Raw genomic sequence first — 106,840 nt, 5'->3', positions numbered from 1 at the left:
TATATTGGGTTATATTAGGTATTGGGTTATATGTATTAACCCAAGTATTATAAACATCAGCTGCAACGTCAGAGAAAAAAATATTTAATAAATGTTGATAAAAGTGTTTAATTCTTTGTTAACAGTAAAAATAAGTACATATAGTAAAAACAAGTAAGTATAATCAGCAAATTGCATGTACATTTTTTTTTGTTTGTTTGTTTTTGTTTTCCTCATGTTTGTCTTCCTGGTATTCACAAGCTTAGGGTGGGGGTGTTACGTGTGGCCAAGTTAGTGCCCTGTGTGTGTGTGTGTGTGTGTGTGTGTGTGTGTGTGTGTCCTCTGTCTCCGCCCTGCTCTGCCTTCCTGAGCTCAGGTGTGGGCAATCACCTGAGCAGGTAAAAGGAGGCAGTATCAGGGCGTCTCGCTTGCTCTCTTTCATTTCAGGTGTGTTGCAGGAGTTGGGAGGCTGCACTGGCCTCACAGTCTTTTGCTGTTTTCTTCTTTGCTGTTGATTTGAGTTTGGGTTCAGTTCCCTGGCCTGTTAGAGTGCCAGGGCTTTGTCGTTTTAATTTGGGTTTGAGTTCCTGGTAGTCCTGTTTTCGTATCTTTTTGTTTTTCTTTTTTCTAAGTAGGTTTAGTAGTTGTTTAGGCAGCTTTAGTTGGGAGGATTCCCCAGATGCGACGGTCATGGCTGGTCTGGGGTCTCCTCTCTCTTTTTTTTTCAGTTTGGCCAGGAACTCTTGCCTTTTTTTTTTTCTTTTGTTAAATAAACACATTTAAACTTGACTGTGTTGAGTCGGCGTCTTTTTATGTTACTGGCCTCTTTTTGTTCGAGTCTTTGGTTGTGTTCAGTTTGGGGCTGTAACAGTTATGTATGATGATTTTAGATTAACATTACTGTTGCGTTAATGTGTATTTTTTGATAACACGGCTGTGGGTGTTTAAGGTTGAGCCGAGGTTAACTGCTTTTATACTTTGTGATATTTTAATCTACAGCAATGCATCCTATTCTGTAGCTAGTAATTAAAGCTGTGACATAAATATAGTAGAAAAAAAGTGTAATATCTGCCTAAAAATGTAGTGGAGTAGGTGTATAAAGTTTAATGAGATAGAAATACTCAGTGATTTGAATCCTCTACTTGGGTGAATTTCCGTCTCTGGAGTGCACATGGGAAATATTCAGCTGGACTCGCTGCACATCAGGACGATTGATCGTGACCTGAAAATAACATTTCACTCCATTACCCACTGCAATCACTTGCAACAGCAAACGCTGCTGGCGCGCACATGTTTTGCAGCACAGTGTGTGCATACGTGTATGTGTGTGTGTGTGTGTGTGTGTGTGTGTGTGTGTGTGTCATGGCGTTCGCTGCCCGGAGCTGTGCCATGCTTGATTAGTCCCTAATCTAGCTGGGAGTCAGGTTGCTGTGTCGGCGGCGTGTCTGTATGGAAGGCATGCAGGCCGCGGATCACAGGGATTGACCCACTGCCTCTCAGGTTAACAGAAGCCCTCTGTGTGTGTGTGCCTGTGTGTGTGTGTGTGTGTGTGTGTGTGTGTGTGTGTGCCCTGAAAACCCTGTGTGAAACTTGCTGAACTTGGACTTGAGCTCTTGGGTGTGAAACGGCAACTTCGAGTGTGTGGGGAGGAGATGTAGAGGCTCCGAAAAGAAAGAGACATGACATTTGAAGTGTGAGTGCAACAGAGTGAGATAAAGGAAATGAGAGGATAAAAATAAGAGCGTGTGTGTGTGTGTGTGTGTTTGAAAGCGGCCTAGTTGAACTTTGGCTCTGGCTGGAGTCACCTCTCGTAAAGCCTGCCCTCACCAGGTTGTAAACATAATACCACGCACTGCCAGAGAAGAAGCTGATTTATTTACTTTTATTTTTTTTTCCACGCTGCACCACAAACGCTGACTCTCGCTCGTCCACGGCCCCTCAGAAAAGTGGCAGTCGCTGGCAGTTTTAAAGGCGAACAGAGCTGCGGATAACCCTCCTGCAGCAGAGCGAGCCGCGGGCTTAAGTTGTCTGTTAGTGTCTGTGTAAGTGTGTGTGTTTGGGGAGTTTTGGGATCAAACCCTCATGTCGACAGAGGCCGCGCCGAGGAGACGGCCGCTGACAGGTGCTTCCTGCTGCAACACAGCAGGTGCTTCCAATTCACACACACACACACACACACACACACGAGATACTTTGCCTCCGAGACATGATTGTGCATGTACTAGCACACATGCATTGTCTGTCCCTGCCCCCCTTCTCTTCCCTCTGACACACAAGCCTGTTATTATTATACATGTGCTGAGGTGAGCCATAACTCCCTGTGGGCCCCATGCTAAACCGTAACTGTCCTACTTGTGTTGTTGCTGCTGTCTTGAGTTAAGTTGTGGGGTTTTTTGCGTGTGTGTGTGTGCAAATTCTTTCATTAAGATTAATCTAATTCATCTTTTTTCTGAATCTCATTAAGTTGAACGTGAAGTTTTTGACACTGCCTTATGAAGTTACAGTTAGTGCTAATGTTAATTTTACCCAAACAATGCGCAAACAACACATCCGCTAGTTAAGTCGCGACATTAGCATTCATATGGAGTTATGTTTCTGGACAGCTGATGTATATGAATCAAACAGTCATTCTCTTTTTTGGTCAGTTTTTTGTCTCCGCCAAAGTAAAAAAAAAAAAAGAAAAAAAAAAAAAGACTAATGCTCCTCTTTCTTCACCAGCTAGCTTAGCTAGCTTGCTAACTTTGACGGTGTAACCGGCTAGCCTCGGCCAGTTCTTACGTATTGCACCTTTAACTTTGTACGTGTGTATTGTATCAACGTTTACGAGATGTATTACAAATTTAATTACGAATTACAGATATATGAGTGGACATTTTATCAGGAAGACAAGGGGATGGTGGTGGTGTAGTGACAGCTTGGCAAATCAAAAACGAACTTAAGGTATCAACATAATGACAAAAAGTTACAGTGTTGACTTTATTATGCCTATGTAGTGAAATCTACTTATGTTAGCATAGGAACCAGCTAGCTAAATACCAACACTCCCCTGATCCCCAAACTTCCAGTCCGGACTGCTAGCTACATGGCTAACTGAGCTAACTAGTTACACAGCTACAGTTAGCAGTTACTCTGAGCATATACTGCCCTCTAATTGTTTTCAGTTTAAATGTGAAAGGTGACAACATACATATTGCACATATTGCACCTTTAAACACAGCATTGTCATAACACTGAAGATTGAAATGCAAAAGAAACGTTAAGTATCAACATGTCAAAGGTTTATAGAAATATACAATGACTTGTTTTAGCACTGCAGGCTAAAGCTGACGGGGATGCATTTAAACAAACACAATTTGATAATCACAATCCTGATTAAACAGAATCTTTTCAGATAGTTTCCAGAGTGACCTCATGGATCGTGCAGCTCCAAGAAGAAGCTTGTGAAGACATTTGGACTTCATGAGTATTAAAAACCCACAGACACCTCCTCAGTGAACTGTATGTTCAGCCCCGCTGAGCGCTCATCAGTCAGCGGGTCTATTTTTCTCTTTTTATTTTCAATCACAGGCTCCAACACAGCGGCACAGCCAATCACCGACGCGGCCGCTACCAAAACAACATGGCTGCCCAACAAATAGGAGCTTGTCCATCTGTCTTAATATACCCCCCCCAACACCACCACCACCACCACCTCCACCATTTCCCCTGGGCTATGACGCCATGGCTTCCAAATGGAAACAGAAGTCAGGGCAACAGGTTGGACCAATGCTTTTCAGATCCATATCTGGGCTCCTAATGGTCGATCTGAGGATTCCTATATGGTTAGAAAATCAGGCGGAGGCTAGTTTCGTCTCTGTGTCAGCTGTCCAGCGAGGGAGCAGATAGTGTCCATTTTCCTAAATAATGTACAGTGTGACTGCAAGACGGAAGTGTATGTGTGTGTGTATGTGTGTGTGTGTGTGTGTGTGTGTGGGAGAGTGACCTTGGGTTGCACTCTTATCCAAACTGCTGAAAATACATGTGGAAAAAAAGATTTGTGGACATAGAAGCACAATTTTAGGCTTGGAAATGGTGAAAAATAAATGAAAAAGTGTCCCTAAAAGAAAAGAAAAAAAGAATTATAGCCAAATATGAGTAAATGATTACTTTAGATATGCCTTGTATGTTTATTGCAACCAAATCGTTGGAGTAAGTGTTGGCAACGTGTGTTTTCTGTGACCAACAGACATGTTGAGCCGGTATTTCATCATGTTTTCTGTCGCGACGACGCTGTGCTGAGGATCTGGTTAGGTTTAGACACAAAATCCACTGGGGTAGGGTTATGAAAAGAACATTTTTTTTAATATGTTAAATTTCAATTTCAATATTAAAACTAAAAACACAAAGTCATTGATGTTGTATGGGTCTCACAAATTTAAATGTGCTGTATGTAGGAATTGATCACCTTGTGAAACTAAACGGGTAGGGGGCAGAGTATCAGTTGACTAACAACTAACTGCTGCTAACTGCAGCTGCCAGCGAGTTAGCTCAGTTAGCCTTGCAGCTAGCGGTCTGGACTGTGAGGATTGGTGTTTACACTGCTAGCACAGGAGCTTTGGACCATGACGATCTGGGGCTAGCTATTTAGCATGCTATCTTAAGTAGATACTCCTGCATGAAAACATGCAATGCATAACATCAAAACTGTTATTTGTTAGGGTTAGGGTAGAGTCTGTTAATAATTTTAGCTGATTTCTTAATGCTGTCGACTAAATTTCTTACATATTTCACCTTTAAAACAAGTATTTATATAACATGGCTATGCTTTATTTTTATTTCTGAATTAGCTTTGTTTACATTTGTTGTGTAGCAAATGGGAGTTTATTTCCCCTATTTAATGATTTCTGGTAAATTCATGTTATGGATTTAATGTTATTTATTTAAACTGTCAGTTTTTTGGTGTGTGTGTGTGTTTGTGTGTGTTAGCCATAATTTAATACTACAAAAAAATTTAATTCAAAACAGTACTTAAAAAAAAATCTCGATACAACAAAAACACTGCACGGCCTCTCACACAGAGTTTAGTCAGACTTTAATTTTTTAAAAGCTTCTTTAGTAGAAAATATCAACATTTATAGAATTAATATTTCACATAGCACCAAGGTTGTTGGCGGAAATTTTGCAAACATTTTTTCCTCATGGGTGAGTTTTTGCTTTACCATTGACATTCACATTTTAAGATAAGTACTTGAACATCACATAACAGCTGAGTGTGTGTGTGGGTGTGTGTGTGTGTGTGTGTGTGTGTCGTAGAGCTTTTTCGAACTTTCTCCAAGCTGTGGAGCAAAGTCACACCCGTTTCTGTCCTGAAGCCTTCAGGAAGAACTGTAAAAACCTTTCCTCTCATTATAGTCTTTCTCTTTTTGCAGACTGCCTGAACATCTTTTGGCAAAAATTGTGATTTTTCACCCATGACCTGGAGTAGAGCACACCAGAGTGGGCATGGTTGGCGAGGAGGTCGGCTCTGAGGATTTAACCTCGCTGTCTGTATGAGAGTGTACGTGCGGCGCCTCTGAGGTTTGAGTGTCTTTCTCAGTCAGCAGGTGAGGGGGGATGTACCCAGACTGGGTCTTTGTTTGCTCCCTGTGACGGTGGTGCTGCTGCCCATTGGGGGACTTTGGCGGGCAGCGGCCCCTCTTGTCCTGCCCCCGGAAGCCCCTCAGTTTGGGGCTCCAGTGTTCCCGCCACTGGAGGGCCAGGGTGGAGCGGTCCGCCACCAGGCGACTCTCCTCAGGGCCCCAGCCCCGTTCCCCCTCCTCTGCACCAATCAGGAGGAAAGTCCGCCCAACGTGAAGGGCCGGGCAGCCACAGCTGAGGTCACGGTCGGGGACCCAGAGGGAGTGGGTGCCCCTGCGCACACGGGAGGTGGACCCCGTGCGGAAGACGGTTTGGACTGAGATGGAGAACTGCCACCATGGACCTGAACGCTCCATCCCTCTCACCTGCACCTTCAGCACTGGGAAACACAAAGATTATTTTTTTTTATTATTTTAATTCATTTATTTATGATAAATATTTTGGTTTTATTTTATATTTAGGATTTGGTTTGGTTTTATGCATCAGGTTTACACCAGTCAAAATGAATACAGATCTAATATCAATTTATGTTGACTCAGTCAAAAAAAAAAATAAAATGGGGGGAAATAAAGAAATTGAGATCATCTTTTTTTCTTTTTTGACAAGGTTATAAATAACAAACACCAACCGTAGTCCTTCAGACAATAAGTCTCCAAGTTCATCCGGACTTTAACCTGAGAAGGCTGGCAGTACGAAACACACTCCTCCGCTATAACAGAGAGAGAGAGAGAGAGGTGGAGAGGGAGAGAGAGGGGGGAGAATGCATCAAATGAGAGGGTATCATTTCATAGCAAGCATATCAGCACATGTCTTTCCCCCTAATTACAATATGGCTGCTTCTATTTGTCATCACAGTATCCTGTGACTAACAGATGATCCCGGGTGCAGCAGGTGGGACATTCCTCCAGTCTCCACTAGGAGGGAGTGGTTAGCTGCAGCACCATGGGTGAGAGCGCGGGCTCCCACAATGCTTTTTATTCAAAGTTTAGGGAGAGAGAAAAAAAAGTGTATATGAGATGACATCAGCGGGATTAAAAGGATAATTTAGAGGGTGAATTATTCTGTGATGACAAATACATTATTTCCTATTTCCAGTTGAAAGTTGCTCTGAACATTTACATTTTAGAGTATTTCACACATTCCTTTTTTATTGGATATGTACATTTACATTGTACAACACAATGATTTATAAAGAGATTAAAAGAGATAAATACACACATTAAAAAAGGCAAATTCTAGCATAGGAGTGCTTGATCCCCCCAAAATGTGACTACTAGAAAAATGGACAGCCAGAATAATAAGCACATAAGCATGTTAAGTATATATATATAAATATATATACTTAACATGCTAAACATGTATTTTTTTGTTTGTTTGTTTTTGTTTTTTTGCATTCTAAATAAGATATATTGTTAAGGTAGCTAAAGTCCAAAGAACCAGCAAGCTTTCCCTTTATATAGCTCTCTTGCTTAAGCTGACGTTGGTTACCTTAGCTTATCATGGATTGTGAATCAAATATCATCATTTGTGAAACAGTCCTGCTCATTTATTTGCTGTCCTATATATTGTCTATTTATATTTAAAAAAAAAAAAAAAAAAGAAAAAGAAAAAAAAGTTTAAAAATCCTAACAGGTGCCAACTAGAATGGTACACTGTAGCGAGCATACCTCTGTAAAGGCATAATAATACCCTCAAGCCCAATCCAAAATCAAATGAAACACCAGGATTTGGATCTGCATCCAATCATACTTACTAGCCATCTAAACACACCTGATTTTTTCATCGAGATCTATACATTATTTACTGAGAAATTCATAAAAATGTTGATAAATGTCCCATTTTGCAATATTAAAGGAAGTGGAAAAAAAAAATTATTAAAATCCACACCAAAAGTTAATGGGGCTTATTCTAGGTCAAAACCCATGTTCCATTCAAGTTTTGTGGATGTCCGTCCAGGAGTTTTTGCGTAATCGTGATTACAAACCAACAAACTAATCGGCACTGAGCAAAAACACAACTTATAACACAGAAAGCTGGTGTTAAAAATAACACCTCAAACTGCATCAAATGTATCAACTGATAAAGTATAAAACAGTGTCATGTCTACCTGTTCATCTACTCACCTATGCTGTACTGAGGTTGGTACACCGGGGTCGGCGCGACCTCTTGAATTCCTGCAGACATAAACACAGTTTCAGACAGGTGACGGGAACAGATGCCCAGAGAAGCTCCAGCCCACCTTCATGAGCTGTCAGGTTGTTGCGCACTGTGTGTGTGTTATGTGTGCTATGCTTGAATGCCTCGCGGTGCGTGAGGCATGTCTGCACAGAAGATAAGCAAGTGTCAAAAACGTGTGTGTGTGGTCCTTTTTTTATGGGCTCGAAAACACACTCTCTGGCGCTCTCTTGAGCACACACACAGACACAAACTTTACTTCTGGTAATTTAATGAGGTCAGACCATCGCTTCTTGTATGGTTTTGTCCCGAACACTGAACAGAGGCTAATAAACTTTGCTTGACTGCGTGTCCATGAACTTGTAGATGGAAAAGGAACAACCCACTGCTCTGTACATACATTATCCAGGCCTCTTGTAAAAGTGTGTGTGCGTGTGACAGTGCTGCCATATTTTAGTTTGCTCTCCGGCCCCCCGTCTGTGTCCAGTCTTCTCTGACACAACTGGGCCAGTGACACCCTACACCCCCACCCAGCTGACTGTCCCCCACTTTTAAAACACTGGAAGGTGCTCTGTGTGTTTGTGTACATTTATATAGAATATATATATACAAAGAAAGATTAGGGCTCAAGGTTGGTTACCACTTAAAATTGGTTAGATACTATTGGCTTTTACGACACCTGAATCTCATTATATTAAGATAGTAGATTTCATAAAGGAAGCCAAACTTACGGGCTAAACACAAGCAGTTGTACATGAAAAATACAGTATAAAAAGGGAAAGGGAAATATGATTTAAACAAAGAAATACCTGATCAGTAAATAAGTAAACAAGACAACATGACCACAAATATCTGACCATCACCTCCTACATGAAACTGAAAATACAGTTATTGTGACTTTGGATAATCTCGAGAGTGAAGAAGGAAAATGAAGCATCTACCAACAAAATGTGTTAACACACCTTTTTGTTGTCCATTATAACTAGTTATTATAGTTATGATTTACATTCCACAGTTAATTTTTTTTCTTCCATAGTTTGTATAATTTGAATATGACTGCAATATTAAGCACAAGCTAGCTTTCCCATTTAGCTGTAATAAATTAGCTTAGAATTAGGGATTTATTACGTGATTTAACAGACGCTGAAATAGCAGCTCCTTAATCCACACTAAGATGAACAGAAATCTGGTGAGCTAACATAGCTTGGTGAACCAAAGCCTTAAGCACACATTAGCTTTCCCATTTAGCTTCAATACATTTTTTTTTTTTTAATGTATCAAAATATGTGGTACATAACTTTGCTAAAGCCTATAGCACCAGCAAACTCCCTCTTCATATGGCTGTCTTGCTTTAACTAATATGTAAGCAGTAGCTTAGCTTATTTTAGCAATATTATAACAATCTGTCAATTTTTGTAATTCCGTTAATCAAAATAATTATGTATAGTAATATATATATTAATGTAATAATGTTTACTAAGGAATGTTACTGAAATTTAAAAACTCATTTGCAAATAAATCTAATTTTACTTGAATGAATTTAACAAGCCCTTCTTATCCCGTCAGCTAGCTTTCCCTTCATTTAGCCAAGCTCTTTTGCTTTAGCTTACAATAGTTATGTTAGCGTAACAGGAGTTGAGATTTAGTTTTTCTTCATCATGATTGGATTTAGCTACAGCATCCTTTTATTATAGCAAACTGACATCTTGTAAATAAATTTACCGTTCAAAATTTTAATAGCCAATTAGCAAGTACATTTCTTTTTAGCTTTAGCTAAGGCCAGCCCTAGCTATCTGACAAGTTAGCTTTCCCTTCATAAATCTCTCTTATAACTTTGAATGTCTTTTCTCTCAGTTTTGACAGAAAATGTCATAATTATATGTTTTGCTTTTGTAGGGGAGGACAGCAGAAACACAACCACAATTCTGTGGACTTCCTGCGCTGCTCAAGGTGTGGATAAAACGCTTCAGTGGAAGCTAACTTTAAGTTTAGCCTGGCTGCTGCGTGCCTTTTGGTCTGTCTGATGAGAGGAGGTGTTAGAGGTGGCGGTGGGGGAAAGAGATGCTATAGATAGCCTGAGATGGTCTGGCAGTAAAAACAAACACGGTTTTCTTTCACTCACTCCTTTCACTGGGAGAGTTATGAGTCTGGGCCCTGTGATGGGGAGCCTTTTGAGCTGCGCGACAGGTGTGAAGCTCGCCGCTGTGGCTCCTTATGTCACCTGATTGGGGTTTACACCGCGTCAGTGCCTGTGTGGTTGTCGGCACTCGCGCGATTAGCCGGGGATGTGCGTGTGGATTAGCGCTCATGGCCGGGGGTTCGGTGCGGGCCGGGCGCAGGGATGGGAGTAGTAACAATCTACTTGATCTGACGCTGATCCCAGATCATCTGGAGATGAGGTTTCCCTGTGGCGGTGAGCTCATGTTAACGCTGCTATGGACACCGTCTCCAGGGATGATGAAAAGGGGACACGCTGGGAGATTGGGCCAAATTAGTCTGGATGGCAGCGGCCCCTTTTATATTGAGCTACTTCTTAATAAAGGCTTAGAGGGCTTGATAGGAGGTTTAATCAATTTAGGTCAAAAAGCAAATCAAGTTGAAGGAGACATCAAAAAGGTCACTTTATCATGACTGACAACAAACTATTAAGTCTGCGATTTATTTCAGCAGGGCGGCTGGCATTGAATGAATAACAAAGAAAATGACTCATGATATTAAAACTTGCGTAACGACCCATATTTTCTGATCTGATGACCCCTTCAAGGCAAGTTTAGGCAACTCAAACTACTTGGCTGTGAGTTTGGAGGCCAATGTGGTTTGCCAGAAAAAACAGAATTCGTCTCTCCGAACATTTTTCTTTAATCCCGTCATTAAAACGTCAGGCTGCGTCTGCCTTTGCCTCTCGTCGTCTGTCTCATCGTTTCGAATGCTTGAACAAACACTGGTGCCATTTTTTTTTAAACGAGGATAATTTGTTTCTGTCAGTTTTCCAGATTGTTAATAGACATAAATACTGCTAGTTGACTTACGTATGCAGGGCCGGATCGGGGACCTGCCCTGTTTGTACCCCGGGGCACAGCGGTTACAACGGAGGCCGGTCACACCTTCTCGACACAGACACTGACCTGATGTCTGGTTACACCAGCGACCCACCGCCCCTAAAGGATGGCACTGACACGCTGAAGAGAGAGAATGACAGGATTAGAGAGGTGATACTGACGTCTCACTTTTTAAAGTTTTTCTAGCCTCTCAGTGGCACCAAAACAAGCTGACAATTTAACAGACATGTTATGAGAGTACAAAGTTGATGTGGTGACATGTTGGCATACAGATGCATGATTTCACTCCAGCTGACGTGGAGCAAATTTAGCTTTCGAAGCCCTGTCTCTCTCTCCATCTGACACATCCAATATCCCCCCTTCCTGTTATCTTGGCTTTGGTCTTCACCAACTACTGAGGGAAAAATCTGGCTCTGTAGTTGCTGGATGGTTCAGTTTCTCCATTTATACCCTAAGTACTGAGAACTTTCAGTCCCAGGAACTCATTTTCAAGGAGCTCAATAGTTCCTTCAGCCCATTCTTCTGAAGAGCAACAAAGATTAGGCAAATTAGTCAATTAATGTGAAAAAGTAAAGGTTTAAGGAGACTTTATGGGGTCCCTTGAACTCTTGAAATTTAGAACCAGGGGCCGGTGGAAACACATTGCATTTCTCCAAAAGATTTTATTTTTTAAGCCTTTGTGACTTCATTGATAGGACAGCTTGAGGGATGACAGGAAATGAGATGAGAGAGAGAGGAGGGATGACATTCAGCCTGTATGCAGGATGCGCGCTCTGCCATTTGAGCCACTGGGGAGCCCCGCTGCTCATGTTTTCATGAGCTAATCACTAGCTTTGCTGTCTGCTGATTGGTGATGCATAGGTAGTGAACAGTGATCGATCAAAACTTCCTTTCAGCCGCCTTTTGGAACAATAATACGAAATAAAAGTGTGATTAAAAACAGTAAAGTTGCAGGGTGTAAAACAAAAACAATGACCAAAAGACTCTAAAGTGGTCAGTAGAGAGTTGGTTCAGATATCCAGTGATGTTGTAGAAAACTGTTGTTCTGAGGAGCTTCCACATGTGAATTTGTTTCAGTTGTATGAATATTAAGGAGGGATGGAAACAAGCAAGCCTGTTTGGTTGATGAGACAACAGTGAAGCGAGTCTTAAGCTATATAACGCAAAAACGTGCGAAACTCCGTGGCTAAACTGCTCGAAGGACAGACAGGATGACAGACGGGATTAAGAAAACCATTCATCAGTGACAGCACCCAGGTTTAATCCTGCTTGACAGCATCCGAGTGTCCTTGAGCAAAGACGGACGACCTCCACTAACACCATAAAAGCTATTTTGTAGCTGTCTCGTTGGGTAAACAAAGACAAATTCCTCCACAGAGCAATCAACCGAATGTCACATGGAGGACAACACTAATATTTGTAACACATCAAAATTTGTTATGTCCCTGGTGCTTCAAGCTCCTCAGTCTTTATCAAGATGGGTGCTATGTCTGGAATGATTTATTCTCTGCTCCTTTTCCCTTATTGTTGGCTTATGTGAATCTGTATAATGATTACTGCCTGGATTTGCCCTGGTTTACATTACAAAGCTTTTTATTTACCACTTCTATCACAGGATAAGACCGGATGAGAGAAGACAGATAGGGAGAGGAAGCCACACTTCAGCAGCTCTGTTCACACTCGAATAATGTTTAGACAAATCTTAACAATGAGTCCAAACAACCTGACTGGAGAAAATGAATTATGGGCCCCTGAAGGGTAACTCTGTGAAATATAGCGTCAATAAATTAAAGCTGAGATGTGAGACTGTGTGGTGGAGGAAACGAATTTGCAGTCGGCTTTTTGTTTCATGCATAAAAAGTGATAAAATATAGGGTCGGTTAATCATAGCTCGTGTTTCTTCTTCCGTCAAAGGGAGCACATTAACTCTGGATATATTAGACCCCGCGGTGGAGCTTCCACACGAGCATGCCAGAGTGTCACAGTCACTTAGGACATGTGACCAGTCAAAGGTCAGGGGTCGCGGCAGATGCCAACCGGCGGTAACGATGAGGATGCAGGTGGCGGCTCAGTGGGGTTTCTGGGTTTTTTTTTTGTGTTCGTATCGCTAACAGGAATAGCTGCCCTCTCTCACAATGTAACCACACCATAAACACTTCTGTACGCTGGGACGGAGACAGAGTGCAAACGCTGGCTCTCACACTGGGATTTGCTTTTCATCTTCCCGGAATGCACAGTTAGTTATGAAAGTTACATGACATTTAACCGTGTGTATGCACCTGAACCCTCTCGCATACTCACACACACACACACACACACACACACACACAGACAAAAACGTAGTAAACTGACGCTGGCAGGCCTTGCGGTGGTTCAGCGGCTTGCCGTGGTCGCGGGTGTATCCGTTCTGGCAGTACTGGCAGTGGCGTCCGGCCGTGTTGTGGCGACACTTCTGACACACGCCTCCGCTACGCCGGCCCGACTGCTGGAACACCTCCATGCTGAAGCGGCACTTGTTTGTGTGGCCGTTACACTCACAGGCTGGGAGACAAAAAACATAAACACCAGTGATTGAAAAGACCATCATCCAAAGTTTTGGATTAACAGGTAACTTTCAGTCTTCTAGTTTAGTGTCGTTTTGCCATTGATTTTTAGGTCTGGCAATACAAGTAATTTAGATCTGCTAAACAAAATGCAGTGTTTCTGGTATCCATGATCACTTTATCCAATCAGGAAAAAGAACTCCATAAGGAGTTGTCCCTGTCTGCTCGTGAACATGTAGCAAGTACGATCCTCCTGTTGTGACGTAGAGAGGAAGGATGAGTTTATTAACTGCGAAATGGACAAGAAGTTAGCTAAAACGACGACGAGACTTAAAACAGCTTTAACCATGTAAACACTCCCCCTAAAACAAGAAAGAACAATGAGCCGTTGTTATTGCTGACGACTCTTCAGAAGGCTCTGAACTATATCTGGCTCACTTCAAAGGACCATAATTCACATCTCTGAGAGGAATACATATGTAGACGTCATTGGAGAGCTGACAGCAGAAAGATGACAGGAGGAAATGAGGTGAGAGGGAAATGGGGATTTGACATGCAACTTCTCCCTGGCCAAACATCGATCCAGGGATATTGCGGTTTATGTTTGGGGCCTTAGGGAGCCAGGGCACCCAATTTCTGTTTATTAAGGGAGGAACAGATGTAAACAACATGTAAATAAAATGGCCCACTCCAAAGGAGGGCATGATGTCACCGCGTCTTTATTACAAATGCAAAGCAGACACCACCAGTTATACATTAAAATAGCATGTTAAGTATCAATCAAAATGTTAGCTAAAGTAAAAATGTGTGACATGTTGTTTTATATCGAAAAGTGTGCTTTTCAAAGCTGAAAAAAGTTTTAGCTTTGCTTACACTGGATCATCAAGAACATTTTTGCTTTAAGAGCACGTAAACACAAAGATTGGTGTAATTAAAGATAGACTGTAGCTATGAAGGAGCTCTAATAAAGCCTGAGAAAATAACCCTGATGATTTCATCTCGACCTGGAATTGGAGACCATTCACATTTATCACATTTTGTAGAATATTTTCTCTCAGCAACAGGGTGGAGGACTCACCAATACAGGGGTTTGGGTGTGTGGGCGTAGCTCGATGCCATGGCCTGTCGCAGTAGAAATCCTCGCACACGTCACAGTCTGGCCCGGCCGTGTGATGCTCACACACGCACACTGCCCGGCCTGTGTCATCGCGGCGACACCTAGAGGCATGTCCATTACACTTACACCTGCCGCCGACTTGCAGGTCCGAGAGGGCCAGAGGACCTTGGACAGCAGAGGTAAAAGCAGCGGGTGGGGGGACCTGCAGGTTCCTTGAGCTTTGTTTGGTGTTGTGATTATTGTTCCTCCTCTTCCGCAGCTCCCGCCCCTTGTTGCTCCTGCTCCGCCCCTCAACTGTCCAGTTACAGCCTCCGTTGGGGCAAGGCAGCCAATCATTGTTTTCCTTCTTGCGACCACGGCCTCTGCCTCTCCCGCCTTTTTTTGAAGAGGCGAGTGAGTCTGTGCTAAAGCTAACATCCCTTTCCTTGCTGGTCACATTGTGCCCATCCTCGTCTTGTCCTGACGACTTATAATGACCCCTCCTTCCATGCTTGTCCACTTTCTCCCCTCTGTTTGCTCCCCTTATCTCTGAGTTTTTTGTATCCCTGTCAAAAAATACCAGTGCATTATCTGTGTTTAGCTTCTCGACATGATCTCCAGTGCGCCCCTTGGAGCCTGGTCTCCACCTCAGAAGCCCAGTCCCTCCGTCATGCTCTGCACCATCACGCCATCGTGTGTCTTCCTTCTTACCATAGTTGCTCACCCTGGCGTTGTTGGAGACCTGGTGGAATACCACACGGATGTCCGTGGCTGTCACCCAGTCCTGGAGGGTGTGGCTGTGGTCAAAATCCGGAGAGGAAGGCCGTCCGTCCAGGGTGGAGAAGGCCAGCACCATGCCCCCCCGCTGCTTTTGCAGAGGGCGAGGATCTGAGCAGAGGGGTTCTGTCTCTTGGTGCCTTGTCTGGGCCACCGTCTGAGAGGGCAGGCCGAAGTTCCCAAGGCAGTCACTTGAGTAGTGCTGCATCGGCCTCCAAGTGCGTCCGAAGTCCATTGACTTGAGGATGGAGATGGAGATGGGGTCCGATGGCTCCCCCTGCTGGCAGAACTGCAAACTGATGTAGGTGATCTCAAAACGGCGGCCAAGAGGCAGCGTGAAGACCCATTCTCCGGTGCCAGAACCTCTGTGAGCCATCCAGCAGGTGAGGTTGTGGGGGTTGTGGAGGTCCGTCAAGGTGGTGATGTTGCTGTCATAGTCGGACCCTTGCAGCGAGTGGCTAGCATTGACTGGGATGCCATAGGCTGCGTTGATGAACTCCGATAGGCAGTGTCGCGGGCGGCCGTCTAGGTGGTAGCAGGGGTCGTGAGGCGAAGTCCAGCTCAACGGGACGTGGGAGAGGGAAGAGGAGATAAGGGATGGAGGAAGGAAAAGGAGAAGTAGAAGGAAAAAAGGGAAGAGAGAGGGGGAAGGGGGAGGGGAAAAGGGTAGGAACATCATGTCATCCAGCCTGTGGAAGGAAAAAAAGATGATTTTTAAGAGAGAGCCATGGGAGTCAGATCATAAAACAAAAAAAAAACTCAAAGTGATTGATTTATAAGACTTGCATTTTAAACCAGCAAAGGAAATCTAAGATAGACCACCTGTGCCTTTATTGAAAACACACGATACCAGCTCGCCGCATCGCTTCATCTGCACCTTATTGCCTTTCGGTAGATGCCAGTAAAGATCTCATCCTGTAAAAATGTAATCTCCGATCTGCACAGTTGTGTCAGCCACCGGTTTGAACCTGTGACCTTGACAGCCCTTAAGAACGTATTCGTCTTAAAAACTCCCCTCAACCCCGAAAAGAGAACGATGAACATGGGTGAAGAAGGGCGCGCACCCAGCGGGTCTGTCTGAAATGACAAAAAACATGCCCGACAGCTGGGGCTAAACCCTGAGCTGGACCACATCCATCACGTTTATGGCTCTCCTTTTCAAATCACTTTACCGTCGGTCAGCGCTGCAGCCGAGCGACGTGCCTGAGCATGAGCGGTGTGAGGAGTTCCTGAGCAGAGGAGAGGGTATGAGAAAAAAGAACTGAGGGGAGGGAAGGAGAGGAGTTGGAGATTAGGCTTGAGGATGGTAGGAAGTGATTTATAGATCGAAATGTGTGTTCGGCTTGAGCCCCTACATGGATACTTCCGTGCTAAAGACAAACACAGACTTGTGTACGTCTGCAGCGAGAACAAATCCCTTCCCGTCTGTTACAACTGGTGATGAGTGAAATTTATTCGTCTGTCAAGATTTGATACCCAAGAGCGTTAATTCTGGCATGTGGACAAAACGAACAATGCACGTACTCTCTCTGGAACCACTGATTTATTGTTTTTAGCCCAGAAGCACATTCTCAACATGCACTCCTTTTTTTTTTTTTTGAATTTCTCGCTAAGAACCATTTTGCACTTTTACTTTTGGGTCACTCTCGTTTCTTTCCCTTCTCGAGTCGCCCGTCGTTTTCTCATCAATAACTACCTTCCCTCCACACTTTCAAACGACTTTCCGCTTGCTCTTCCGACTCCCTGCCAATCTATCACCTGCCCCCTTCATTCTGTTCTGGGAATATTCTTAACTGCTGCAAGATTGATGATGTCCTAACAAGCGTTTGACACTGACAGCGAAGTCAGCAGGGCTGCATAAACCAAACCCATAGGAGAGGACGGGCTGAGAGCCTCTCCGGCCTCGTCATCCCGCTCAATTAGCCAACGACCGAAATATGAGGCTTCCCTCAGGGACCACACAGCTCTGAGGAGCCTTGCGAGGAGGCCGTGGCACTCCCCCCCCGGCCCCGACTGCCTTAGTCAAACTGCTCCTAAAGCAACGTACTAGAAAGTGGATCGACCAAACCTGTTTGGGACAAAAGCCAAGATCAGGCATATCAGGCGACGCTGTTTTGTGGCGTTGCTACAGGAAACGCTCCAAGCAAAGGGCGCAGTGACGAGCGGTCTGACTGTGACCCCGGTGCCACCGACCCACATTCCCGGGGTCCAGAATGCCTCGGTTGGTCATTCCTGACGCGTCGAGACATGCCCCACGGGAACCTGAACGCGCTGATAAAAGCGGGACTTATAGTTGATCGGGTGATTAATTAGATCTCTTGTTTCATACGGTGTCAAAGAAGAGATTATTAGCAGGGTAAAGGTTATTAGAGGATTCAGGGGAGCGCTGGAAGAATTCATTCTGGATGAGGAATGACGACAGCGTGGGCGGGTGGGGGGGGGTTCAGGGTTGGGACGAGTGAAACCCACGAGGCTGGAAGAGAAAGAGGGCGGTTGTTTAACATTCCCCCTGACATGCACTTGCTCTTGTCTTTGTCACATTACATGACTAATTAAACATCGGCCCATTACGAGTGCTTTGATAAATGGATGCTCATCTGAGAGAGGCCCCTGGGATTTTTAAACGCGCCCCTCCAGGCCAAATCCAGACTCTTGATCCGAAACCAGATCGTCTGTCTGGCACCGCCACCTTAACCCACCGGATACGGTTTCAACGGTTTTTCTCTGCCGCTTTCCATAAATTCACACAGCCGAGGTGTCGGGGAGGACATGTTGAAGATGAGCGACGGTTGCAGAGAGCTGCTTGATGAGAAGAAAACAAATCCTTTTTCTTTCCCCCCAGTGAGCCTCAAGTGGAGGTCTAAATGACAAAAAAACTTAAAACAACAAATTCGCCTCGATTTCAGTTTGAGCGAAAAGGTTTTGAAAATGACTTGGCAGCAATCTCTGCCTTTCAAAAAGCTTATACAGCCAAATAGTGGTAAGATGAGATCAACATCTCCGGCGGGTGATCTTTAGAAGCAGCTATGCTTGGCTGGCAAGGGGCTGGAAAAATACTTGCTGACAACCTGGGGGCATGTTTACAGCATAGTCGAACAGAGGAGAGCGAGGAGGCCGACGCTCGTGTTCGTGCTCTGCAGTCCCTATTTATTTTCCTCGTGTAATTCTCCCTCTATTCTTCATCGTGCTGATATGCGTCCTGGGGAACTTGAGGAAGCCAAAAATATTACAGCCAGGAAGGGACAAATGCACTGTTTTATGGATTTGGAAGGGCTAAACCAACTAAGTATTCGCCTCCTCGTGGATGTTTACTTACACAAAATTTCAAACTAAAATCATATCTGAAGAATGTATTCTAAGGTAATCAAAAATATAAAACACAAAATACATGATTTCTACCTCTATCATTTTTGTTTACGCTGCTTATCTTTTGCTGTCTTTCTACTACCTCTCTACTCTTCTCCGTCTACGCTCTGTGAGTTACCACGCCTCACGCCTCCAAGTGGTTGCTTTTGAATGTTCCTAGGGTTTTGAGGGATGGAATAACTTGCAAAGAGATCTGAAATTAGACACATTTATATCCACTGTTAAATTTAAGGGCAATATTAGGAATGTGCTGAAGGAGGCATGTTTTTGTTTTTCTTGAGAGGCCACTATGTTTGAATACCTGTTCTGTTGGACTTTTGTGTATCATATTTTACATGTTGCATTTTATTATGCTGTAATATTGCAAGGCTGCTCTGGTCTCTCTTGTTAAAGAGATCTTGATCTCAATTGGACTTTCTGGTAAAGGAGAAATAAAAAAATAATAATGAAAAGATATTGGCTATTGTGAGGCAAAGACCGATGAGGAAAGTGGAGCATAAAAGTAATGAAGAGTATAATATGATCACCAAAGAGAAGCAACATATGAATTTGATTTCTACCAAGGAGGTTGTTTGTTGGTTTGTAATCATAATTACACAAAAACTACTCAACCCATTTCAACAAAACTTGGATGGAGGATGGGTCTCAGCCCAGAATAGACCCCAGTAACTTTTAGTGTGGATACGGATAAAGGGACAGATGCAGGAATTTTCGCTCACTTTCTTTAATAAAGTGAGATAGGGCATTTATTTTAATTTAACTTAATTTTTTGACAATTGTATTAATTTCCAAGGGAGTCATTCATGAATCTTGATGAAAAAAAAAATCAGTAGCCGGTATCTATGAATGAGTAGAAATGGGACTGTTGGGCCTTGGCGGAGGTATGAGCTTTACTTGGTGCCATTCCAGTATATGTATGTGCTGCGTATCCTCTGCTGTCTTATCATTGGCTGTTGCAAGGCAGAGACTCTAAGAGGAAAGTGCAACGAGCACTAAACTAAGTGAGAGTAAAATACGATCACCAAATAGAAGCAACATTTTTACAGCCACCAAGGAGGTTATTTTTGCCTGGGATAGTTTGTGCGCTCGTTGGTTGGTTTGTAATCAGAATTACACAAAACCTGCTGAACAGATTTCCATGAAACTTTTATGGAAGATGGGTCTCAACCCAGAATGGACCCCATTAACTTTTGGTGCAGATCTGGAAAAAGAGATGAATCCAGGATTTTTTCCTCCTTTCTTTACCATTGCTAGATAGAGCGTTTTCCTACATTTTCGTTACTTTCTCAGGGAATAAGTCTTGGATCTTGATAAATAAATCAGCTGTATTTGGACCATATTTTGATCAATACTCAATCAATACTTTGATCAATCAAACTGAGCATTTTTCCGCTGTGGCAATTGTGATTTAGCAGGATACAAAAGATTTATATGGGCTTTGGGGAACTTCTGTGTTGTGCTAGAAGCCGGTTCTTAGTTTATATTAGCGGACTCCATTTCGAAACTAATGTTAGATAGTAATGCTCTCTGTAAACGGACTCGAAAGAGGCAATCGAGAACGTGCATGAAGTCACATCCTTTGGACTGGTGCGTAAAATCCGACCCGAGTCCCTCACAAAGAAATCCATGGTCCAGCAGCGTCAAACAACTTAAACTAATCATCAACGGTCTTCTGTAGGTGATCGAGTGAGACGGAGAAGGTCTCAACCGCTCACATATGGCCAATGAAAAAGTAAATTTCTACAATTTTTTTTACATAGAGCCCCTTTAAATTGTGAAAATAAAGCTTGGGCTCTTCCCATGCTTCCCTCTTGCTACCTGTTAACTCTCTCTGGCCTGTTCACACTTTAGAGCTGCGGGCCTGTCTGGGTCTGGAGCTGTTCTGGTGAGCAGATGAGCTGGATTTGGCCCGTCTCTCACATTTTAACATTCCTCGTCATGGGCAGCAGCTCCGGCCGGCCAAGACGGAGGCAAATATGTTAAATTCAAATTGCTCTGCTACTTGGTAATGAGTTTCAAACGGCTAAACTGTGGGGGGGGGTTTTTTTCCCGCAAATGAAGACAGTTTTGTGTCAGGTCGGGGAAGCCGGGGGGGGGGAGATTTCTGAGGGGTCTCTCTGCTCGAAAGGCACGGAGTCTTTAAATAAATATGATCAATGATATAAGCTCTCCCTTTACATGTTTGAAGCCGGACCAAGGCACCTGTTGGCGCATGTTACCACACTGACACCTTTGTTAATTTGCAATTGTCCTCAGCTGGTCAGAAATACAACACTGGGTGAGGAGAGCGAGCACGCGGCCTGTATTCTCCAACGGCATTCCTGCCTGCACAGTCGAAGCCCATGTGTGTGTTATTCCACACGGAGCAGATTCCACGGGTTCTGTTTTAGGTGTAATAATCTAATTTTAGTGGGGCAGCCCGGGAGGTGGAAGCAACAGACAGCACAAAATGGATTATCACTGCTTGTATCTTTAGCTAAAGGCCTCTGTCCTTCACGTTTGCACCTCCAACAAACTGCCAATCTGGTGTATGTGCAAGGGGAGATGGGTGGGTGGCGTGGGGCTGGGGGGGCTCACGGGGTCCGACTGCACCTCCACAGACACATGGAGGGTGTCTCTGCCTCCGCGTTGACTTCATTTTTTGAATAAAAAAACACATGTTACACACTTGATATTTAAAGGCGAGTTTCCTGTCAATTCTCCCCCCCCCCCAAAAGCCCCCCCACCCCCCACCGCCACCCCCTCTTTACAGCCTCATACAAGTTGGCAGGACGCTCTCCAACAGCTCAGGCTTCACATGTTCATATTGAAAAACAGATGGAAATGAAATCATCGCGATTCCGCGGACACGCCAAAGTCAACCACGGGCACGATGGGGGTGAAAAAGCGTGGCGGGGGGGGGTGTGCCCTCTGCTTTGTAATTGCGGCGTTAATTAAATCCACACAATGTAACACAGGGGGTTCAGAAAGAAAAAAAAAACACTCAAGGCACAAGAACAAATAAAAAGCAGCCCTTATTTTTGTTGGCTGACTTGTTATTTAAAAAAAAAAAAAAAAAAAAAAAGAAAAAAAAGATGATCAGATTATATAAAATAAATAAAACACACTGAAGGCCCCTGCATGACTGAGACGTGTATGTCTATTAAAGCAAATACGGTATATTTTCTCATGCTGCAGAGGGACTTTACTCAAACTAATTAACCACAGACGGGTCCTTTACAGGAAAACAGCCCGCGGTCACACGCAGGTTGCGGGGCGTTGCGTTTAATGACCCCTCCGAATAATGACTCGCATGCCTCGGTTCATTAAGCGCAAATGTTTATCATATTTGGTCTGATTGCTTTGGCGAGAGCTGAGAGTGAAGCCCCCGAGCTTAATTAGCTCCATTCGGCAGAGTTAATTGCTCTTGTTAGGCCGAAACTGACTGAAGTCAATTAGAGGAAGGAACAAAAATATTTACAGAGTCGGGACTATCACAGTTTGATCAAATAACATCATTCAGATTTTTTTTTTCATAATCTTGATAATTAGTCTGGTATGTGTTTGCGATTAAGGACGTTGTTTTTTCTTCCAATTAGGATAAATCCGAATAATCAAAAGCAAATCAGGTTGGTATTTTATGTTTTCGTATTTCATTTAATCCGCCACAGAGGGACGCGGTGATAGAAATCTCACATATTTCGCTTTCATTTGCTCACAATAACATCGCAATGGATGCGGGATCTTCCAGCGGCAACATGCAGGAACGTTTAGTGTTTACGAGGTATTCATTTTAAGCAGTTTTAATTACGTTCAGTCCTAGCTTTTCAAAGTAAAAGCTCGACTCTAGACGCACGCTTAGCCTGCGTGAATTGTAGGGATGGAATTAATTTCCAAAAGAGAGGCTAATTAAGACTGAAGCCAACTCTGACAGATTTGCGTGCAAAAATCAGTCGAAGATAGTCAAATAAACACAAAAACAAAATGCGTAGGTTTTGAAAAGAAATGTAATTTAAAAAAAATAAATAAAAGTACATAAAAGTGTGATTCATGCGCATCGGCTGGATTTGTGAGGAGAAGTTGCGCAGCGACGTCGGACAAAATACAAGACTGCACTTCATTTTATTCTGTAAATCACAAGACACGTTTAGACAAGTAAACGCAACATGGTGATAAATCCTCCTCTGGGGCATTTTTTTTTTTTTTTTTTTTAAATAAATGTCTGTGGATTTCCACAGTGACAGAACATGAGCCCACACTCTCTTTACGCGCCGCTTCAGCCGATATTTAAAAAAAAAAACAAAAACAAACAAACTTCACGAGCACACACCCGAGAACCGCAGAGAGCCTCCGCCAAGCGCACACTGGGAAACATCAAGAGATCAATCCTCACCATGTGCCTCCCGGTGCTTCTCCCTCTCCTGACGTCCCTCCCGATCATTAAGAGGAGCGCAGCAAGTGTCCGCACATCCAGAGAGACGAGCCTACTGTACCGAGAGGGGGCAACACAGCGGCACTACAGCGGGAGCAGGAGCAGGAGGAGGAGGAGGAAGATACACTAACGGGATCAGCTGGGAGGTGCGTCCCTCTCTCCTTTATAGTGAGCGAAGTGAGCCAAGAGGCGCCTCCACCTCCGGAGGAGACACATCCTGCCTGACGCGCAAGTCAGAGCAGCTCACACACTGCAGAGTGTATCCGTCAAACTTCATGCTGATTTCAAATACATTTTTTTTAAAATTCAAATGTTGACACATCATCCTTACAAGCCCTTTATTTTTAATTGATATTTTTGAATTTCAGTGGCTGATGCATGTACATGTTTTCACTGAATATCAAAATGTATCAGTGTCTGATGCATAAATCCGATATTTGCTGTACAGAAAACATTGTTATGCCATTTACACAGAGTTGACAAGTGTATGTTGTTAAAGGTTATACTCAAGAACCATAATTAAATACAAATTTGAGGTACCTGTATCTCACTCGAGCCAGGTATGACCATTTTCACACTCCCACCACAGGAAAATACTGCACTTTTTACTTAGCTACATTTTCACTTACATCATAAAGGATTTTAGAACCAAAACAAATGGTTCACTTTGAGAAAAGGAGCCATATTTCTCTTCACTGTCAACTTTTGACGCTGTGAGCACATTTTGCAGCCAAATACCTGACTTGACTGGAGCACGACTAACATGACGAGTATTTCAACACTGTTGTGTTGCTATTTTGACTTAAGTCAAAGAATTTGGCAGGCGTGAAAGTAGCTAATTACAACTGCTCCCATTACTGTAATTAAGTCATTTTTTTTGGGTGTACTTGTATTTTGTTTTTCTAAGAGTGTAATTTTCATTTTACTTAAGTATGCACTTAATCAACTTAGCTGCCGTAAAAACATAATTATGTACAATTTGAATTTATATATAAACCTTTTTATCTGCAAATTCCTAATGAGGCTACCTGATCACAAACGGGCTAATAAAACGCCTGACATGCGACAAAAAACACCCAAAACTCTGCAGCAGGTCGAGGTTTGGTGAGTTTAAAAGTGACTGATAGAGCAGTTTCTGAGAAGAAGACTGTACTTGTAATTTTAATTTCAATTTGCATTAGTTTTACTTGTGACTGAGTAATATTTTAGTAATGTAACTGATTTTCTGTACTCATTCCACCACTGAAATACTCTACATACTCCCACAGTCAGCTTGTGCAGTGAATCCCAGTTCCACTGACCTACTCAACAAGATACAACTACTGTCACCACAGACAAATACAACATTAAACTTCTGCTTTTTCCCTTAATGCTAAGATTCATGAAGATATTTCTGTACTTGCTCAAACAGTTATTACAATATATGTATCTAAAGCCTCTGAAAATGTCATTTCAAATCGTAAATATCTGTCTGCAGCCTTAAAAATGTGAGAAATTAAAGGGTAACGCCACCAATTTTACGTTTTTAAAGTGTGTTTAGAGGTCTTGGGGAGAATGCACATGTGGAAAAAGTGGTGAAAAGCCTTTTGTGGCTCCAGAGGAAGCTGCATGTCATCTGAATATCAGACTTTATACACACATGTGCAGCAGGACTTCCCAAGACCTGCAAACCCATGTGATGTGTAAGATTGGTGGAGTTGCCCTTTAAGCAAGAATCAAAGAAGTGTTCAGTAAGCGTTTACCTGTAGATTACTTAATCAGGATTGTGTTCCACAACCCCACAACATTTTGAAATTCAAATGTTGCTAAATCCTGGTGCACTGAAATATGACATCAGCTTGTTCCACCTATTCATAATCAGTAAATTACTTAAAAACTGTTGTAACTTTGGCAGAAAAAATCTCGCGTTCTTGTAAGATCCTGCTGCTCGGAATAACAAGTTGATTGGAGTAATAGGTTTTCAAGGCCTGTAAGTGGGGGATCTGTTTTCCACCGCTGGTAAGACATCACTCCTGAGTGTCATAATTTATCTGAAAATAGACCATTTTACTGTATTTGTTGTTACAGGCGAAGGAGAGGTCACTAAATCAGAACGTCAACACACTTGAGGGGGAAAAAGATCCTGAAACAGGTTGATCTGCTTTGGAGACAAGTGGAATTCTTTCAACTTTCGAGGCAGTTTTTCCCTCTTTAAAAGGAAAAAAAAAAAAACAACGTAATTTTAAGACTCAATTAAAAATTTCATGGCTTGTTAAGGACACTTTTGCACCGCGCAGATCCTCCAACCCTCCAGGTTTATGACCACAGGCGAACACATTGAGGACACGGAGGGAAGGCTGGTTTGGAAAAAAAAAAGGTTTATCTGGTCTCGTCCAGGCAAAGATCCCACTCTCCAGTTTGCTCCAATTATCCCTCGGTGGAATAGGGAAAAAATGGTTGAAGTTAATTGGCCGGAGTGGATCGTTCTCAGATGTGAACCAAAACTGATACAGATGGAAATATAAGAAAGAGATTCGAGGGTGGAGGGAGGGAAGACGCTTGATTGGAGAGGAGGAAACTTTCCCAGAGAAAGCCATAAAACTGATTGATGACTTCCCTCGAGGAATGTTTCCCCAGGTGTGCTTTGTGTGTGTGTGTGTGTGTGTGTACGTGTGTGTGTATGTGTCTAGTGGTTACAGTGCAGTTAAGAAATGCTATCCTTGGACGCAGGACAAGTGCAATAAAGTAAATTGAGGGGTGAAATAGCACGTTTATGCGTCAATATTGCACTTTGGCAGCATCAACACGAAGACACAAGAGGGTTGAGTGAGCCGAGCTGGAAGTGGAACTAAATTGGTAGCATTTTCAAGAATGACTTAACTAAGAACCAGGCTAAGTGATAACAGAAATCGGCCCTAAAAACTGATATGAGAAAAAATGTTTAACTGCTTAGCAAAACACTTCAGGTGGTCCTTGACAGGTGCGTCGCGCTGCCAAAGTTTGCGCCCCGCAGCTAGGAGTGTGCTGAGAGACTGAATCATAATAAATAAAATACCATGGAGGTGTAATTATGAAAGTCAACATTAAGCCACCGTGACAGAATAAGAGCAGATTTCACAACACATGGGCGTCTATTTGATGGATTAGCTGGTGCTAAAAATATTTAAGTGCTACAGTATGGCATTGTACTTCAGCTTAGTGGTCAGATATGAACAGGAAGATGTAACATATAGAAATTTGACATATGTGCATCCACAGTCTTCTAGCATTTCTCAATTACTCAAGCAAAGAAACACAAAGAAAATACATTTTTGGTTTCAAGAAATGGGATGGTGTGCCATCTGCTGATTTTAAATAATGGTTGCGTAACATATCATATACAATACCTAACAACAGTACCTAAACAACTGAATTGGTGGATTGCTATTGACTCCCCGAACAACATATGACAGTTTCTGAAACATTATAACATATATGACTGTTTTGTCTTCATCATCCAGTGGCTGACGTGACACAGTTGCCATTTGGTCAAATCTAGGCGTCAAAACTTCTGTGTTAGGTATAGGAAACAGTCACGGTCAGGGTTGAAATTTGTGCATTGTAAGTTATGCGGCTTTAGGACAACAGGGAACTGAAGTTACGTAAAAGAAGATTAAATTATTCAACACTGATGTTGGCATTTCACATGCAACTTTCCTCTGTGGACTTTGTCAGTCTTTATAAAACATCACAGGACTTCCACCTTTGCTCCCGCCATTAAAACTATGGCCACTAGAGGTCGCCACCAAACAACAAACGTAAATTTGGGTCATAATAAACTTCCTGTGTAGATGACCTACTTAGCTGGTCCAGGTCCATTTACAAGTAGCATCAATTCTGTATAGATAAGATTAACTGCAAAAGGTCCAGAAAAAAAGAGAGAAAAATTTGTCTATATCGTGGTTTAATGAAAATATGTTGAACTGATGAAAAACCGAGATATAGCAGTGAAATATAGCCAAGATACAGACAAGCTGACGGTATGTTGTAAAGGACTGAGACACACAGCTTTCAAGAGCTGAGATTTGCCAAATCAGATCTACTCAAATATATACAATGAGGGAAAGGTAATAGAAAATACAAAAGGTGTACCTCAAGGATCAATGTTAAGCCCATTCCTATTTACTCTACATAATAACAATCAGTCATTTTTCATGGCAGTGTCGACTTTTGAGTGTATGCTGATGATACTGCTGTATACACGGTTCAGAATAGGCTGAGTTAGCACATATTAATGCTAACCGCTATGGAGGGGATCACACAGCAGCAATAGTTACAACAGTAACAAGGATCCCTAAAAAGAAATATTTTGGACTTCCATTCCATTACAGTATGTGTTCACTTCTGCCTAGGTGCTTGTTTTGTGCTGTTCTATGTATATTTTATTATGATCTGCCAAAGGCCTTCAGATTTATGCTTAATTGTACATCTTCCTAGAGAGAAATCAATGAGACAAAGGAATAACCATGCGACTGTAGTTATACGGACATTGTGCTGCGGCCACCCACCGTCGTCAAGCTGATGTTTCTTCCGAGCCTTTAGCGCAGCTGCGTCTTCTGAAAAACAATTAGACCGCATAAATTATCACAATTCACTGTGTGTTGTGCTTTGGGACATCAAGGCTTAGAGGTTGTAAGGCGATCCTTCTACTAACGTGCTGATGTATCTCACAAGTCCGTATCAGGGATCGACCCCCGTCCCGTCACGTCTCAGCAGATCTTCAAGGAGATCACGTTTCCTCCCCTCTGACCTTCTCCAGTGTGTACAGCAGCAGTAAGGAACAGAAAGGAAATGACGGACAGATGATGAACTGTCCTCGACTACGCGAGAGGCTTCTCCTGTCAATTCTCTTATACGGTTTTGCAATAAGAAAACACAAAATGGCATCTTGATCCTCCTCACAGAATGTCCTTGCAGGTAACTATGATGATATGTTTTTATGATTTAACGCATCAAGAGAGATGTCAAGTGCCTTGACTGATGGCCTTGGCTCCAAAGACCTGGTATGCAAAAGGAGCAGGAGTGGAAAATTATCCCGGTTGCCATGAATTTCAGACGCAATGTTTTTGTTTCTCCGGGCTTCCCTCACTTTGTCTCTGAATGTGCTGACAGGTGCTGGATGGAGACCAGACTGTTGTTCTGCACCGGAGGAGAACTCACCAATGAACCGCATGTCAACCCGCTGCGTATAAGGATCAATGGTCAAGAGAAAACATCAGTCAAATGTTTTACCTTCTGCTTATGTTGAGAAAAAAAAAAAAAATGCCGTCCTTGAAGGGGGAACAGGTAGATGAAAGTAAAAAAAAAAAAAAAAAAACGCAGAAATTCCAGCAGACTTGTGGCCAAAGGGACAGAGCGGGAACCTGTGTGTGGATTAAATGCGAGTTCTCGTCCATTACACACTTTTACAAATGAAGTATTAGCTCTAAAATCAAAGCAGTACTTTAGCGTTCACTCTTATATTAGATCTCATTTGTTTCACAGTTGAATGAGCAACAAATAAGCTTAAAATCAAAAGCATTTGAAATGAAAGGAAACAAATCATTGTTCTAGAGCCCAACCGTTACTACCGATAAAGATACTATGGGTAAAGAAAATCTGATATTGGTATATCGGCTGATACACACACATTTCTGTGCAATGATCCTTAAAATGTGGTTAAAAAACAAAACAGAAAGACGCATAATGGAGGCAGATTATTTTACAGTTTCAAAACAAAATGTATTGCCTAAAATTACATCAACCTACGGAAACAGTAAACTTATAAAATTGCCCCATGCAACTTTTACTACCTCACTTTTTCTTTATAAACTGTATATATGGCCGCATCTGATAATCTTTGGCCAATATCTGCTGATGACATCGTCCCACTGATATCAGGCTCTGCTTTGCCCAATAAAAGATTAAAAAAGGGCCTTTGTGATTGGATAGAAAATATGCGTTTGGTCTTGTAGCGGAGTTTTGTCGTTGCAAGAAGTCATTTCAGAAGAGTGGTGTTGACAGATGTGGAGTTTTGAACCTTTATTATTCGAGATTGAATCATAGACCACCGATTAAAAAAAAAAAAAAAACAACTGAGGGAGTTCTCACTCATTTCCTCTCTCTGACTGATCGCCAGCCAGATTGTGACTACAAAAGATAAAGCTGGTTAAATTACATCCTGCAACACGCACGAATCAATCAACCAGCAGACGAAGACAGTTTAGTTTTCACTCGTCTTTTTCTCCATTCATTCATGGAGAACACCAAAATACATTCGTCTTATTGGTTTTGTTCATCGTAATTGTTTTATCTTACATTACTACTAGGTGTATTTTTTGCTGAATAAATAAAGTTATTTTATCATCATTATTATCATCGCTATATATTGTGATGGGGAATATGTACCTGTGTTGCTTTAGTCTGCTTCAAAAAAAAAACAAAAAAACAAGTCAGTTATTTTGTCAAGTTTCTTTTCCAGGTGCTTTATTAGATTTAGTTACTTCAATCCAGATGTTTGTGTTTGCGATGTGGCCTCAGGAATATTATCAGACCCAGGCTGGACTCCCTGTGCGGCTCTGCAGGTAAAAAAAAAACAAAAAAAAACAAATCTGAATTAATTTAATAGCACATCTATCAACGTCATTCATTCAAACTGCTACTCATTGTGAACGCAGCACTACCAGCTGGTCCGCGCTTGGTTCCGCTCCTCGCCGCCCTCTTGTGGTTGGGCTTGGCACTGCCGCTGCAGCTCTCACACACGCGGTCGTCCCCATCCACTGACCTCCACCTGACGGGTAGAAATATTTATGATTATCCTTTTTATATGCTCCACATTTTTATTTAAACAATACGTTTTTAAAGGCATAAAACGGGGGGGGGGGATGAAACAGACCTCCCGCTCGTGAAGGAGCAGGCCCTTTTCTCTGGATCCTTGCTTGGAATGGGCTCTGCTGCCAGGCGACATGTTATATAGATCTGCAGCAGACAGAGCAACACATGCTGAGGGTATCTGTCCTCTCGCTGTGGGTGCGATCATATGCATAAAACTAATCGGTACTGACTGTGCGTCTGCGGTCCCGGTGGAAGAGGAACGGCTGGAGCTGAATGCGGAGGAGGTGGTCCTCGACCCTGGGCAGGAAACGCGAGCTGGAGCCGCGCAGCTGGGAGTCTGCGAAACATCTGGAAAGAGCGGACGCGTCCTTATCAGATCTAACTTTCTGATCGCGGCATTTAACTGCATCAGTGATTCGGGCGGATTTCTAATAACAGGAAAGTGGAGGGATGTGAACCGGCGGTGTGGGCCAGGAGGAAGTAGATTTAATTTCGGAAAATGAATCAGAGGGAGACATTAACGATACCAAGTGACTCACCCCCGGTGGTCTATGAAGGGGTAGCTGGGGTAAGAACGCGCATCGGGGGTCAGAGTGGCCACACAGCTGTCTACAAACAGACGGAGAGGAGGAGGATGGTGATGATGATGATGATGATGATGGCGGCCTACAGAGGCCTGGATGTTGACCGAGTCGCTCAGAGAGAAAACAGATGACTTTCTCTCGCCGCTCCAGTCACCTGAGGGATGATGAGACGCGCTAACATTATTATATGCCAGAGTACATAAGAAAAATCACCTCTTTTAAAGCAGATGTAGTCATGGATTGAGCATGTTTTGGCAGGGCTGTAATGACGAAAGAAGCGTTTCATTACCACTGGCCACATTTTGGGATTTTTTTAAAATTTGGCTTTTTCTTAATAATTTCGACCAAAACCTGAAGTCACAAATAGATGAACGATCCTGTTTGTCGGCAAATTTCGTATTTTCTGTAACATTTTTCAGCAGTATTTCCGGTGCTGGGACCAGCTCACCTGTCATGAGCCTGAGGTCGAAGTCCAGGTCCAGGTGCGTTGACAGGGTGGAGATCAGGGGAGTCCAGGTCGGTTTCAGGGCCCCGCTGCTCACTGTGTACCTCCTGCAAGGTGGAGGGGATTCAAAACAGGCAACGCAAACGCTTGAGTAAACATTTCTAATCCGGAAACTGGAAGAAAAAAATAGAAATTACTGCAAATAAATTAAATTCATAGCAAGACTGTAGACTACAACACTTCAGTATGTTTCTGTGACATCTTCTATGTCTTGAATCCAACTCATCCAGAAAGCAGCAGAGAGACTTTAAACCAAAACTGAACCAGGATCAGAATATGACGCCACTTCGGCTCGCTGTCATCTGTATGCACAACCTCAGCCTGTCTTGTCTCCCACCACTTGTTCCAAGATCACAGTGAGAAGAGCTCTCTTCAGGGCCGGAACAGGAAGAGGAACGATTACAGCAAACACAAACTACTTCAGAGCATATAAATACAACTGATCATTGTTTGAGAGACTGGAAACTAAAGGTAGAATGTTTTGTTTTGTTTTTTTTGGTTTCTCTTCAACTTTTCCTGATTCAAGAACTTTTATTTTGAAGGTTTTGCACACAGCACATGCAGCATTTTTAAATTCTGGCCCACTAATGATTGATTGAAAATTCAAATTTGGCTGATAGCCGATGTCGGTACCAATGTTTTTGCCTTGTTGTTCGTTATGTTTTTGTTCTTTGTTGCCATGGAAACAAAAGAAATAAATGACTGAATCGTGTTTTCTCTTTCTCTGTGTGTCAAACATTTGTGTGCGCTGCTTAATTTGCCTTCCTGTTGAATGTTTGTCATTAAGAGGGCCTCTCCATGAGTCCGGATGGGTTGTGTTTTTTCTTCCTGTACTCTTTTAGGATGTTAAGTGTTCTTTTTTGTCATTGTCAACTGCTTGTATTCAATTTCTATTCTGTATTTTTGCACTAAAAGAAGAAATCTGAGAGGCCGATAGCAGTTAACAAGCCCAATATCAGCTGATATATCGGTGCATCCCAATTGTTTACAGCATAAACTGCTCTCTGTCTCCCATCTAAGCCTTTCCCTGTAAACCAGTCTGTACCAGCAACACACATAAAGCTCTAGATTTCTGTGTGTGAATGCACCTTCCATATTCACACTGGACTGGAACAGCGGCTCCCTTTCCTCTCAGCACGCCTCCAGCTGATGTTGGACGAGGCGAGTACAGCAGCAGGTTGTTGTACAGCACAGAGCTCTGGGTGAACTACACACAACAGCTTCATCACAATAAAACCACTAGGTGGCAGCATGGAGCCACCATGCTCCACAAAACACTCTCACATCCTTTTTCTTTTCACGCAATAAAAACTGACTTTATGTTTTGATAGTGGAGAACCTCACCGACCGTCACTTTGCCCCCACAGTCAGTCAGACGTGCTCTGATGATAAACTCCCTGTTTCCAGACACTCGGGCGGCGCAGTGCTGTTCTGCAGCACCGGCAGGCCCGAGCCTCAAGTCCTCGGCCTCCACGTGCCAACCGGGGTCAAACAGATAAGCTTTCATCACAACCTTGATGCTGTCCCCGTGGCATTTCACCACAAAGGTCTTCGCTGTGTGATCCCCGACGTGGGAGTCTGGCCTCTCTGTCCGATCCAAAGAGGTCCTTTCGAGAGCGGCTAACTCGGAGAACGAAAGGAAAAGAGGTTTGGTTTGGTAAGTGTAGCATCCAGTTGTGTCTAGTTTGGACAGAATATATAGAGAGAGTGTGAAGTAGGCAGAAATGAGAGGCATGGTGGCGGCACCGCACTGAAAACCTCTGATAACTTCACTGTGGCTGTCAAGAGGGAACACACCTGAGGCTTATCATCCCTTATTAGGCGACTAGCAGGCTTTCACACTCAGTTAATATGCTGATTTTTATTTCAACTACAAAATGTTTACATGCTTTAATGTTCAAAAAACATCTTTTTTCTCATATTGTTGATTTTTGCAGCACCTCTATTCACCCTCTGACTTAGCGCTGACTTTCAGTGCCTGTCTCTTTAAGCCTCCCCTCCTGAAACACCCAGTCTGCTCTGATTGGTCAGCTCACACAGGCATGAGCCAGCACCCAAAACCCAGTTTTTCTGCATCGGCTCTGCCGGTGATTATGCAACCACGACCGTGCTGTGGGCGTGACTGAGGGCAACGACCGTGTGGTTGTGACATCATGACGAAGGCTCATTAAAAGGCACCATTTCTGGCGACGGGCCGCCATTGAGCGTCTGTCAAGGCTTTGACTTTCTTGAAAAAACTGACTTTTTTTCTGTCACATAATGAAAAAAGAACGCTGCAAGTGTCATAGAAAAGTATTTTTATTCACACAATGAAAAACCTGTACATATTGCATTTAGAGACTTGCAAACTGGGGTAAAAAAAATACAGATATGTACCATATAACCTCGGCATAGAAAGAAGTGTAACAGCACTAATACTGGAAAATATTAACACAAGTATTCATTTAAAGGCTTCGAAAACCTTCATCCATACAGCTGAGTGTTTAAAAAGGTGCAGCCGCTCATATAAAAATACCAGGAGGAATTTAGTGTTTAAGTCTATAAAGTCTCAGCTCCCATCAGAAACTCTAATAAAGGTTTTAACCACCTCCGGCAAAAAAGTGGTAGCTGACCGTTAAAAAAAAACGGAGGGTATTTAATTGTCTTGTCTGCATTTCCCTTCTTGTCTTCATAGCTCCCCGCCGTCATGCCTTTTATCCTCCTTCTCCTCACGCGCTCCCTGCTTCTCTGTGCTTTCACTCTCTGCCTTCTCGGCCCCTCCTTTGGCTCCCATGTCCCCTTTCCACACCTCCTCAATACATTCTGAGAGAAGGAGAAGAAAAACACACATTAGAGAGAAGGTTTGGGCTCTGTGGTTTAACTTCTGCAGTAGTAAGAGTGAGTTGTGATTTGAGAAGTGCTCTTTCCGGAAGCTGCTCAACACATAAAGTTTGTGAGAATGACACAGATGATGAATCTTCAAGGCCATATACATGTTTGCCAGTCTCACCTGACAATAGAAACTTCTTCATCAAAAGTTCAAGAATGCGTCACTAAAATGGCAGATGAGACTTTGGCTAAATGTGTTCCCGAGTTAAAACCATTCAAAGCAACGTTAGACCACAGGTGTACCTTGCTCCGATGGCTTGAGAACGTGGTTCTGGCAGAGGAAGTTCTCCAGCCTCTCATCCTGATGATGGAAGTACCAGTCCTCCACAACCTCCTCATACTGCTCCAGCATCGTCTCACACTGAACAACACACACACGTGGTCAAAATTAATTACATTGCCACATACATCTTTACTGTTAAGTGGTGTTAAAAAAGGTGTTTTTATTAGTTCTAATACAGCATGGTGATACACAGTATACGTCAGGTTTTAACCCACTTATAACTTATGTTTAAGTATTTATTTTGCTGATGTTGAGGTTTATAAAGCTGTCTGCGCACCCACTCCTAGGCAACATCTACAGGAAGACATTTGAATTTAAACTTTTGAAACAAACCACTGTAAACTGCAATTGTGGCAGGCAGACACACACTTACCTGTTTTTTCATGTCAGACACCTCCACAGAGGGTTCGTCCCACAGCTCGTACGGCATACCCAGGTCCACTTTGACTCCCTTGTGAACCAGGTTCTTCAGGGTCGTCATGGTCTGACTTGCACCCTGCAACAACGCACAAAAAGTTGCCAGCTGTCAGTTTGCCACACAGATTGGTTCTAACGGCAATTAAATCTACGAGAATTGAATGGAAGAACTTGAAAAAGCACACAGATAAACTCCACCTTGGCATATCGGAGGCTGCCGGGCCTCTCCGCGTGGACACTATACTGCAGGATGCGCTCACAAATGTTGTCTACCGCCTCGGTCAGCCGAGTTTCCCTGTGAGCAGACAACAGGTGCATGAAAATAAATACACTTATACTAACTTATCTATGACCTAATGACCTTTCATTGTATTATTCTTTTAATATAAATGTATTTTATTTACCATTTCATTTATTCTAATGAATCCATAACTGAATTAACAAGCTGTTCTCAAAGCAAACTAAGGTCCCCAGAACACTGTCTGGCGCTAGAAACGTGGCAGGGTCCGCCACATATAAACAAAGTAAAACAGTGTGACATTATGTTGTCCGTTTAGGTCAAGAAGATTGTTTGTTTATTTAGTTTGTTTATAGGTAAATGTCAGTCACTGAGGGTCTCTCTCTTCTGATTAAAACTACACAGTGCACCTTTAATTGAGTTGATGCCTTTATAGGAGTTATACTGTTGCAGGCTTTCAAGCTTTCTAAGAATCCAGAGCATGATTTATTATAGATTCACATAAATCTCAGTGTATCTCATGGTATCTTCTCTTCATATGAAGTGGCATTCTCCTCAGTGAACTTACGAGGTGTTGTATTTGATCTTTCTTCTCCTCTTGCCTGTGTCCAGCACCTCTCCCAACTCCAGGACTTCCTTGGAGCGACCAGTTTTCTCCAGAGCATCCTGCAGCTCTATTGTCAGAAACTTACACACTGACACACAGGAGGCAAACAGGAAGAAAAACTTATATGTAAATATAAAACTATGCTGTATTTCTGTATTCGTCACAGAGTTTAGGCAGACACGCGAGGACGCACGAGTATGTAAACACATCTCCCAGTGCTGTTATAAAGTCGCATAAATAGCATCACAACAGCTAGCAAGCGTCACTTCTTCGTCCTACCTTCGCATTTGTTCGGCAGCCTGTCGTCTTCGTCTGCTGCGACGAAACTGCAGACGCAGAAGAAGACTAGTGTAAAAAGTTTCATTGCAACAGTTTGTTGTATAAGCTGCGGGCGGAGAAGAAGTTAAACAACATCACAACAGCCACATCGGCAACTCCAACGGCCACTTCCAACTGCGCATGCGCAGCGTGTGTCTTCACAGACGTGAGTAGTCGATGCCTGGTGGTTGGATTTCAGGGCCGATTGTCGACAGAGGAAACGTCATTAGTAATTCATAAGAAAAGTTATGTGTTTTTTAATTCAATATTTCACCCTATAAGACACTTCTTCTCGTTTCAGTTTTATCAGAGGGTTGCTAAACAACTACCTCAACATTTTAACTATTATTTTTGTGACCTCAGTGACCAGTGAGTATCATTTGTTTGTTGACTAACTTGTTTTTGGCTAATATTACGCAGTAAGATTAGCATTTTCAACACATTTACTGGGTTTAAGGTTAATTAAGAAAGGCCATATAACCATAAGTAAGAACGTCGTACTTGCTAGCTAATGTAATGTGAAGTTAGCGAGTTAATGATGTTAAATTGCTGCTTAAAAAAGTCTAAAATCATGGCTATGGTTGTATGTAACTACAGGGAAAATTTAGCATACAAAAAGTCCATATTTTCAGTTTTTTGGCAAAATTGAAAATGTGTTTTTTAAAATTATTATCACACAAATGTTAGATAAAGGAAGACACAGTATTTTATCTAAAGTAGGGAATTATTTTTTATTACACTTAATCAAAATTACTTGAAATGTTATGATAATCTGAAGGACTCAGTGTTTATGGGTCAACTTTATGTGTCGAGAACATTTTCCTGCTTTTTAAGCAAAATTGTTTTTTTTAAAAACCCTCTTGAATGAGCTGACGAAAATGCATTGGCACAAAGCTGCAAACAGGCTGTCATGAAAATGTGACTTTTTAGGGATGCATAATTCACTCAGGACAGCAACACTACATATGATGATTTTAAAGAATATGATTTATTGTTGTTGTTGTTACACAAGTGTAAAAAGTAGAAAATTAGCACAAACATGCACATCTACAGACGTGAAATATGACACACACATGAATGCAGCTGTAATATTAATCCAAAAACATCAAATATACACCGCCAGGGAACAATTTACAGCCTAAAACGAACAAGAAATTCATCCTGTACCTCATTTATCAACAAAACAAAACAAATAGTGGAAATATTCCCACATATATTATCAGCTGTGAGTTCACATCGATAACACAGGGATGGGGGGGGAGGGGGCTGGTAATTAGCTTGATATTCGGCAGCGAGGCGGTTAAAATAGAAGGCGCTTGCCTCTTGGTTTCTCGGGTGTCAGGGGCAACACACCACACAGCAACGGATACTCCAGGAGCCCGCTGTGGACGAGAAGATAGAGAGGAGAGAGGGGGGAAGAGGAGAAGACGGCAAAAAGATAAGACAGAAAACGAGAAGAGAGGGAGTCATAGGCCATGTGAATATGAGGACAGAAAGGGAAGAAGAAGAAGAAGAAGAGAGAGGAGCAGGAGTGAGTGACACACACACATGCACACACACACACCCACATACACACACACACTGGTAGAAAACACATTTGTTTATGTTCTCCAGCAGCAGAACAGTTTGCACGCAGAAGGCGTCAGAGGGCAACGTGTCTGAAACTCAAGAATAACTGCAGTAACTGTAGTATCTGACTGGCGGGAGGCTTCCACAGCTATAATTGTGTGTTATGTCACTTAGCGAGGTGACTGTCTGTCTATTGTCTCCGTGGAGGGGGATAAAGTTACACAGGCACCCGGCTCCAGCTGTGACACCCTGCTCCATGTGTGTAACGGCTCTATGCACATGGACACACACGCTCGCGCATCAACCTTGGAGGCTGTTACGTATGCACACATATGATACTCAGTCTTAAGAGATGGTGTCAGGGAGCTCGCGGTGCTCACATGAAGCGACACTTCAGTGCTGCAGCATCAGTTTGATTTCTTTTCTTTTTTTTTGCATTTCATCCCCCCTTCAGTTTGTCTGAAATCACCTCATCTCTTAACCGACAGGTCCGAGGAAACAAGCCTCTATGATGAGTTTGGTAGCTGCTGGAGATGAATCATGCGCTCCTGACAGATTCAGAGGACAGAAGAAAAAAGTGCCAGTCGGCTTTTAAGAGGGGACTCTGGGAGGAGGAAGAGTAAGACGAAAAGAGGTGACGAATGCCTGCTGTCCGCCACAGCTGACGCAGTCTGATTGTCTCTGGAAGATTTCGGTTCCCTGAATGACCGACGGAGGACATGGTCGTGGATCCACTGCCTGTACTGAAGAAATAGTTTCATCTCGAGACAGCAAGTGGATAAACTCCTAGTCTGACATTAAGGTAAAAGAATGTACCTGCAGTTGATACTGATTACACTGACAACAATGTTATAAAACCCACTCAGTCAATAATGACTAATATTTTATGAAGTCCTGTGGCTAAGGTTGCCAATGATGCAATCTGTAATAACAATACAAAGTCAAGAGCAGCATTTAAATCAGAGAGCGGAAACAGGTTATGACTCAAACTCATGACAGCTCTTTTAAGTTTGTACAATTATGTCAATGTGAATATGGTTGTCATGAACATTACAGCCAGTTTATAATCGTTAACTCTCAGTCAAATCAGACATTATTTACGTTAAGTACCTTGAAGTGGATTAAAGCTTCTTGGATGAGCATTTTGTGCAACAACAGAAGTTTTCTTCTTTTCTTACACGATCTGTGAAACTGCCTGGAAGGGCTTTATTCTGGCAGGATACATGTTCAGTTCATCCTTTACCATCCTGCGTGGGAACTAAGAAGAACGCGTCTAAACAGAGATATCACAGAGAGTACGGAAAGATAAAGTATTTATTGAAAAAGTACACAGTAGCAGTCAAAAGTAGAAGCAATAAGCAAAGGTTTGACAATTAAAAATGGTAAATAAAGGGTGCAAATTTCAAATCAGATCGCTGTGTGTGGAGGGCAGAGTGAGGATTTTGTGTACTGATGGGAGGAGAGCTTAGATTACTTGATAACTTTTGGGATTAAACAGTAGATATAATTCCTAGATATTATATCTATAAGTGCATGTGGTAAAAATAAATGTTTGAATGTAAACCAAAAATATACATCTATATGCTAAACTCCACCAACAAATCCAAAATGAATAGATAAGTCAGATTTGTTCAAAAAACAAAAAAAGGATATTTAAAAGACACATTTTGATTTTGTTAGACTTATCAGTAATTATTATAGTCTGTTGCTTTGATCACGTGTCAATATGGAGTCACAGGAGTTCATGATCAGCATCTGGTTGCTGCATTCATTAAATTATGGATCGCATACGTGTTGAGAATTGTCGGTGCTGACCTGCGAGGCATCTGTAGACCCAAGCGAGGTTTCATCTCTGCTTTTCCTCTCGGCACAGCGAGGCCCCTGAGCTGACCCTGCAACGGACACACATGCACACACACACGCACGCACACACACACACTTGCACACGCTGCACCTGGCATACTCTCGCCTCGCACACACCAGCCGACGCTCACATACACACACGGTGCTGAGCCCAGCAGTTCATATCACCGATGGCTAAAACGATACTATTACCTTACTGCTGTCCTCACCGTGTCCCCTCCACACACACACACACACACACACACACACACACACACACACACACACACACACACACAGACTGACCCTGCAAGGCAATACACTTAAAAAAGTCAACATAACCCTAACCCAAACATAATGAAAAAAAGGGGAACATTGTCTAGTAACTAGTGTCCGGTAACTCACTGAAATGCTACTTTCCATTCATGAGATATTTTGATCAGATACAGATCTGGAACAGCTGCTGTAAACAAAAACAAAGTAGTATTTTTGTCATATTTGCAGGTGTATCAAATTTAATTGAATTCAGTTTAATCGGATGGTTAAAGCTGTTCTCATACAGCGTTGCACGTTGCAGGTGCAGAATGTGACATCTCGCACAGATAAGTTGAACTTTACCCGAGCAACTTATTTTATTTCAAAGCCAAGCATCATGCTTTACTTCTGTGTTCTGTTATATGAGTCACTGTTTATCCTCTCTGATGCTGATTATTCGGCTCATTAGTCAGCCTTAAAACACATGACAGACCAGATTTTAACAACTTGCCCTACAGTTTGCTAAAGTATGCAAACACAGATATTCGGTGTTAAAATTTTGGCAGTGTGCACTTCAATTATGGGACACGTATTTAGACAAAGGGAGTTGCGTAGCCCGCTGTGTTTACTGTAGTACAACGGTCCTCTTTGTGTCTCACAAAAGTCTCTTAGTAGCAGGATTGTTGTGTGACCTTTTGCTGTGGCTATGAAAGACATTTGTATCCGTCAGAGGATACTCAAGATACAATTAACTGAAGGTGCACGACCAGGGGCTGATGTTTGAGAACCAGTCACAGTTTTCTTTCACAGAATCTACCTGGTGAAAACTGCTGTGCCACATGTAGCGATCAAACAATTTAATTTTCTTTTGTCACTGTGCTATGTCAAAGTTTATACATCTCATTCATCTAAAATGGATATGTTTCTGCTTTTATATAATAACGCTTTGAGTATCGTTCAGTTGGAGACAGAATAGAGAAAATGACAGCTTGAGTTTAGCCAAAACTCGCTAGCACTTAGCCTGACTTGGTGTTTAGATGTTGCTGTTGGCTAAAGTTAGTTTATCAAGGATGCAAGCAAAGTAATGTGGTTCATAAAATAAGCAAAGCTGAGTAATTAAATCGGACCAACATGTTTAACTGCACACAGTATCTTTCGTTGTCTTGTTGTTTTTAGCACGAGGTATGCTTCAGGGTTTGACCTGGATCTATTTTTGTGCTAAAGCTATTTATACACATTGTGCCTCAGCATCAGTTCTATCTTTTGACAACATTTTAACTATCTCAGGACATTGCAGTCATTTGTTGTACACCATAACATTTAAATAGGGAACTGAAGTGACCCTGTAATTAACTACATAAGGCATTAAAGGTGCAACATGTAAAAATTGGCAAACTGACAGTTCATACTACAAAGAAACAGGGGCAGTGTATGACCTCCGTAACCACTAACTGCTTCTGACTGTAGCTGGTGTTAGCCCATTAGCTCAGACAGCCCAATTGTCTATGCAGCTAGCGCTCATATTACCTGACACTGACACATATGCTTTTATATATACATATGTCTTAAGGCTCTCCTCTGCAGCCGCGATGCCTGAACGGATAAACAACTTCCAGGGTCAAAGCTTTCACAAGCTGAGGCGGGCCTGCTTGCGTCGGGGCGCGCTCTTTAAGGATCCCCTGTTCCCCCCCGCAGCCCAGTCCCTCTTCTACAAGAGGGAGCTCCCACCAGGACTGACCTGGAAGAGGCCAAGGGTGAGTGATATTAAACAGATTAATAAAGTCTTGGTCTTACATCTCTGGGTTTGCCACATTTCCCTTAGTTCAAACCAGGTCAAACAGCAACAAAGAGTGAACCCCGTTCCTCTTTGCCAACTGCCGAGTGGCCCGGCTCAACATGTTACATTTCCATCAGATTGGGTTAATTAAAGCACTTTCTATTATAGGAGAGGCATCATGCAGTGAAAGCTGAGCCCTTGGGGAGCAAGTGGGGCGTGCTGCCGATGGACTGCTCCATTAGTGTGTTGATGTGTGTGTGTGTGTGTGTGTGTGTGTGTGTGTGTATACAGTTTGGAAAAAGCAACAGTCAATTTAAATAGTCCAGGTGTTTTTAGCACTGTGTTGAAATGGGCGTAGCTGTGTATAAGTATATGTGTTTATCTTGGCTAAAGCAGCAAGCTATGTGGCTTTTAATAGCCGCAGTGGATTGGGAGGTTAAAGTCAAGGTTAATTTATTTATTGCTGGGTGTCTGACGCCAAAAGCTACGGAGATTTAACAGTACAAGGACTTGTTAGGAAAACACTTCTTTTAATATTTTTTATTTCATATTTAAGTATTTTTGTTTTAATGTACATATAATACAGAAAACACTTGGAGACAAATAATACACTTCTACCCAAAATGCTTATATACATTCCATGAATGAAAAAACTTATATTGCCTGCCCCTCTCTTATTAACAACAGATGCCCCCAGTCCTTATTTGTTTCTTTCTTTCCACAGATCATTTAAGATTCCAACAGTATGTGATCAGAAATAATCAATCAACTGTCACCTTCACATAAATAGTTCATACGGTCCCATTTGAATCTTTCTTAAGGAATTATTTCAAATTGAATCGTGTTTGAGCAGCATTTCAGGTTATTGTGCAGAGAATTAAACAATTTCACTACATATACCGAAATACACATCTGTTTTCAATGTCAGTACATGCAGTAGTAGTGATCTTATTAGGGACAACCTCTGTAGATTTTGGATCTACTAATAATGTATTAAAATCAACAGAATCTTCAAATTTTAAGGCACCTTTCTCCATAAACAGTTTGTTGATATGTTCTCTTACGTCCACCTGTTTTAACGTCTCATTGCTCTTTTCCGTGATGCCCACACCTCCTTTTTAAACTGTCCTTTGCTTTGTTCAGAACAGCAAATGCACATATAAAGAAAGTCAAGAATAAACATTTTATGTCATCAGAAATGCACGATCAAGAATGAGCATTTTTGCCACAAGAGATTTAAACTCTGAATTTAAACTACGTCTTTCCTTACAAATTTCTTGGTAATTTTTTTGTTGTCAGTTTTGGAAATGTCTTATGCTGTAAAATCTGTGACTGTTAAAAGTCAGGGAAACATTACCTCAAAATTACCGAAAGAAAAAAACAAAGTCAAGGACATATTACCTCAAAATTACCTAAAAAAAAAAAAAAGTCGAGGAAACATTACCTCAAAATTACCCCAAAAAATTAATGGAATAATAGAGTAATAATTTCAAAAAAGTCAACTTTGACAACTTTTTCACTGTTCCCAAAGTTAAATCTAATACATTTAAAGAACTTTAATGCCAGGAAAAATGTAATTTAAACACATTTTCAACATTCACACCACTCAAAGAATGATGGAAGAGACAGTCCGACAATTATTTAGTAAGCGCATGCTGTATTTCCAAATATAGCCGAGGTTTTTGTCAGCACTTACCAGCAATACCCAGTAAGCTTAGAATCATTTGACATAGGATTAATCAATTAAAAATAATGTTACTGTGAACCACATGCAGGAAGAAAAGTGCACCCTGTTCTCCGATTAAAAATGCAGAAATGTGTGTGTATCATAATCAGTAGTGCGTGACGTGCGCTCGGAGTGAGGAACAAACCGCCAGCGCTCCTAATGTGAATCCCTGCTGGCTGTTAATTCGCTGAGTCAGGGCTGGAGAAAAAGCGGGTTGACGGTATTGTGTTCCTAATGCTCCACTCAGGTATTTTAAGCGTGTATCAACAGGGCTGATAGAGTGACATCTGTCGCCTCTCGCTGCTGACACACACACACACACACACACACACACACACACACACACACACACAGAGACAAACTACATCTACTCACTCTGTACTGTCCCGTTCACCATCCACTTCCCAATCTAGGCAGCCTCGTACTTGTTATGAACTTGATATCATCTCGCGGAACAGTTCACATCTTGCCTTGAGTTACACTTAAAGAGGTTGTGACCACTGAGTGTGTGTGTGTGTGTGTGTGTGTGTGTGTGTGTGTGTGTGTGTGTGTGTGTGTGTGTGTGTGTGTGTCCAGCAGCACTTCTACTGTTACCCGACCCTGTCCAAACTGAGAGCAACAGGGCCACACAGACAGGATCTGTCTCCTCAGCAGTGCTCTGACACTCTGACTGAATCAGCTCGGCTGGCCTCATAAAACACTGATACTACTAGCTGCTGCTATCATAAATCAGAGTTTATATAAGACTTCTGTATAATATTTATCTTTAAATTAAGAATGGATCGAAAGGGGTTAACTGGTAGTGATAGGTCTGCAAACCTTTCAGCTTGGTCTGGAGTGAGATTTGGTTTCAGTGAAGTCGTGTAGATATCACTCATTGCGGGGTTCGATGTCAATATCCCTCGACAAATTCAAAGTGTTGAAAGATAAAAAAAAATGACAAGTCAGTAATCAGGGTCAGTAATGAAAAAGTATGGTTGATGAGCATACTCGCAAACCTTCAGACGTCATAGCCCAAAATCAGGAGACCACATTAGACCAGGTAATGGGGAACTTCCCCCCATAAACTGTTATTTCAGTAAGGTTGGCCCGACTGAAGGAGAAAAACACATTGAAGATCCAGCCAGTATATCCACGACAGTAGATCCAGCAGGATAAATCTGTCCTGAAAAACAACAACACTAGAATACTTTAAGCTAGACAACGAGCCTAGAAAAAGCCTAGAAAAAGCGCTACGCAGCATTTTAGCGTCCTTCAGCTCATTGTTTGGGTTTTCTGACCTGCAGCTTGACCACTTTTTTCCAGTTCCATGCAGCAGCAAACAGAGAGTTCTACAAATAGTTTTTCGAATGAATAATAAATATAGAAACACTTGTGATCAACCATTCAACTTCAGGCTTAAATTAACAACTTCCCGTTAGTCCTGACTGTTTATTTATCAGGTCCATGCCCTTCCCTCCTATTCCACGAACAGAAATGGGTACAGATAATTTAGTCAGCTGAACAGATTCAAATAATTGTGTACTTGTTCATCCCTATTAAAGACCTGTTGCACGTTGCCTGCCTGGCAACAAAGGGTAGACAAAGCTAGAGACTAGCGTAGCATTTAGCAGCTAAAGAAACAAGATCTCATGTAGAAGTGGGCGGAAGGAACTACTGGATGTGCTATTTGTCAGAAAATCAACTAAAGCAGGATTAATGTCTTTTTGTTCTGATCAAACTCCAGGAGATATGTAAGGACCCCCGTCTGTTTGTCGATGGCATCAGCACTCGTGACTTGCACCAAGGCAGCCTGGGTAACTGCTGGATGGTGGCAGCGATCTCCTGCTTAGCATCTGTGCCGTCCCTGTGGAAGAAGGTGGTGAATTTTTGGCTCCTCTTCCTTTTTCCTTCTTGCCAACTGTCGTCCTGCCTGTTTTGCTCTCCTCCGTCCGTCTTTCCCTCCTCCTCCCGTCATCTCCTCATCTCCTTTCCTCCCCCCCAGGTGATCCCCGACCACGCGGAGCAGGAGTGGAATCCGAAGCGTCCTGACCTGTACGCTGGAATCTTCCACTTCCGGTTCTGGCGACTTGGCCGATGGATGGATGTTGTTGTGGACGACCGCCTGCCTGTCAGCAGGGATGGGGTGCTGCTCTTCTGCCGTTCAGCTACACCTCGAGAGTTTTGGAGTGCCCTCTTGGAGAAGGCCTACGCCAAGTAAGCGCTCCATGCTCTCATAGGATCCAGGAATTACACCCACTTCCAAAACAAACACCTGTTGAAAAGTGAAAAGAGGGGCAAAGCCATTAATCACTCAGTTGATCTGATTTCTCTCCAGGCTGAACGGCTGCTATGAGGCCCTGGAGGGGGGGAACACCACCGAGGCACTGATCGACTTCACTGGTGGGGTGTCAGAGCCCCTCAGCCTGGACCGTGAGGCCCTCAGCCTGCACAGCGACCAGAGGAGGGCGTTCTTCCAAATGCTGGCCAAGGCACACGACCGCAAAGCCCTCATCACTTGCTCCATACGGGTACAGCCATGTTTTTCTGCGTATCCTCAGTCAAAAAGAGATGTGTAATATGTTCAGAAGAGTTCAGTCTGTTTGTCATTTCTCAGCCGGCAGAGGGGGAGACAGTGGAGTCGGTGATGGATTGCGGTCTGGTGCGAGGACACGCCTACGGGATCACAGCGGTGAGGAAGGTGAGGCCCGGGGAGAAGCTGCTGCAGTCAGGCGGGGTAGCCCGACTCTTCATGGTGCGCATGAGGAACCCGTGGGGGACCACAGACTGGACGGGTGCCTGGAGTCAGGGGTGAGGGTGCTCTGAACTCTGCACCGGCTTCATCTGCCACATGTGCGACTGCTGAGTACATCATACATTTTGCGGGAGCTGTGGGAGCAAAGCCTCTGCTGACATTTAACAGTGTCAATGTGTTCTACAACACTTTATAGTGCCACTGCAACTTTTTCTGGACAATTTCTGACATTTTACAATGGTTTTGGCGTTGTTTTACAAGGGGACATCTGTCGTTTACATTATGCGAGGCTGAGAAACTCTGAAAACGGACAAAATGGACCTATAAATGTTTCCAGAAGATGAAACACTGCTTGTATATTTCACATGTCATTTCCAGTGTGTTGAACCTTGCAGCTTTGCAAATTTTTTTTTTCCTGCTGCTGTTGACATTGTTGTGCTCTCACGCCCCCCGCAGGTCGCAGCAGTGGCAGCAGATGAGTCGTGCAGAGAGGGAGAAGATGGGCCTCATTGTTCGAGACGTTGGGGAGTTCTGGTAGATGATGTTATTTTTTCATCCTTTACTATTTGCTTGAATCTGCAATACCTTCTGCAAAATAGCTGTTAATTTTCCTTGATGGAGGTGGTCCGATGTTGCTCTACCAATAACTGAAAGGTGACACACAGCGCCCTCATTTGTACAATGAAGCAGAAATGAATAAATGTTAAAAGAAAATTCAGGAAATAAATAGGGGTAAAGGGAAAATTATACATGTATATGTAAATTAAATTAAAAATGAAATTAATTATTCATATAGAAAAGTGTATGAGAGAGTAAATACGTAGGAATACATGCAATGCTAGATAGATTTGTTAATGAATGAATGCCTAAATTGTTTATTTAGTATTATTTTAGGTTAATTTAATGATCTTTTAAATTAAGTCATTTGTCTATTTATTTATTTTTGATTTTTTATCTATATTGATTAATCTCTACTTGAAAATTATTTATTCATTTAATTTGGCAGTCTCTCCCTCCTTACACCTGTTGCTCACACAAAACACAATATAAAAGTTGCAAGGGATTTACCTATTAATTTGATTTTGATTGGGCAGTGTCTGTCATATTAAGTAGTATGATTTACATCCATATATCTTGTTGGTTATCTCATATTTGTTTATTTATTGAGACATGTATTTATTTTTTTTCAGTTTTGGCAGGTTTGGTCCCCCATACTCCTGGTGTCCACATTGCAGTTATTTAAAGTAGCACGATTTATATCCATATTTCCTAATGGTGTCATTTATTTATTTGTTTTTTATTATAGCAGTTTCGATCCTCCATATATCTGGTGTACACATGCAATGATAAGTTAAAAGCAGCACAATCTATATTTTCTGTTGGTGACCTCATGTTAATTCATTTCCTCAGGATGGATTTCGAGGATTTCTGTCACTACTTCACAGATGTGGTGGTGTGCCGGCTGGTGGAGCAGGCCCTGCTGTGGCCGAGCTCTCACTGGAGGGAGGTGCGCCGCTACGGGGAGTGGGCTCCAGCTCCATCCTCTCGGGAAATACCTCCATCCGCTGTCCTCCACAGCAGCCACGCGCTGAGCTTGGGGAGGAACAATGCCAAAGCAGGAGGGACCAAGCAGCGAGGAAACAGAAAGGAGGCCAGGCTTGGGGAGAGTCAGCAAACGGGAAATCAAGGAGGAAGGTGTGAGCGAGATAAAGCTGTCAAAAAAGCGACAAAGGAGGATGAAGGTGGGGAGGTGGAAGCATGGGAGGCACAGATGGACAAGAGGAGCCGATGTGGAGGATGCATCAACCACAGAGACACTTTCCTGCACAATCCACAGGTAAAACCTTTGTTGGAAACTTAAGTCTTCTAATGAATGCAAGAAAGGTAACATGATTTTCTTCTTAGTTCATGTTTGAGCTGAGAGGCAAAGAGGAGGAGGTGCTGATCTGCCTGCAGCAGGAGGACAGGAGGATACGGAGGAAAGATGGAGGGGGAGAGAACCTGCCTATAGGCTTCGAGGTGTTAAAGGTGAGAAGTTCATGGGCCGAAATGTTTGCAACGCATCTTTCATCAACTTCCAGCGAAAAAATTAAAACATTTGAAATAATTTCCTTCCTGTCACTTCGTCCCGGTCCAGGTGGAGGTGAACCGCCGCAGTCGGGTGCAGTGTGTGGTGGAGCAGGCTGCCAGCTCCGTCTACATGGACTCCCGCAGTGTGACGCTGAAGGGGACTCTGGCTCCGGGTCGCTACGTCATACTGCCCACCACCTTTCTCCCGGGCGCCACAGGACGCTTCCTCCTACGCGTCTTCTCCCACTCCCATGTCCGACTCAGGTGTGTGACAGTGTGCCCGTGTTCTCAAAAATATCAGGTCCAGATTTCACCTGCAAGTGAGAAAAAGTCATTTTTCCTCTTTCTTTTGTTTGTACAGGGAATTGAGGGATGATTTGCCGTCCCCCTCTCTGTTCCACTGTTTTCTACCTCAACCCTCGATTGTGACCACAGTCCACCTCCGCAGGGCGTCAGGACTCAGCCCTCCCAAACAGACAGGTGGCTCACAATACGACACCACATCTCCCTCAGTTTTTAAAGATAGAAGAGGTCAGAATTTGTATTTTTTTCGGCCTCTCAATGACTTTAGGTAAATTTCAAATCTTTTACTTAAGAAAAAGTACCCATACCACAATGTATAACTAATCTGCACAAGTTAAGTCATTTATGTAGAAATCTTAATGTAGATACAGAAGTATTACAATCACAATATTCTTGTAGAAAGTAAAAGTAATTGGAAAAAATATATATATATATATTTTATGGCTGCAACTAATGATTACCTTTATTGTTTAGTAAGCTGTTGTTTGTTTTCTTCATTAATCAGTTAGTTATTTGGGCTATAAAATGTGAAAAAAAAATGGTGATCAAAGCCCAAGAGGACAACCTTATCTGATCTGTTCAGAACACTGACACCACCACCAGTCACTGGTTTAATCTTTAGCAAACAGTATTTCATATGCTGATCCCAGTTTTCCCTGTGTAAATGTTATTCTGAAATGTAAATATAGCCATCAGATAAATGCAGTTGGGTAAAAAGTCCAAAATATCTCCCTGAAAGTACCTTAGAATGCACTCTAGTGCGGTAGTCGAGTACAAGTTACAGCTTGTTCTCTTGTTACTTCTTTACACCTTGTTGTGTTGTGTGTTTCCTCCCACAGCTCCAGATGTTTACGCCATACTGCACTGTGAGAATGACACCGTAAGGACGCGGGTATTCAACTCGGAGGGAAACCCAGAGTTCAACCTCAGAGCCATCTTCTACAGGAGATACCCCAACACGCACATCTCTATAGAGGTTCTGCTCATTCCTATCCTCTCTTTAATGTACATTACATATGTACACGGTATGCTCACACAGTCAGTGTGTGTGTTTGCTGTGTGCAGGTATGGAGCAGAGGTCTGCTGTGGGACTCGGTGCTTGGCGAGGCTCGACTCCAGACGGCGGAGTCTGAGAGGAGTCGGAGCCACGTGATTGATCTGCGGGGCGGCCGATCCCACTCAGGATGCCGACGGTGCGTCTACGTCGAGACGTCCTCCAGCATCTGTCTCACAGACTTGTAACACGTCATGCCTCGGCAACCACCGTCCTCTCAGGTGGACAATGATGAGCAAACAGTTGATGAACTAAAAAACAAACTTGTCCTGGACAGTTCCCAAAAATACAAACAACATTGGTGCTGTAGCTACATTCACTAAACTAAAGTTTACTAAAACTAAGTTGTCTCAGTGCAGTGACAGTTTAGAGTAAATCAAGTTTATGTTATTTATTTACAAGATGCTCTGTCTGCTGGTCAGATATGCAGGTGAGGCGACTTCAGCAGTCTATTAAAAAACCCCGAAGCTGCTGCCAAATTAAGTGTTTTGTGTGTCATTATATATGTGTTTGTTTTTGTTGTTTTTTTTTGTTTTTGCTGTTGTTTAACCAGTAATTGAATTAACATTTTTTAAAATTTCATCAATTACAAGTTTTTACGATTATTTATAATGTGAATATGCATTTTTGTTTCTGAAAACATTTTAATATTATAAAATAAATAACACTGCTCGACTGTTTCGATCCTCATTATTACAGCTAAATATCAAAATTGTTTAAATTTGAACAATTAAATTAATGCAACCCAACAAGTTACCATTCCTGCATGTGTCTTCATTTAAAGGTCCCATGTTTTGCTTGTTTTTCATGTTTTCATTTTTTACATGCTTTAAAGATGCATCATGTAAGAATTTGGGTTAATGTTAAAAAAAAATAATAATAAAATGATCAACAGAATGTGAAGAAATGTTTATACGTTATTCTAAAGACATCAATGTCCTGTCTTACAGTGGTACCTTTTGAAGTTAGCATGCTTACTAGCTAGCCCCTTGCATCGCAATTCCTCAAGAGGGGAAATTCCAATTGTAAACAACACCATGGATCCTCCGGGGCTCTGTGCTCGAATCAGCTTATACATCCACTAGCTGCATGGTTCACTGAGCTTGCTAGCTAACAGCAACTACTGTTGGCAGCAGTTAGCGGTTTTCCCTGGTGATTCACTGCCTCTGTTTTTTAAGTTGACAGGTTGCTAATTCTCACATACTGCACCTTTAATGTACAGAGAACACATACAGTTAATTGCTGGAGCATCTCTATTTACGCCCTGTCCGTACACTCCGTTTTAGAGTCCGTCTATTTAAGAATCCCCTCCTGCTTTGATTGGTCAGCTATGGCAGGTTTGAGCAGGCACCAGCTACTGAGTTTCTGCTTCAGCTCTGTCGGTGTTTTTGCAGCCTCTGCCGTCCTCGGGGGCGTGCCTGTATAGTTGCGCCATCACAACCTTACAGAAGTCGTGGCGACTCGCTTGAAGTCACAGTTTCTGAACATGGGCTTTATGTATTTCTCCATCAGTTGAGTCTTTTGATACTTGCACAGTACTTACACAGCACCTAGACCGGTTTTATGATATAAAAAAAGGACATAAATCTCAATTTCTACAATATGGGACCTTAAATTTCACTGACTATATCTTTAAGTGTTTAGACAAGACTAAAATCACTAATCAGAAAATGGATGTTTTCTGCCTTTTTATTTGTATCATGGAGCTATGCATTCACAGAGTCGACTGCAACATAACTGAAGCCGATTCTACTGAGGGAAACCACTGTGTCACCATAGTCACTGCCATATGTGGTCAGTCCACACCTTTATTCAGGTGCATATTATACAAACACAAGATAGAAAGCCTTTATCTCTTCTCATTTGGCAGCATTTGGTTATCGTGAGGCAGAGCCTGTTTTATTTGAGGGCTGCTTTTGAAAGAGGCTAATTAACTACCATTACCTGCATCTGAGGTCCGGTTCCCTTTGAGTGAAAAGGTTTTTTTTTTTGTGTACCCCTCTATTCTATCTGTATGTCATGCCACTTAATTATGTAGATTTTCCCTTTAGACTCCTGTACCAACCCTGTGTGTTTTTGCAATTCTTATTTTCTCTTTTGCTTTCCTTCTCTGTATTCCCTGACAAGAGTCACTTTTAGAGATTTTCAACACACGCTGTGTGTCTTTTCTTTTACCTTCATGGTTAATTATGTTTAAACTTAGAGATAATGATTTGCATCTTAATGAATAGACATAAAAAGAAAAGCCACAAGTTGGGAATCACTCATCTCCATTATTACTGTGAATATATTATCATTATTATTGTCATTGTCCTTGTTGTTGTTATTATTACTGTTACTATGATTATCATCATATCAATATAACAACCCTCACATTTGCCACATGCATGAAATAATGCTCATATTAATTAATCTATCATCATAATCAAATTAAATAATATACAGGCTGTTATTCTGCATAATGAGAACGTGCTTTATTTTGTACACTTCCTGAGTTAGTTTCTGTGTTGCTCCAGAGTGTTTCGACACTGTGGTACAGCGTTGTTGTTGTTGTTGTCGTCAGTTATTTGCAATCAGCTGACCGCCTCTCTCTGCGCATGCGCACTGCGGAGCAGCGGCGGTTGCCCGTGCACCTAAAAGGCGCGGCTGAGCGTGAGCAGCGGCAGAGTCACGGCAGCAGGTAGAGGAGAGGTGAACCCTGCCACAGCCACAGGTAAGAGTTGAGAGGACAAAAAAAGTGTTTTTACACGACTTTAGAGACTTTACGCGGTTTTATTTGGCGCCAGAGAGGTGTGTGTGTGTGTGTGTGTGTGTGTGTGTGTGTGTGTGTGTGTCGGGGCGGGGTTGGAGAGCAGTCAGCACGTTCAAATTAAAAAGGCGAGGTTATCTTTTCAGGTCTGACAGCGTTTGTTTAGCAGCTTTTACCGAAGTGTCTCAGCCTGCGTGTGACTGTTGCTCTTTAAAACGTCACGTTATCCTGTTGAAAGTGCTCCGAAGTCCATCTTTTTCCCCTGTCATGAGTTTTTATTCAGGATAAATCGTGTCATTCAACTTTCAATCTTATAAAATGCAACCACAACAATTGACATTACTTCATGTCTGCCTTTTCTGCTGCGCACAGGTTGCTGCTCTTCCTGCATTATTGGTCGAACTGGCTTTGTTAGGAATGCAGCCAAACCTCTTTGCTTTTATTCAGAGAGGCACTTCACCTCAGAGTTAGTGTACTATCGTGTGTGTGTGTGTGTGTGTGTGTGTGTGTGTGTGTGTGTGAAACATAAACTGGCTCATGAATATATAGAGTGAATTCAATTCAGCTTGTAGAGGAGAAGCATTATAACGTTCAAATGTACAGTAGGACACCCACAAGTGACTTCCTGGCAAACAGAAAGGGAAACCCCACTCGTGCCCTCTGAAAAAGATGATGTCGTAGTGATGTCATCAGGGTTATCTGCGCTCAGGTGGAAGACTTTTAAGCCAACAGGCTTCATTACAAACGGGAGGTGTACAGTGTGACAGAAGTGGGAATCAGGAGGTAAATCGGATTCTGGTTAAAAGACCATTTCTGGTTGTGTTGTGGGAAATGTAGTCAATTACATGCTCGTACTTCAAAATTTACAAAGGAAATGTTGCCAATCTCCATTTACAAACTGAACGCTAGTCTATAAAATTGACTTTTTGGCTGTTTATAAATGGGTAAAGCCATTTTCCTAGATTTAGAATTGCTCTCATGTTATAGTCTATATGAGGCTGTGGCTCAGGGGTACAGCCGGCATCTTGTTATCGCTGGTTCAGTTCCCCTGGTCTGTGTGTCGAAATGTTCTTGGGCAAGAACCCCAAAGTGCCCCTGATGTGCTGGTCGGCACCTTGCATGGCAGCCACCACCATCAGTGTATGGATGTATGGGTTAACTACTATAATTTGCTTTGGGCAAAACTCATGACGGCCAGTTAAAAGAAAAGCAAAGAAAAGAAAAGAACAACAAAGTGATGTAGCAGAGGATATTGTCTTTCTATTCCAAGCTTGTAATGTATCTGAAATTCAGCACTGTGTTGAATCTTTATCAAACATACTTTACTCTATTGAGCTACAAATTTAAGACACAAACGGCATGAATATAATGCTTTCATGTTCATATATTTTAAAGGTTTAATTCAGTATTGATTTCCATATTAATAGATTGTTTTGTTTATAAAATATAGGCTAGCGTTTGACAGAAGTACTTTTTTGCCATCGTTGCTCTAAAAATGACTCCAACAGTTAATGGTTTATTAAAAAAAGTCACGTAGTGTGATGAGTAATTTGATTAAGGAACAATTTGTTTCAGCTTTAATTTGGACGGAAATATCATTCGAACACCAACCTCCATGTAGAAAATGTCGTTAAAAAAAAAAACATTCTCTTTACATCACATGTTTAAGTATTTACATTGCATGAAAACTGCCGGCTTCTTTTACTTGTTTTACATATACATTTGTTTTTTTCTTTTACAACATTATTGTACTCTTCTGTCTCAGCTCCCTATCTTTCTCTGTAGGTTAGAATCCTCTTTCACGATGTCAAACACGAGGCTTGTTCGACAAATCCGCAATGCTTCTCAGCTCCCAACACCAGCACTGGGTGAGTCACACGCGTCCCTGTCAATTTTTTGAAAGTGCTCAGATTGGGTGCATGTCGTAATATATTCTTTCTTGTCTCAGCGATCTCAAAGCTGGTTCTTTGTGCCATGCCCATTGCTGAGATCGTCATCGGTGAGTGAGAGACTGATGCACATTTGCAGGCATTTTAATCGTGTTTGAAATGTCTGCAACTTCCTGCACCTGAATGTTGTGAGATACAAGGCAACATTGTCACCCCCCTCTCAGGTGCAATACATCTGAATGACTGTCCGCGGCAGCACTTCATCCCCATCTATCTGATCGTGCTGGGAACCTTCGCCCTGGTGCTGGTGGTGCTCTCCTGCCTCCCGTGCGCTCAAGAACCCGAAGACGGCCCGACCAACCCGCTCAACCGACTCTGCGCGACCTGGAACTCGCTGATATCCCTCTTCCTCTCCTGCTGGTTCATTTGTGGTGAGTTCAGACCGATGAGCGGGCGCGCAGAGGGGAGGCAGGACCAAGGGTTGTGACGTTTAGCCCGTCTGATATCACAACACGGCCGAGTGGAAAGTGCTCTCTGATTGTTTGCGCTTCCTGGGCGTGTGTGTTTGGTTTGCGATACCTCAAACAGAAATCTGGCCATCAGTCAAACTGGTTACTTCAGTTCACACCAGTCTGATCAAACATGAACTTTTCTCAGTGTGGTGGTGATCGTCCCCAAAAATCCTGATCGGAGCACTCTTAGTAACAGGCCTAATTGGACTGCATTGTTATAAGCTCTGAGTGCCCCATAAACTGGTGAGTTAGCAGCTAGTTAACATTGCTAACAAAATCAGCCATTTTTATTACTACTAACTATAAAGACCCTTGATGCTGATGAAACACAGATACCACTTGATTGTTATACCCATCTTGGTAGACACTGGAACCAACTGTCAGCATTCACACAGATATAAACAAAACAATCATTTTGGACAAAACACACATTTGAAAACGATAGATTCCTTAGGAATGTCAGTCATTGCGTCCATTTGTCTGGATGTTCTCCAGGCGGGGAATCACCACACTGTATAGTTAGAATATCTTGACATCTTAGTTTATGTCAGCCAAAGTGAAGATGTGAATCTGATGTTTCCCTTCGTGTCTTTTCTGTCCAGGTAACGTGTGGATCTACTCGATTTACAAGCCGAACTTCAACAAGGAAACAACAGATATAGATCCGTACTGTGACAGGACACTCTACCTGTTTGCCTTCTGGGTCACCACCCTCGTCTACATCCTCTTAGGTGTGTTCCTGGTGGGCAGCTGCCTCGTCCTCATCTGCTTCTACCTGTGTGGCCGAGCCGACGCTGACGACAATGTCTAGAAACATACTAGCCAAAGAGGAGGTGGGATGCATCTCATGGGGCTCCACGCCCTGAGTTGGCTGCTGAGGCTTTTCTTCCCTTTAACATTTACAAAGACCCAAGTTGTACTTCTTGTTCTACCTTCGCTAGTCTGACCTTTTAAGGGTAAGGGGAGGACATTAGAGGGATGAATGAATCCTCGTAATTGCCCGATTAAAGGGACACTTCAATCCAGAATCAAAAATACATATTTTGCTTTTTCCTCCATAGTGCTAGTTCCTTTCCAGAAATCATGAATGGGTTACTCAAGAAAATCCACACACCTTGTCATGAGCAGTTTCATGTCGAAATGTATCACTTTGCAAACATGAGTAACCGGGTCATGATGTTATTTTTCTTTTTTTTCTTTTTTAGTTGTATTTGTTTTGCCGCTTTGAACGCTGCAACTCCAGTGCCATTTAGTTCCATTACATTCGAGTGAAGGCAGACGTCTAGACGGCCGATACCTCCAAAACTCACACTACAATTATCCAGTAAATGGCACTACAGGTCAGATATTGGGGTGAACCGTCCCTTTTAACGTTTCATACTTTGCAACACAAGACTAATACGTCACAGTCCCAGTTGCTACATACGATTTTCGCACTGGTTATAAATCACGTCTGTAACTGTCGTCTCAATGCTGAAAGGTAAATTCCGCCTAACGTTTACAGGTTGAGTCAGGAATTAGCCTTAATTATGTACAGCATAAAGTGATTGATTTTGCCCCGTAGTTGCTTAAATGCTCATGTTTGTTGATATTTTTTTTGTCATGAAAGCGCTCTATGAAACCAAAGACTCTAATATATCAATCACACTACACATTTTCAGCCATGCACTTTACCAAACAATGATTTATTGTCTTTAAAGCCCATATAAACAGAATTCTGTGACTTCTGATGCTGTGCCTTGTTACCAACACTATCCATGGTTTACTTTCTGTTTAATTACAACACTGAACTTGGTTTACAGATCAAACTGTATCGGGTGAACTCCATTGCTACTAATGTATACTAAATATTACGATTTTTAATCAATGCGCAATCTGAATTTGTTCTATTTCTCTTTTTTCAACTAAAGAATAGAAGAGGGAACTGCGTGGAAATGCGGCATGTGGGAACCCATTAATAACAGGACATGTGATTTTGTGTTCAGCAGTCAGTTGAGAGTGCATTGTTTCAGAAACTTCCTGTCTGGCCACAAGACATGCTTTACCTCACGTTGAACACTCAAGTCACACGAATATTGAAAGAAATAAGGGGAAGGTCATCACAATGATTATCACCTAATATTGAAAGGAATTTGTGGAAGTGGTCACTATGTGAAACTAAAATAGCTATTTTATAGCTCTTCTTGCCAAATAATCATTAGTAAGATGGGTGAAAGCAGCATCATGGAACCTTAAAATAACAATTGTTTTGATTGAACATATGTAAAAGAAGGAAAGGTGCACGTTTGCTTACAGAGCATGATTTATTATGAGAGCTGTGGAAAGACTACAAAAATAAAAATCACAAACCACCAACTATGTCACTGATTTTGATGAAACTCAACTCTACGAAGTTTGCTGATTGACAGATTGTTTGCTGCTAAAGTAACTGCTAACTGCTGCTAAGTGTAGCTGCTATAAGCTTGGTTAGCTGTGCAGCTACATGTAGCTTGTTTGGCTGTAATTTTCCTTTCCTGTCCTCCAGCTGCACGGCCATTGGCTAGTTTGCTCAGTTAGCCATGATTTATGAAGTTTCCTTCAGGACAGCTTGCTTTACTTGTTGCCAAAGTTACCACTAACCGCTGCTCTATCTAGCAGCTGGAAGCTCAATTAACTGTGCAGCTAGCTGATTCAGCTGTAATTTACCTCTCTAACTGTGGCTAACTGTAGCTGCTGTTAACTAGTTAGCTCAGTTAGTTATGCATCTGTGATTTACAGTTTCCTGGTGGACAGATGGCTTTACGTCGATAAAGTAACCACTAACTGCTGTTGACTGTAGCTGCTGTAAGCTTAATTAGCTGTGCAGCTTGATCTGATTTGGCTCAAATTTAGCAGCAAGCAGACTCGGCTGTGTTTATTAACCTCTTCTCGTGCCCCATAAAAAATTTCGATTCATTCATTCTACACCTGTCCAGCATCCGCCCTCAGTGGGTTCTCACCAACTCTCACCACCTGATCTCCACACCCACCTGCACACCTTGCCCAGCATTAGTCACACAGCCTCCTACAGACTTTGCCAGATAAAAGTTTGTGAGACAAAATCTCAACCCAGCCCTAGTTCTCGTTATCTGCCTTGTGTTTGCTTTTGCCTGTCTGATGGTTCTCTGGTTTTGTTTGCTCTCTTGAACATCATCCAAAGTAAACTCCTTTGAGCCCTTAACGGTTCTGTATCTTGAGTCTTGAGTCTTGCAATTGAGAGGCCTCTGATCTGAGTTGAGAGACAAGAAAATAGTTGATTTTTTAAAAAATATTTTCAGTCTCACAGGGATTGCTGAGGAAGGACATTATATACTGAAACAAAATCTCATGTTAAAAGTTTGTTTGAGTCATAATGAAGTTGTAAGTCAAGACCAGAGACGATGGGATCAAACATTAAAAGCAGGTTGTAGAGTGTTTGAAAATGAAAGTGAGTCGCGAATGCTGTTATTTTGACGTCATTAACATTGTAATAGATGGGGAACAGAAAAAAGGGAGGTGCATTAGGAAGCTGAGCCCACACACCCCCTGTGAACTGTCTTTAACCTGCAGATGTCTCAACATATCATCACAATTAGTTTCCCTTCGACCCATCACGGAGGAGATTCACCGAGGAGAAACTCTTACACAGAATAAGGTAAAATTGTTCTTTCTGATTATTATTACAGGTTATTATTTATTTTTTGTGCATGTGCAGGATTTACCGCCTTTTTCATTAAACATAAATTACATAAGTTTACTGCATTTTTTAAATTACATGAACCAGATTATGGTGCTGTTACCTGCTGATAACATTCTTGCAGTTAAAAGAAGCAAAATGACAGTTATTTTCAGGGTAGTAGGCCACAGTTCGTATATTGGTGGCGAAATGTTTTCATATTTTGAATAAAGTGCACATCTTATGAAATGCCGTCCCTGGGTCAGTTTTTGAGCGTGCAGACTGGATTTTCTCATGTCTTTCTCTCTTGGTAGGTTGGCTTCATTATAACAGACGATGTCAGGCAGTAACGGATGCATCCGACCACTTCCTGGACCAGTAAATGGTGAGAAACACCAATGTGCAAAAGTCATGCACTCATAAAACGTCATCTAGAGCCATTACAGGTTGACTCATGAAAATAAAGTGAAATATTCTGTCTCTCTTTCTTCAGTGTGTATCAAGGTGATTCTGTTTGTCTTGCCTTTTGCTGAGTTTGCAATAGGTAGGTGATTTGTACGTTCACTAATGGTGTATTTGTGTTACTAAAGCAACTTTTGGCATATCAGACAACAGAATTAAAGACATGCTTAATGCAAAAGATGACATGATGTGATACAGAGCTTGCACTTTGTCCCACAGGAGCAATTTACCAGCGTGACTGCCCCAAGCAGCCCTACGTCGCCATCTACCTGTTGGTAACAGGCGTTGTCTCCATTATGCTGGCCGTGCTCTCCATCCTGCCCTGCCACGGCCACTTCGGCAATCACAGCGCGATTTGGAGCGGCATCGTCTCGCTCTTCTTCTTCTGCTGGTTCATAGCTGGTAAGCCAAACTCTCTAAGCTGTAACACAGGTAGTTAAAGCTCAAGTCAATATCAGCAATCGCTGAAATTGGCTAAGTGAAAGGTATTGCTTGCAGCTTTTCAGCCTCTTTTAGCACACTGTTTTAGTTTTAGGCCTTTTCCAAAACATGTAACTGTACAGCTGTTCACTGTAATTCATCAACAGCATGTCTGCTGGACACCTAAAGACACCAACTGACTGCTAACGTGTTAGCCACTACAAGTTTATAAGGCAATACTGTGTCAGGGAATCGGCCACCTTTCAAGATCATACTCAAAACAATGAATAGGGGGCAGCTTATCACTAGACTAACTACAAACTGCTGCTAATTGTAACTGCCCTCAACAGGTTAGCTGAGTTTGTTGACCAGGGGAGTGTTGGGGAACGGGACGATGGGCAATGGCTAGCTGGTTAGCATGCTAACTTCAGTAGATGTCTCTGTAACACAATACAGAGACATCATAAAACTGCAATTTTTTTCACATTGTGTCGACAATTTAAGATATTTTTTTAATGTTATCAACTACATTTTTTACATACAGCCCTTTAAGAAAATAATTTTGAAGGTCTTGTGTGTATGATTTAGTGGCATCTAGTGGTGGGGTTGCAGATTGCAGCCATCTGAACACCCCCCATCTCACCCTAAACTACGGCGGCTGCTGTAAAATTCTAAAAATGCTGTAGTCTTTGTAGCTAGTATTTGGTTTGTCTCTTCTGGACCACTGTAGAAACATGGCGGAATAAGTTGATAAGGACTCGCTCCCTCTGTAAAAGGCTCATTTGATGGAAATGAAAACACAATTCTTTTAGTTTCAATCATAATAATGAATACTATATTTTATATTTGGATTAAACGACAACTTGCCATGTGAATGCTATCACTCATAGTGACATACCTTCAGGGAAGAGTGTCTTATGCATCATAATTTGGCATAATTTCCAAACACAGCTGTTCCTGGACAAACAACTCTAATAAACCCTCTGTACACTACCTGCCTATCACCAAATGGCGAGGTTAGCAACCAGCTGGTAAACATAGTGGAACCTCTAATTAAAGTACCAGATATTTAGCCTCTGGAGGTGGTGGAGACCAAAGCAGAGCTAAAAGAGATTGAAGAATCCAAGTGCATGCTTATGTTCTTTCTTCACACAAAGTTAACAAGCTGAATTCAGCCCTTGTGTCACAGTGATGTACTGTAAATGGGTTAACTTGTGTGAAAAGTAATTATCATCTTCTTTATCTCTAGGTAATGTGTGGATTTACTCCATCTATGAACCCAACTACAATAAGACGGTCAGCACTGAGAACTACTGCAACAAGACACTTTACCTGTTTGCCTTCTGGACCATCAACTTCAACTACATCCTGTTAGGCCTCGCCCTTCTCTGCACTTGTTGCTCATGCCTTTGCTTGTGTGGTGGTGATTAAAAGACAATTAATGTATAGAGAAGTGGGTGGATTTAATGATGGTGAATATATGAATATACATCTTGTCTACATTTAACTGAGGGTTTGTCAACAGATTTCTTTAATGAATATACTGAAAGCAGATCCTCAAATCACAAATCATTACAGGGTTTATTAGTTTATAACATTTTTGTTCTTTGTATAAATTTGTATTATTGTAGCTAACCCATGCAGTACCTAAATAGAATACAACATATTCTTAAGTTGATTAATAGCATCAGGAAATATTTGATCATCTAAGTCCCACCATATGACTGTATGGAAGCCTAATGCTGCCATGCCAGAAAGAGAAGAAATGGTAGCCAGGTCATGTTGTAAAATGAGAAAGTTATAAAAGTTATATCAAGATATATAATACATTATCTTTAGAATAAAATCATATCATGTTACAGCAAAATACTTTTCTCTTTTCGTACTGTTTATCATGTTATGTTGTAAAACGTTTCACATTTTAAGATGGTGACTTAATGTTGTAACACAAAACATTTTATGTTTTTATGTTAAGAAGATGTTTTCAAGTCAAATGTTATCAAATTATAGCGCGACATTTTTACAATTATTATTATTATTTTCACAATATAAGTTATCATGACCTGAAAGATTTGAGTGTGTCCTATCTGTGATGCATCAAAACTCTGTTTCCGAGCAAAACAAATGGTATCATGACTGGAGTGAATTTTAGTGAAATTGTTTAGAAGAAGAATATTTTGATAATTATCAGGACAACAGAGAGAGCTGAATAATATTGGGCAGGGTAATCATGACGTGAAATTTTGAAATTTTTTATGGTCCCATATCTATTAAGAATATAAGTTATGCCATGTGAAAACGTGACACATTTTAACACAAACTTCATGTTATAATGTGTCATTGATCTGAATTTATTTTTTCGGCACGGCAGTCATAGGCTGCCATACATATAACGCCATCTTTCAGTATCTGACAGGTTTAAACGCTGGATGTTCTGACAGGGACATTTCAACCACTTTCTCATTTCCTCTCTTTCTTGGCTTTGCTCAACTGTTGCGGTTGTTTTTCTGTCTGTGGTGGAATTGCAGCAGTGTCTCATGTAGCAGGCTGCAGTCTTTGCTTACTTTCATTATCAGAGAACTGTAGTTCGACTGTTGAGACGTAATCATCTGAATCCGTCAGCTGGTGAGTACAGAACATACAGACTTTTACACTATTCACACAGTTAGCTCAAGCTCAACTAACAAAATGTTTTACCTGCGTCATCGTTCATGGTTAGAGAGCATTCAACATGCTAAGTGATGAATATACCAGGCAGGCTTGTATTCTTGACTGCTGCATTTTCATATATAAAAGTAAAATGAACAAATAAGTAATTGATTAGAAATGATGAAGTTACATAGCCTCTTACTTGGTACTTTCCTGTAAGGGAAGGGTTTGTTGTGAACTGCGTTACATTGTCAAGTAAAGGAAGTTAAAAAAATAAATAAATAAATGATTCATTATAATTCTGTTATATTGATGTTTGTACTCAACAACAGTGTAATTTTGATTGTTCTAAAAGTAACTGTGCAGCTGTAAAGAAAATATATTACAATGAATAGAAATTTAAGTTGCATTTCAGTATAAATAAATTCATACTAACGTTGCGCATAAAAAATAGTCAAAAACAATTGCTTAGGTGAAAAACCAGCCTATTCAAAACACCAAAATAGATCAAAACTGTAGTAAACTATATTTTACTGGACTTGTCATTGGCCACATGGCACAACAATCATCAGGAAGCTGGCGTGGGTCATGTCTTGATGATCCCTCATTGGATATTGTAGGCTCTGAGGCAGCGTAAGAAGCTCATGTTTGTTGGAGTTTTTGATGGATAAATGCATGAAAAATCATCTGTAATTGCAGGTTTTTTTTTTCTTTGCTATTCTGTCATCATTTTCTAATGAAATAGAGTTTTTGCTGGAGATTTGATGCACAGCCATGTCTGTAAATTCTGCCGCAGAAGGTAGAGTCATCTCTGGCATTTCAGGCGTACTCGCCTGCTGACTGGAAAAGAGCAGAAAGGGGGTGTTTTCTGCCTGTTAATGTCCAAAACTTATTTTCTTCTGTCTCAATTTTGTTTGACTCATCGTAGGTTAAATCCATTGTCACCAATATGATGGACGTTGATGGACGTCAATGCAGCAGCTGTCCAGCAGTAACACTTTGTAAGAGAGAATGATACATTTCCGATGACTGCATGATGCATCCTTTCAAAAACGTAAATGAAAACTACGTGGTGTGTTTTGTCATTTCTGAAATAAAACATTTGTTTTGTGTGTTTTACCACAGGTTGTGTTGGAGTGATTTTCATCACTCTACTCATCACTGAAGCAGGAGTTGGTAAGTGCCAGGTGTACTCAATGGATGTGTTCAGATTGTATGGGACACGTGAAGTGATACTCCTCTTTGTCCTTGAATCCAAACAGGAGGTAGCTACATAAATAACTGTGAAGATATTCCCTTCATCCCCATCTATTTGATGGTATTTGGAGGCGGCATCCTGGTCCTCTGCTGCAGAAAGGAGTGCAGCGTCATTAACTCTGTCTTCTTTTTCTTCTGGTTCATCGCTGGTAATGGACTGTACTAAAGTTATTTTTCATATTAAGTTGGCCTTTATTAATATTCGAGCTCAACCATTTGTTATGATTGCCAGAATTTAAAAAAAATCTAATTCTATTTCTGATTTGGTGGTTAATGTAAAAAAAACAAAAAATAAAACTATTATTCTATGAAACCGATCAGAAACAGAGTAGGAAAATAAGTGGGATCCATAATAACATGGGTAAACAGTCCCTGCTGACTCAGCCCCAAGTTTTCCAGGAGCAAAACCTGGCAAGGAAGCCCCATCAGTCCTATATTCCTGTTGTCAAACCAGCCTCTGTCTTACTGGTGGCTGTGTTGTTCTTTATTCCAGCCCAGCTGTGTTTGCTGGAAACTGAGAGTCTGGGGCAGAGACATTATCTGTGACGCTACGGTTAGAGGATGGCGTGTAACGTACATTCCTTGTACACTCCACAGAATTGGCTGCTGCCTCTTTTTACAAGAAACACCTTACAAGGGTGAAACAAATGGAAACTTAAACAGATCTTTATGAGACCTATTGTTGATCTTCTCAAGGATTATTTCTGAAAAAAGTCCAACTATTCTTTTGGTTATTTTTCCAGGTAATGTGGTCATCGTCCGTTCTTTCAGCAACTTCAAAGAAGGCAACTGTGACAAGACCCTCTACTTGTTTGCCATTGTGAGCACCATCGTAACATATGCCCTAGTATTTGTACTCCGTTGTGCCAGTGTGCAAGAGGAAGAAGAGTCTAATGACGTGCCAGTTTGAAGGAAAAGGAAACCCAGTAGGTCACAGTCTGTGTTGTTGGTGGATTTAATGACATCATCAATGTTTTAATGCATGTCTTACATACATTTCATACATGTTTATCTTAAAATAACCTTTCACAAGAGTGTTATGTTTGACTATTACATTATATCATACATTAGCTTCATAATATCTTCATTTATTTATGTAAAGTTACTTGATTTCAGAGTCAGGGCTGTGATGTAAAATCTAATGTCGGTATTTGGTAAGTGATGGTGTTGCCCTGTCTGTAAATATCAGAGGAGCTGAATGGCTACATCATCGGACAAATATCATTTAAAAATACATTGCACTGTAAGAATTCAGTGGCTGAGTACCAACAGCCAAAAATGATGACTTTATCATTGGGATAAAGCCATAAAATAAAAAATCATATCATCTGCATACACTGAGAGATTGTGCTGTTCTTAAGGGGACTGTTGGGAAAAATTGGAGTTGTCCAAAACTCTCTTTTTAGTAAACTCTGTGTACACAAACAATGTTTTCAACACTCGTGTTCATGTGTAGAGACCCTGGTGACACTACGAGCAAAGTTTCATGTTGTGTCAAGCCTTCTTACTGTTTTAAAAATAGCGATTTTAATGCTATCGCTAATTTGCCCTGAGCACTCCCACTGAAAATGAGTTTGACCCGAAAATTAAAGTACAGTAAATCTTAAAAGTGCCTCTTTCATCTTAATTATGTTTTTACACGAAGGTTTGACTCATATACATTCACAAATTGAAGCCTAAGTTGCATTTTGGCGAGAGTTTCACTTTTGATATTCCAACATATTTAAATGGTAGAATGGACTGGACTAGTTATAACCTACAGGGCAGAGAAAGAACAGGTAAAATTATGCAGGGTCATGAAGGTAATTGCAAAATTAATCCAGCTAGAAATCATGTTAAATAACGTCTAATCTCCAGTACAGGCCTAAACAATGCTTTAGTGTTACAAGAAACTTTTTTTCAATACATTGTTTATCTTGCTATCATGTAAAATGTTTCACATTACTAAATGATAAGTTAGTGTTACATCATAAAACATTTCATGTGACAACAAGATATTTTCAGGGTATATTTCCAAGGTATAACATGAGGCATTTTATGTTATAACATGTTATCATGTTATAAGATGAAACATTTCACTTAGATAAATAATTGCCTACTTTCTTTATCAGAGAACTAGGGTTATGTAGTAACTTTAATAACAGCGCACCGCTGCACACAAACAGTCAGAGGCTGTGGGCGGTCGACTGTTACAAGATCATCTGAATCCGTCAGCTGGTGAGTACAGAACATACAGGCTTTAACATGCTGGGCTGTTGACTCCAGCACTGCGCATGCAGTTAGCTCAACCTCAACTGACATGTGTTATCACATTTTTTACCGATGTCATCATTCAATTTCACAGAGCAGTTGACATACTGATAAATGCACCAGGCGGGCCTCTATTCTAGCCTGCTGCATTTTCCAGGAGCGTGCCTATGTTCCCATAGCCCTATGATTTATTTCCAAAATAAGGCCTCATGTTCCCACATTTCCTTGGGGTTAGGGAGGGGTTTAACCCTAACCCTAACCCTTAAATTGAAGGGCTATGTAGCAACACAAGACCTAATTTTGAAAATGTCCTAGAACGGTGGGATTTATTCCTAGAAAAGATAACAAAATGACTCCTTTTTTGTAAGGTGGTGGATTGGAGACAAACTTCCGTCTGTTGTGAGCTGATTCAGAGTACAGGAAGTCAAATAAATAAATACATAAATAAGTGATTGACTCTTGGAAAAGATAAAGATGCATAATATTTTATGCAATGTAATGTTTACAACTGTGCAGTGATGTAGAATCATTTGAGTGTTTCGCTTTTCTTCAAGTCCCCCTGCATGTCTAATAGAAGGGAAAGTGAAAGTGAGCTTGGAGAAGCATGGTATTGGCACAGGGAGGATGAGACATACGCAGTTTGGTTCAATATATGCAACCACATTCTGGGGCGAAGGCTCATTCCTTTTGTTTTGAGCAGGAGACGCACAAACAGGTAACACATGACCTATCTGATACCATCACATAATGCATTCCACCGTGAAACACTACTTGTTTTCACGTTTTGTTTCACAAAATATCTAAAATAATTTAGTTTCAGTTAGTTTATGCTACATGTAGAATGGATACTAAACAAAACAGACTGTTTTTATGGAACAGAGTTTGGAAGGATGAACCGAGGAGTCTCGCTATTTATTTATGATAACAGTGCTGACAGGTGTTGTATCCGTCTCTATTCTCTTTGTAGGTCAGATTTCTCGTAACCAGTGATGCAGGAGGGTAACGAAAATGAGTGCACTGTTGGCCTTCCTGGTAACACACCACGATGTGCAAAATTCTTTCACACTTGTTTTGCACGTTCAATTAGATATGAAACATCTATGCGTGGTGACGTTTAAAACATGTTGTGTATTTTTCCCTCAGAATGCATTCTGGTGGTTTTCTGCATCATCTCTCTCACTCAGGGGACAGTCGGTAAGTGACTAGTGTACTCACTGTCATGAGCATACATCCAGATTGTCAATAATGAGTCCTAAATGAGGCAGGTCAAGTGTTACTCTTCTTTGTCCTCATGTCAAAACAGGATATATGTACAGGAATGACTGTCCTGGGGAGCCCTACATCCCCATCTATATGATGGTTATGGGAGCCAGCGTCATGTTCAGCCTAATGGGTGTCAGCCTCCTGTTGTCCTGCAATAGAGATCACAGCTCCATGTGCATTTACTTCCTTTTCATCTCGTACATCGCTGGTAAGGGACTGTGTATTTTCTTGTTCTTTTGCCTCACGTTATATCTTTCAGGTCGCAATTAGATGTACAGACCTGCACTTTGGGGTGCATAGATTTGGAGAATAAACAAACTGTAGCAACATGTATGTGTCACTAGATGTAAACTGACCTTAAAATACTTAGATTTAAGGTAAATAATGTGTCAGATACAGTAATTCACTGTCCATATCCAGCATTTAAGTCGAGGATCTGCATGGTTACAATATAACAATATAATATAACAAAAAGTGTAATTTTTTTCCCTTTGTTTCCAGGTAATGTGATTATCTTCAGTATTCACAATGAAAATATAAGCGGCAAACTCAACTGTGACAAGACACTCGACTCGTTTGCCTACTGGACAACCATCTCGACCTATTTCCTATTATTTGGGTGGATTTGCTCCTGAGTGTTCTCCTTATTTGAAGCCCTTTCTCTGGTTGCTATAATGATGCTGAAATGCCTGCGTGGGAATGATTAAATTAGTAGATTAGAATCTGTGTGGTTGGCGGCTTTGAGACATCAAACATGAAAACGCTCTTCTGTGTTTTCATTCATGCATATATATTTTTAATGCAAAATACACTATTTTAAAATAACCTTTCTAGACACTATTATGTACGAATATCATTCGTAATATTTTCATTTTTAACATTAAGTCCCACATTTTTCAGAGACACACTCAAACCATACACTGTGAGTTTGTTCTTATTCGTGTATTTTGTAGTTTAAAAGAGATTAATAGACTAAATGAAACAAGAGGGGGAAGGGGGTCATTGCTGTGTTAGAACTGAATATCATTTGATTCTTGAAAGCAGCCCGGCAGCCAGAATAAATGTCGGTCATGTACATTACTGCTAAAACCACAGATAAGTTAAAATTTTACATTTCTGTATGTTGTGACTTTAAGTTTTCTTATGTTCAATTTAAATTTCCCTCTGTCACAATATATGCTACTATTCTCTTATACAGTGGAACCAGATCAGTGGCATGCACAGACTTTTTGAAGGGCAGGGGCGAAAAAGAAGGGCACCCAGGAGGGCAGTTTATCATGTTTTAACCAGCCAATGGGGCAGTTTAGTGTGTTTTGCCAACCATGAGGACACTTTGGCACATTTTTAGGCTCCAAAGAGGGCACTTTAGCACACGTTTTGTATGTTGTTTGTATGTCTTAAATCAAATAACCACTTATTTTTGTTTGTTAAAACCAGGCTGTGAAAAGAAAATCAAATGAAAAACTGATACGTTGACCAAGGACATTGAGTAGCTGCACGTAGTTGAAGCCATACCTTTAACTTGGAGGTGAATAAGATGCGTTAACCTCCATTGTGCAATCCTGCTTTCCCTCCATCATCAACCTCAGGCCTTTTGGTTCATCAGTGAATGAGGGGCTGTTTCTTTCTGTCTGTGCACTGCAATAATAGTAAGAAGCCACAAGATGTCCCCCAGGCACATAAGATTCTCAAAACACAATGTGAAATACATATAAGCTGCTGCATTTTTTCTTGGTGTGTGACTTTCTATGACAGAGGTAGGTCTGTGTCCAGGGTTGGGTAGTAACAGGTCACATGTACATCATCTCAGACTACATTTTAAAAATGTGTAATAAAACCATAGAAATGTGGTTGATAAGAGCTGGCAAACCAAAAGAATATGTTCAAAGGTGTTTAAATGCTGTGTAGAGCTGAGGGGAACCGTAACGTTTGATGATATTTTTGTGTGATTTGCACATCACGTAGTCATTTAACCATGTGTTTATATGAAAATACTGACTAGTCCACTTTTAAATCCAATATCTGTAATGGTAAAAGACCCATAATTAAGAGAAGCACACTACTAAAACAGACCTTTAACGTAGAAGTTGTCATCCATGTTAAGTATTTAGGCCTGAATATTGATTTCAACTTAATGTTGACAGTTGCAAGGAACTTTCCTTTCCAATGATTCTGGCAGCCCCTGGGGGCAAACATGTTACGAGCACCCCTGAAAACTATCAAAGGTAGCACACCCACAAGAGTTTATATACCTTAATCTACAGTATAATTATTGAATGTAATAAAGTAAATGATTAACTGCAAGTACAGCTAATGTTCCACACCAATGGAACATTAGCATTGACATTGACATTAACATCTTCTTTGGACTTTGACCTCTTTAACCTTTCAGCAGCCCAACCACTGCATCTACCTGGAGGGGATGGGACGTAACCTGCTGTCAGCTGGGCTCTCCTGCTGACCCTCCCTCTGCAACCTCAAGTGGAACGTGACATGAGTCCTGAACTCGTCAGTTGTGCCACTGTTTCATTAGGTTTGATCGGTTTTGTTTAATGGTTTAATAGCGAGGCAAAAGAAAAAAAGAGGACTGACGATCGACATTCTCTTGAGATAACAGACAACATTATGGCCATCAGTCCACCTTACTAGACTGCACTGTTAGGGCGTCTAAAGACTCCCATCTACTTGGAAGTTACGCTGGAAGGACGTAGCATGGGGAGCATTTGTTAGCCGCGGCCTCATTTCCAAGAACTTTGTATGTGTAAGATTATTCCTGTTTCCTGATTTATTTCTTGGGTTACGAACTTAACTGACTTAAGCAACCAGTCACCAATCTCACTGGTTTGTGGATGCGATCTAACTGCCGTATAAGAGGGCAGGTGGGCTGGGTGCCTGTGTGGGTGTGGGTGTGTTGCCTGTCCTGGGTGTTAATGGTGAGGCCGCCCGGCTGAGATTTGTATAGTAGCCTCAGCTGACCCACGTCCAGCTTTACCAGCTTTTAAGTTTATTGCATGAAGGTGGCACACCCATAAACGTTACCCAGCAGATGCCATGTATCTAATAAAAGGCAATGATATAATAAAACAATATAAAGAAGTAAATGATTTATAGCCTGACTCATTTTCTCTAGACTTTAGACTCTAAACTTAGAGTCTAGTACACAAAACTAATGTAAATTGAGCCAAGCTTTATTTGCCGTCCTCCAGCCACGAGGGCGGTACAGCTCACTGGGCACACGGAGAGGTGATGAACAGATCTGGCTATTCTGGCAAATCTTTTTATTTGAAATTCACTTAATCATTTTTATTATACGCACAGAGGAAGAAATGTCTATAAATGTCCGATGATGTTTTGGCACTGTCCATAAACCTGAATGGACTTTTAGCTTTGGACTTTCTCTTTTCCTCAAAACTTCCATCAGAGCCTTTTAGAGCTTCTGTCAGTTATCTTGTGTTGAATGAAGGATAGTTTTCAGGTTGTCTCTGTCGCGTTTCGGACTCAAATTGGGCAGCTTGTCGGGTAAAAATCCGCTGCTACTGATAATGTCGGTGGAAATTCAGGGCACGTTCAAAACCTCTGGCCCCTCAGCAGCAGCCCAAGGTGAGAGATGAGAGAGAGCTGTAAGTATGTATGTATGCTTGAGGTCATCGCTAAATCATCAGTCCACAGTCGGTGGCTGTTCTACACTAACATCAGTGTGTTCCTTAGATTACAGGCAGTCAAACAGGATAGCTCGGAGCATGTGTTTTTGCTTAACATACATTTATCTGTGTCGTGGCAACCGTGTCATGTTACATCAACAATCAAAATGACCATACAAAGCTTAACCTTTTCATCCACAATGTTCTTGGATCCAGAAATAGTCACAGTGACTGTGGCAACAGAGGGTGTCGCATCAACTGGCAATGACAAGAAAAGCGGTGAGTGCAAATTGGGAAAATTTAAAGTTATGCTGGGCTTTCAGCAGTTTAAAGGAGTTAATATAAATGCTGTATGCTTCATGTTTTGTAGAGGGTCTAGCGTATAGTGACAAAATAGCATTTTTTTGGCTTTGCGTTTTACTTTGCGAATTACATACACTGGATGTAAGATTTAGGGAGATATAATGGAAGAAATACAGGAGCAGAGCCAGATCGTCTGGCAGAATAAACACCTGGACTCACATCAGATTCTGCTCTGGTCCGGAGCTGTTTACCTTCTGTTGAGGTCGGAGTTCATATGGATGCTCAAGTGAAGTCAATTTCGGCTTATGTAATCGTTTTTTCAGCCGCTGCAATTTCTCCTATACACTTGGTGGGGAAATCATTCACTTGGTTCAATCAACTCAAACATGGAGAAAATATTGATTTCTAAAGCATGATTCTGAGCAAAATCTAACTTCTGACAATTGAAAACGTATCACACAATAATCGAAGACTATATTCTGTTGAGAGAAGAGGATTGAATAGATTATAACAGATTATTATAGCATGTTTAAATTACAAGTTCATCTATGACTAATGACCACTAAAGATTCATGTGTTCAGTTGTTGACTCAATTATCATTAATGTTAAGCTGATGTATAGGGCCCAGAATGTGGTATTTACACCCCTGTAGCTGCTGCATGTATAAATGTGTAATGTCTTTAAAAAAAAAAAAAAAAAAAAAAGTTCTGCCTGTCTTTCAACAGGAGGATTCGGGGCCTCACTGATCGTGAATGCCCTCTTTCAGATAGGAATTGGTGAGTGACTAAGTGCAATTTCCTTCATGAAAATTCAGATTGTAACTATCAACTCTTTTAATCAGAACACATTAGCCAGTACTTTCTGACTTGTCTTGCCAGCGGTTCTCAGACTCAAGTTCCCATTGTTGTCACCAACGAAACACAGCAGCAGGAAGTTGTATGTGGGATCATCCTGAATTAAACTGCTTTCAACACAACCAGTGCAACTGTTTTTAGGAAACAATGGATCGCTGTGTCAGAGGAATAAGACATGTCTCTCATGGTTTGGCTGTCGGCAGTGCGCATTAGCTGGATCAAATTATTGTTTTTTGGGGGGTTGTTTTTTTTTTGTCTTCTAAACCCATAAAACCATCAGATCTCTTGTGCATCACTCCATACACATTTCCCTGAAGTTCAGTCAGATCTGTGTCCATTTGGCCAACAGGGGGATATTTCCACCATAACTGCCCGGTCCAGCCCTACATCCCCATCTACATGGAGGTAATGGGAACCGTCACAATCGTGACAGTGATTGCTTATTGGTGGTATAACGACAGCCCCAAGAATTACCTGGTCATCACAATCTTGACGTTGGGCCTTCTCTTCTGCTTTTGCTTCTTCATCACTGGTAAGTTCAAAAGATTGGGCAGTAGACAGGCCAATTTACTTCAAATGAAAATGCAAATGTATTAGGTAGTTGTGGGCTGAAATGTGAGTGTTGCACATATTTCTTATGATTGTTGACTAAGTGGATGGCTGTTAACAAGCCACTAGATGGCCCCCTAATGCCTCTATATGATCCTCACAACATTGCTAGAGACTGATTTAAGCATTTGTCAACACAGTTGTATAAAATCTTTTTAGATTAGAAGACAGAATATGAAAACTATTGAAATTTTAGAGTAGAGTTGAAATATTATGGTAAAACTTTATTTTGGTTACAGTGAAAGTCACCCATACAAACAGTACTTGAGTAAAAGTATCTGACATTAAATGTACATAAAGCAATTTGTACAATGTTGCTTTAAATGGTTAATAGCTACCAATTTCACATATCTACGTGTGTTTACACGTCTTGGGGAGTAAAAAAAATTGTAGTGCTACTTTATATGGAAAAAGAAAATAAGCTTTTGTGGCTCCAGAGCTGCATGTTATCTGATAAACTGCTTCCAGTGATGAAAGTCAGTGGTTAAGTTGCACTGTGGGTAATGTAGGCACCAGAATTTTGACAAATTATAGGATTATAAATCCCCAGGAGGTGTGCCAGGCTTTGAAACCAGTTTTCGTAGTGGCCAGACCGTGTAATTACATCTTGCAGCCATGAGCTTATATTGTGGAAGAGGTGGATACATTTTTTTTTTTTTTTTTTAGCACCGCCACCTCCTTCACAAAATGACTTTGACTGTCAGAATTTGAGCCATTTGCTCCAATAACATTTGAAATGTCTAAAAGAGCCTGTTATGGCCAGATCAGAGAGTCCCCAACGTCCTGATGTGAACAGGGATTTCTCAAGACCTGGATCACAGGTCATCAGAAGCTATTGGGTGCACCTGCGATGTTCACCCTCAGCTGGCTGCAATCAGTCAGCTGGGAGACTATATAAGGGGCTTCAGTTCCCCTGCTCAGTTGGCTTTGTGCTGTCAGGGAGTCAACACCATCAGTTGGCTCTCTGCTTTTTCTGTTTGGGGTGAAAATCTGGGTTGAGTCTGTTTGCGATTTCTTTCTTTTGGGCAGTTTTCTAAGCATTTTGTTTCTGATCAGTGGCTCGCACTCGACCTTTGGTTTTTGGGTCCAATGTTTTTTGCTGATCTATCATTTTGATAGAATCAGCGGATGGCCTTCAAGTTTTATTTCCCACCACCAACTTTTAGGCATTAAGGGACCAGTTTGCGTCGACCCTTTTGCGATTTGTGCCGCGCTTTGTTCATTTCACAACTTAAAAAATGCCGCTGAGCAGCATTCATAGGCTCCACCGCCTCCAACACTGTGACCAGTTTTAATACATAACATCTTTGAGTGCTATGCTAGACCTGTGCAAAGCCCAATGTCTTCATCAACCACAATGCGCTTTAGCCACTGAGTGATGTCACCGGAGGCATTTTACCAGATTACATGCTGCTTCATCTGTAGCCACAGCAGACTTTTTACTTCTTTCTTTCATATACACTGAACTATTTCTCAAGACCTGTAAACACACTTAAGTGTGTACAACTGGTGAAACTACACTTAAAGCATCAAGTTAAACATACAGCTGCGGAATGTTGAAATGTTTTTATTATTTTCAATCCGATTGCAGATAAAATTGAATTTTAAAATGCGCTACTTCGGCTCTGATGCAGTATACAATCAATATTTGCTCTTATGATTACAAATAAGCTTTAAATAAAATATCTGTGAGGGTGAAACACCCACATTTATGAGAATTGCTTAAGTAAAACAGCCTTTCATATACATCCCAGTGTACTATCGGCCTCCTGTTTCCTTCTGCAGGTGGTGTGTGGATCTACTCAATCTACCCACCCAACTACGACAATTCAATACCACATTTGATACCTTACTGCAACAGGACACTCTACTTGTTTGCCTTCATTGACACCACCATCTTCTGTGTGCTAGCAGGTCTTACCATCCTTTCAGGCTGCTGCTGTTGTGTTTTCAAATGTGTTTCCATGATGTGAATTATATATAAATAAACGCAATATTACCATTCTGCCTGGAGTGTCATCTCTCATTCTAAATGAGAGCCATACCTGTTCTTCATGGTATTGTTATATAATATTTGGTCAAATGTAATCCTCTGAATTAAAAGTCACCTCAATCACCAACATCATGTGGTTTGTATGAGATCCATTTTTTTTTTTTTATCACAGAAATATAATTTACATACAAAATATGAAATACAATACTCAGTGTTGTATGTTTACTCTTTTAAAATACAAGTATGTTTGGATATTAATTAAGATGTCTTCACACTTTATTTAAAGTTACATGTTTTCAGAGAGAGAGTCAGCGCTGTCAATCTGATTGGTGGGCTGAGCTGTGATGTCAGCAGGGTTTGCGGGAGAGATTGGCCAGTGCTTTGGCGTGGATGGGTTTATAGAGGAGAGCAAAACTGGAGGGGCTGAGGAGGCCGTTGCCCTGTGCGTCGACTTTTCCCATCAACACGTAGTTCTTACCTGGAGAATATACAGACAGAGGAAAAAAGTTCGAAAATCGTATGAAAATGTAATGCAGTGCACCACGTCATTAGATGAGTACCAATAACAGAATGATACTCTATACTATTTATGTATTAAACATTATTTCTTACAATAATTACTTCCAAAAGGAACTGGGAAAAAAAATCCACCATGTTTGGGATGTGTTGGTTAAATAAAAATTCACATCGTCTGCATACGTGGAGTTTTTGTGTTCTTGTTATCCTTTAATTTTGTTGGTCGAAACAACAGTGAAACAATTGTTTGTGTGAAAGTTTTTTGATTATCTTTTCTGATTAATATGCAAATGAGAGTAGCACATTAAAGATGTGCCAATTTGCATAAATGACCATGAAAGAAATCTGACCTTAAACCCAACTGCGAATTCTAAATGTTTTGTTTTAAGTCTTCTGAACGAAGACAGAAAAAATACAATACAGCCCAAAATCTCAGAAAGTGCAAATGGTTCATCTGTGGTGTCCGGCTTTCCTCACCAGAATAAGAAACCTGAATGATGTCAATTTATAAATCATTTGTAAATTTGGACATTTAGGAAAGACATCTAACCCTTATCCATAGCAAGAAGACCTGTTTTCTCTCTTTGTAGTCTTTCTTTATCATCTTGACAACTTTTCAATGCATGTGTATGTGTAATATGCAGAGACACATAGGCTGCAAATACAGATACTTGCACTGTACCTTTAATTAGCCCAGGGCATCTCTTGCAGGTGGAGGTCAGAATGACTGACATGACAGGCCCTGACTTGGTGATATTCAGTTGTCCTGCCTTATAGGCCTTGATTACAGATAGCTCAACTGTAGCTGAGCCCCTCTGGCCAGTGGTCAAACCTGTAACCTTACCCGTAATCACTGGGGGGAAAAAAGAGAGAAATGTAAGAATGGAAAGAAAGATAAAGGAGCTGCATGATCAGTGAAGTACGTAGGAAATTGATTTTCTTTCACAAAATTTCAAGCAAGTTTTCATCAAAATTATTGGATTTTTGGTTATTTCTAAAGAATTACATATGGATATTTAAGTTATACTTGGGGCCTTTCATGCTGCACTCAGCCCCAGGCTAAAAGCGTTATTAGAAGCTTCTACACTTTCAATACATTGAACATGTAATGTATGCTAACAGCAAGTGGAGCAAAAGGGCTGAGTGGATCTCGATGGCATATACACACCACTTACGTGCTGTTCTCACAGCTGGTGTAGCCAGTCTCACTGATTATAGTGGGTCAGCTCTCAGCCCAGGGCTAAAGATGATGCAGTTCAAAAAATGTCTCATGTTTTCAGGGCAGAGTGTCTTGGAGTCCATTTATCAAACTCGACTGACAACAACCATGAGAAATAAAAGCAAGTTTCAGGGGTGTATTTCCATTTCTTTTTTTAAAAGAAACCCTCAGAGGCAACAGAGTTATTTAAAAACTGAAAATATTGAAGTTCGGCCGAGGTGTAAAGGTGGTTTATCGCTAACAAAATGCACTAGTCGACTCAGACGGGCCACCAGGGGAGGCGTCTACAGAGAAGAAAAAAAGAGTAAAGTGGCGACATCCTGTGACAATTTGGGGGAAAAAAAGATTTCTAGAAAGCCTGATGAAGTCTAGAAGGCAGCTGATGTGGCTCACCAAAGTCATTAGGGCAGAAGCTGGATTGGAGAGTTCCTGTCCTTGCACAGGCTTGTGTACACTGTGGGTTCAGTGGTAAGGCTGAAGAAAACACACGATAACACATTATTTCTCGTTACAAGTGTGCACTTATACATGCTGGTTGTTTTTGAGATTCCACTCACGTTTTTTGCTCACAACGGGCTTCTTCGTGACTGTCTTGCTCACTCCAGGTCTGGGTGTCACTTTAGGCTTGATCTTTGGTTTGGCCGTTGGTTTAACTCCACTCTTAGATGTTGGCTTCACTGGTTTGACTCCAGGTTTTAAGGTGGGTTTGGTCTTCAGTGCAGGCTTACGTGTGGGCTTAGCCTTAATGCCTGGTTTGAGCGTTGGTTTAATAACCTTGGGTTTAGGTGTAGGTTTAGCTCCAGGTTTAAGTGCAGGCTTTTTAACAGGTGCTTTAGGTGTGGGTTTAGCTGGTTTGGGTTTAGGTGTGGGCTTGACAATAGGTTTGCGTGGTGGAGGTTTCAGCGGTATCTTCACCAGTGGTTTTTTAGCTGGTTTAGGGGTGGGTTTAGGCCGAAGGCCAGGTCTGGGTTTGGGGGTTGGTTTAGTGGGCTTGGTTGCTTTTTCTGGCATTGAGGTGGTCTGAGGTCCATAGATGAAGTCTCCCCCTGCGGTGGGTGTCCGAGACCCGCGGGGCACACTGGAGTAATAGGCCATGAAGCCATCTGAGGTGACGCTGAGGTCAGAGACGAACTGAACAAGGAGCTCGTTCCCATTTGTCACAATAGTTCTATGTAAAGGATGAGGAGAACAGAGAGAGAACGTTGGAAGGTCAGATGTGGTGAAATGAAGGCAATAGACCACATTCACACAGCGGCCATTTTCCTAACATCAATCAGGGTGGAAAGCTGAACTATGATACTATGTTACTGTGTTTTTAATTTCACCGCTTCCTGATTGATTAGTGCCTGAAAAGACAATGGGTAGTAAAAATCAAGAGGGACATCAGGTCACATTTCAAGATAACACATTGGCTCACCATTAGCTCACATTTGACACTGCTAATGTTAGCATTTAACCACTTCCTATCTAACATTAGCTTACTGTTAGACACTACACAACAGGAAATGTGTGATTTAATTCTAAAATATCAACACAAACATCTCAAACTGATTAATTTGAGCCTGGAAGCGAAATGCACTGGGTTAAATCGAACAAAAATGTTAGCCATGAATGCTAACTTTAGCTAATAAGTTGACGTGAAAACACTGAATCTGACAAATTGTTGTCCTTTCACCACTTCCTGGTTGATCATTAACTGAAAAGATTGGATAATGAAATTCTGGAGGGACATCGCACCACATTTCAATGTAAAACAACATATTTGCTAACCCGTTACCACTGTTGGCGTTCAACCACTTCCTAGCGAACATAGCTATTTGATTAAGTCTGGTGTGTTTCACTTTCAGGCTTAAATAAATGCGTCAAAACATTGTTGTGTTGATGTATTAGAATAATTTAAGCCTTTCCTGTCGTAAAAGTGTAAGACTATCAAACAGTTATGTTAGCAAGGAAGTGGTTGAATGCAAACGTTGGTTAGTAGGTAATTACACTTCTGCTCAATATTCTCACCCTGGTGACCTGTCTCCGCAGAATTTCCCGATCCGCCGTGAGTTATCCCTCTCTCCCCCGTTAAACAATGCCACGTAGTCGTAGCGACAGTATGTGTCGGGCTCCAAGTCCAGCTTCATGAACTTCACCTCAATCACCTGGGGAGGAGGTTGCAATGAGTACGCAAACATACACAAATTCTGAAATTAATGATGGGGAATGAATAATGTGAGCTGGTGGTGGTGGTGGTGGAGGAGGAGAAGGGCCGGACTTCTGCAGTACAGAAGGGCATTTACACTCTCCCTCGCTCTCGCTTCCTTCCCTCCTTCCTTACGTTCAATCTCTTGGCACACATGAACACACCTTTGGGCGCTCAATGAAGTCTTTCATTTGAATTCCGTCACGAGGGCTGCTGTCACACTCACACACTCACACACACTTGCACTACATTAGAGACCTGAGGTTGAACATTACCTTGTGATGGGCCCCTTCACCACTGCTTCATTCCTCCTTCTCCCCTCCCCTGCATCAACTAGCCTTAGTCAACACACCCAGCTGCCCTATAAACAACAATTAAGCTATATCCGAATATTCCTCACTTTTCAGTGTAAGGTAATATAAAATATAATAGGTTGGATATTTTTTTCAAACTGTCTTGTGAGGGTAAAATGGTCGTCGGGAATATTTACGGTCGCAGCACGTACGCTTCAGAGGGAGTGGGTCTTTACAACGTCGTAACTCTTTCTCTTGTGAACGTAGACACAAGACATTATTTGCCTTTTAAGAACAAACCTGCGCAGCGTTTTCTATCAATTACATAATCTCTTTGGAACATTGAACATTTGGGAGAACCCATCTTGTTGTCAAAAACTGGAGGCTAGGCTACCTAGCTAGCAAGCCAAGCGGGGAAGGTAGTGATTTAAGACGTCCGCTCCTTGTAACCGCATTAGTGACGTGCTGTCAAGTTTGTATTCCCCTCAAAGTGTGGGGTAACTAACACTTAGCTGATGTATCAAGGGTGGTTTTAAGGGCTGAGAACTGTGAGATAAGCGGGCTAAACAGTGATAATATAATGCTAGTAGCATTCACTTGCTAAAGTCCCAAACCTAGATCCTCATGCTGTACCAGACAGTTGCTCTAAGAAAAAGAAACAACGTCCTGTTACCATCCAGCTAAGTGACAGGCCTGTAGTCGCACCCATAATTCAAGTAAGGTATCATAAGGTCTTGGAATAAGGTGGATACAAAAGTAGTCAAATTAGCATTAGCTTTCTAGGGCAAATGATACCGATGGCACCAAAATTCACCAAAAAAGAGGTTAGCATCCGGGCAAGGGTTAGAATCAATTGCCATTTTTTATTTATTTATTTATTTATTTATTTATTTATAGCATTTTTGAAAACACCAACATGCAAATAGCAGAACTCCAACTGAAATAGTTGGACAATGGCCGGTTTATACCAACGATCTACATCTGGTGAATCAGAAACTAACACTAAAGTGAGGGGGGTTGCAGCAGAAAAACAGGTGAACAAGATGAAAATGTCTTCTTCGTGGTAATAACTGATTTTAACAGAAGTCGATCGATTGAATTCACCCTCCACACTAAAAGTTTAACTTAAATTCACAGCATTTATGCCCAACTTCTGAGACGTTGAGCTCAGTTCAAATATACAAAGTGCTTACATTGCTTGGTTCTACTGAGATGTGCCAGGAGCAGCTGATGCCTGCTGGGTAATTAGAGTTGGGCCAGTTGGGCGTCTTGACAGAGCCCTGAGATTTGATCAGCCGTCCTCCACAGAACTGGTTCTCTGTGGGAATAAAAAAAGACGACAGAGCCAAAAGGAAATGACTGTGACCCTTGTCACATAAGTACATGACGTTGTTCTGCCCTGTATTACTGTATTTGAGGCAAAGAAACAAACATTTCTGCTGTAGTTTGGTGCAAAGTACAGCTTTTCAGTCACAGTGCTGCCATTTATCACAAGAAAATCCTGGTATCAGTTTTGATGCTTGTGGTATTACATGTCCACACCTTCCACATGTGGTTTTCCTGCACTGAAGGAGGCCAGGAAGCCTCTTCCTCCAGTGGCGTCGTCTGACACCATCTCCAGCATCATAGTGTTGGAGGTGGAGATGAGGGCGCCGGGCCGGAAGGTCCCACAGAAGCGACCCAGCTTCTGAACCAAGCGAGAGTGACCGTTGTAGACGTCCAGGTAGTCGTACCGACAGGTGGGGTCGGCCTCCATGTCGAAGAGGCGGAAAGAGAGCATGACCACATGACCCTCTGGGACCTGGATGAGGAAAGAGGAAGTAGTTGCAGGAGAAAATGTAATATTATTTTCTTTTTTTTAAAGCCTCATGTGACCACAGATCACGTGAATGACTATGATTCAGTGTTAATACTACTGATACTAACATGTTAAATGTCTTAAAACCATCGAATGCTCACATGTGTGAAGATTATATGGGGGACTGAAACTGCCAAAATCAGAAATCAGACTCTAGAGGGTTGTAGCATCATTTTACACATATTAAAAAAAAATAATAATAATAATAAAAAAAATAGTCTGGTATGTTTGGTATCCTTGAAAATGTAAAGAATTTTAAGAATTTAAATTTTCAAGGATACCAAACATACCAGACTATTTTTTTTTTTTTTTTTAAATAGGGCACATCAAGGTTTATTTTGAATTTTATTTAAAATAAATTGATATTCCATTAAATGCACCAAAATTATTACTGAAAATACATGTTGCCAGTAAAATAATGAATAAACAAATAAATTAAACATTAAACAGGGAAGTAAATCAACATTTGAATTAATACAACGGTAAATGATTACTGAGGCAAAATAAAGGAGATATATGAAGTTATGTCAAATTTCATATATTCATGAAAGGCTACCTACATTTATTTTCAGCATTTAATGGCTTAAGTGTTTATGATTTTTTTTTTTTAAATTTTTTTTTAATGTATTCATGGTTTTGGCAGTCTTGCTCCTCCATACAATGAACGGTCAATAAAACTTTTTTTTTTTTTTTTTTTTTGGTAAAATAAACCTAAAATGCAAGTGTGTATCTCATAGTTTCCAAAGACACGACATGTAAGACTACATATGTGTGTTTACCTAGGCTGTGTTTTTCATTTCATGTGCTCTTAACTCCCAAGTTGAACCATTTTAAAAAAGAGTTTCACATTCACAGGATTGTTATGAAACAAATTCAGACCCATGGGTGGATGACTCACAGTGATGTACCAGGTGCATTTGCTGTTGGGTTTGTAGTAACTGGGGAATCCCTCGCTGGCCACGATGCCCGAGTCTGTCACCAGGTGGCCTCCGCAGTTGAACACGGGCCTGAAAGAGCATCACACAACCGCCACTTAAAGGAGAAGTTCACCCAAAATTGAAAGTTCAGTCACTGTCCACCTATACTCTGATGGAAAGCCCAGACAGCAGAGAAAAACCCAACATAAAAGTGCTTCATACAGCTTGTTCGGTGTAATTCAAGTCTCCAGAGGCACTCAGATCCCTAATTAATCTGAAAAGTAGTTATTTACACTGATTTTAAAGCCTTAAAGGTGTTAGCACACACTCTGTCTGGAGTGTGTGAACATGCTTGGATGTTCCTTGAGTATGTAAAAATGCTTTTTTTAAAATTATTATTAGTTTGGGATCTTGGGGGCTTCTGGAGACGTGAATCCCCATATTTTTGGGCTGTTTTATCTATTTTTTAAAAACAAGTCCCCATCTACTTTAGTTGTTTTAGGAGAATGCCGCAACTCTGTTTTGCTGTGAAGCTCCAGAAATGTTTTGCGCGCTACGAAACTTCACCCTGCTTTCCACCGGTGTGTAGAAAATGACAGTGTTTCCCTTTTTGGGTGAACTTCTCCTTTAACCCGCTCCGCTGGAAGAAAATACAAACATACTGAGTGTATTGAGGCACGAGAGCGCCTGCACACACATATATTCACAGTTTTACATACGCGCTTGAAAAACCCACGGTGGCACAGTCTGTCTCTGTTCTCCGAGGCCCGGGGAGGTTCCCCAACGAACTCTCTATTTTTTTCATTAAAAAAAACTTGGTCAAAACCAAACCAGGAAGAGCGTCAACATACAGTATACTGACTGTACCACAAGAAAGTTGTCTGTAAGATGCGAGTTGAGCAGACGGCCACTTTGAAAAATAAAAACGCTGCACACCACATGGAGTTTGGTGACACACACCCACTTTCACACTCAGATAAACACAGATCTAAGCGGGGGCCACGCCGGGCTTTTTAATTAGGCGAGCACTCGTTAATTTAGATGTCGGCTGCTGTGGCATCTGGTCAGCCTGCTTCCTCTTCCAAACCCGGCTCCTGTGTTGCTCTTGTGCCCGTTTCTTGAGGGGAGACATTATTATTTTATTTTTTTTTACATTGTGAGGCAGGGTTTATGTGCCCATCAACTTATTATAGTCCATTTTTTGCTCTTCAGGCATGCGTTGTGTGTTTGCTGCAATACTTTAAGCCAAAAAAAAAAAAGAAAAAAAATCCTAGTGGGGGTGGAGTGTCCCTCCCTTCTGACCCTCTGGGGCTGAACAGCCCACAGGCATTTGTTTGTCTCTCGTGTTCAATTTACACCCTCTGTGTGAGGCGAGCCGAGCGGTGCACACACCAACCCCTCAAAAAACATCCAAAAAGTACATTTTGGAATGGAAAAATGGGTAAAAGTCTGAGTTTATGGCCAGCTTTGACAAAAATACGAGACGCGAGGACAAGCCACTGTGGATGTGCCCACTGGAATCAATGCATCAATTACAGCAGTGCAGTCATTTTGTGTGTTTACGGGACGCCGACCACGTCTCCCCGACAGCGCAACCCTCTATTTCTGCCGCACTTTTCCGTAATCATAATACTGCAGCCAGGGGAGGAAAGAAACGGACAGATGTGGGCTTGAAAAAGAGCGTGCCACATGTGCACATGCCGGATGCAGATGGGGGAATTAAAAAAACACCAAGGGGGACATTGATAGCATACCTGAAGTTTCACAATTTGTAAGCGTCATGTAAAAAAACAGAAGCTTACCTTGTGTAGTTGGTCTGACTCTGAGCCCCGGTCCATCCCAGCGTCAGAGTGACGAGAAGGCACACTGTCCACACCCTGTCCTCCATCCTGCTCTCCTCCCGAGTTTCAGAAAGCGACGGGAGAGGACAAGGAGAGGCAGGAGGGAGGAAGGAGGGAGAATGAGGCCGAGGCGTGGAAAGACGCAAAAGGGCTCAAAAAGGGGGGGGGGGAGAGGAAGAGGAGGGAAGTGGTGATGGGTGAGGAGGAGAAAAGGTGATTGAGGGAGGGTGATCCGGGGAGGACAGAGGGCTGTTTGACGCAGGTTAACAGGGGGGGAAACAACATTAATTACACTGTATGCTGACCTGCAGCCAAAAGCAATGTATGTACAGCCCGGAGTACAGTGTGCTTGTTATGTCCCGCCTCTGTGTTGTCATTTAACAGGCGATGGAATATATGGCGAACGTATGTTTTCTGCAGGTGTGCTCGCTGATGGACAGAGCGCCACTGTTGCACACATGTACACCAGCCTCCTCGCTGCACCGCCGGCCACAAGCCGCGCTTTTGTCAGCCATGCTAGCTGCGAGGAGCCCATGTTTGGCAACAGAAAAATCCCAACAATCATCGGACGGATTGCCATGAGATTCTTTACACTAGTTCATGATCCCCAGAGGATGAATCCTAGAGACTGTTAAACATGAATAATATTCCTGCGAAATGTCTGGACATCAGCTAAATGAATCGGCACAACATTTTGCACAGTCGTGGTCGTCAGAGGATGGATCTTGCTGTGCGTTCAAGATACAAGGCATAGCTCGATCTGATGCTAAGAAGTTGCTGAAATCTCTGGGATTGTTTTGTTTTTTTTTTTGTTTCTGAGACAACAGACCTTTTAGAGCCTTTTGTTTAAAGGAGCACTATGTAGTTTTGGGGACGACATTTCAACCAGAAGAGAAATACTTAATTGGCAGATTTTTTTTTTTTTTTGATGCCTGAACAAACTAAATAAACAAACTGACCTTAGAGGGCAACACAGTTTTCATGTTTTAATTTACCAGTATAAGTGGCGGACCCTGCCACCTTTTTATAGCTTCAAACAGCGTTCTGGGACCTTATTTTCCTCTGAGAACAGTTTGTTTCATTGAGTTTATTCCAGTTATGGAAAAGAATAAAAATAAACATTTTGTATTATTGCCTCATTGATATTGTAAATGGTAAAAATCTGAGTTTGAATTTCTTCTCCAAAAGTACGCAGTGCCCCTTTTAATGGATAAAGGGCTGCTGGTGTCACAGTACAGCCTCACAGCGTTGGTGGAGGCCCACTTTTGAAACCCACCTGGGCACACACACACACACACACACACACACACACACACACGAGTCATCTGTTAACTGCGAGGGTATTATGAAGATTAAATTCCTTTCTACAGAATTCATGACGGTGGCAGAGCCCGGCGAAGGAGCTGGGTTTAAGTGTAGGAAAGAATGAAAATATACTGTAGGTTCTCCTGAAATAGAGCTCACGCTGGACATATAAAAGTAAATATGGAAGACTGAAATGTGAATTCTGAAGAAGAATATATATTGTTTTGGCAGTAAAAGGCCCGTCATTATTGTAAAAAAATATGTTGGTTCTAATGCTTGAAATGTGACTTTAACCCATAAGAACCCAGACCCATTTTTCCTTAAAGGAAAATTATGTGGGATATACCACAGACCAAGTGGACAACATAGAAAACATTTCTGATGTTTTTTTCAGAATAACACTTTTTAATACCAAAGATCTGTGTTGTTACATATATGTTACATTGGGCGTTAGTGGTAAACATATTCCTTATCTGAAAATAAGTAAACCTGACAGTTTTTACTGCTTGTTAACATAAAATTGCCTTTTTATTTGCATTTCCACAACATATATCAAAGCTGTGACTTTAACAGCAAGGTTTCAGCAAGGTTTAACATAAAATTCTTCTTCAGTTTTGCTTTGCATCACAAAATATGCCAACTGCATCAAAATAAATAACACTGCCTATTTGGAGGCATTCACAACATGCTACCCCTTGTATGGAGAACAGAACAACAGGCCTAAAAACATAAATTGTGCAAAAAAATAGAACCCCTGTATCATCAGCACCATGTCTGAAACATTTTCTCAGTTCTTTCGTCTGTTTAGTATCTTTAGCCTTTTAGCCTAAGCCAGATGGGAAGACTTGAAACAGTTTCGTTCCTCAGTGAAGCAAAGACACACATCACATTTCTCACAGAGAGTGGTGGTTGCATTGATTTTGCAGAGTTTGCAGCGGCCACGCTTGTCACATTTCACAGGCCAATGTGCAACTTGGTCAGTGCCAGTAGGTTCTGAAAACGATTACGTGACATGATGTCAGCCACCATTGGACACCTTGTGTCATTTTCCCAGTATGCACGATTTCCTGTCAGTTGGCAAAGACCCATGCGCAGGTAAAGGCCAATCATTATTTCCAGTTCTTTTACAGTGGTGTTAACATTGTTGTGGTTTGCAGATTTTTGTACACTATACAAATTTGTTTGTTCCTTGAGTAATTCAAGCATTTCTGGTGTTATGAACTTTCTGAAGTACTCCAGAGGACTAAGAAGATTGTCTGGAGGTGTGACATGTGGTCCTTTAAATGTGCACTCAGGGGTTTCAAAAGGTTTCTTCCTCCAAGGATATTGTTTTTTCCCTTGGACAGTTCCTTGTTTTTGCTGATTTTGCTGCCCTGAATTCACATTTGGTTGTGGTACATCATCTGATGTACTTGATTCACTACTGTCTGAATCACCACACTCACTTGACTCGTCACTCTCCCTGTCTTGGCTATTGGGATTGTAAAGAGGGTCATCAGGGTCTTCATCTGAGCTATTGTCACATCCCTCAAACTCACTCTCATCTCCCAAGATGGCCTCAAGTGCATCCTGAAGAGTGTAGTGCTTGTTCTTTTGCATACTACAAATTAAATAGAAATGAAAGAATACAGAAGAACAAGAATAAAACATTTATATTTTTATGGTATCAGCATAGGATAGTAAAATTTTGTGAGCATTATGTACAGATTTGCAAAAAGTGTTCTGTAATACAAACCAAATACTTTTACATTTTATTTTTTATATTTCTATTTGTTCTGTACACTTTTAATTGACCAGTAGAACATATTTCAACTTAATATAACTGTTACAGCTAAATTAATTATTACCGTTTTTTGTTATTGTGACAAATAGGTCACATCACATTTTCAGTCGTATTTTAAGGCTAAAAGCCCAATGTGACATATATGTCACAGCGATATTTCCGTAACTGGTTTGATATTACTTTCTTCAACAAATATGGTCAGACAAGGTTGAATGTGATATAGGACATGTTATCAAAGCATTGGAACTGTTAAATGTGTTTGAAATTACCTGTAGTGTTAAAAATCAGCTTTTTGAAATTAGATGCTTTCTTGAAATTTCCACACAGGCCATTCCAGTATTTTGGAGAGGCCACTTCCTGTCAGAGTCACATGACTGTCACATGGTCATCATACCAGGATGTTTAGTATATGTCACTTAGGGACTTAATGAGTTAAAGTCAGACATAAAGCTTTTTAAGGAAGAGACTGGTGTATTCAAAATGTTTGTTACACTGGTGTCACCGTGGGTTCTTATGGGTTAAGAAAGCCCCCAAGCTAGTTTTTTTTTTTTTTTTTAAACAGCAGCTCTCTAACAAGACTCCCCATGCACATTACAATCATTGTCGTAATTGTTATAAACATAAAGCGCAATGAAGTCAACTTGGCAGCTTTGCCGTTGCCCAAACGATGGCATGCCTTTTGTCTTTTTTAAGCTCTGGGTGGAAAACCACAGCTGAGTAGAAGGAGACTGTGGTTCAGTAAAGAAAAGTAGCTGCCCTGATCTGCTCTCTGCTTCCAGTTCATTCCGGACACTTCTTCGTATCCAGGCCAACTGCAAAAAAAACACCCGCCGACAAAAATAGCCTGTACAGAGATGTAATCATAAAATTGACTGCAGGAGGAGAAAAGAGAGAAAGAAAGAGTCTTCACATTTAAAGTGCATTTATAGTCTTTTATTGTACAAAGAATTCTTCACAAAAATATTAAGAAACTGTTGCAGACACCACTGACGCCATTAAGCATACTGTAGGATATCACATGACCAGAACAGTGCCACAGAGAAAGAGAAAGGGACAGAGAGGAATAAAGATAGTAAACACTCTCCAAACCCAAGAGTTGTAGTTTTTTTTTTTGTTGTTGTTGTTTTTCTAGGAGTTACGTCCGCCTCTTTCAAAATACCATTTACAAGCATGACCGAGCGCTGGCAACACAAAAGCTCTTGCTCAGCTGAAGGCTTCACAGCTCCGTGAGGTGCTGGCCGTCCGGGGAATACTGTCAGTGATGTTTGTGAGAACTAATGCCCGGCCGAAGAGGAAACCTTTAAAAGTCCAGGTTTAGCCTCTTGGCCAACTGTGTGCTGCTCAACAAAGCAACTAGATTTCTAGTGTCATGAGAAACGTCTCTGTGTCAGAGACTGAACTGATCGTGTTGTCTGCCGGATAACATTTCAACCCTTCTTACTTTTTTTTTTATTTATTTATTTTTATTTTATTTTATTTTTTTACAATATAGACACTTGTTTGGGCATTTATCCTCTCTCTCTATTTGCAGTGGATTGAAAATATAAAAATATACACAATGTTTACAAAATAAACCTGGTTCTCACTGTACATTGTATCTAGTGGGTGAAAGTAGCATTCTCTTTAGTCCGGACAACTTTTTTTAGAAAAAAAAAAAGACTTTGAGAGTGACGCAATCGAGCTGGGAGCAGGATCCCAGAAACATTCAGCAAGAGGAGAAGCCGCGGCTTGAACTCCCTTCTTTCGTCGTGAGCCGAACCCTGCCCGGGAGGGATTAAAACATCTAGGAGGACACTGTGGTGAAGAACATCCGTCTTGGTATAAAGGCGCCTTTTTTTTTTCCTTCTTTTTTTTTGTTTTGTGACACATTCACCTTAGTCCTCTCTGATTATCTTACAAGTTAAATAAATATGCCGAGAGCCACAAGACCAGGGGAGGGTAAAAGTACTGATTTCACTCTGTAAAACTGAGCGAGCGTGTCCTGGTGGTGTCCGAGGCATACGTATATGCCCAGTGTGCTGTCATCAAAGTCGGATTTGATGAAGAATCAACCAGGCCTAGTGTCCTGCCTGACCTGTCCAACAATCACTGGAGGATTGTCTCAATCGATATGCACGGCAATGTCCCAGCGAACCCAACTTCTACCAGCTTTACACCCCGTGTAAACCATGTTTTGGGCACAAAAAATGCTGGAAGATGCACGTTTTCTGCCTATGAGCAGAAAGGTCGTCATAGTGACTTTAATCTTTGGCCTCCTTCTCAGTGAGTCATGTGAGACTTCTCTTCTTTCTCTGTCGCTCTCTGCTCCTCTGCTCCTGGCAGCTCTAGGGTACCGTCTTGTGTTCTGGTACCGTTCTCGTCCACGTCCTCTTCCTCCTCTTCCTCCTCCTCTGGGTGAGTTTCGTCCATGGCCAACTCTGAGAGGTTTTTCTTCCCCTTCCCGTCCTCCTGAGCTTTCAGCACGTTGCACAGCTCCATCTCGTGGATCTCCACGTCGAACGGAGCGGTGGGAGGCACAAAGGGGGGAGACTTGCAGCCTGCGCAGCCCTGAAACAAACAGTTGAATTGTTAAATTCATGCTTGATTAATACATCTTGACAACATTTCACTCTGTAACCCTTCTATAGCTCAGGGTCGAACTTCGGTGCACTTACAGAGATGTTGATGGCTCGGGGCAGGCGTCCTGTGCGGATCCAGGGGTGCACCTGGCTCAGCTCCCTCTTCTGCTCCTCGGTGAAGCGTGGCTGGTGTTTCTGCATGCTCCTAAGGGCCTCACGGTCCTCTCGCAGCACAGTCTCCATGTCCCTGTTACACAGGCACAGGACAAAAACGTAAGAAACGTGCATTCTTTCTAGTTTAACCAACAAAGGACAACTACCGCTATGACCAGTATGGCAAATCATCGTATTAAGATCTGTTGAGTTTGTGTCGAGCGGTCATGTTATACCTGACAGGCAGCTGATAGGTCATCATGACCTTGTCGTCAGTGTTGGCCATCAGCAGCCAGATGGGGTCCTGGAGGACGCACTTGATGAACTGCTCCTCTCCGCCATCTCCTCCCGCACTACTGCTGCCCCCTGCTGGCTGCTTGCGAGAATGGTCGTTCTCCGACGAGTCGATGCTGCCGAAGTACTTGCTGGTGTGGCTGCCACCTGGATAGGAGAAGAAAAGGTGTAAAAATGTAAAATCACACTAGTGAAGACTTGTGAAGTACTAGTTTGAGTTTGTTTGTGTTTGGTTCAAGATTTTCTTATATCACCATTTTCTCACAGATTCTGATTTCATTCATGTTGTGTCAAAATGTGTATTATCCTTTTTTATTAAGTTGAGTATTGTTGCCTCAATGGAGAATTTGATACATTTTCTATCAAGGAAATGTTTGAAAATTGCCCCTTAACATAGATTATCCAGGAAGGACTCAGGGATAGTGTTAAATGACCAAAATGACTTAAAATCTACTAACTTGTGCCGCTGGTGCCAGAGGAGCTGCAGCCGTTGGAGCCGGAACCTGAGCCAGAGGACCTCGTGCCCGAGGAGCCTGAACCAGAGGCGGCTGACCCGGTGCCTGAGCGTGAGTCTTCCTGCAGCAGCATATCCAGCAGGTCACTGGAGGTGGACATGGCATCTTGGTTGGACTCATTAGTTTCACCCTGATAGGCAAACGAGAGGAAAAGGAAAACGTTTTAAAAACATCCCATGAAATTAAGACACCATCCTACTCTGAATGTCTGTTTACTTACATTCTCAATCTCCTTGGAGTGATCATCAGAGCTCCCCTGATTGGCTGAGCCTTGTCCCCCGGCCACACCGCCTTGCACAGAAGGCGTGGCTTGCTGTGATGCTGCCAGGGCTGTTGCGACCTCTAACCGGTTGCTTGGCGATTCCTCCAGCTGCAGCAGGTTAAGAGGAGAGGAGCAGCGGGACTGGAAGAGGGGGGACTCTGCGCCCTCACGTTCGGCGGGGATCTGACTGTAGGACTGCGGGGTGCTGCTACGAGATGGGGCGCCGGCCGCTGGGAGGGAGACGGGGTTGGAAATGACGGTGGGGAGAGCAGATGGGATGGCGACAGGGTGCGTGAAGTTAGGATTGTAGAAGTGTCCAGGGGTGGCGCTTGGCTGAGGGATGGGTGCTCCCATTTGGGGGAACATGTAGTTGGGCAGAACGAAGGCCATCATCGGAGGCACCATCTGGGTCGGGGGGAAGCGTGACGGGTCTGGGACCGGCTGGGGGAAGGGCTGGGCGAGTGGAGGGTAAACGGGGTAGATTGGAAGCATACCGGGAGCAAAAGGGGCAGCAGGAATGCTGGCCTGGGAGCCCACAGAGGGCCAGGAAGAGGAGTTTGTTGGGGGTCCGAGAGGCATGTTGAGAGGCATGTTGAGGGGCATTGGAGCTGTGCTGGTTCTGGGGTCCTGGCGGCTCCCGCTCAGGCCCAGAGAGCTGTGCTGGTCTGATGACTCCTGGTGTTTGAGTCTCTTACCGCCACGACCACGTCTGTGACCGGTGCTGCTACCTGCGGCGGGGTAATCACGGGAGCAACGCACTCCTGAGAAAAAGAAGAAAACACTGAATTAGGCTACAGTTTTTTGTGTGTGTGTGTGCGCGTGTGGTGTGTGTGGTGTGTGTGTATACCTCGTGACAGAGGGTTGGCAGCAGCTGTGTGGCAGCGCAGATTTGGAGACGCCGTATGATCGAACACGCGCAGCTTGCTGAGGTCCTTGAAGCGGTCAAGGAACGCTTGCTCCTCTTGCTGGGTGTGGGCGGACAGCACCTCCTTCGTCAGACCCATCCTGCCTCCCCCACCTCCTCCTCCTACACCCCCACTTCTTCGGGTGTCCCTCTCTGGCTGAGTGGCTTGAGGAGGGGGAGGGGGAGCAAGAGGAGGGGGAGAGGTGATGGCTGTGTTAGCGGGAGGTGTCAGGCTGCTGGCCGGACGAGTCAAGGTAGTTGTAGGAGTGGCGAGCATGGGAGTCATGGTAGCCTCCTCCATGATGATGTCTGATAGAGAAGAAACATGAAGAGATGTTAAAGCATTTAAATTGAGACGATGCAACTCCAGAAAGAAGAAGTGACACATTCTTCCTCTGAGAAATGAAAAGTTAAATCCATTAACAGTAACATTCAGTCTTAGATTTTGTTGCTACAGCCTTACTTGGTCTGATATGACCAGTTGTTAATAGTGGCTAATGTTATTCAAGAAAGATATAGATAGCGAAAGAAAGACAGTGATTGGTTAGTTTGCCGACTCCAAGACCCTTCTGTATTTAAGCTACTGTTATACTACATTTTCACTTTTAACATTATCCCACAACAGTTATTTGAATAGTCTTACTTTATAACAGACACAAAAGAGAGGACACTTAAGGACAAATCTTTTGGTAAAGCAGAAAAAAAAACAGACAGCAAGAAACTTGAAGGAGAAAATTTCCAAGATGAGAAAACAAAAGGCATAAATCAGATTACCTCCAATCTGCAGTTTTATCATGCGGCTACAGGTTTCTGCAAGATAATTCTTAAGACTTTTGAGCTAGTGAAAACACTTTGAGGTCAGTTTCTTTCAAAATAAGCGAGGAAGGTCAAATACAACAGCATCAGAGTGTTACTGGTCAACAGAATAAGTAGGGCTTCTTTGAGGCTCAAATCAAACTCCAACCCTTATTCATTTGGAGGTCGTTAAAATAAATTTAGGGGCTCAGTTCACCCTTTTACTGTTATTTATCCATCAAGATTGTTTGTTTGTGCGAGTTTTGGAGACATCAGCTAATGAGATAACTGACTTTTTTTAGAACATAAGGGACTTTCAATATCTTCGAGAAAAAGCAGAGGTACTGCTGATACCAGCAAAACTCGGCAACTCGAAAGAAGTCTAGATGGATAATCATCACCACAAAAAAATGCGTATTTTTTTAATCTGGGGGTGAACTGTCCCTTTATGACATGCACGCACCTCATACGTTCAAACAAGACAACCTGCTGAAAAGCAAATGCTAACATGGTTCAGAGAGTGTTGATGGTTCCCACCTGACTCTGGAGGCTTCTTGTCTCCAACATGCACGATGGTGCTGCTGAAGCTACACTGGGACGTGACTGAGGCTACACTCTCTGCCTTTGTGGCCATGGTGAGCGGTGGCAGAGAAGGTGGTTCACCTACAAGGCTAACTGAACCACCTGCAGAGACAACAAGTTCAACAAGCTCAGGATTTGTAGACTGACTACAGACACAACAACAAGCATGCTCATTGGGGATCGAGAATGATCTGTAAATAAACACAGCAACAACATATTTCATTCTATGTTATTACTTTCAAGTAAAAAGTTCAAAAAGTACCTTTGTTGTTGCCGCTGGCCTCCTGCTGTTTGTCGTCATCAGACGTGGAGGTGCACGAGGACGAGCCGCACTTCCTTTTGACTGTGTTAGGAATGTTACAGCTGTCCAAGTACCTGTGTGGAGCCAAATTGACGATAGACTAGTATTAAAAGAAGCAATGACTAAAAACTGATGAGATAGGCTTCAGGTTAGTGCTTGCTCGTGCACACACACACACACAAACAAACAAACACACACCTTATGATGCTGTCCAGACAGTTGATTTGCTGGTAGGAGTAGCCGGTGGGAGCCTCCTTCTGTACAAGTGGTGCAGGGACCAAAGCTTTGGGAGGCTTCGTAAGGTCGGCTATCAAACCTCTGATTGGGTCGCTGCTAATGGCCCTTATGTTTGCTGGGCCTGGATGAAGAGTAGGGAGGAACGGAAAATAGAGACTTTAGATGACTGTTGACAAATTTTTGACGTCATAGTTAATCAGTGGCCCTCTAAATTCAAGCATCTGTTGCTATCCCTTTCTTTTACCTGCGCTGGTGTTTTTTCTAGGCGCTGGCCGGTTACGGGACTCGATAAACATCTGCTGTCCGTTAGTCTTGACCATGTGAACATCTTTGCAGATCTGCTGGAACGTCATCTGGAAAAATAAATGATCGGACTTGTTAAAAACATATGGCAGGATGTTCTCAATGATCTAAAGTGTGCTGATTATGAAAAAAACAGGACGCATTCAGCTAGGTAACCATCAGAATTTGAATTTGATGTTTCTCCTCTGACAGTCTCTCCTATAGACTCACCGGTTTGTGCGAAGTAACTGCAGCAGCAACCACTTCCATGGCGGGGCCGTTGCTGTCGCTGGACGAGGCAGCGGAGGCGCTGAGGTGCTGTTGATGTGAGCGGTGGGAGCCCCGTGAGCCGCTGGAACCGAGCGAGCTGTAGCCCTGGGAGCCGCCGCTATGCACTGGCTGCACCAGGACCCGGTGGATCTGCTCGCTAAGCTGAACCACGTCAGGCGTGGTGACCCGACTCTCGCTGCCCGGCGGTGTCGTGAACACATCTTCGTTCAAAGGGCTCCTGGGGAGGTGGGGGAATAATGTTAGAGCACTCCCTCATGCGTTAGATCATTTTCAGTTCTACATCTCTCTACCTCACCTCAGAAATCTACCCCTTTGTCATAATTGCGAATGTTTTATAATTAGTTGTAATGTTTATAGTCTTACGTTCTGACTTTGTGGCGCCCTACGATGAACGCCACCTTCCGGCTCCAGGGGTTGACAAAGGAAGACCAGCTGGTATCGATGGTCAGATATTCCCCATTGCGGGCGCACATCCTCAAAGGTGAATATTCAAACGGCTGCCCTGCAAACTGAAAGACTAAAGGGAGACAAAAGTGCAGACATGAAGACACCAGAGACTTTTTTTTTAAAGATTAAAATTACTAATTTTGAATAGATTTATGACTCAATAAGACGATGTAAAGACAAGTCAAGAAGAGAAGAAAATTCATGTACAGAAATATTCAAAAACAAATACAGAAAAATACTATTTTCTATTGTATGTAAACAGCAGTTACAGCTGAGTGCTAAATGAACTCACTCTTCTCGTGTATCGCCACCATCATGGGCCTGTCTTCAGGGTGGATGTAGAGCAGGGTGGGGGTTCCCACCAAGTCCTGAGGCAGGTAGCCCAACAATGGCACTGCCCTGTAAACAAATATTTGTATATATTTACACACTGTCAGACAGTAATAAATTGTTACTGTACTGGAGCAGCAGACAGATTGGCTTACAACTCAATCCAATTATAGAAATATTAAGAGAATAACTGTAAACAGTGGATGAACAGTGACTATTGTATTCAGAGGTTACTGACCTCTCATCAACTTCCTGGAAGAGGCAGCTGGGAGTGTGACTGGTGGTGAAGATCCTCTTGTCTGCTGGGATACGAGGAGCTGAGGGAACACAGAATCAAAAGATGTGGTGTTTATGACAGAATTAATATTCAGACAAATATGGTATGGTTAGTATGTCTATTATATGTCATCAGACACAAATCATTTGAAGTAAGTTAAGTTCATAATCATGTGGCGAGCTGCTCCATTACAACAAATGCATTATGTTAATAAGCAGAAACGATCTAATCTTGATACACAAATACATCACATCAGCTTTTCTATTTAGATGGAGTACGATCCAGCTGAGATGAAATTCATTTATCAGAGGTCTACTGTATTTGTGATGCCTGGGTTACTCTGACATGGCATTTATCAAAACTGCAAAGCCACATCAACAACATTGTTTGAGTTGTGTGTCAGACAAACTCAAACTTATCTGCTCACATAGATATAGAGGGAGTAAAAAGACAAATACCCTCGTATCCAGAGTGGACCCTCTCTGCGATGAGCAGGCAGCAGGGCTGTGGCTCAGCGCCGTCTGAGTCTCTGATGGTCAGCTGGTAGGGCGTGAGGCGAAAGGGGTAGTAGCGCATCTCGCGGCCCTGCGTCCGGTCGGCACTGATGCGGCAGAACATGGACTTCTCCTGAGTGCAGTCGACAGAGGGAGTCGCTGAGAGGAAAGAGAGTCGGGGAACAATTCAGTCAGTGAAGGAAGTTGTCAAAGATATTCAACGTAGACCTGATTGGATCACTGGAGCATACTTATCAAAAAAAATTGAAATTGAAAAATGCTTTTCTCACTTTTTTCCAATACCATCTCACACCAAGCCTCCCTCTTATTTATAACCATTCTTCCCTATTTGACTGTGACTCAGCTCACCAGATCCGATGCAGGAGGCCCAGGGTGGCAGGCGGCAGGGTGCCGTGCCGCTGTAGAAGGTGCTAACGTCCTGCGGGGCTAAGAGCTCTGAAAACACGATCCCCTGGAGAAACTCGGGCTTGCAGCGCAGCAGGGACGATCCCTGCGGTGATACATATACGACTTGCCCTGACAAGAATGATACAGCCATGGAGAAAGTGTCCTGAAGAGAGGAAAAAACAAAAAGAGGAAGGCGGTGAGACATCTCCAACAATTCATTTATATACTTAATTCCTGAGGGTTAAAAAAAAAAAAAAAAAAAAAGCCATAAAAAGATGATGTCCAAGCCTTACTAACTGCAGTATGCAGATACTCGCCTGAGAAGTAACTGAGACTGATGAGGCAGTTTTAAGAAAACAACATGAAGTTTAATCAAATGAACAGCTGTTGAAACTTACAGTGTTTTTGAGGGTGTATTCTGAGGTGATGTTGTCAAGCTCCTCAATTGTGAAGGCAGACAAGTCCAGACTGCAGCCGTGACACTCCTCTACGCTCCACTGATGATAGTACTCTTTGTTGGCTGGAAACGTAGATGAGAGAAGGAAAAAAAAGAAAGTCAGGGTGTGACTATTTTTAATTTAAGTGCGTATTGTTACAAACATTATGTATGCAGAAAAACAAGCAAGGGAAACTGTTCAGCTTACTAGAAAATATGGTAATGCTTTCTAATAGGGTCCTTATAAGATGCTTACTTACATTATTATGTGTTAATAAGACTGACTGGTTATCTCATAAAACTTAATATAAAGCGTTACGAACATGCAGACAGAAACGCTCCTCACCTCGAACTTGTTTGACACACTGAAGTGCATATTTTAGTGCATTTAGAGTGCTGGAGTGGCCTTTGGCCTTGCGCTCATTGGGAAGGCGCAACTTCAGCTCCTTAATGGCCTTCATGAGTTCCTTCTGGGTCTGGACCCTCGCCGACTGGTCACTGCTGCAGCCAGAGGTGGAGGGGGGGTCATGCTCTGAGCTGGTGGACAGCAGGCTGTAGGCCAGGGAGCCGCTGGGAGGGGACAGACTCTGGGAGTTGGAGCTGGAAAAGAGAGGGGCGGTTCAGATTAGTAAAGATCATTTTTACGCACGTAAAACGCGTAACGCTGCCCATAATCGCTCTCCTAATACCTCTTGTTGCTCTCTGTCGTTTCCATCATGCCAGAGTCCTTGCCGTTGGACGAGCTGTGTGAGCTGCGTGTGGATTGGCGTCCATGTGAGCCGCTCTCCCTCTCCATCCCGCCCTCGCTTTCCCTCTCGCCGGAGTCATTCCCGCTGGATAGTCCGTCCATATCGTCCGAGTTGGGTCCCCTTCGGTCTCTGGACGAACATCCGGATCCCGACCCTCCGCTGGGAGACGAAGCGCCTCCAGACCCACTCTCCTGCTCCTGAGAGGCGACATTGGCACCGGGCTGACCGCTGCCGGTTGCCACGGAGTTTAACCCCTCGGACTCAGCTTCCTGCTCATTGTCTTTATCATCGGCCCTTGCCACTCGCCCCCGGGTGCTGCTGCCGGGCATTGATTTAGGGTTGTCATAACTCATACTAGAGTAAAATGAGGCTGGGACAGCTTGATTGAGGTGTCAGCCGAGGTAAAACAGGAACAACTTTGATTTAAGTGGGACTACTATTTACAAACAGGTGAATCATTTTTGCTGGCTGTTTGTTAAAAGAACTAAGGAGAGAAATCCATTGTTTCTCCTGCAAAAAAAGTGACAAGAAAGAGGTTTGGGCTTAAAGCCCTTTTATAGGTGCAGATGTTGGCTGTTGCAAATGACAAAAGGCAGTGTTTGCCCTTTTCAAAAAAGACAGCAATTATCTTGAGAAAAAGTGTCGCTCAAAGTAATGCAGACAAGACGCAATTTTCTGCTCGTGAAACAGCCTTGGCATAAGTGTTCCAACAGATGGGATGAGAGATTGTGAGGGAGAGTGAGAAAAACAGCTCTTGGTTAGAGCAAGAAAAAAAACCCCCCCGAACAATCTCTTCAGTCCGTAGCTGGTCTTGTCGCCGCTTCGGAGATGTGCTGCTCTAAGTGCTGAAGGCTACCTGAGATGACAGAAAAAGAGAGAGACGGACAGAGAACAAGAAGGAAAAATATCAGCTGCAGGTTCACATAAACACTGGTCACGGTCTAGCCAGCATCTCCAAAGGACGCAGCTTATCAGCAGTTTATCATGTCGGTCTCCAAGGGAGAAGACTCAAACACGGCCGTGAAATGTTTACACAGCGGCGTGGTGCAAACTGAACACCCAGCTGTGAGCCTTTCCCCCAGATTATCTGGAGAAAAGAAGTACCTCATCTGCAAGTACGTATGTACTGTATATAGACCAGGGAGAACATTTCATGGGACTTTTGTTGGTCGTCACAGCTTTGTCCCGTTTTACCCAGATGACGCTCAAACAAAAACAACACCAGGAGGGCAAAGCTCTGCATTAGAGGGTTGTTATAAATTAGGGATTGTATGTGTACAGTAGCTAAAAGTGTGTGTATATATGGCCACCACCTACGCAAGTAAAAGTCTAGGGCTATTTATTTCTTGCAAGGGAGACACCTCATAATCCTTTAAGCCCCGCAGACGCAACCTGAAGGTGACAGAGAACAGCCCTCAGTCGTCAGTCCTTCCAATTTTATACACCTGGCTGCCCCACAAACCCCCTTGACCGATGTCCCTCAGATGTGCTGTGATGCCTTTCGGTGCAGAACTTGCTCAGGACAGGTTTAGCTCGTTTCAGACACACTTGACGCAAAACCCAAACGCGGCTGAGGCAACGGGTTTAGGGTGGCCGCCACCAGCTGGACACTGGGACAAAGAGGATAACAGCTAATGACAAATGTTACTCATGAAACGGAAATACCTAAAGCAAACGCAACAACCAGGAATGGAAACTGTTGAGGTGCAGGTTTTCATGTGATACGGCCTCGGTGCATGAAATGAAATGCTAATCAGCCTTATGTTTGGTCAGATGGATGATGCAGCCCTGCACATGACGAGCAGTGTGTGCCACCGCACGAAGTGGGCGGGGGGAGAGGGAGCGATTAATCTATGGAAATATGCAAGCAGGGCGTGAGTGGGCGTTGAGGCAGGCTGCCACTGATGCGTACTTCCACGGGTGAAGACAGACACACGGCTGTGGGTGCAGGTGGTGGTGGGGAAACTGTGCTCAGGCTACTAGAATACCTGGATGTGCCATTCTGGCCATCCCACCGACCCACCCACACACACACACCCACCAAACTTGCTAAGCCAACTGTAGTGGGCCAAATTCAACTTCCTGTAACGCTGATGCAGCCAGTCACAGCATGCACTGGGTGACAAAACAAAAGAAAAACAGACACTACAATAACGCTCATATTCCCACCTACAGGAAATTAGGCCTTAGGAGTGTGGGGAGAAGGCTCGCACAAAACACACACATGTACTCGCCACACTGCGCCGCCTCAAGCAGCCAGGTCAGATTTTGAGGCCATCGCTGTGAGGTAACAGTGCCCGCCACTGAGCCGCTATGCCGCCCACCCGCTCAGATTATTCACAGGAAATGCACACGATAAATCCAATCTCTAATTATGCAAGTCTTTCTCGGTGTGGGAAAGCATATGTAGCACGGGTCGCTGGCTATACAAGATGCTGCCTTACCCACTGACCAAAGTGCAAGCTACTTTTTAGAATTTGTTTAATTACATGTTTAAATTTAGCATACATGACTTGAACAACTCTACTACCTGGTTGGGGTCACTCAACTCCAGGTGGGGCAAACATTCTCGCTCGGTCTCCCATGCACTTCAGCTGAAGCCAATACGAATCATGAATTTGACATCTACTTTTTGGTGTTATCTCCTCGCAGGTCAGAATTCACTATAGTTCAACCATTTCCTGATAATTCGACAACCAATGCTAGGTTGCAGCATTATTAAGACAGGTGGTTATCATACTGTGGACATGTGCTTATCTAAAGCATTAATCTCTACTGAATTACTGTTTATAAAAATATATTTGTTTCAGGTTTATATCAAGATTCATCATCAGGCCATAATATTTAATGGGTGAAATTAGAATAGAGAGGCCCTTGTGTTTACATTCCTTTCAAAAGATCATCGTAACTGGGTTAAGGTTAGGGATTATTAAAACAAAGATAACAGTGTTGATGGAAATGGAGATGCCATTATTCTACGTGTCATTACCTTGATTTGTCTAATATGCATCATCACTTTCATACACTGTTTAAAGACTAATTGCTCTGATCATATATTCAGGCATAAACCAGTAATAAGTACCATAACCTATATTCCCTACTTGTTGTGCCTAAATTGGGAGAACTTGCCGCTTTTCACTTGTTTTTATCAATGTAAATTGAATATCTTCGGTTTCAGACATTTGAGATTTAACCTTGGTGTTTCATTTTCATATTATCAAAAACAACAGAACGGTCTAGATAACAATTGCCAGATAAATCAACAATCAGCCCTGTTCTTCTAATTATTCATCTATTAACCCTAGCAGAACTGTAATATTACTTCCTTCTCTAGGGCAGGTCAATTTCCAACTGGACCCTAATGTTACCATACCTCTAAATTATGGATGACACGTTGCTCCATCAGGTTAAAAATGGCAAATAACTTCATGTTGCTCAACATTTGGTGGAAATTATCCACCATTATCTCAAAGGGTTGGACTATGCCACATCTAGAATGGCTCCTGAAAATTATTTACATTTGAGGTTACTGAAGCCAAGACTACATACACATGAACACTGCAAAGAACGCCTTGCTCATCTATCATGTAAAACCAATACCCGTATTTACAGTCACTATTTCATACTACGTGCTATCCTGACACACTATCATGCTATATCAACATCACCTGAATCGAACTCAAGATAATAAACTAATCAAACACAATTCCCTGCTGCATAATGCAAGTGGAGGCTGCAGGAAGGTGTGGCGCGGCTCCGTGCATGAACATGTGTGAACTTCTCCGCTTGTCTGACCCCACCACCCCAGTCACAGCCTGCATCACGACATGTTTAAAATGACACAATAAGAAGAAATACCGTATAGACGCCTTCACCGATCTCATCGTCCGTATAGAGACGCTGCTCGACGTGCCACACCGTTCTTCCTGTCTGTTAAACAACGCTCGCGCAGCACAGCAGCTCTGTCCCGCCTTGCTTTCCTGTGTACATTCTGCACGTGTACTCGGCCGTGCTCCCTGCGAGCATCTCCGGCTCCTGATTGGTCGGCGCGCCGGACCAATGACAGAGCGCGTCCAATGAGACGCTGATGTGCCTCTTACAGGGGTCTGCCTGACTCGAGGCTGCCAGACACTGGTCTCAGCTCCGCCTCTGGGTTGGTCTTTATAAATATGGAAGCGATGTGCAGATGTGTGAGCTGACTCACGACCAGTGTCTCTGAAGGAGCCAGCTCTGTACATAATGTACGTTTATGAGACAAAGACACACGCGCTTTTTGCATGGGCCGGGTGGGGTAAAAATATGGGACTACCTCTTCTCACCATAGCCAGTGGAGATTACATAACAGTATATGATTACATTATAACTAAACATGTACACACATTGCTATACGTTTTCTAGATTGTATTAACTTTTGCTGTTTCCTTTTTGTGATTAAATATATCATGCCCAAGTAATTTATATCTAAAATTATTTAAGGCTCTGTTCTTAAAGTGAAAGTGAGGAGAGGAGCTATGATTTTGTACTGAAGGGAACGGCAAAAGTGTCTCAGCAGTTTACTACCCCATTAAAAATGTTAAACACTGCTTTTATTCTCATTTATCCTTCCTCTGAATAAGGCATTTGTCTTTTTCCCCTGGGTTGTATGCGCCCCTCTAACAAAAAGGCCAGCACCAACCTGGCCGCCCTATCAAAACTGATCTAGAACCGGCACTGATGCTGGCTGCCTTGGGGTGGGGGGGACTGGTTACAACATGGCACACTTTCTGCAATGTGTGGGATTCATGCTCCACTGAGGTCACCTGAAACAGGTACCTTGGATAAAATCCTTCATCAACCACCCTGTTAACATTTTAATTCTCACTATGACACTCACTAATTTCAGAAACCTGCACTACTTTACAGTAATGCAGCTTTTACAACCAGGAAAGGACACCGCTTACACTGTATCATAACAGAATAACCTCCAAAATCTAAGACGATAACGAATATCATATTATGACAACATTACCATATCAATATACCGACTGTGATGTGACATTACAGCACATGACCAAGCTACCTGCAGTCCTGTACAATGATCGGAACTCTGCATTTTTTTTTGTGATTCATTTTGTGTGCAACATTGGCTAGATTTTTATGTCACTGCTCTAACAACGTATTATGTAATCCACTGAGGTATTCCACTGTCAGGGAAAGGCTGGAGGCTTGTGTGGTTAGAAGAATGTTGTATTGTTTTTGGCTGAAACCACCAACCAGGAAAAAGATGTGTCAGTTGTGTGTAATGATGACACATGCAGTTCTCGATATGCTGACATGTTTATCAGCAAGTCAGAGCTATGTCCCAATTATAACTGTTTGTTTACCCTGAGCATTAAAAAAACTTCAAGCTAGAGGTAAAGTCTGAGGGTTCGCCTGATTTTTTTTGACCTAGACACACACTTAAGAATTGTGCCTCAGCTGTTGTAGTTATAATGGGCCTCATTTACCACTAGAACAAACTTAACATTCTTAAGATTAAAAAGGGAACGTTTCCTTCAAAGGGCTTATGTCAAGCATTTGCTGATATTAGAGCTGGAATGATTGGGTGATTAATCATTTCAATGATTGAAAGAAAACTGACTTACAATAATTTTGATCATCGATTATCCCTTTTAGCAATTTTTCAAACAAAAATATCCCAAACTTGCTGGTTCCAGCTTCTTAAATGGAAGGACGTGCTGCTTTTCTTTGTGAAGAGTTGGGGAGAGTCTAAATAATTACTGATGAAATTGAATTTAGGAGCATCCTAATAGCGTTAGCTGGCCTTTTTTGTGCTCAATAATTAATGAGAAAAAGAAGGTGTGCTGTCACATTGCACCCATGTGAAGTTATCGCTTAAAGAAAATGTCAGACTCTCTTTTCAGTCTATGTCAATAAATCAATTATTTGTCTACATTCACCAAGATAAATGTACATGTGTCCAGTCCACAGAGTGTGGTGTTGGAAGTGGAGGAGCTCTTTTTGATGTCCACTGTAATCATTACACTGATTCAATAAAACAAACTAGAACCATTCTTACTTCTAACCTGTGAAACCTTTTAAACAATCCCACCCCTTTTTTAGATTCATGCGCAAACTCTTGTGCTGATCCCAAAACATTCTCTGTGTTACATCCTGCCCTGCTGTCCTATTACTATATCAATTATATCAAGTTATGAGGTTTCATTAAGACTTAAATCAGAGCCAATGTTGGTAACTGTGGTTTTGCAAAAAAAAAAAAAAAAAAGGTAATTACAGTCTATTGCTTAACTTTAGCATCATTGGGCTACATTACACATCGGGTTTCTGCTGGAAATAACACAAGTCACAATATTTTCAGTTTTAGGATGCCATCTGGCTTCACCTGTAGCAAAACAAAAAGTGAAACACCAGATCTTCCAATATCAAATTAATTCATACTTAAAGGGATGGAGATGTCCACATACCTAACCTAACCCTGTAGAGCTGTAAACACAGACCAACCTCAATGGGAAAAGATCAAACATTTGCCTCCAGATGAGGCAATAAATGTTACCACCCTGAAAGTACAAGTATCTAACCACCAAACCTGGGAATAATAATTTTAAATAGCAAGAAAATGCTCATTAACAACGACAATAGAAACCACGATCATGAACACATGTTTAAGAGCCGCTAGTGAGCTGTTTCCCAGCAGCCTGTGGTATGTTCAGTAGTCCTTATTGTTTTATTATTGTCTGAGGACATGGAGGGCACACATGACCCAGCTCCGTCTCACTTGGCCTTAAGCTTGATGTTTTGTGCTCAGTTTATAGAGGAAAGGAGATTAGTGGGGAGCACAGTGTGACTTTTAGCGGTCACTGAAGGCACAAACTTGACGCCAAAACCGGAGAAAACCATGTTATGCTGCTCCTCTGCTTCACCCATCAGAGTCCAACTAACAATGTGATGGACACTAGAGATTGTTTACCTGTGTCATGTGTTGAGTTAACCTTCAACAAACCTGGGTTCACACAGATTAAATGTGGATCACTACCTGTCACCCATGCAAAATTAGTACAGCTCACTGGTGTCAAACCTGACCAGTTTGATTTGCATGTGCATATCTTTTTGCTGGCCACCCACGACACCCTTCGACACTTTTAAACAGGTCTCATACATTAGGAGAGGGAAGTTTACTTTGAGCGATGTTTCAGTGTTTAGTTTTTTTGTGTAATTGCTTTTGCTCTTGATGCGGCAGCATCTCTCTGGGTCTCCTCAGTCACCACTCTGTGGACTTAGACAATGTCCTGCCCACAGCTTTAGCTGACTGGCTACACATCATGGTTAATGGCCTATCAATGCTGAATAATCTGTCAAGTAACCACTAACTTTATTTATGAAATAAATGTAGGAGAGTAAAAAGTACAATATTTGCCTCCAAAATGTAGTGAAGTAGACATAAAGTAGGAATATTACTTGAGAAGTAATCTTAAATCTTACCTAGTTAAATTCTGTCACTCTTTTTAAATTTTGACAAAAGATTCTAACATCTACTGCAAATGCACATTGTTCAAAATATTGGTATTGCTAGTTTCTTTCCATACTCAGCCACTCACAGGCTCAAATATCTAGGAGGTTTCATCTGTGCAGATTCTTGGACCTCTCAAGCCTCCGAGGTCTGTTATAAATGGCCTACTGCGCCATACTGTCTGGACAGTTACTGTAAAGCAGAAAATATGGCATCCCACATGCAGCATAGTGCTGGAAAAGGGCTGCTCTGATACGCTATGCAAATTCTCACAAATGCCACATGTCACAACACAGAGGATGACCGAAAAGATGCCAGCTTCTCACTCCATGGTCACCACTTGATAAGTGTGAAAATGCATACATTCATGGTTGACTGAGAGGATGCTAGAAAAGACAAACACATACATAGATTTTTTATTTTTTTTTTTACGATGCAAGTATTTTAAGAAGGTTTTGCTATGGTGTGTTTGTGGTGATATGACAGAGGAATTCTGAGCTGCAGCCTTTTTAAGTAAAGATTTTGAAGGAGATGCAGCAGCACATTGGGTGGACTGCAACAGTTGTCAATCACAGCACACAATTTGATTTGCTGGAAGCACACAATGTTCTTTTTTTTTTTTTTTTTAAAGCCGGCCTTCAACAAGTGTTTGAAGGCATATTAGAAGGTGCCTCTAGTGTAGGGCTGTTCAAAGTTGGGGTCCCTGGGGCCAAAGTTCATCCACCGTCAGGTTAGATTTGACCGACTAGGTTTTCTCGTAAAAAAACAAACAAAAAAACATTGTATACATTTAAAAAAAATACATTTCATTTTTGTGAGGCATAAAATAACTCCTTAAAATCATGGGATCCCTAATCATTATTTTTACCCATAGTCCAAACATAGAACTTGGAATCAGTATAATTCTATAATTTTACATCTTAACTGACAATAAAATAACAGGTGCTAACACTAATCATGTCAGTGTCTCCGGTGCACTGGAAAATAAATGTTTCAGAACATGTTTCACGTAAATAGCCGTACACCGTGAACCTATCACAGTGGGACATTTTGTTTCCTTGGTGCACATTGTGCAATGTACAATGCGCATGTCCACTCCACAGAAACTAAAACAGACATGTTTAATTCCGTTTAAGAAAAATAGGTCAACAACTCTTAAAATCTGGATGAACGCCAGTATTTGAGGAGGCTCTCTTTACTTCACGGGGTTGGCTTTCAACTAAAATGATCACTGTTTACTTATTGTAATGGCGTCCGTTTTCACGAAGCGATATCGCAAACAAGCACACACTCTCAGCTGTATATTCTGACGTTTCCCGAACAACTTAAAGGTAAACATAAACTTTGCATTACAACGATATTACGGGGCGGTTAAATTTGGCGATTTCTGCTGTTTGTACACTGGCGCAATCAAACCTCGAGTTAGCATGCTAACGTTAGCTAACAAGCAAAGGACACGGACACGACAACAATCCAAACCCCTACCAGCTTACCTTAGATATGCTTCGCGAAAAACACACGGCTTCGATATTCCTCGACAAGAAACTGCTCGGAGAAACGGCAAAAATCCTGGTATTACCGACCGTCCTTGCTGTGCCGTCCGTATGAGCTCTCAGAACATTTTCTTTCTCCACCCCCAACAGTAGTTTACACGAAGGGATACACGTGCCGGTACATGTACTGTTGGACAAAAAGCCGTGATTGGGTAGCAGGAGGCGATGTCCCCGCCCGTACACGCCCCGCAGCGCTTCTGATTGGCTGTTGTGGGCGGGACTAGTTGCACGGGGCTCTGTAGTCACGTTGAAGTGTGTCTGGTCCTGAGTTCAGCTCCCAAACAGAATGGAACATGAGCCTGATGTGGCCTACTTGAGCGGCCGTAATACAGGTGATAGCATCGCAACGTCATTTATAGTAAGACTGGCGTGTCGGATGTTTTCACAGTTCTGTCAGCAGAGTATTCAAAGTGTAGCTGTTACTGCCATAGTTGTGCTAGTTTGTGTAAACCCAATCATAATCTGAGATGTCACCCTCATCAGAAATCAACCGTGGTGACTAAGGGTGAAAAGATAAGGCTATGGGCGTTTTTATGTCCACAGCTAATATATATAGCTAAATATGCAGCTGATAATAATTATAATAACAGTGATGATGATGATATATTTCCATGCAGACAACAAATCCATCCAATCTTGTCGACTCATCTTTTTACCAGTGCACCAAGTTGCACAGGTCTTATACTGCTGCGCGGTTGCACCGCACTTACGGCTGCGGCAGGACCCAGGCATGCACATTTCAACGTGCTCCCACACGGTGACGTCACATGTTGTGCTTGTCCTCTGCGAAGGCACGCGGCAGACGGGGTGGTTGATGAGCGGCCGTAAACAGTGCAGATGCAGAGCGCATGCCAGCGTGTAAACAGCCATTATTACAATGATACACGCTTATCTTTAATGGGAGGAGATGTACTATGCCAGAAATGTCTTCAACACACGTGAATAAATAAATAAATAAATGAATAAATCTTTTACAAAAAATGTGTCATAAAAATTCATGTAATACATGTTTTTAGGTGCAGTAAACTCTGAAATACAGTAGATTTATAAATATATCATGAAAACAAACACTTCTACTAGTGAAGTGAAAAAAGTGCTGTGCATATTCATGTAGGACTATGCCCAACTGTGCTATTAATATATCATTGCCAGGCTCTCCACAGTGCCACCACTTGGACACTTCACGCAAAATATTCTGCATCTCTGGGTAAATGCCCCATTTTCTTCACCAGTCAGTAGTTTAGTCGGCCTCTCTGTGCAATTGGCTGGTTCAGTTTGCACTTGGCCTGTGTGAGCTTGTGAACTGAAAACAGCAGTGGAGACACTCAGCCTGTTGTAGTGTTTTTGTGCAGCTGTGCAGAGTCGCAGTACTTTGCCATATTTATATAACCTGCATGTATATCGTAAGCTCAAACCTTTGTTAATTCATGCTTTTCTTTTAACATAGATTGCAAGAAAACAAAAACAACGACAAGATTAAGAGTCTGATTAACACTGGGGCTGCTTTAAAAAAAGAGAATGACTGGCTGGTTATTAATGTGAATATACAGCATGTCATTGGTTGGGCCGCACTCAGCCATCTGGCCAATAGTCTGCTGTGAGCCTTTGGCACCTGCTACTGGCAGCTGCTTGTGTCCACGTCTTGTGTCAGAACAATTCACTGCATTCACAGTCATATTTACCACTCCAATCCTACATGGATTAAAAGATAAGTCAGGGTTTTTCAGTTCAGGTACACATTTGGATACATTTTTCATGCAACGAGCAACACACATTAAAGGGATATTCCGGTGTAAGTTGAATCCATGGTCTAAAACACCGTGACACCAAGTAAGACCCCCCCTCGAGAGATCAAGTTTGCAGACTACTAGCTTACGTAGTTTTAGCAACCTCAGAAATGACTGCACGATAACAATACACTGCAGTCTATGCCTCCAAGATGAAACCGCCATCAAAAAGCCACAAATAATGCTCAGAACAGCAACAAACTTCAGCAACAGTACAAATAGGGTCGCAG

The 106,840-nt window shown here is 42.1% G+C and overlaps 8 protein-coding genes across 16 annotated transcripts; 3 read left to right on the top strand and 5 right to left on the bottom strand.

Annotated features, from left to right (window-relative positions):
* Window positions 1–5,033: 5,033 nt before the first annotated feature.
* Window positions 5,034–23,451, bottom strand: ntn5 (netrin 5). Its single transcript, XM_037111057.1, has 7 exons — window positions 22,984–23,451; window positions 14,451–15,934; window positions 13,182–13,370; window positions 10,800–10,949; window positions 7,719–7,769; window positions 6,224–6,304; window positions 5,034–5,974 (listed from the first exon to the last, which is right to left on the bottom strand). Exons 2-7 carry the CDS (start codon window positions 15,922–15,924, stop codon window positions 5,424–5,426), a joined length of 2,496 nt encoding a protein of 831 aa, XP_036966952.1. The 5' UTR covers window positions 15,925–15,934; window positions 22,984–23,451; the 3' UTR covers window positions 5,034–5,423.
* Window positions 23,452–29,483: 6,032 nt separating this feature from the next.
* Window positions 29,484–32,742, bottom strand: LOC119027386 (zona pellucida sperm-binding protein 3-like). 3 transcript variants are annotated; one of them, XM_037112544.1, is made up of 8 exons: window positions 32,291–32,742; window positions 32,031–32,149; window positions 30,886–30,989; window positions 30,393–30,462; window positions 30,084–30,201; window positions 29,915–29,997; window positions 29,703–29,809; window positions 29,484–29,597 (listed from the first exon to the last, which is right to left on the bottom strand). In XM_037112544.1, the coding sequence occupies exons 1-8, from the start codon at window positions 32,675–32,677 to the stop codon at window positions 29,524–29,526; spliced, it is 1,062 nt and encodes a 353-aa protein (XP_036968439.1). In that variant the 5' UTR covers window positions 32,678–32,742; the 3' UTR covers window positions 29,484–29,523. The 3 variants fall into 3 exon arrangements, with proteins under 3 accessions (XP_036968439.1, XP_036968438.1, XP_036968440.1); XM_037112543.1 differs by having other exon boundaries at window positions 30,393–30,591; window positions 32,291–32,741; XM_037112545.1 differs by lacking the exons at window positions 29,915–29,997; window positions 30,084–30,201 and having other exon boundaries at window positions 30,393–30,591.
* Window positions 32,743–33,222: 480 nt separating this feature from the next.
* Window positions 33,223–35,837, bottom strand: cnpy4 (canopy FGF signaling regulator 4). The gene is made up of 6 exons (XM_037113069.1): window positions 35,635–35,837; window positions 35,317–35,443; window positions 34,709–34,805; window positions 34,467–34,589; window positions 34,054–34,171; window positions 33,223–33,744 (listed from the first exon to the last, which is right to left on the bottom strand). The coding sequence occupies exons 1-6, from the start codon at window positions 35,717–35,719 to the stop codon at window positions 33,611–33,613; spliced, it is 684 nt and encodes a 227-aa protein (XP_036968964.1). The 5' UTR covers window positions 35,720–35,837; the 3' UTR covers window positions 33,223–33,610.
* On the top strand, window positions 35,802–49,900 carry LOC119027663 (calpain-5-like). 4 transcript variants are annotated; one of them, XM_037113066.1, is made up of 16 exons: window positions 35,802–35,895; window positions 35,975–36,042; window positions 37,016–37,204; window positions 37,731–38,044; window positions 40,910–41,093; window positions 44,569–44,700; window positions 44,827–45,038; window positions 45,160–45,352; window positions 45,439–45,632; window positions 46,033–46,110; window positions 46,987–47,413; window positions 47,482–47,604; window positions 47,714–47,910; window positions 48,008–48,126; window positions 48,789–48,925; window positions 49,015–49,900. In XM_037113066.1, the coding sequence occupies exons 5-16, from the start codon at window positions 40,929–40,931 to the stop codon at window positions 49,189–49,191; spliced, it is 2,154 nt and encodes a 717-aa protein (XP_036968961.1). In that variant the 5' UTR covers window positions 35,802–35,895; window positions 35,975–36,042; window positions 37,016–37,204; window positions 37,731–38,044; window positions 40,910–40,928; the 3' UTR covers window positions 49,192–49,900. The 4 variants fall into 4 exon arrangements, with proteins under 4 accessions (XP_036968961.1, XP_036968962.1, XP_036968963.1 ...); XM_037113067.1 differs by lacking the exon at window positions 37,016–37,204; XM_037113068.1 differs by lacking the exons at window positions 35,975–36,042; window positions 37,016–37,204 and having other exon boundaries at window positions 35,823–35,918.
* A 1,681-nt stretch (window positions 49,901–51,581) lies between these two features.
* On the top strand, window positions 51,582–56,508 carry LOC119027380 (transmembrane protein 272-like). Of its 2 annotated transcripts, none has more exons than XM_037112536.1 (5): window positions 51,582–51,716; window positions 53,518–53,620; window positions 53,701–53,751; window positions 53,866–54,072; window positions 54,756–56,508. In XM_037112536.1, exons 2-5 carry the CDS (start codon window positions 53,557–53,559, stop codon window positions 54,962–54,964), a joined length of 531 nt encoding a protein of 176 aa, XP_036968431.1. In that variant the 5' UTR covers window positions 51,582–51,716; window positions 53,518–53,556; the 3' UTR covers window positions 54,965–56,508. The 2 variants fall into 2 exon arrangements, with proteins under 2 accessions (XP_036968431.1, XP_036968432.1); XM_037112537.1 differs by having other exon boundaries at window positions 51,643–51,716; window positions 53,538–53,620.
* A 12,776-nt stretch (window positions 56,509–69,284) lies between these two features.
* Window positions 69,285–73,730, top strand: LOC119027569 (transmembrane protein 272-like). Of its 2 annotated transcripts, XM_037112907.1 has the most exons (5): window positions 69,285–69,727; window positions 69,985–70,047; window positions 70,798–70,848; window positions 71,276–71,458; window positions 73,321–73,730. In XM_037112907.1, the coding sequence occupies exons 1-5, from the start codon at window positions 69,670–69,672 to the stop codon at window positions 73,506–73,508; spliced, it is 543 nt and encodes a 180-aa protein (XP_036968802.1). In that variant the 5' UTR covers window positions 69,285–69,669; the 3' UTR covers window positions 73,509–73,730. The 2 variants fall into 2 exon arrangements, with proteins under 2 accessions (XP_036968802.1, XP_036968801.1); XM_037112906.1 differs by having other exon boundaries at window positions 69,286–70,047.
* A 123-nt stretch (window positions 73,731–73,853) lies between these two features.
* Window positions 73,854–82,477, bottom strand: pcolceb (procollagen C-endopeptidase enhancer b). The gene is made up of 9 exons (XM_037112905.1): window positions 82,322–82,477; window positions 80,501–80,609; window positions 79,287–79,545; window positions 78,938–79,062; window positions 77,274–77,410; window positions 75,821–76,431; window positions 75,657–75,737; window positions 74,727–74,897; window positions 73,854–74,006 (listed from the first exon to the last, which is right to left on the bottom strand). Exons 1-9 carry the CDS (start codon window positions 82,405–82,407, stop codon window positions 73,876–73,878), a joined length of 1,710 nt encoding a protein of 569 aa, XP_036968800.1. The 5' UTR covers window positions 82,408–82,477; the 3' UTR covers window positions 73,854–73,875.
* A 3,889-nt stretch (window positions 82,478–86,366) lies between these two features.
* On the bottom strand, window positions 86,367–105,076 carry per1b (period circadian clock 1b). 2 transcript variants are annotated; one of them, XM_037111983.1, is made up of 20 exons: window positions 104,764–105,076; window positions 95,704–96,619; window positions 95,361–95,614; window positions 94,977–95,098; window positions 94,540–94,741; window positions 94,135–94,329; window positions 93,638–93,716; window positions 93,362–93,468; window positions 92,986–93,139; window positions 92,563–92,839; window positions 92,294–92,402; window positions 92,011–92,170; window positions 91,774–91,886; window positions 91,467–91,613; window positions 90,078–90,443; window positions 89,189–89,991; window positions 88,912–89,098; window positions 88,396–88,600; window positions 88,103–88,253; window positions 86,367–87,995 (listed from the first exon to the last, which is right to left on the bottom strand). In XM_037111983.1, the coding sequence occupies exons 2-20, from the start codon at window positions 96,114–96,116 to the stop codon at window positions 87,708–87,710; spliced, it is 4,332 nt and encodes a 1,443-aa protein (XP_036967878.1). In that variant the 5' UTR covers window positions 96,117–96,619; window positions 104,764–105,076; the 3' UTR covers window positions 86,367–87,707. The 2 variants fall into 2 exon arrangements, with proteins under 2 accessions (XP_036967878.1, XP_036967879.1); XM_037111984.1 differs by lacking the exon at window positions 104,764–105,076 and adding an exon at window positions 99,622–99,741.
* Between the last annotated feature and the right edge of the window lie 1,764 nt (window positions 105,077–106,840).

This window comes from Acanthopagrus latus, chromosome 10 (assembly GCF_904848185.1).
Source record: "Acanthopagrus latus isolate v.2019 chromosome 10, fAcaLat1.1, whole genome shotgun sequence".
Lineage (NCBI taxonomy): Eukaryota > Metazoa > Chordata > Actinopteri > Spariformes > Sparidae > Acanthopagrus > Acanthopagrus latus.
The sequence above is the reverse complement of the archived record's forward strand: the minus strand, read 5'-3'. Positions and strand labels throughout refer to the sequence as shown.

What these genes read in the sequence shown, in the direction of transcription:
- cnpy4 (XM_037113069.1), bottom strand. Translation starts at nt 35,719, where the DNA reads ATGAAACTTTTTACACTAGTCTTCTTCTGCGTCTGCAGTTTCGTCGCA. An exon ending in GCAGCCTCCGATATGCCAAG is followed by an intron (nt 34,590 to 34,708) that starts GTGGAGTTTATC and finishes GCGTTGTTGCAG; the next exon opens with GGTGCAAGTCAGACCATGAC. An exon ending in TCTCAAGCCATCGGAGCAAG is followed by an intron (nt 33,745 to 34,053) that starts GTACACCTGTGG and finishes TCCTTCTCTCAG; the next exon opens with AATGTATTGAGGAGGTGTGG.
- LOC119027663 (XM_037113067.1), top strand. Translation starts at nt 40,929, where the DNA reads ATGCCTGAACGGATAAACAACTTCCAGGGTCAAAGCTTTCACAAGCTG. An exon ending in CTTTCCTGCACAATCCACAG is followed by an intron (nt 47,414 to 47,481) that starts GTAAAACCTTTG and finishes TTTTCTTCTTAG; the next exon opens with TTCATGTTTGAGCTGAGAGG. An exon ending in CACTCCCATGTCCGACTCAG is followed by an intron (nt 47,911 to 48,007) that starts GTGTGTGACAGT and finishes TTGTTTGTACAG; the next exon opens with GGAATTGAGGGATGATTTGC.
- ntn5 (XM_037111057.1), bottom strand. Translation starts at nt 15,924, where the DNA reads ATGATGTTCCTACCCTTTTCCCCTCCCCCTTCCCCCTCTCTCTTCCCT. An exon ending in CCCGATCCGGCCCTGCATAC is followed by an intron (nt 7,770 to 10,799) that starts GTAAGTCAACTA and finishes TTATGTCTGCAG; the next exon opens with GAATTCAAGAGGTCGCGCCG. An exon ending in TTATTGTCTGAAGGACTACG is followed by an intron (nt 5,975 to 6,223) that starts GTTGGTGTTTGT and finishes TGTGTTTCCCAG; the next exon opens with TGCTGAAGGTGCAGGTGAGA.
- LOC119027380 (XM_037112536.1), top strand. Translation starts at nt 53,557, where the DNA reads ATGTCAAACACGAGGCTTGTTCGACAAATCCGCAATGCTTCTCAGCTC. An exon ending in CATTGCTGAGATCGTCATCG is followed by an intron (nt 53,752 to 53,865) that starts GTGAGTGAGAGA and finishes CCCCCCTCTCAG; the next exon opens with GTGCAATACATCTGAATGAC. An exon ending in CTCCTGCTGGTTCATTTGTG is followed by an intron (nt 54,073 to 54,755) that starts GTGAGTTCAGAC and finishes TTTTCTGTCCAG; the next exon opens with GTAACGTGTGGATCTACTCG.
- LOC119027386 (XM_037112543.1), bottom strand. Translation starts at nt 32,677, where the DNA reads ATGCCTCTCATTTCTGCCTACTTCACACTCTCTCTATATATTCTGTCC. An exon ending in CCCTTCATAGACCACCGGGG is followed by an intron (nt 30,202 to 30,392) that starts GTGAGTCACTTG and finishes CGCTCTTTCCAG; the next exon opens with ATGTTTCGCAGACTCCCAGC. An exon ending in TGCTCCTTCACGAGCGGGAG is followed by an intron (nt 29,810 to 29,914) that starts GTCTGTTTCATC and finishes TCTACCCGTCAG; the next exon opens with GTGGAGGTCAGTGGATGGGG.
- per1b (XM_037111983.1), bottom strand. Translation starts at nt 96,116, where the DNA reads ATGAGTTATGACAACCCTAAATCAATGCCCGGCAGCAGCACCCGGGGG. An exon ending in TGTCTGGACAGCATCATAAG is followed by an intron (nt 91,887 to 92,010) that starts GTGTGTGTTTGT and finishes GGCTCCACACAG; the next exon opens with GTACTTGGACAGCTGTAACA. An exon ending in CAAGAAGCCTCCAGAGTCAG is followed by an intron (nt 90,444 to 91,466) that starts GTGGGAACCATC and finishes CTTCTCTATCAG; the next exon opens with ACATCATCATGGAGGAGGCT.
- LOC119027569 (XM_037112906.1), top strand. Translation starts at nt 69,735, where the DNA reads ATGAGAGAGAGCTGTAAGTATGTATGTATGCTTGAGGTCATCGCTAAA. An exon ending in CCTCTTTCAGATAGGAATTG is followed by an intron (nt 70,849 to 71,275) that starts GTGAGTGACTAA and finishes TTTGGCCAACAG; the next exon opens with GGGGATATTTCCACCATAAC. An exon ending in CTTTTGCTTCTTCATCACTG is followed by an intron (nt 71,459 to 73,320) that starts GTAAGTTCAAAA and finishes TTCCTTCTGCAG; the next exon opens with GTGGTGTGTGGATCTACTCA.
- pcolceb (XM_037112905.1), bottom strand. Translation starts at nt 82,407, where the DNA reads ATGGAGGACAGGGTGTGGACAGTGTGCCTTCTCGTCACTCTGACGCTG. An exon ending in AGTCAGACCAACTACACAAG is followed by an intron (nt 80,610 to 82,321) that starts GTAAGCTTCTGT and finishes ATGCTCTTTCAG; the next exon opens with GCCCGTGTTCAACTGCGGAG. An exon ending in TCTCAGTAGAACCAAGCAAT is followed by an intron (nt 77,411 to 78,937) that starts GTAAGCACTTTG and finishes CCTCCTCCCCAG; the next exon opens with GTGATTGAGGTGAAGTTCAT.